General features: G+C 38.3%; 14 protein-coding genes across 24 annotated transcripts; 8 read left to right on the forward strand and 6 right to left on the reverse strand.

The window, feature by feature from the left end:
- Positions 1-656: 656 nt before the first annotated feature.
- Positions 657-17,518, reverse strand: traf2b (Tnf receptor-associated factor 2b). Of its 7 annotated transcripts, none has more exons than XM_079478206.1 (11): positions 17,380-17,518; positions 14,217-14,434; positions 12,295-12,368; positions 12,018-12,116; positions 6,890-7,051; positions 6,490-6,564; positions 6,222-6,296; positions 4,349-4,702; positions 2,330-2,507; positions 1,820-1,968; positions 657-1,009 (listed from the first exon to the last, which is right to left on the reverse strand). In XM_079478206.1, exons 2-11 carry the CDS (start codon positions 14,338-14,340, stop codon positions 791-793), a joined length of 1,509 nt encoding a protein of 502 aa, XP_079334332.1. In that variant the 5' UTR covers positions 14,341-14,434; positions 17,380-17,518; the 3' UTR covers positions 657-790. The 7 variants fall into 7 exon arrangements, with proteins under 7 accessions (XP_079334332.1, XP_079334330.1, XP_079334334.1 ...); XM_079478204.1 differs by having other exon boundaries at positions 12,295-12,373; XM_079478208.1 differs by having other exon boundaries at positions 12,295-12,373; positions 13,990-14,434; positions 17,380-17,399.
- On the forward strand, positions 17,403-27,239 carry coq4 (coenzyme Q4 homolog). Of its 2 annotated transcripts, XR_013787858.1 has the most exons (8): positions 17,454-17,562; positions 18,618-18,755; positions 19,507-19,603; positions 19,705-19,807; positions 19,885-20,014; positions 20,514-20,574; positions 22,359-22,452; positions 26,455-27,035. XR_013787858.1 is itself a non-coding variant. In XM_079478261.1 (7 exons), the coding sequence occupies exons 1-7, from the start codon at positions 17,496-17,498 to the stop codon at positions 26,648-26,650; spliced, it is 825 nt and encodes a 274-aa protein (XP_079334387.1). In that variant the 5' UTR covers positions 17,403-17,495; the 3' UTR covers positions 26,651-27,239. The 2 variants fall into 2 exon arrangements, 1 of the variants encoding a protein (XP_079334387.1); XM_079478261.1 differs by lacking the exon at positions 20,514-20,574 and having other exon boundaries at positions 17,403-17,562; positions 26,455-27,239.
- A 182-nt stretch (positions 27,240-27,421) lies between these two features.
- bspry (B-box and SPRY domain containing) lies at positions 27,422-34,988 on the reverse strand. 2 transcript variants are annotated; one of them, XR_013786266.1, is made up of 7 exons: positions 34,442-34,982; positions 33,319-33,417; positions 32,666-32,896; positions 32,229-32,254; positions 32,002-32,126; positions 28,062-28,665; positions 27,423-28,006 (listed from the first exon to the last, which is right to left on the reverse strand). XR_013786266.1 is itself a non-coding variant. In XM_079449940.1 (6 exons), the coding sequence occupies exons 1-6, from the start codon at positions 34,823-34,825 to the stop codon at positions 28,118-28,120; spliced, it is 1,413 nt and encodes a 470-aa protein (XP_079306066.1). In that variant the 5' UTR covers positions 34,826-34,988; the 3' UTR covers positions 27,422-28,117. The 2 variants fall into 2 exon arrangements, 1 of the variants encoding a protein (XP_079306066.1); XM_079449940.1 differs by having other exon boundaries at positions 27,422-28,665; positions 34,442-34,988.
- A 783-nt stretch (positions 34,989-35,771) lies between these two features.
- On the forward strand, positions 35,772-40,818 carry zmynd19 (zinc finger, MYND-type containing 19). Its single transcript, XM_079449957.1, has 6 exons — positions 35,772-36,015; positions 37,047-37,106; positions 37,513-37,619; positions 37,743-37,883; positions 39,076-39,256; positions 39,352-40,818. Exons 1-6 carry the CDS (start codon positions 35,965-35,967, stop codon positions 39,493-39,495), a joined length of 684 nt encoding a protein of 227 aa, XP_079306083.1. The 5' UTR covers positions 35,772-35,964; the 3' UTR covers positions 39,496-40,818.
- A 13,064-nt stretch (positions 40,819-53,882) lies between these two features.
- Positions 53,883-56,689, forward strand: tmem141 (transmembrane protein 141). Its single transcript, XM_079451175.1, has 5 exons — positions 53,883-54,080; positions 55,405-55,471; positions 55,731-55,814; positions 55,889-55,996; positions 56,133-56,689. Exons 1-5 carry the CDS (start codon positions 54,027-54,029, stop codon positions 56,201-56,203), a joined length of 384 nt encoding a protein of 127 aa, XP_079307301.1. The 5' UTR covers positions 53,883-54,026; the 3' UTR covers positions 56,204-56,689.
- Positions 56,690-59,398: 2,709 nt separating this feature from the next.
- Positions 59,399-61,743, forward strand: slc25a35 (solute carrier family 25 member 35; the record flags this gene model as incomplete). Its single annotated transcript, XM_079478879.1, has 5 exons — positions 59,399-59,770; positions 60,142-60,207; positions 60,667-60,819; positions 61,286-61,420; positions 61,573-61,743. The coding sequence occupies 5 exons, from the start codon at positions 59,399-59,401 to the stop codon at positions 61,741-61,743; spliced, it is 897 nt and encodes a 298-aa protein (XP_079335005.1).
- A 1,047-nt stretch (positions 61,744-62,790) lies between these two features.
- On the reverse strand, positions 62,791-66,931 carry rangrf (RAN guanine nucleotide release factor). Its single transcript, XM_079478891.1, has 5 exons — positions 66,721-66,931; positions 66,499-66,615; positions 65,805-65,967; positions 64,753-64,847; positions 62,791-64,603 (listed from the first exon to the last, which is right to left on the reverse strand). Exons 1-5 carry the CDS (start codon positions 66,783-66,785, stop codon positions 64,492-64,494), a joined length of 552 nt encoding a protein of 183 aa, XP_079335017.1. The 5' UTR covers positions 66,786-66,931; the 3' UTR covers positions 62,791-64,491.
- A 4,121-nt stretch (positions 66,932-71,052) lies between these two features.
- Positions 71,053-81,886, forward strand: grk1b (G protein-coupled receptor kinase 1 b). 2 transcript variants are annotated; one of them, XM_079473191.1, is made up of 9 exons: positions 71,058-71,246; positions 76,151-76,866; positions 77,820-77,947; positions 79,325-79,482; positions 79,561-79,644; positions 79,927-80,051; positions 80,160-80,361; positions 80,438-80,524; positions 80,599-81,273. In XM_079473191.1, exons 2-9 carry the CDS (start codon positions 76,168-76,170, stop codon positions 80,667-80,669), a joined length of 1,554 nt encoding a protein of 517 aa, XP_079329317.1. In that variant the 5' UTR covers positions 71,058-71,246; positions 76,151-76,167; the 3' UTR covers positions 80,670-81,273. The 2 variants fall into 2 exon arrangements, with proteins under 2 accessions (XP_079329316.1, XP_079329317.1); XM_079473190.1 differs by having other exon boundaries at positions 71,053-71,246; positions 80,438-81,886.
- Positions 81,791-90,912, forward strand: arhgef15a (Rho guanine nucleotide exchange factor (GEF) 15). The gene is made up of 16 exons (XM_079473166.1): positions 81,791-81,886; positions 81,982-82,483; positions 83,216-83,923; positions 84,184-84,238; positions 84,911-84,975; positions 85,180-85,427; positions 85,743-85,903; positions 86,162-86,314; positions 87,429-87,558; positions 87,650-87,724; positions 87,800-87,892; positions 88,666-88,820; positions 89,042-89,203; positions 89,764-89,843; positions 90,025-90,129; positions 90,254-90,912. Exons 2-16 carry the CDS (start codon positions 82,066-82,068, stop codon positions 90,436-90,438), a joined length of 2,793 nt encoding a protein of 930 aa, XP_079329292.1. The 5' UTR covers positions 81,791-81,886; positions 81,982-82,065; the 3' UTR covers positions 90,439-90,912.
- On the reverse strand, positions 90,863-99,031 carry LOC306903738 (uncharacterized protein). The gene is made up of 19 exons (XM_079473176.1): positions 98,601-99,031; positions 98,434-98,486; positions 98,264-98,353; positions 97,860-97,984; positions 97,632-97,775; positions 97,377-97,445; positions 97,093-97,281; positions 96,829-96,925; positions 96,261-96,478; positions 96,005-96,158; positions 95,706-95,914; positions 95,505-95,622; positions 95,051-95,259; positions 94,795-94,909; positions 94,213-94,382; positions 94,024-94,121; positions 93,650-93,786; positions 92,061-92,106; positions 90,863-91,945 (listed from the first exon to the last, which is right to left on the reverse strand). Exons 1-18 carry the CDS (start codon positions 98,627-98,629, stop codon positions 92,072-92,074), a joined length of 2,259 nt encoding a protein of 752 aa, XP_079329302.1. The 5' UTR covers positions 98,630-99,031; the 3' UTR covers positions 90,863-91,945; positions 92,061-92,071.
- A 67-nt stretch (positions 99,032-99,098) lies between these two features.
- LOC306891252 (mitochondrial fission 1 protein-like) lies at positions 99,099-104,036 on the forward strand. The gene is made up of 5 exons (XM_079451348.1): positions 99,099-99,154; positions 99,327-99,459; positions 102,641-102,717; positions 102,822-102,927; positions 103,093-104,036. Exons 1-5 carry the CDS (start codon positions 99,110-99,112, stop codon positions 103,197-103,199), a joined length of 468 nt encoding a protein of 155 aa, XP_079307474.1. The 5' UTR covers positions 99,099-99,109; the 3' UTR covers positions 103,200-104,036.
- A 5,039-nt stretch (positions 104,037-109,075) lies between these two features.
- On the forward strand, positions 109,076-112,459 carry cldn15b (claudin 15b; the record flags this gene model as incomplete). 2 transcript variants are annotated; one of them, XM_079451346.1, is made up of 5 exons in its annotated part: positions 109,076-109,292; positions 110,953-111,117; positions 111,324-111,405; positions 111,546-111,656; positions 111,793-112,459. In XM_079451346.1, the coding sequence occupies 5 exons, from the start codon at positions 109,076-109,078 to the stop codon at positions 111,899-111,901; spliced, it is 684 nt and encodes a 227-aa protein (XP_079307472.1). In that variant the 3' UTR covers positions 111,902-112,459. The 2 variants fall into 2 exon arrangements, with proteins under 2 accessions (XP_079307472.1, XP_079307473.1); XM_079451347.1 differs by lacking the exon at positions 109,076-109,292 and adding an exon at positions 109,670-109,961.
- Positions 112,460-112,800: 341 nt separating this feature from the next.
- On the reverse strand, positions 112,801-114,672 carry naa38 (N-alpha-acetyltransferase 38, NatC auxiliary subunit). Its single transcript, XM_079451166.1, has 3 exons — positions 114,410-114,672; positions 113,976-114,144; positions 112,801-113,755 (listed from the first exon to the last, which is right to left on the reverse strand). Exons 1-3 carry the CDS (start codon positions 114,452-114,454, stop codon positions 113,640-113,642), a joined length of 330 nt encoding a protein of 109 aa, XP_079307292.1. The 5' UTR covers positions 114,455-114,672; the 3' UTR covers positions 112,801-113,639.
- Positions 114,673-114,785: 113 nt separating this feature from the next.
- Positions 114,786-117,889, reverse strand: sat2b (spermidine/spermine N1-acetyltransferase family member 2b). The gene is made up of 7 exons (XM_079451322.1): positions 117,593-117,889; positions 117,094-117,245; positions 116,954-117,005; positions 116,769-116,852; positions 116,409-116,510; positions 116,133-116,173; positions 114,786-115,816 (listed from the first exon to the last, which is right to left on the reverse strand). The coding sequence occupies exons 2-7, from the start codon at positions 117,154-117,156 to the stop codon at positions 115,643-115,645; spliced, it is 516 nt and encodes a 171-aa protein (XP_079307448.1). The 5' UTR covers positions 117,157-117,245; positions 117,593-117,889; the 3' UTR covers positions 114,786-115,642.
- Between the last annotated feature and the right edge of the window lie 335 nt (positions 117,890-118,224).

Below are 118,224 nucleotides of genomic sequence, written 5' to 3' on the forward strand. Positions count from 1 at the left end.
AAGAGGTCCACTTTCTTGTTCATGAATACTTATGATGGCAGATTTGCTCAAAAAACAGCGTACACCCCATGCTAACCATGTGTATAGTGATGACAACTGATAGGCAGGTGCCTTTTAGAAGGGTTTGAAACAGATTGAACATCTACATGTAATTATCTGTAGCTGTTAAATGCTCAAGCCCAAATAAAAAGAAGTCACGCCCAGAAGATGTTAACAACTAAAAAGGGTCATGCAAAGAATGAAATCGCTGTAAGTCAGGCTGTGTAGACATGATCAGCTGTGTACACTATTATTGCTACTGATGTGAGTTTATCAAATATTGATACATTGTTTATAGGTTACATAATGGTCTATAAAGGCAACCAAATAATTAATTTCTGTGAGTTAAATAATTGCTAAACAATTAGCATAAATGATGTTATATAGCTAGTTTCTAAATACGTTGGAAAGATAAGCCAGGACGCATATATACCTAAGATGAAAAACTAAACTTACTATAACAATACTAATAATATAAATATTACAGTATTTTATAAACACTGACAAGTGTTCTAGTTACGGCATAGCACCTTATATTATATATTAGTATAAGTATTTATAATTGTATTTATAGAATTTAATAGTATTTTATAGTTATGGTTGTGAAACATTTTCACAATTTAACAACATTTTATTATATAATTATAATAAAAATAAAGTTTTCCACTCTTATATGCAACAGCTTCCGCAGCTATGCCATTATTAGATATTGTCATCGATGACAATATTATTCTTAGTTTGTTACAATTCTTTACAAGCCGGTGAGATCAACAATGGCTTTGATGAATATGGTATCATCTCTCAGGTAAGAGCTTTTGCCCGCTAGCTTGGCGAGGGGGCAGAAAAGAGGGCAGCCGCTGGCTATGTTCATCTCACTAATGGGCCTCTGGAAGGAAGTGGAACTCACGTCAGGTCTGAAAGCATCGATGATGTGCTCTCTGTTGTTCTGGTCCAAAAGCATTAATGTCACCTGGAAGAACATAAAACAGCAGTTACAGAGGCTGAAGGCCACCGGCGGCGCCAGGGGGATCTCAAGACCCTTTGAAAAAACGGCTTGACCCCCCATTTGACCCCTCCACCCCCTTCCTGATTAAAAAATATTTGATGTATATAAAAAATATATACATCCGGGATAAAGAGCGTACATTTTAGCCATGTATATGTAAAAAAAAAATGTCCGAACAATCCCACACCACCACCCGCCCATGTACAGTCCGCGCGGCAGCGCCGGTTGATCGCGCGTGCGCCTTAGGCAGTTTCACAGACGGTAGCCTGGGCAACTTATTAGGAAATAGCCCCGAAAAGACATAAGGAGTCAGGATCAGAAAAGGAAAGAAAAAGAAACAGCGAGATGATGCCCGGGGGGGGGGGTCATCATAATAGAATTATGCTTAGGGCACCAATATAGCTAGAAGCGGCACTGGGTGTGGATATGGCAATTAAAGTTCGAGCATATTGTTTGCAAACTACAATTGATTAATTAATTAAAAACAAAGTAGTTGATATGCTGTGTTGTTTTATTTGTTTAGTAGCATTAATATGCAGTTATTAGCCGTGTCCACTGTATTTTTTGTTGGTTTTCATGAGACCCCCTTGAAATGACCAAGACCCCCCATTGCCCCTCCAATCAAAATTGTCTGGAGCCGCCACTGCTGAAGGCTAGTTCGAAATGATAAATACAACAGTTGCCAGTTTTGTTAGATCAAACAGACAAGCAGCTGGAGAGACAGGGGAATAAACTACGGCTCTTTAAAGACTGCAGGTAATAACAAATGATTACCTTCTGGCTAAAGGGCCACTTCAGCAGGGCGTCATATTTGCCTCTCATGACCACGAAGAAGAGAGAGAGATGAGTGCCTCTGCCGGTGCCATCGCCATTCAGATAGAGTCTCAGACACATCTTATAGCCATATTTACTGGAGTAGAAGGCTGGAGGACAAAAGAAAACAGGTGGTATCAGTATGCGTAATGCACTACGGGATATACATGTATATGTATTACTTCGCCAAATAAGGACCTCTATTTGACATAATGAAAGCGAAAGTTTGCATCCAAATGCCATAAAATTAAAATGAATAAATGGCGAGCTACGTAAACAATATCGGATAGTAACACACAATATATCAAAAGTCTCAGATTACAAACTGGGAACCAATGTAAATGAGTCCATACACCAGTCTCTATGATTTATTGGCCCCTCCAATGCGAGTCAATAGGAGTTTTATTTGATTATTTTATTATCCATCAAGCAATAATTTAAGCACAACCATAAAATAAAAAATTGCCTCACCTGGTGAGAACATAGCAGGTGCTCGGCCCCCCACAGCTTCTTGTCTGCGGCGAGAGAAGTCTGCTATTTTCCATATGAAAACTCCATCGTAAGTGCAGAATTGCATCTCCCGCAGAGACTGCTCGGATTCTGCTAACTGCAGATCTCGCATAGTTAAAGTACGCTCCAGCTGTCTAACCTAAGCAACCACCACAAACAAACACAAGAAAAACATCAAGGTTAATAGAAGACACAAGTATTTTTGGTAATCTTTTTTTGGAAGATAATATACACTTATTACACTATATTTATGTTTATTACACAATGTCTGGCCAAAAGAAAGTCACACACCTCAATAATGTAATGTACTGTCTTTAGATTTGAGCACGGTGCACATTTTTGGATCGTTTTAAAAACTGGAAACCTGTCTCAACTTTTTTTTCGTCCGGAGTCAGGAATGCATTTTGTATTGATCATGATCATCATCTTAGGCTAGTATCGACCTTTTTTGGCGAGGCACTGTATACTATTTACTTTAATTCAAGGACATAAAATACTGAGATAACATGTAATAGCAGTTTGTATCAAGTCAATTCTTCAATCATTTTCCCAAGATTGACACAATGTCCTGTTGCAACACATTTCATTTAGTGAGTTTTCAATAGCGTGAGAATTTTCCGGCCTTTCCCCATTCTTGTTTCCCAGCAGCAGTGAAACGTGGAGTTTGGTGCCTGTGTTAAAACACCAATCAACAGGCAAAAAGCCCAAAAATAAGCAGCACAGGGAGCAGCTTTAGGTTCCACGTGAATGAAGGATGATGGCAGAGACAGCTGTGGCTCTTCTGTCAATCCGGAGCAGCCAAAAAACATATGTCCATGTTTGAAGCACAGCCCAAGTGTTAGAAATCCTACTACTGAACGTAAAGGCTGGAATACATTACTAGACTTCTAAAACACTAGGGATCATAGACTGGTCCAGGGGTCTCCAGGACCAGTCCCACTTTACAATGCAAGGGACCCCCAGATATGATATGGATCCCCTTCCTAAAATACAAATTGAACTATATACACTGCGGGTCCAAAGTATTTGGACACTTGAGTATAATGTTTCTCATCATTTTAAAAGCCTTTTGATCTGAAGGCATATGCTTAAATGTCTGAAATGTCTTAAATTAGCAAAAACAGGAAAAACCCCTGGACAAGTCAATTTAAACATCTTTCTGAACACAACAACCCATTGCTATGGGACATATTACAGAAAAAACTAAAATTTAGTAGATTACCGCAAAAAGGTTTTTTTAGCATGAGAACACCAAACAAGATGTGGTCTTTGGTGGGTAGACGCTTAGTGGGTAGCAACCCTATAAACACTATGATATGTTCGAAAATAATCTCCAATGATCAAACATGTTTAGACATCCTCAAACTAGATGGAATTATAATCTGAAGATAAACAGATGTCTGTGTCCTTCATACACTGCTAGATCCCGTGTGTCATGTAGTGTATTCCAGTCTTAAACTGAGGGCTTTCAGTGGGGTTTGCAAACTGCAAACTGCTGGACTTGTGTTCCAAACCTGTATGACTCTGTGGAACAGGAGTGTTGGTCAAGTTTTAAGTTTCGGGAGACCTACCCCTTAAAATAAAATGCTCAAACTAGGGCTGTCACAACATTCCGGTACTGGCAATAATAGTGATATCAACCATCAAGATTATAGATATCGCATTAACACAATAATATAGTACATAATTCAATGGCAAGATCTAGTTCGCCCTGCAAAACTAGAGTTATACACCTGTATACATTACGATAATATTCTTATCGTTGAAATATGATATTGTGACACAGCCCTAGTTCCAACCCACTGTCATAAAACATGGTTCTGGTTACCTGCAGGACGACAGGCTCGCATCACGTACCAGAGAAACAGACAGACCAACTCTGCTGTCCAGGAGAAAAAACAATCCTATAAATCGACTTAGGGACTGATCTTTGACAGCTATTACTGTAAGTGCATCACATGCTTCATGGTGTGTTCGTACCTTATTCGACAAGTTCTCGATCTTGTCCTGATCTATTCGATGTTGACGTGACAGCGCCTCCATTGTGAGGGCCCCGCGCTCCACCTCTCGATTCAGAACGCATACAATGTTCTCCAATGCTGTGACTTTGCGCTGCACGCTCGGGCTGCCTCCTCGTCCCACATTATGTGCTGCGGCGTGAGCTCCCACCGGGGGTGCGTCTTCTGGTCCGCGATATAATCCCAGCCCAGAGTCTTCCTGCCATTCTCCGCCTGTTTCGGGACGCAACCGCACAGAGGACAAAACCCCCAACAAGAGACGCAGGTGCTCCGTGACGCTCGTCTGCTCATGTTCCTGCTGCTTACCATTGTCCAACTATAAACACAAAAATATTTTGATGACATACTGATATAATGTATGATACTAAATACACAGTAAATCGCTGTTAATAATAAACACAGATCGTTTTTTCCATTATTTCTGCCTGTATATTGTGTGTATTAAGGTAGGTATGAGCTTTGGAATGAAATAACAGATTTCTAATGTCCTTCCCATTCTTGAAATTGTATGTATCTGTCATTAACTCGTTCGTTTTTCTAATTAGAATCCAAATACAATCTTAGCAAGACAATTCATTTGCAGTTAGTTCTGCAAATATGTATATTATGCCAGTAATAAATAAATACACATATATACATAAAATTTGATCCAATTGTTTATTGCATAAATATAATGATTCGGATCACAAACGTAAACAAATTTTTCAGCTAGTTTTGTTTCATTTAAATGAAAAGAATATTTGGTATTATGTATATGTTTTTTCATGTGTGGCGAGCAGGGCGGGACATAAGAGCAGAACGACAACAGGTAAGGGCGAGAGAGGACAAGGCCTGGAGTTAAGGTTGTGTTTTATTATGTTTGTGTGGCCTGCAGTCGACCGTGACTGTAAACGCATTTTACTTACGTTTTATTGTTTGTTTATGTTATTAAAAGCTTGTGTTACATTCACCGGTTTCCAGCCTCCTTCCTTCCTTTTATTGAACCTTGCTACATCCTGTTTTTTAGCTTATTATACTACAGTAATGTCATTACTGTAAAGCAGCTTTGCAACAAAGCAAGATTGTGATAAGCACTATAGAAATAAAAAAATAAAAGTTATGTCTTTGGCCAGCAGAGGGCAAATGCTTAAAAACTAATGTCAAGGTCTACAAATAAATATATTTGGTTTGCCTTGAAGACTTCAAAAGTATGAAATGTAACATTTATTCTTTTAAAATCTATTTTTATGTTGTTTTCAAATCTATTTCCTTCTAATGAACCCTATTGTGAAGTTACAGCATAACATGTGCACTGCAGGTATGTTGTAACCGGAAGTGGAACTTCACATAACCTACACTCTAGATTATTTACATACCTTTTACATGCCATGTTGTCACATGAACTAAAATAGAACCAGTGGAATATTTTAAAGGTTATGGTTCTGACAGGTTGTGACAAAGATAATATTCAAATTTCAGGCATTATTTAGTAGGTCACTGAACATAGCAAAACCAAAACAAATTAAAGAAAAATGCTAGAAGGCTAAATTCTACAATGCTGCTATATGAGATTTTATATATATATATATATATATATACACATGTAAAACAAGGCCTCAAATTATAAAAATAAAGACCTCAAAATGTAAATTTGATATGCTTCAAGGTGTGGTGTACAGCTTCACAATATGTGCATTGAGTAATAGACTGGTTTTCTAAAGTAACCGTGACATTAGCATTTGGCTAATCTGCACTTCAGGGTTTCGTGAGAAGCACAGGTCATATCTTGTTTCTATTCTCATTTCCAAAGAAAATTCTTCTAAAGCGCTTTGTATTCAAAGGAAATAGATACGCACCACTGCTCTGCAGCCTATTTCACTGAACTGACAAGCTGACTTGGACTTTGCACAGGACTTCATGTGCTCTTGAAACTGAAAAGAAAAGAGACATGAAAGATATATATCAGATGCAAATCTCCTGTTACAGCCGTTTCATAAATGATGAAATGTTCTCTTGCTCTTCCAGTGAAACTGGCTTGATAAGCAGCTGCAAGACTGGTTTAGCACAACTTCCGAAAAAGCATGACTAGCAAGATGAATGAGGTAGACTTTGGTTTAAACTAACCTTTTCTCTGGGAATTTTCTTTTTGCCACAATCTTTGCACTGCATAGGAAACTTCTGACAAATTTCATCATGTGCCTTTATAGAAAGAATGGAAGAGTCAGCAAGGAATTTATTCCAGCAACAGCCATTTATAAAACGTACAGCTCAGCCAAAAATAGACATGTGTTCATTTACTCAACCTCAATGTCATTATAAACCCATGATCCGCATGACCCAAAGCCCACATGACTCGGACAACAACTTTGTGTGATGAACAGAGCACTGAAATCCAGAGCTTGACAGACACGGGTCCCCAAGTTTGGAATTTGACTATATTTCCCTTTTTAGGTTGAACTTTCACTTACCACTGTAAATGTGTGGGAGTGTGTTCAGAACTTTGAGGGATGGAATGGATCTTTACCTTAATTTCTTTGAAGTTGAATGCGACTTTGCAATATTTACAGTTGAGCGTTCTGGCCTCACATTCACGTTCGCTGTGACGATCTTTCTCGCTGAGCAAGATGATTGCTTGACATGCTTCGCATTTAACACGCTCAAACTCACAGCGACCTTCATGCTGACCCTGGAGAAGCAAATAAAACACAATGACCTGTTAAAGACATGGAACTTACAAAATATGGCTGAGCATCCCCATTCACTTCCGCTGTACAAAATAGAAAGCCAACATGTCAGAAATATGGGCGATAACATTTTGCGTCAATGACATCATTTGAAAGCTGCATTATGGCGAGGATTCTGCCCATATTCCAAGATGACTCAATTGTAAACGAAGAAATCACACCCCTTTTTATAACATATTATAACTAACTAAAACCAAACTTATTACCAAAACGAACACTTGTACATACATCAGCGGGACAAGACCTCACTGTTCTCACTAAAAAACTTTAAGATGGCGCTGGTGTGTGTGGCTCAGCCGTTCTCAGACGGTTTTATGTGCGCTTGTCTATCGGCCTCCCAAATATAATGAGAATTTAATAAATATTTGTATACATTTCTCAGTTTTCCTGGCTGACTATGACCGTGTCCTTATTGTTGGGGATTTTAATATATTCACGTCTGCTTCTCTGGGAACCAGTTGGCAAAGGATTTTTTACATCTCATTGACTCTTTTAATCTTGAACAGTTTGTACGTGGTCCCACGCAGGAACGCGGTCACACACTTGACCTTGTTTTATCCTTTGGTTTGCCTGTTATGAACCTGGAGATCAGGTGTTCTGCGTTTCAGATCATATGCCTGTATTATTTGAGATTCCTCTGATCTAAAGCACATTTGAACTGGAAGCTACTGCTCGGTCCTGCCGCATTATTAATTCCTCCACTGCGGCTCAGTTTTCTCCGGCATAACAGTTTCGGTAAAAAACAGGAGTCTGTTGACACTGAGGTGCTTAGCTCTTGGTTGCATCAAATTTTCCAGTCGGACTTTAGAGCTATGCGCAGTACTGAGTTGGGTCTGTTGAAAGTTTTTAATGATATTCTTTTAGCTACCGATTCTGGGGATTATGTCATTCTTGTGCTGCTTGATCTAACCGCTGCATTTCATACTGTGGATAATGACATTTTTATTTCTCGGTTGGAACAATGGGCGTAATTTATTTTTAGCTTGGTGTGACTCCTGTTCGTTTAAACAGAGAGGACGGGGTTTATGACCTATAGACCGTTTCACCGGACACGCGCCTGACCCCCTGTTAACTTCCGGTTTGTGTCTGGCTAGTGTCTAATAATATAACTATTTTTATTTTATTTATGTCGCACAAACCGTATGGTACACTCACATCTAGCGGTTGACCTCTATATTCAAAATTTTAAAAAGTTTAGTCAAGTAACGGTTAATCTCGGTTTCTTTTGATTGTTCTCAGAAGTAATCTACAGGCTGTGTACCGGAAGTATTGGAAGCAGCGCCGGGTAAATGGTGTGGGCGAAATAATGTTGTCCGCAAATTATCAGTTGTTTATGACAAACTGAGTATACCAAACCACAGGCTTCTGTCTATTTCGATATCGTTTTTGTTATTTCTCGTCCTTTCTGTAGAACATACAGTATCTGGTTGAAAGTACATTCTGCCCTCAGACAAATTCCCAATCTAAGGTCAGTAAGCACAGAAATTTTCTAAATCTAAGGTCAGTATGCAGTATGCACATTCTAACAAAAAAAACTACAGACAAGCTACAGCTACAACTCAGACAAGCTACTGTTATTGGTTTGCAACCACTTGCAAAAATCACATATTGTGTCTTTAAACTGACATTAAACTTGCATTCCCTGTGACATCACACCCAAAAGCTATTATTATAAGCTTACCATCTGTGGTGAGGTGAGGAGATTGTTATGTACTTTCTATACAATTATTTATTTAACCAAAAGCATCATGGACTGCAGCTTTAATATCTAAATGATTACCTCTTTATGCTCTTTATGATTTTTAAGCTCGAATGTTCTTTTCTTTTGAAGGGCAAACATGTTTAACAGCATTGATGTGGGCAAGACCAGGTGTGTCTTGTTGATAAAGGCAAGCTACATTTAAGGGTGTTGGCAACCAACCTACTAGCCAAGTCTACTAACCAACCTATAATAAAGATTTAATTTAATCCAAAAGGTGCTTTTTTAAATCAACATGACATAAGATATTTAAATAATCCAAAATGTCAGAGAGAACTTTATCTTATCCACTGGGAATTAAAAGTGAAATGTGACCATTACGCAGCAGAATGCTAAGGGTAAAGAGTTTGAAAAGTAAACGAGTTATTGCATTTTGATTCAACACATTTTGAGTTATCATACTAAACAAGATTGGAAAAAGTAAAAGAGGTCAATTAAAGTTGACCTCAGGGCTTAACATTGACTGAAAGAGTACAAAAAAAGTTGTTCAAACTGGGCTGGATGCATTTTGTAATTAGACCGTTTATTTTAAATAGCTGAATAAAAATGTTGATATGGTTCACATCGTCCTTGCCAGAATTTTACACAACTGTATTCATTTATGTTTGAATGCAAGGCCAGTCAGATAAACCCTGCCTTACATTTCTTGCTTATCTTGACAGCATATGAGAAGAATACATTTATATGGTGTGCGGAGTAATAAAATGACAGCAGGCTTATAAATTATATAGATATTACATCTATGTATGTACTGTACATAATAAATATATATACATATATAGCCTAAATCAATGTACACCAGCATGTCATTTATGAAAGTAAAATCATGCCAAAAAGATTAGCATTTTTGGCAGGAAAACAATTGTAAACAGAGGTGTGTGCGCAAAAACAATAGTGCCAAACGGATTCACCACGCGGAACCCGTTTTACTTTTAGTCATTTAGCAGACGCTTTTATCCAAAGCGACTTACAGATGAGGAAACATTGGAAGCCATTATAGCAACAAAGTGCATAAGTGCATCAAAACTAGTCCATTAAAGCCTAGCACAGTATACAAAGCTAAGAATAGTGAGGTTAGTACATTCCTTCATTTCTGTATTCTTATCAAAAAAATAGAGGTTAAAATCAATTAGCTACATGTTGCTACATGTTTCTGCGTATGTAAAAAGAATCCTTTGCAAACGTCTTGCCTACGCTGTGGAAAACAGTTTTCTGCAATAACCCGATGTGTACAGTTCCGTCTCGCTTGTAGCTGAGCTTAAAGTTGTGGCACGATGGTCTCAATAATTTGGGTTTGAAAGCATGAATGGGGAGGCGAGGCTACCTTCTTGTGACCAATCAAATGAGGTTCCTGATGACGCAAAAAAAAATTCGAACATGAAAAATCGTCACATCAATTTTCTTAGTCCTTTATTGGACAAGTCTCCCGGAAAAGCACTGGGAATTCCTGGTTAATGGGAAACAGTTGCAATACCCGGTTAGGTATGCGGTGATCCACCCATTGTGGCACACGTGCAGCCCTGGACATGCAAGTGCATCATAGACCTCTGACTCGTGTGTTTTCTTGGCGTACGTGTTTTAGTTCCGTTCCTACCACGTGTCGCATGTTTTCGGAAATAATCGTACAGCCGTATCGGTCTTTTATAAATGTGATCAAACTAAAGACTCTGCGGATATTTGAAGGGTGCGATACTGTTCTGTAAGTACTCAAGATTAACATGATGTATATATATAGAAACTTTCCGAGATACGGCAACTTGAACCTTTTCCATGGTGACTTGTGAAATCTGGGATCCATTGACAATGTATTCATCTTGTTCTGGTGAGCGTACTTAACTATGGGTAACTTGCGGGAGGTTGATTTAACTAACCCATTAACGTGTAGGCAAGGTTTGGATTACTCACCGTCAGCTAAACCCTGAACTCTGGGTTAAGTTAACCCTGTTTTCTGGAATACACCCATCGTACACATGTACATGTACACATCGAGTTAATTGCAGGAAACTGGTTTCCACTGTGAGGCAAGACGTTTGCAACGGATTAATTCTGGTTCTGTGTGGTGAATCCGTTTGGCACTATTGTTTTGCACACACACTTCTGTTAACAGACTCGCAATGCTTTTGGCCATATTTCAGCGCCCACTTGTCTTTTTGGGAGCTACATTTTTAAAGCCATATAAGCTTCAGTCCTAGAGAAATGAAATCTTTTAGGCACGATTTTACCTTCATAAGCATTTTAACTGACATGTATATTGTGACAAAGGTCAATTTAATTACTCCGGTAAAAGCTTGAACAGCATCAAATGAACTATTGCGAGAGGTTTACAACAAGCCGTCTCCCGAGATTCATCACCAATGACTCGAGACCTATTCATTTCTTTGTTAGTCAGGAGTGGTTTTGAGACCACATCGTAGTCACAAGGGGAAAACACGGTCATACTGATACTCGTACACTAAATGCAAGAAAAACTAAAGTAGTTTTAGGTTTAAAGGAAACAAAACTGAAAATTAGACACCGAGCCTGTAAAGCGTGAGCTTTTCAGCACTCAAATATTTCCACGAGCTGTACATTTTACAGTTTACAATTAAAAATCACACAAATGAATTACCTTCCATGCACAGTAAAAAAATAAAGATTACATAACTAGTAAAATACATAACTACAGTCAAATAATTCAATGTTTTGAAGACTAGCTTTGTTCAGTTGAATGCAAACAAATACTATGCAAAATATCTGTTTGAATCCTGTAGCTTAGCAAGTAGAACATTGCGTTGGCCGCATTCACGGAACTTATGTAAGAAACATGATAAAAAAGGAAAACTGTTTCCAATATTATAAAAATGTTATTATGAGAGTTTAACATTTTGTAAAAAGACTAAGCATTACATGACAAAATAAGGCTTCCGCAAAAAGCTTAGGTACTTTCCACCACAGCATTGGGACTTTCCACCCAACCCCATCATGTTGACAGATGTGGGGGCGGATCTAGATAAGCTTTTGTTAAACAACCTTTACACACGAATATGTCTTTGAATGAGCTGATAAAAATATCTGTAATCATTGGCCAATTTTTTAACCTGCAACATTACAGTACAAATGTTGCTATTTTCCTACTTGCGTATGACAAACCAGCTGATCTGTTTCCTTACCTCATAGTCTTTCAGCTGTCCATTCCAACTACACCCTTCATTCGGGCATTTTGCGGGCAAGTTATCAATTTCTCTTCGTGCTGCATTGTCAGGAAAGGCCTATGGCATAGGGGGAGACCAAGACCATGGAATTTACTTAATGAAATATTACTGTAGTGTCAGTAAGTGTATGTCATTTGGAAGTTTTCCTTTACGTACAGCTGGGATTTCCTTTGTAAACCCAATGAGAACCTTGTCTTATCTTAGTTTAGGTTTTATTTAATGGAAGGAAACTTACCACTGTCATATCGAGCATAGAAGTGGACTCCTCAAAAATACCCTCGGCACGGCAGGCTTCACAGGGTGTAGGCCCTGTGCTAATGAAGAAGAATGATTCGTTGACATTTTAATAAAAGGCAAGATGAGAACGACCAAAAAGCAATAAGCAGACTCACATAAAATGCTATGAATGTGTTTGTACCAATTGCTTTGTAAGATTTGACAGAAGTGCTTGTTAACTGAAAAGTTGACGTGAAAGCAGCATGTGCAACATAAAGTAATGCTGATATTGAATATAAATATGAAAGGAAAAAAACAGCATTTCTTTTAATACTCAATGGATGCATTTGTGTCGCAGAAAGTGACGCCAAAAGCTTGCGAGATCCAAACCTGTTCCGCTAACGCTACAGCCGTGTAAACAAGTTTTCCTTTTATTTAATTGGCAGCCTGGTGTTAGGATCACATACCCTCCTTTCACTGTTCTTTGAGCATTTATCTTTCATTTCCTGTTTATTGTAAATTTACTTAAAGAAAAAGAAAGATACTGTATGAATGCATACCAAACAGTGAGTGGCGGCAAGTACTCGACATAGGCTTTCCCATGCAAAGAATAAACGCCTTCTTACGGCAACTGTTCAAGGTAAAAATACTCTAAAACGTTTTATGACAAAACTATTCCAACATCAATAATTACCGACCACAACTGTATAATTTATACAATATGAGACTACTATGAGAAACACACAAACGTATACGCCCCCTAGTGCTGATGTGCTACAAGAGTGTTGTGTTAATCGGTCAGAATTGTTTGTTTGAGTGTTGATTTAAATTTTCAACTCGACCTTTATAAAGGAGGTTTATTTGAACAAATATCAGTAAAATGTTCATTCCAAAAATCGAATCTAAAGCTAGACTACTAGTCTTTATAAGAATTACAGAGTATCAGCAAATGTTGAAACATGACCATGAGGGGGCAATAATGTTTTATGGTAAAAGAAAAACTAACAAGTGATTGGCAGTGCCACATTAGCCTTCGCCTGCTTAAGCACCATCTAATGCATATTTACCACTTCAATCGAAAGAGCTTATGATAACCCCCACTCCTCACAACTTCTGGGACTCGGAAATGTTTTTTCCAATCTAATGGAAAGTACAGTGTTTGTTCATGGGGTTTCTTTGCTGCTACAATCACCACTTTGTTTATTAATGACATCGTGGCATCACCGCAGAACCGAAATCCCAAAATTATTTTGTTTTATAACACAAATACAAGTATTTAGCGATAGCAACATTCAAAATCATTTTTTTCCTACAGTAAAAGGGCAGCAATTTGCAGTGCATCTTTTTGCGACTGTACATCACTTTTTTTAAGTTTATCCATTTTTTGTGGGGTAAAAAAAATACTCGTTTCACAGATACTTTCAATTTATTTATAGCTGCTTAAATAAAGGTTACACAGCAGCATAAATGACAGTCATACTGTAGCAGAAGCACTTAAACTTTCATAGCAAAATTGTTTCTTAACGGACTTATAAAACCTAACAACTACACCCCCAAGGATTCAGTGAAATTATTACCATCTATATTAGTGCTAAGCCGATATATCGGCCAATGAAAAACATATCGGTTGACCACTAATGTAAATGCTCGCCCTGACATTAGTGACTAAAATTGTTGACCAAAGCTAAACGACTGTCACCAAGGCAAAGCTCACCCAAAACATCCTAGGACATATCCACAAAGGTAAGTGAAGATGGAATTTCCAGGTGCAGGGAGAAGCCTTTTGGTTAGAAGGGAACTGAGTAGATCAAAAAAGAGGATTTTTTCCATCTAGCTACAGCGAAAGAGTAGCTAGTTACAGTGGTAGAATTAAGCGCATCGGGAAATTTCCATGGAGAGGGTGGAAATTAATGCAGAGCATGAGGCAGCAATCCTGGGTACCTGGTGAGTTGTTTGAAACAGAACACACAGAACCGATGTCCACATTGTGCTTGGTATGGTTTCCGCAGGATCTCTTTACACTGCTGGCATTGGTATTTTGATTCCATGGACACAGACAGAACATCCCGAGATATTCCAGACAACGTGTCCAAAGAGGAGGGTAAAGATGGATGCGCCATTGCCTTCCATTTACTCACAGCGTCGCCGGTGCTGAGCATCTGCAAAATTTCAGAGCACATTTGTTTGTATGTGACCATCCCTGTGCTTCTACAACCTTCTTAAAGTTAACAAGAACAAACATAACACTTTTTCTTTAGTTAAAATAAACATGTAAAAATAAAACAGTGAATTAAACTAATTTAAAGTGAGAATTTATCCACTGGATCCATAGTTAATTGTATTGTAAAACGGGGTCTTCCTTTCAAGAAGAGTCAAGTGTTGAATATGAATTGCTCCCCTTCCCTTCTACTAACTGGGTGACAATAAATTCTATGATGCTGTTAGAATCCGATACCAGCAATACGTTTTAAGGAAAATTAAAGGGATAGTTCACCTAAAAATGAAAATTCATCAGTCACTCACCCTCTTGTTATTCCAAACTTGTATGAGTTTCTATCTTCTGCAAAAAAAAAAAATTTTGAAGTAGGGATAGGGCTGTGCAATTACTCGAAAATTAATCGTAATCGTCTATTTTGGCCTTCATCAATCACAAAAACAAAATAATCGCGGTAAACGATTATTGTGCCGGTTTCCATTTTGCAAGGATCTTCTCTTCTCGTAGTATAAACCACAGCGCACCATTTTCTTTACAGTGCTTCTTCTTTAAATTGAATTTTCTGTTAAATTCACAGTTATGGTGTTAAATAATCAGGATTATGATTTTTGTCATAATCAAGCAGCCCTAAGAAGGGTTTGGCGATAAGGCCATAAAACCCTATCACGATATTTTCTGGAATTTCCCGCGATAACGATTCAAATGAAGATATAACTATAACACCATCCCCCTCTTTTTTTAGTAGCTGCATGTAGTCTAGAGCCTCAGAAACACAAACGTTAATCAAAAAGTAAAACGTACCCCAAATCAAACAGGCTCCTAAAATATACTTACAGTATTTATGTAAATATAACGGTGTCATTCGAGCTCAAAAGGTTGTAGTATAGAAAGAATTAAATTAGACTGACTAAAACTCCATATACACATCATGTCATACCTAAACTGTATATAGCCTATTGTTGGGTGGAAACGATCGCATCACGCTGTCAATCTCTTTCTTCTGAACTGTGTGAACCTTCTCTTCTCACAGAAATATACTGTATCTGTCTATGACTCGAGCTACAGAAAGAGAACAGAAAAATGTGGATAAATGAAATCAAACTAAATTATCTACACACACTCAAAAACGTATTTAGAATAACGCAATACAAACTCGTATTTTGAACTGGATCTAAACTGGCAGCAGTGTGGTGCGCGATGTCTCGCAATTGTAAAAACATGTGAGCTCGAGCTAAATAAAGACTTCTAGGCAAACTAAATGTTGTGGTGTTTTAATGCATTATGACAATCTACATATACTTAAAAAACGAATTAAATCAAACGAAAGTGAAACTAAACATTAACTCGGATGCATCTACAGTGCTATCCGCCACGAGCGTTAGAGCTCCGCTTTTAGTGGTTTCACACCCGCATATGAGCTTTAAAGGGGTCTCGCAAAAAATACGCCCATCCCTATTTTGAAGACGTTACTGACTTCCACTTTATGGACACAAAACCACTTCTTTGGTGCTTCACAGAAAAACGAAGTCTCATACAGGTTTTAAAAGACATGAGGGTGAATCAATAAAGACAAAGCTGTCAGCTTTGGTGAACAATCCTTTTAAATTTCAACAGCTTAAATTTGTAAATAGTATTTGGACAGTCACTTTGTTGTTTCATTGTAAAATATAACACTCATTTTAAGGATAATGAAGCGTTGTGTTTTTATAACCTTATGAGCTATTTCTACCAACATACAGCACGGGTCTGCTTGCATGGAATTCGCCGTGTTGTTTCTATAGTAGCCCTAAACGGACAAACCCCTCTACAGAACGCGTTATCTCATTTGGGATAGATTAGAAGCAAAAACGTAACAACATCTTTGTCCTCTCTTAGCCTCCGTAGTGCTTTGAAAGGAAGGGGAGGGGTGGATTGAGTCGTTGGTTGCAAAATGTAAACCCGACCACTAGACGCCACTATAAATTACACAATGGTCCTTTAACTAACCCAACATTTATTGTAGTAGCTTTTTTGGGTGAACCATTCCATTAATTCAAAGTTTTTCTTCAGCTCCTTAATATTTTAAACTCCCAGGTTTTGGTAAGTTAAGTTATTAAACAGTATAAGGACAAATCTACTTTTAAAGCACTAATAAAAGGTTATAATTGTTGGACACACATCATGTAATAAACAATAAGCCCAATTTTTTTTCGGATTCATATTTCTTCATGAATTTTGAACAGCATTATGCTGTGTTAAAGGATACAATACTAAACAAAACCAACCCACATTCATTAGAAGGTCAGTTCAAAATGTCAATGTAGGCATGGGTCGAATACGCACACATATGTATGTCTCTCCTAATCATAGGAAACTGTATATTTGACAGCAACATTTGCACGCTTTTCACAGAGGGGAAATGTTCGGCTAATATGACCTTTGTACTTAATCACCGTGTTTGCCAAAGGTTTACTGGCAGTGCGATTGCGTTATGGACTAACAAGTACGATTATATCCATTTTAAACTGTCATATAGAAAAGGACTGACATCTGTCATTCAGTAAACCGCAATAAACAACATCTGAAATGATAAGTTGGATCGTTGGCCCTAGGCGCAATTTCGCTTTTCTCGATAGGCCTTAACGTGGAGTAAATCCACTACATCTTTCCGATTCAGTCACCAAAACAAACGAACAAACCATTATAAAAGCTAACGTGCCATCGATCAACTAGCTTAATAAATACCAAGGAAATTCGGTTAACACTTTAAAATTCGATGAAAACAAGTTAACGCTGTCGTACAAATGTAGTAAACATGGCAACCCCCTTCCGTTACACCTTCAAATTACACCCGGTGTATCGCGAAACGTTTTACTTAAATATCACAGCACAAATGTAAAAGTTACTTACCTACAACTCTCAAATAGTCTGAGAAGTCATTCCAAGGCAGGGCTTCAAATAAAGTCGTCGTCGTTGTTGTCGTCATACACACGCACGCCCCGTAAACGAGAACCAAAGTGCATAGGATGATCCTGCGGCTTGCCTATAGTTTCATTAAAACCCCTCGCGGATTTTATCGACGTTCTTATGGAGGTATTTTACTAAGTTGTTTAGAATGCTACTAGTTCCCTAACGTTAAATTATTTCTATGGTAAAACGGAACCAGCGTAACTTCCTGACCTTGCCAGTATTTAACGCTAACCACGGTTGATCAGATCAAGCCTACTTGCAAATGTATAATATACAGAAATGTTCATCTAGTGAATAAAGTAGTTTAAATCCGGTGTTAAACTCGCTGCAATGGTTAAATCTTAATCTATTTAATTTGAATTACATAATAGCGTTTTTCACAACCACTGTTTACACGGCAAGGTACCGACTCGCTTGACCACATGTCAACACTACCATCAGTTGTCTTTTATAAAGAGAAATGGTGTAACGTTAATTACCTACGATCGATACGTTTTACGTTTAAACATTTTAACGCAAATAGAACCGTTGAGGCAAAACCTTTATTTTGATACTCATTTCGGAAACTTGTGCGCATTGCATTGTGGTAGTTGTTGGCATTTTTACACGCATTTGAATTGTCTTGAAATCTCAACAGATACTCTTGTTATTCTTGTTAGTTGTTATATACATTTTTGAAGTAAAATTAGAACGCATTTATTTATTTTTTACGTATGTGTAAAGTCCCATGAAATAAAATATGGAAATGCCTTTTTTTCATGAAATATTGCAGCGTTTATTGTAAAGTTTATCAATGATATAAGATCTTTGAATCTGAGATGCAAATTAAAACATTGCAAAGTGATGTTGTTTTTTATTCCCAGTATAACTGTTACCACTTATTGTATTTTAAGAATATAAATACTCATTTATATATACTTTTTTCTACAATTTCAGGCTAAAATATGACATCTCCTTGATAGAACGTTTGATTCACTGTTCTATTTCAGTGTTTTTCGATTCTAATGTTTGATGCAGAAAATAGTTCCCTCATCTTGTAGGGAGGATGCTCTTATGTTGACACTATGTCCGTGACAAAATGAAGACAGGTTGCAGGCATAAGAGTATATATTACACGAGTCTGTTCGCTCTGATCATTGTCTTAGCGTGTTCAACATCTCTTCCTCCCCTCTATTCAGTACTAACGGGGCACCAGCACACAAGTTTGAAGCAAGATGGAAGTTTGTATCCAAGTCACATCCCAACCAACTCGGTTCAGAAAGCTCTTCTGGCTGTGGGTTCTGGAGTCGCTGCCCTACAGAACCCCTACAGACATGGTAATGCTTTTGTTATTAATCTTTGTTAAATTTGATAACGTGCTGGGTTTATCTTTACTTTCTTTCTGCTGGTTTTATCTTTACTTTCTTTTTGTGGATGGAAAGTCCATAGCCTATTTGTTGAGTGAAAGAGAAACTTGTTAAATAATTTGTTTTCATTCAGTACATAAATAGATGGATACAGCAAATGAATTAAGCTGTTCAGTTTAACTGATATATAAAATGAATATTTCACATGCTCTGGTAGCTGATTCATATCAACGGTGTTTAAACTTGAAAGATTGTAACACTTGTAAAACACCTTAAAAGGATACTCCACCCAAAAATGAATAATCTGTCTTGAATTACTCACCCTCTAGTTGTTCCAAACATGTATATATTTCTTTGTTCGGTTGAACACAAAGAGAGATCATTTGGAATAACGTTAGCAACCGACAGTTCAGAAGCCCCATTGACTGCTATAGAAGGGAACATTTTTAGTAATTTTTTGGTTCTGGGCATCTTTGACTACCATTCAAAATGTTCTTACTTTTGGAACATTAGTTTGGCGAACAAAGACATTTATACATGTTTGGAACAACTAGAGGGTGAGCAATTCATGACAGATTATTCATTTTTGGGTGGAGTATCCCTTTAAAGTGTCATCAGATTAACCAGATTATTTAAAAACACACATACCAAGAGCTGTATTTTCTAAATGATGTCATCTTCTAAATGCAGTAATCCCCTTGACTCATCAAATGTTTTACAGACATGGTCGCTGTGCTTGGGGAGACCACCGGGCACATGGCCCTAATCAGGCTTAGGGACAGGATGAGAAACGATACTGAAGGAAACACTATTCTCACGTATGGCTCCATTGTTTAAATTCACACGCATGCAGGTTATGTATCTATAATATTAGATTCTGGATAAATTCTTGAAATTTATGTTTACACACTATCCGTAGAGACCGTCCTAGAATTCGACTGTCTACGCTGGACCTCACTCGAATGTGTGCCCTGCCAGATGGGACATTAGGAAGAGAGTATCTTCGCTTTCTTGAAAAAAATGTAAATTATGCTCAAATGTTAACTTTTATTTTAATAGAATATGCTCAAATCACTCATTTTTATCTCACTCATTTTAGAAAGTCACCCCTGACACACGGGCGGACGTGAAGTTTGTGGATGATGAAGAGCTAGCATATGTCATGCAGCGATATCGTGAAGTCCATGACCTGTTGCATACCCTGCTTGGCATGCCGACAAACATGCTGGGTGAGCAGTGTTAAAGGCATACTCCTCCCAAAAAGGAAAATTCTGTCATCATTTACTCAAGTTGTTCCAAACCTGTATAAATTACCTTGTTTTGCTAAACACAAAGGACGATATTTGGAAAAATATCAGTAACCAAACCGATCTCATCCCCCATTGACAGATATAGTATGGGAAATAAATACTATGGGAGTCAATGGGGGATGAGATCTATTTGGTTACAGACATTCTTCCAAATATCTCCCTTTGTCTCTATCAGAACAAAGAAATTCGGTCACACTTTAGAATAGGGACCAATTCTCACTATTTACTAACTATTAACTATGACTTTTGACAATAAACACCTAATTACTACTTATAAGGTAGATTTTAGGTTTATGTATTGGGTAGGATTAATGGACGTAGAATCAGTCAATGCAGAAAAAGGCATTTATATGTGCTTTATACATACTAATATACAACCAATATGCATGTTTGTAGTTAATGATGAATTTGTGTACAGGTTTGGAACAACCTGACCATGGAAGCAAATGGAAGCAAAAGAAAATGCCAGTGCTACCAAGGTTGGCATAGAAATAGAATTGTTTGTGTGTAAATGAAACTCTGCGTCAGGTTGGATTTGCGGTTGCCATGACACTTGACGTGCAAGCTTATTTTCTGTTGGCACAAAAGATGACTCATAGTCAAATGAAATTTATTCAAAACATATACAGTGGGGCAAAAAATTATTTAGTCAGCCACCAATTGTGCAAGTTCTCCCACTTAAAAATATGAGAGAGGCCTGTCATTTTCATCATAGGTACACTTCAACTATGAGAGAAAAAAAATCCAGAAAATCACATTGTTTGTTTTTAAAGAATTTATCTGCAAATTATGGTGGAAAATAAGTATTTGGTCAATAACAAAAGTTCATCTCAATACTTTTGTTATATACCTTTTGTTGGCAATGACAGAGGTTAAATGTTTTCTGTAAGTCTCCACAAGGTTTTTACACACTGTTGCTAGTAGTTTGGCCCATTCCTCCATGCAGATCTCCTCTAGAGCAGTGATGTTTTGGGGCTGTCGCTGGGCAACACAGATTTTCAACTACCAGCAAAAAATGTCTATAGGGGTTGAGATCTGGAGACTGGCTAGGCCACTTCAGGACCTTGAAATCCTTCTCACGAAGCCACTCCTTCGTTGCCCGGGCGGTGTGTTTGGGATCATTGTCATGCTGAAAGACCCAGCCACGTTTCATCTTCAATGGCCTTGCTGATGGAAGGAGGTTTTTACTCAAAATCTCACGATGCATGGCCCCATTCATTCTTTCCTTTACACGGATCAGTCGTCCTGGTCCCTTTGCAGAAAAACAGCCCCAAAGCATGATGTTTCCACCCCCATGCTTCACAGTAGGTATTGTGTTCTTTGGATGCAACTCCGCATTCTTTCTCCTCCAAACACGACAAGTTGAGTTTTTACCCAAATGTTCTATTTGGTTTCATCTGACCATATGACATTCTCCCAATCCTCTTCAGGATCATCCAAATGCTCTCTAGCAAACTTCAGACGGGCCCGGACATGTACTAGCTTAAGCAGGGGGACACGTCTGGCACTGCAGGATTTGAGTCCCTGGCGGTGTAGTGTGGTACCTGATGGTAGCCTTTGTTCTTTGGTCCCAGCTCTCTGAAGGTCATTCACTAGGTCCCCCCGTGTGGTTCAGGAATTTTTGCTCACCGTTCTTGTGATCATTTTGACCCCACAGGGTGAGATCTTGTGTGGATCCCCAGATCAGTGGTCCTGTATGTCTTCGATTTTCTAATAATTGCTCCCACAGTTGATTTCTTCACACCAAGATGCTTACCAATTGCAGATTCAGTCTTCCCAGCCTGGTGCATGTCTACAATTTTGATTCTGGTGTCCTTTGACAGCTCTTTGGTATTGGCTATAGTGGAGTTTGGGGTCTGACTGTTTGAGGTTGTGGACTGGTGTCTTTTATACTGATAACGAGTTCAAACAGGTGCCAGTAACCAGTGGAGGACAGAGGAGCCTCTTAAAGAAGAAGTTACAGGTCTGTGAGAGCCAGAAATCTTGCTTTTTTGTAGGTGACAAAGACTTATTTTCTCCCATCATTTGCAAATAAATTCTTTCAAAATCAGACAATGTGATTTTCTATAGGAATATATAGGAGTATGAGACTAATCTCTATTGAATATGCATAGAGGTAGGAAATAATTTTTTCAAATTGTTTAATGACTAAAGGTATTTTGAAGAATGTTGCTAACCAAATAACAGTCATTCTGTTATAATTGACTTGGTGGCCAATGGTGGAAAGTTACAGTGACGTGTTTTTGTTTTCCTGTTACCACAGGTGAGGTTGCTGTAAAATGGTTTGAGGCTGCACAAACTGGTCTGCCCATGTGTGTCCTTGGAGCAACTCTTGGACCTCTACGCCTCTCCGTCAGGTGACTATAATTGTATTGACGGCAGTTGTGACATTCAGTTATTTGTAGTTAAAATGGCGTAGCTTGATCTTGAAATTATGGGAGTTGTTGTAGTGACCCCTGCTGCCGATGGAAATCCATTTAGTAGAATTGCTGGGTTCATGGTCCCGACTAGCAATAGTCGGGATCACCTCTACGCACGGCTTGGGCTCTGGAACCACGCTCCTTGAGAGAGGATGGACTCTTCACCACTCTGGAGTTGCCCTTGGCGAGATGCGGCGGGCTGGTGTGGGTTTGCTTATAGCCCCCCAGCTCTGCTGCCATCTGTTGGAGTTTACCCCGGTGAACGAGAGGGTCGTTTCCCTGCGCCTATGGCTCGGGGATAGGTCTCTTACTGTTGTTTGGGTTACTGGAAAGTGCTCCGACTGGTGACTCCGTCGTTCTACTGGGGGACTTCAACGCCCATGTTGGCAACGACAGTGACAACTGGAGGGGCGTGATTGGGAGGAACAGCCCCCCTGATCTGAACCCGAGCGGTATTCAGCTTTTGGACTTCTGTGCTAGTCACAGTTTGTCCATAACGTACACCATGTTCAAGCATAAGGGTGTCCATCAATGCACGTGGTACCAGGACACCCTAGGCCGTAGGTCGATGATCGACTTTGTGGTTGTCTGACCCGAGGCCGTATGTTTTGGACACTCGGGTGAAGAGAGGGGCGGAGATGTCAACTGATCACCACCCGGTGGTGAGTTAGATCCGATGTCGGGGGAGGAAGCTGAACAGACTCGGCAGACCCAAGTATACTGTAAGGGTCTGCTGGGAACGTCTGGCCGAGTCTCCTGTCAGAGAGATCTTTGACTCCCACCTCCAGAAGAGCGTCAACTTGATCCCAAAGGAGGCTGGAGATATTGAGTCCGAGTGGACCCTCCAGCACCTCTACAGGGTGCTGGAGGGTTCATGGGACTTTGCCCAACCAATCCACATGTGTTTTGTGGATGTGGAGAAGGCATTCCACTGTGTCCCTCTCTGCATCCTGTGGAGGGTGCTTCGGGAATATGGGGTACCGGGTCCGTTGCTAAGGGCTGTCAGGTCCCTGTACGACCGAAGCTGGAGCTTGGTTCGCATTGCCGGCAGTAATTCAGACTTGTTCCCAGTGCATGTTGGACTCCAGCAGGGCCGCCCATTGCTGCCGGTTCTGTTCGTAATTTTTATGGACAGAATTCCTAGGCGCAGCCAGGGGCCAGAGGGTGTCAGGTTTGGGGACCACACAATATCGACTCTGCTCTTTGCAGAGGATGTTGTCGTGTTGGTCCCTGCAAACCAGGACCTTCAGCATGCATTGGGACAGTTTGCAGCCGAGTGTAAAGCGGCTGGGATAAAAATCAGTACCTCCAAATCAGTACCTCCAAAGTGGAGGAGTTTAAGTACCTTGGGGTCTTGTTCACGAGTGAGGGAAGGATGGAACGCGAGATTGATAGACGGATCGGTGCAGCTTCTGCAGTAATGCGGTCGATGTACCGGTCTGTCGTGGTAAAGAAGGAGCTGAGCCGCAAGGTGAAACTGTTGATTTACCGGTCAATCTACTTTCCTACTCTCACCTATGGTCATGAGCTTTGGGTCATGACCGAAATGACAAGATCCTGGATACAGGCGGCCGAAATGAGTTTCCTCCGCAGGGTGGCTTGGCGATCCCTTAGAGATAAGGTGAGAAGCTCTTTCACCCGGGAGGAGCTCAGAGTAGAGCCACTGCTCCTCCACATCGAGAGGGGATAGCTGAGGTGACTTGGGCATCTGTTCCGGATGCCTCCTGGACACCTTCCGCGGAAGGTGTTCCGGGTCTGTCCGCCTGGGAGGAGACCACGGGGAATACCTAGGACACGCTGAAGGGACTATGTCTCCCGGCTGGCCTGGGAAATCCTCGGTGTCCCCCCGGAAGAGCTAGAGGAAGTGTCTAGGGTGAGGGATGTCTGGGTATCTCTGCTTAGACTGCTGCCCCCGCGACCCGGCAGCGGATAAGCGGAAGATGATGATGATGATGCTGGGTTCATATCAAAACCATAACGATAAATTGAATGATATCGTTGGGATAATCTTTTAGAATTAATTTCTCCAGCTGATGAACGATAAAATATACTGTCAAACTGTTTCTGGCGGTTTTTGGAGTAAAGGGGGTAGTGAAAAATTCATCTAAATTATTTTGAAGGAATGGGAACACTGCTGCGCGCAGGCTTAAAATAAAGATAACGTTATCGTCCGCTGGTGTGTACACAAATGTAGTTATAGTTACAATTATCGTTATAATGTGAACAGCCGTAAAATTGCTAATTTCTCTGGATTAAAACATTGTTAGAAACATTTGGGATAAACAACATCAAGTCTGGGATAAACAACAAAAATGTATAACACTGTTCTAACGTTTTGTTTTTACACTTTAATTCAAACAACGTACATACTGTGCCTTTAACACAAAAATTATTTAGAACTGTCCCTCAGTGAAAAACAACCATATAACGTGTATAGTTATGGTGCAATGCATCATGCCTAAATCAAAATTCTTAAAATGCAAAAAATGCTTTTCTTTTTAGATGTATAAGCTGGTCACACATTAGACAAGAAGCGTTGTGTTTTGCATTGCGTCTAGAACAACAACGTCCAGAGTGGGAAACATCATGTATAGAGTTCCAAACATGCTTTTTCAAGTTTTTTCACTTCTTTAACACATAGCGCTTTTTACAATTTTCATTGTTACAAAGCAGCTGTACAAGAAACATATTGACTATAAGCAAAACATATAAGGTAGACACACATACATCGATGCAAACACACCCACATACAAAACACTCCACAAACACAATATGCACACCTACTAACCCACACACATATGCGCACACAGACGGACACGCAGACACGATGCACACACACGCATGAGAATCACACATTTAAGATAAAGGAGAGAAACACAGGTCAAATATTAAACAGATTATAAATTCCTATATGCAATAATAATTGAGTAAAACTTTAAAATTCTAATTCTAAAGCAGCCCCCTTTAAGGAAGTTAAAAGCTAAATTCATAAGAACTGTGATATCATCTTCAAGATGTTTGGAACAACTTGTAGCACTGTACATTTTGTTAGGTATTTATAAACTATTGTGTCATTTGAAGATCTACTCAAAATGAGTGCTATGATTAGATTTGATATATCAAATGAACTTCTGTTGAAAAATAGAAACCCATATTTGGTATTTTTTTCACATCAAACGCGAACAATCGCATTCAACGCCTTTTATAACTTGTGGGAAAAGTTTGTTATTTTTGTTATTATATAGTTATGCGAGCTGACAAATATTTTCAGCTTGCACAGAAGAGGAGATTGAATCGCGTCATTAACATCACCCGCAGCGAGTTCGCATCTATTCGCGGCTTTACATTGACTTTGTATGTAATTTACTTGCGCAAAAAACACTGAATTTGTTGTTTGGTGTCAACCCAGCTCACTACTGTGTTCACTTCACACCAAACGTGAATAATCGCGTTCCCCACTCTTTATTAAGGCCTGTTCAGATTGCACATTTCTCAAAATATTTTTTTTGTGCTCCACAGAGGAAAGAAAATCACACAGGGTTTGAACGACATAGAACAATTATGACAGATTTTTGGGGGGTGAACTACCCCTTTAATAGAGCCGGTTGTACTATAGGGTCTAATGTAAAGGTCTGACCAATGGAAAATGTTCCAATTGTAAATATTTTATGGTACATTATTTTACCCCTTAAGATGCCAGTGCAAGTGTCTAATGTCTCATGGAAATATGTCATTTAATGTTAATGTATGTAAAATCATAGATGTTGCTTTGTTCTGAGACATTACTTAGTTCTGGATTTCATTACTGAAATGGCAAAATATGTTTTTATTTTTTATTTGAAGTAGAAGTTTAAATAGGTTTCAATTAGTATGTACTGTCTAAAGGAACCGGCTATATATTTGGGGTTTGACATTTTAATTTTAGTGTGTTTATTTCAGTCGTCTACAGATGCTGGTTCAGTCTCTGGGTCCATGGGCTCTGCGTAATGGCCGTCACGCCCGCTGTGTTCTCAGCATTTTCTATGAGCGCCGATGGGACCAGAACCTTGATGATCTCAGGCAAGAACTGAACATTGAGCAACCACCACTTAACCTCTTACCCAGCAAGAACACATCCTCAGTTTTTGACAAGTGAAAATATAACACTAGTATTTTCATTTCATGTATTTAATTAAATCTGTCATGTTTGTATTATTGTATTGTCCCCATAAACGTTATGTGTATTCTATTTATACTTGCCATAGTGTCATACATGAAGAGATATTGTAACTTAGATATGGAAATTGATCAAATGTAATACAAATCCAAATCTTTATCATATGATGATAATGCTCATTTTAACTTTTAATACATTTAGTTTGTTAAATTGTTTTCTTTAACTTAAATAAGTGAAGAATACGTGTACTGAAGTGCATGCAAACTGTGCACCAATAAACAAATCAAATGCATAGCAGGTTTTGCAACTTAAGTTGGTTTCTTGGCTGTTTTGCATTCAATTAAAGAGCTCCAAAAATGCTGTCGTCCTTTATCCACCCAAACTTGATTTAAAAACTATATAGGACTTTCTTTTGTAGAACACAGATGAACATATTTTGTGAAATGTCTAGTTGTTTTCAAATTATCTTCTTCTCTGAAAGAATATCAATGACATGAGGGTGAGTAAATGATGAAGAAACTACTGTTTGGGTGAACTATCCATTTTTCTATGTGCATCGATTGAAGCCAAAGCGTTGTCACCTGCTGCCCTCTAGTGGAGTACATCTAGTAACGGCATAGATACAGTACTAAGAATCTGCTGCATTAAATTCGCTTTGAATTAAACACAACCATCCCAGAAACTTCAAATATTCCCAAATGACATAATCAACATCATATTTCTCCCATTGGAAAAATTTGAAAGCGCAATAACCATACCAAAGAATTACTCTTTATTGGCTTACAAATTCATGTTAACTTGCACCTGGCAGATGCTTACAAATAGTGAACATAAATATAACAATGATTTTGTGTTTCTGTATTTAGATTTGCATCGTAAATAAGATTAAGATTTATTTAGGTTTTGTATTAGACAATAGAGAGGTGATCATGCCCTGAAACTAGCCAGCATTTTCAGTCAAACATTTGTGCTTGTGAAACACTTTTTTACCTTAAGGACAACATAGTTTTTACCTTAAGGTCACAGTTTTTCACATTGGACAATGTAAATATTACATTGAAATTACAAACATATGCCAGCCTTTTAAGACTGTTTAATCGTCTAAAAAATATCAAAATAAGTGGTGTTGTCATAAACATTAAACTATAATAAAGGTAATAAATACCACAGTCAACATTGCACTAATTTAAACATATACCATATATATCAATAGCTCTGGAAAAGACAGAAAATGTATTTAAATATTTCCGAAAACTTAAAAAGAATAAAAACAGTCAGTCGGTCAGTCTAAGCAAGTGTAAATTTAGGCCAAATTTGCTTCTCTAGAACTAAACACTAGGATTGTTATTATCACACATTTCCTATGTGATATGCTGATCCTAAATGGCACAGAAGATTTTCAAATTTGAATTTGCATTACAAAAACGTTCATTTTGTCCATTCTCGTCATAGTGTTTTCAGGTTGACAATTGCGACGCTCTGATCCGCCACAGCGCATGCGGCCATCAGAGGCTCACTGAAAGCATGCTTGACTACATGTAGCACAGACATAGATTCAGGATCATAGAAGAGCAGGGTCTGACTGGGCCAGTCCAGCAGAAGACCCACTCTCTTGAGTTTCTTAACCACTGATATACCCACATTACATCCATCGTGGCAGAAGGAAAGGTCTCCATCATAATGTGAAAGCACCCATGATTTTGTGTTGTAGCCCAACCGGGCAGAATTTCCGGACCCCTTGCGTTCCATGCTAGCATAGCAAATGCCCACTTTAAAGGCGGCGCTTTTGCCCATGTCGAGTACCCAGCTGTGGGTGCCAGAGGACATAGGAGGGGAGCAGAGGGCATTGGGCCAACTGTCGAAGCGTGCTGGGTCATAGGGGGGTGACGGACGTGTGCGTTTAGGCAGGAAAGTTAAAGTACGATGATCGTCAGAGAGGGAGAGAAGTGGGCTGACAGTTTTCGTTTCGAACTGTAGCTTTGTTGAACTGGGACCTGAAAAAAAAGAACAGAAAAATACATAAGATAAGCAGCTGTTAAAAAAATAAAAAACATTTCAAAATTATTTTCATTTTTTTTTATTTACTAATTTTTCAAATCATAAGTGATCAATCAGATCACTTTTAAGCAAAACAACAAAAATATTTGCTCAGCTTTTTAGAAAAAGTAAAAAAATATTTTTTTATTGATAACCTCGATTTTTACAGTTTATTTCAGTGTGTCTTGTTATGCTGTCAGTCTTTCACATTGCTGTTGATGACTTAACGTCATTACTTAGGTTCAATTTTGTCGAAATTTAAATACGGGACTGGAATGGCCACAATACATATAGAAATGCGGATTAAATTAACATTCAGCTATTGGCTGATAGTTTGAAAACAGCCGATGATAAGGGCCGGTATATCCTGTCTATCAAAAGAGGACAGGACAATGCAATGAATTTGTGCTCTGCGTATAGTTAACAAACATCACCAGTTTGATGTTTAATATTAATAGTCATATGAATTACTAACATTCAGAAAGTTGAGAATCAATTCAATCTTCAGAATCGGTATTGGCAGATATCACTAAGACAGAATAATTGGTATCAGTGGAGAAATTAAGTATCTGTGTCACGGGGGGAGGGGGGGGCCTGGTGAAAGAACCCAATTGCAAGGCAGCGGGGTGAAGGGGTTAACAAACTTTAATAAATACAAAACCAACACCCACGATGGGGAAAAACACTAACCAAACTAAATATCAAAACAGAAAACAACCACTTCCCACATGGGGGGCAAAAATAACTAAACACTGGGTAATCTTCACAAATACATAAAGGGCAGGAAACATGTACAACGAACAAGCACAAGACAATAGACATGAGGGCATGAAATAGGGAGACTAACAAAGGAGATAACGATGGGCAGGTGTGGGTAATGATACAGGAGGAAAGCTATACTAGGAACGAGAGGGGCGGGGCCAATGACGAGACTGGAGAGAACGCATATTATATCCTGATTGACAATAATATAATGAGTTTCTCTCCACATAAAACACGTGGGACTCTCATGATTCTGCCCCTAGACCAGAAAATCAAGACAAGAGAAGGCAGAATCATGACAATCTGTGCATCACTACTATTTTTATTTTAATCTACCGTTTAATGTACTGCTGAAAAAGTTTGATTTATCTTAAAGGATGGTTCACTCAAAAAGGAAACATTTTCCATCATTTATTAACCCCCAGGGCCCGGTTTTTCAAAAGTAATCCACTAGGATTTTGGATAACGGATTGGATCAAATCTTGAAAATGTGTTTTTCAAAAGAAAAAACGGATCACATAATCGGATTAGATCACGTAATCCAATCTTGGTTTTGATCTGGATCAAACCTTTAGTTTGGGTTTTTCAGAACTTTTTTGTAGGATTTGGATCACTTTGATCCAAAATAGCTGGATTAAACTGATCCCATCAGAAGGGTGGATTCAGCGTGGATTTCATGCCCAAAATGTAATGAAAACTTTAAAAATGTATCAAATAATACTATATTTGGATCATGCAGTATCTTACAAGATATCCTATTTATTCATAAGGTTTCAATTTTATTTGTTCATCCGTCAGGCTACAGTGATTACGTAGGCTTTAACGTATTCAGCCTTTCAGGCCTACAGCAAAGTAGAAAGAGTTTGGCCTCCAAACAGCTGTCAAAATTGACCAAAAACAATCAATTTTATTCTGTCACTAATTGATATATATATTCATCACAATCGAAAATAGTTTTGTTTGTAGAATATTTATTAGTGATGCATGCAAGGATTACAGAATAACCAAAAAAATGCAAAGAATGGCAATCACTGATTTTTGAAATCCAAAACAAATCCAAATCAGAAATAGTGTCTAACAATTGCGTCCCTTGTTGTACGTCCTTGTTTGCTCGTTCTGGCAGAGGAACAACCGACTCTGACCAAACTGCAGCAAACCAAGGCCAGATTTGAGATCCGCCTCCTAAAGGCTACGCTCAGACAAGCGTAGCCCACATCAGATGAGGAAATCTGAAATTATTGTGGAGTATTTGACATTAAGTCTTTTATTTTAATTCAATATATCTATACTTGATACTTGTTATAAATATCCTCAATGTACAGTGTTTGTGTTGTAGGTCTCAGATGAGCGTGTGTTTTCATTTCAAATAAAAATAAATGTATATTGACCCCACACTGGCTATTCTACTTTTTGCTCTTTACATATCTGTAGTTCTACATTGTGATTTCCTTTCCTGTTTGAGCACTGGTTATCCAGCACTGGTTATCCAGATTTGGTGATCCTGAAAAGTTCCTATCCGGATCAGATTGATCCAATCCGATGTTGCTTTAAAAAACTGGCTCCAAAAGTAAGATGGATTACGTGATCACGGATCGCAAAAAAAGGATTACTAAATCCAGATCAATTTTATCCGGATTAAACCTTTTGAAAAACCGGGCCCAGGTTGTCCAGTGTCAATCCTATAAACATTTCTTTGTTTTGTTAAACACAAATAAATATATTTGTAAGAATGTTAGAAATTTTCAGTTCTGTGAAATTCACTAACTAATATTGTATATTTGTTCTGTTGAACACAAAGTGAGATATTTGAACGAATTTAGGAACACAAACAGTTCACTTCTATACGTCATTCATACAGGTATGAAATGACATGAGGGTGAGCAAATGATGACAGAACTTTCATTTTTGGGTAAACTATCAATTTAAGCCACGCCCTTTGCCATACTGCAATACATACTGAGGGCTGCTGGCCACAGTTTGGGAAGCACTGGTCTATTCTGTGAAGTCACTCTTCCGAGCCAAATTTATCCATTGCTAAATGTTCAATTCTTTGGGATACTTGAAAAGTGATACTTAAAATGTTAAAAATAATACAAATGTGGTCATCCAGAACCAAGGAAGTTTTGGAAGCGCCTTGTACTCCGTCAAAATAGCTTAAAAGCTTTTATATTTTCTGCAGTGTGACATGCTTAACTCCATCTAAAGCCACCAGAAATATCAGACTTCACAAAACATTTATACTTGTAAAAATGCATTTGTCACTGTTTAAATAAACTATTAAAAACAAAAAAGTCAACAATCCCACTAACCCTGACAGGAGGTAGGCCATGCAAGGTCCAAAGTCTCATATAGTGTAAAGTTAAACTCCGTAAGGCTTAATATCGAGCTCTGTTCTGTCTAAGTCTCAGAGTGAGAATGGCCCACAGTGTTTCCGTTTAAACCCAAAGGTAAAGCCATGTGATCATAGACGTAAATGTGCTAATTCTTTCATTAGATGTTTAGTCTAGAAATGTAATTGGAAATGGACAAACCTGACGGTCCAAGCAGTATGGCACTGGCCCATAAACCCAGCATGAGTTTACTGGTGCTACATTCTCTATTCAGACCCAGTTGCTCGGTGTCTCGGGGTTCACCAAAACCTTCTGCATCCTCAACCCTGACACATTCATGTACAAAAGCAATTGTCACATCTGAATTATCGTAACTATGATAACATATTACAAACTAATTCAACTGATGGAAAATTTGTAACAATTACCTGTCATATATTTCCTGGTTGGCGCTCTGAAAGGAAAAATAAAACAAAACAACAATCAATAGATTGTCACAATACAATGATTATATTATTTCGATCTATGATTGATTATCTAAAATAGTATTTAAAACAGGTAAAACAAACAAAGCAAATTAAATTCTCCCGTAACATTTTCTAATGCATTTGAGTCATTCTTTTTCATAAAGTTTTATTTTTGATTTGCATTACAGTAATGAGAGTTAAAAGTTATAATGAAGTTGCTTAGATGCCTTGAAAATAATATCATTTCCTGACTTGAAGATTATTGTTTCCCTGTCGTTTGATTTCAGCCTTTTCATTCTATTTCTAATGCTTGGAGAGTTTACTTATGTACTTAAGTTAAAATGTGCTTTCACATCCAAAGTTAAATTCTTTGAGTTCAATCTCCTTTACTCGCTCACCACAAGCATGGCATCTGTGGAGTGTGTGAGTTTGTGCACCAGACTGGAGCGTGTGTGTGTGAGTTTCTCTAGAGTCTGTGTCCAGTGTGCTCTCTGAGTGAGGAGACACTGCTCCACGCGTTCTTCTTCTCGCTGTATGGCCTCCAGGAGACGCTGCTCCTCCTCCTCAAGAGCGTCACGTATGGCATTTACCTGAGACAGCACACGCTCTCTCGCGCTGTTTGCATCTACCTGTCAACCCAACAGCACACGGGCATTTACTACACCATACAGTATTACCCTGTTATAACTATAGTTAAATATCCTACATCTGAACACACCCACATAAAATGCATAAGAAAATGTGACAGGGATATTAAAATGCAATGCGTTGTGTCTTTGCTGCCATTAGTTTGAAGAAATTATTCTTCAGGTGATTGTGTATTTTGTTCACATTTTTCGTCTCAAAAAGATTTCTGTGGCAGTACACTGATGCTATCGAATTGTAATACCATGGTACTTAAAATGCACTGTTCCACTATACAAATTATTACAATATTTATCTATGATATTCATGTACCACTTTATGGCACTCTAAGGTACTTTTCTACCTTAATGCGGGTATGTTTTATTAATCATATAAAACACTATGGATGAGTGAATTTATCAGGTACCTGTACAGCTTTCTCTCGGGCTGTAAGTGTACGATCAATAAATCGTTCGATCCGCAGAGTTTGCAGCTGCATCTTTTCACAGACATCCACCAGTTGATTCTGTTTAAAACAAAGGGAATAAAGTAATGTTGGATCATGAAAGGAAAAAGCATTTTAAGTGCAACCAAGAGGTTTAAACCAGCAATCGTGTGCAGGAGTCAGTAATGTCTAGAATGTTTCTCAGAGGAATTAAGAGAATCTCAAAATCTTAAGCAAATGTCATAGAACGGGTTCATTTCACTGCTATTTGTAAGTTTTGTGTTTTAATATTTTAAACCAACCGTTCTGCGTACTGTTTCTTCTCAAATGTGCAAAAATAAAAAATACACAATTTATGTCCATGGATACAATTTGTATTCCTAAATTGAAATATATATTAGCAAGTTTTTGCAGGAACAAGGATAATGCTTTGACAAAATTTGTATAGTGCTTCATTCTGTTAATTTGTCTCACCAAATAAAAGATTTGGTGTTTAAAAATATAAGCTCAAATGTTTTGAAAACTCAAGTAAAAAAGGAAATTTACTATAAAATTTAATTTTGCATGCTTTTGCATTTTGAAAAATAGGCTATGTGAAAAATCTGGAAATAAAACAGTATAATTTTGTACAATAACCATTTATTTACATTGCACGAGGAAAATCCTGTAAAAAATAACCGTAAAATTCTGTAAAATTACAGTTTCGTTTTAGTTTTCCTGAGAAAACAAGGAAATTCAATAATATAATTAAGGTGGTCTCTAGCAAGTAAGCCTATCCCAAACTATTTCACTAAAAACAAATGTCTAAAGAAGATAACAATAAATGATTAAGTCCTGAAGAAAAAAATATAGCCTACTTAATGTAATAACATGTGCATCGGGTGTCAGCAGCTTTATGACATAAAGAAACTATCCACGCCCTCCCCATGTGATTTAAACACATACAAGTATACAACATTTACAAAGTCTCAAATACACAACATTTTAACAGTTAACAAGTATAATCACAAGAAAAAGTTATATTAACTGATAAATTGTATTTCAACTTATTTATTTACATTTATTTGTAAAAAGCCGGTCATGTTATTTAATTGTTCTTGCTCACCCTTACTACAGTTGCCCGTGTAACCAGTTCTATCACAGTGTGACCCTGACAAAATCCATCCGAAACACACTTCGAGCAGGCCAGTTTCCCTTCTGTACTACAATACAACTGCAGTGCGTTTCCATGCGCTGGACACAGTTTCAGTTCCCCAGGAGCCGATAGAGATTCTGCATCGCTGACATCACTCTCCGCAGGTCTATCCACCGGCTTTGTCGACGATTGTTTGTTTGCTGTGCCATTGCTGTTTGAAAACAATCCACCCGTTTCAGATACATTTATCTGATCTTCCTGTTTCGGAGGGTCGTCCAGCCGAGGGTCAGACTCCAGGTCACTGACATGCAAGGACACCGTTTCAAGTTCGCAAAGTCTATATTCGGCGGTCATGGCACCGACGGATGAAGATATGTTGGTTCTTCACCAAAAAAATAATAATATAAAACAACAGGTGCCTGGCTAGTTTCGCTGATGTACGCTGTAAAATACCAGTGGCGCAGGTGTATCCAGTTTTAGAGCCCTGCCTCTGTCACACTCGCAGGTGTGTAACACGGAAGTTGGAGAAGTTGGAGTGTGCGCAACTCTCTCTAGTAGCGAGTTTTGTTGGTGGTTGTGGTCACTGGCCGGTATTACTAGGTGAGTAGTAGCCTATGTGACACACAGCGTGGGTATACGACTGTACTATAATATGTCGTCGGGTTCAGCAGGTCGAATCGCATGGATAGCCCAGACTGGGCGAAATGAGACAACACAGGTGCCAATGTGTGACTCTTTTCGTCAATAAACCATCAGCATATGAGTTGATCCGTGCAGCTCAACCCGTAACGTTACATCCATATCTTCAAATGAAAATGACACGATACGTTTAATCATTTAAAGGAAATAAAGATACGATAAAATGCTTAATACTGGATTTAATACTGGATCAGCTGTTTTCCCTCACGCAATCTCATAAAGAAATATCATTGCTATATTTAACCTAAAGCCCGAGGGTTATACTCTCTTAACACTTCCGCTTTAATGACTACCGTGAACTTCTGATATACGTCTTATGAACTTTTATCCTGCCACGATTTCACGCATCTCGCGCTAAAATGTCATTTTTTATTTACGTAATGAAAAGGCGTGGTGAAACAGGGGGTGGGATTTGCTGGGAAATCTCCCATTTGGATTGGACAAACCGGTCGAACGCTTTTAAGTTTATCGTTGAGACGTCAACGTGAGAATTTATGACGTATCCCTAGGCGTTGCAGAACTCTAACTCTCATTGGACGAACCACTGTCAGTCCTGGTTTGCGATTGGTTTAGGTTGTTAGTTTGGTTAGTCCCGCCCCCCGAAGCTGGCAGGTTTCTCCAACCTCACAGCGGTGCACCACGGAGGGTTTGAAGCGGGCGGGGGAGATTCGGGCTAAGACTGACCCTATTACACTACAAATTTGTACCCAGGGTTGTGTTTGCGGTACCGATTTTAAACGCATTACCATTGTATCCGCTCTCACATCTCAGCCCAGACCTTGACATCCCGTCTAATGTCGGATTTCAAGCTTGGGATCGTTCGACTTGGCCGTGTGGCCGGGAAGGTGAGCTGAATCCTAGTGCTGCCATGTGCGACGCGAAGGGGAGGGGATCCGAGAACCGTGAGCAAAATGCCTCATTTTAAAGAATTACGTGGCGAATGGATGTTACCTGCTTTGCTCAGATAAGCATGTGAAATTGTCGTCGAAATGTGTGTTTTCTTCAGTAAAATTGACCGGCTTGTTAGCCGAATTGGTTTCGTCGCTTTTGAGCAGCCTACTTCTGTTCTGGTAGTGCCGCTAGCGTGGCTACGGCGCTGCTCGGTCGAGATATCGTTTCTTAACTAGAGAATGTGAAAGTTGTTCATTTTAATTTACACTTTTGCGAGGTTGGGGTACTGTAAGGTTTGCCGATGTTTGATCCACATTTATTATGACACTGGCATCCAATATGGCTCGGAGATGACTGAATGCCCCAACCAGGAACCGTTTGCTGCGTGACTCAAAACCCGGCATGTCGGCTGCGATGAGCGTTAGCACAGTCCTAGCTTGATGGCTTTTTTCAAACATTCGTACAAATACTGCGTATTGTCAGTCGCATCGTACGTTATACACAGAACACCTGTAGATGCTGTCAAATTATGAAAGCGGCTTCCATTACTTTAAGGAAGATCGTTTGCGTGGTTCGGATAAACTGAGCTCCTTGATGCCAGGCCGCTCATGCCATGACACTAGAGGGCACCCGGTAAACAGATATACGTTTGGGGTTAAACAAAAAGAGCGTGTGAGCATCGCAATAATGAAGCTAATTATGTTGTCGTGATATTGAATAGAGCAGACCTTACCTTGCATTCGTTTCTTCGCAAGGAAATAGTTTATTTAGATCGGTGTTTTCGATATTCCAGGTACCTTTTCCTGCAGTACGTTTTTTAGTGTGATTAAAAAAAAACGTCTAAAAATTCCCGACAAATGTTAAGGACGGAGCCTCTCTTCTGCATGTTTTGACGGGGACCTCTTGTTTGTACAAAACGCTATTGATGTCAATGTTGATTGTTGTCTAAAATACACTTTTATAACGCATTTATTTTTTCCTTCAGACAAAGTACACTTTGATTGATGAGCAAGACATACCTTTAGTGGAAAACTATGCCTTTGAGGTGAGAAAATTGAGGAATGTACTGTCGTATGTGTGGTGGTGGTGGTGTTGTGTGTAGATTTTATTTTGCTAGTATATATTTTGTACTGGATGAACCATAAATATTTTGGTCTGTTATCAATTGTTGTCATATTAAAAAGTGTCATATTTACTTGAAAATATGCAATGCCATATATTTTATGATTTTTGTAACTTTCTGTTTATTTTGATGCCCTGCCTTGCCTATTGAAACTAAAACATTTGGTAAACAACCCAAATCTCATGGCATATCACCTACCTAAACTGTTTTTTAGTTGGGTTTTATTTCAGTTGATATGTTTGAATTAGGTTTTTAGTTGTTTTTGCTCTCATGTTAATGACATTAATTACAAAGTATGCACATTTTTAAAGGAAACATCTTTCCTCAGGCTCGCATGGAAGTTGATGCAGATGGGAACGGGGCCAAAATCTTTGCTTATGCCTTTGACATAGGCAAGGGCAGGTGGGCAGGTCGACCACTGCATGAGTTACTCTGGTGAGTGCACTGCTAGGGCCAAGTTCATTTTATGATTCCTTCACACAAGTGCTTTATACGTTTAATATTCAATTGAACGTATACATTGTTTTAAGTAATTGTTTTTGATGTTTTGGTACATAGGGAAAAGCATAGAGGAGGAATCGCTCCAAGCTTCCAAGTAGTTCACATAAACTCCGTCACCGTGGACAACCGTCTAGATAACTTGCGGCTTGTTCCTGTTGGATGGAGTCCAAAACCAGAAGAACTGTCCAGCAAACAAAGGTAATTTCCTATATCATAAAAGTAATACACAAGAAAGAAAAAAAAACCTTGTCACCTCAATAGTAAAACGTACAGAGCCTTGGAAGAGACATTGGCGAAAATAGGGACATTAGTCCAACGTTTAAAAGATTCTCCCAAATCCGTGTTTCCCATTCATTAAAAAGACCATGACGAATTGAAATGTGGCGAGTGTTTTCAGTATGCGTTCCTCAGTGTACTTGCCTTCCCACGTAAACGTCAACAGTCACAGATGTTAATGCCAGAAAAGACACTGATAGAGTTTATCATGACTTAACGAAAAGTTAGCGGTTTTCCACACACCCTTTCTATATGTGCTTTGTGCGAGTTTGTGCGCGAGCTCTCGCCTCCCTACAGTGCGGTGTGTATGCGCGCGTGTGTTCTGTAGTTGTAACAGCCATAGTTTATTCTCTTATATTTCAGAATTTGCACCGATTTGTCTGCACTATACGGGTTCTACAATAAAACGATCACTCTTATTTAAAATAAAAAAGCATAACGCAACAACACATAGATGAGAGTAAAGGCTGTGCACTGCATGAGACAAACAAGCAAAAACACCTCATATATCTGCTCTTCAATGTAAATGTGTGGTGATTTTGTCAGACGATATCGCGTTTATAAATCAGGATTTTAGGAGCAGTTAAAGTGACAGCTGGTTGTATTGAACACAAGATTTTATTGGGTCCTGTTTAGGCACTATTTTGTACTCATTTTATATTTGACAACAGATCAAATAATATGTGAAATTAGCAATCGGTTGTGTTAAAAGACAGTATACTGTGATCAGAAAGTAGAAGCGAAACAGATTTCCAGTGGCAAAACTAGACCAAACACAAGGTGATGACATCACACATATGCTAATTTGTGTGTGATATCATCGGCGCAAGTCTTTCAAAATCCTTTGGAAAACACTGCAACTGCATAAAGACATTCAAGTCGGCTTTATTTATATAGCAAAATTTCATTTGGGCACATACACAGTAACTCGTGAGCGTGTGAAACTTGCGCACTCACAGGAAACTTCCGTGCTAACGGGAAACTTGCATGCGCACGATGGTCATTGCAAAAATAATAATGTCCCTTCCACAGCTCTGTAGAAACGACTTAAAATATCTCATCTTATTTTTTTCAACTTGTGCTGCCTTCTAATTTACAAAAAAATTTTTTTTAGAGAGCAGTCGCTATACTGGCTGGCTATCCAACAGGTTCCTGCAGATCCAGTTGAGGAGCAGTATCTAGAGCTGAGTCGCACACGTTACTACAATGCCAATGGAGAGCTGGTGGAAGAGGAGGAGTGCTCCTGCACCTACTACGAGTGTCACTACCCACCCTGCTCGCTTATTGAGAGGAGGGTCAGTATGGCAAAGAGAAAAAGAAAATCCTTATGTTTAACACTGAATACTGCTCATAATCGGTACTCACTGTCTATATTTTTGTGTCTTTATAGCTAAGGGAGTTCAACATCTGTGGCCGATGCCAGGTGGCACGCTACTGTGGCTCGCAGTGCCAACAAAGAGATTGGCCGGCCCATAAGAAGCAGTGCCGAGAACGTAAACGAGTTCTGGCACTGGAGTCTGAGCCCGAACGATGATCTCCTCGACCCCAGTTTTAAGAACGGGGGTCAGAGGGGTGTAGGGTGAGAGTTGAAATGCAAAAACTGACTGATAGAAGACAATATTGGTGTGTTGGATGGGCCATTGGGGGGAAAAAAACTTACTTCCCTGAACTTTCAAATCTCCACACTTGCCTGTGGGGATTTTGGGAAATTGAGTTTTTGGTTTTTGTTCAGAGGAGGTCTTAAAAGCTCCACCTGCTGCTATGGATGTGTGTTTAATGAAGAAAAACACCATGCCGTCATAACTCTGTGGACTGCAAGTATTGACAGTCATGCGCTTGCCCGTTCCATCCATCCACCTATCATGAAGTATTAGCCACTGGTTGCGAGGGACAAAACTGCTGTACAACTGAAAGGATGGAATACGGACCTCTTCACTGTACTACCCTCCCCTTTCCTCTCTTGGTTGAACTTCTTGTGCACATAACCAAGCACATAGTCACCCACCTGCCATACCTTCTACAAGAATACAGCCGATAGCTGTGCAAAATCACACCACCAGTATTGTGTGTGCAATGTCATTATTGACTGAAGGACATGGATGAAATGGTTGAATGTTTCCTTTTCTTTGTCAGTGGGAAGTTTTGGGGTGGTGCTGGGAAATATGCCTACTTCGGGGCAGCGTCACTTTTTGCATACCCATTTTTAAAATGCATCACAGTCCTATTTACTCTTTCCACTCATGTAATGTTTCGTTTTGCTAACCATAACAAGCACTCAGTTTAGGGGAATGTCCTGGGAAAAACTTGAAACCCACACAGAAAGTTGACCAATGTTGTCAACGTGTACTTGGATGTAAGTTGTCATTTGGGTCCCAGTCATTCAATGATTAGTCTTCTGTTTGTCTTAAACTTTTTGTCAAAGTGAGCGTAATTTATTAATTTTTCACCTTTTAATCTCTCTTCTTGATTTAAAATGTGCACACAGTTTCCAAGTGTGTCTTCCTCTTACGTAAAGGGCAACTCTACCAAACTGTGACGTGCACCTGCAAATACGCATGTATAATGGATATGTACATGTGGTGTTTTCCTGTGTGCGTATTCCGAATAATTTATTATTGAATTATCTGGTTGGGTTGAACACTGTGCACTGAATATCCACACTTTGATCCTCACTCTTTCTGAGATATGGGAGTCTTGGGTAAGTTGGGTGTCTGTTCTTTTTATTTTTTCTAAGCTATTACCATACAAACATAAAATGCATAAATATGTGAATGGACAAAGTTTGTGATAACTGACCATTTCTTGTCACTGTAAAATATAAGAATAAAGTAAATAAAATATTAAATGTGTAAAGGTTAATTTGGTTGCCATGTGTTTTGTCCACGTTTGTGTTCTTATTTAAAATTCAAACTTTAGTTTTTTTCATGCGGATTCTTTTTTTCTGCCCACAGCCTTGAACAATTCTGATTAATGTTATTGAATGAGCAAAACTTCAACTGAAACTTTTCATCAATTAGAAATGTAAAGTCCGTGCAATAGTGTGAAGAAAGATGTGTGGCTGTGTTAAGTTTATTTTAATTTGACGCAAATGTAGTGCATCACGTAAAATTAAGGCAACAAACATGAAAAGTGGTAGCCGTCATATCATTTACAGGAAGTCATTGTTTGATCATGTAAAACCTAAATTGTCTTCTATGTTAACTAATAATTGAACTGTGTTTTGGGTTACTGTATCAGTTGAATGACTGCAGCAACCTTCAAATCAAGCAAGGCAGGCCAGTTGAATGTGTGTCTATGGAGGATGGCGTGAATAACCTTTACACAAACGTCTCCATGGGAACCGGAGGAGTGGAAGAAACGGATTGTACGAGCTTTTCGCTGTAACGGATGTAAATTAACATTTTAATCACACTTCCAATCGACTTGAAAAAGTTACTTTTGCTTCAATTGCGAAACTCATCTAAAGAGAACGAAGTCGTCGGATGCATTAACAAAGCATAGATGTTAAAAGACAGCGATTATCCTTATTGCGGATTTTGTTATTCGTTTCAAAGTTTTTTGATATAGAGCATAACTGCACGTTGTCTGGTGAGTTGCAAAAATATTTGTTGCACTTCATTTTACTGTACGTGCACTACACGCAGTGCACTTGCACAACAACATTACATGTAGAATGTAGGCTACTCGATTAACAAGCTACACGATTTTGTAATTAAATTGTTTTTATAAGAATGTTTATTGACATTAAATTATAGCCTATTTGTTGAAAAGTGCGATGTTTTTGCAAGAAGCCATATTTAATTTATGCCAAAGACCAAAGTGTTTGTTATTCATGTTTTCAAAGTAGTTTTTAATGTCGTTTAAATACAATGTTTACTATGTAATTGTAGTAATTACTTCTCTAAAATAACCAAAACTGAATATTGACTGAACCAGTTGGGTTTAGGGCTGCCAACCTTGCATAGTACAGTATATGCATGTACAAACTGAACACTCAATGAATGTTGCACCCAAAGAAATGTATCACTAGTAAAAGTCATTTCATGGGTGTATGCATATGAAATGATACATTGTTTTGTTGTGAAGGATCTTTTGAAGAATGACATCTGCAGCTTGTTGTCCAGCTCCATGTAATACAGAAAATGCCTTGACCTCCCTTCTGTGTCCGCACATTGATCACTGTTCCACCGCATTACAAGTTCTACACAAGCTTGCCCAAGAGGAAAAAGGTAAACTTGTTGAAAACGTCCTTCAACATTGCAACCCCAAAGCATGCATGGATGCACTTCAGAAGATATTGAAGTCACATGACTCAAGGTCAGTGCCATAAGCATTATAAACTATAAATGTAATTGTTGTTGTTATGAATACAGTTCAAACCAATATCTTGGTTCTATAAATAACACCTGTCAGAACTGAAGTGTTTAGGAGCAATAAAACTACAGAATACTAACATATGACTGCTCATTCATGCTTCTTGTTTGTAGTGATGGATGCTCCAAACAAAGTTGACTGAACCACTTCTCTTTTATTATTAGTGGTATAAACCAAATGCTCTTTGAGGTCACTTAATGAATAGTTTTTAGTCTTCACATAACCACACTCAGTTTGGTGCTTATTCAATTTCCGCTTTGTAAGGAAAGATGCTATTGTTTAAGCACAATTATATTTGCAAAGTGATTTCAAGCATTGAGTTATTTAAACATTGAGACCTTCAGATCAAAAAGTGATCATGAAAAACATTTCAGTCAAATAACCCGAAATTTTTGATTGGTAATGTACATGAACTGGAGTATTCTACAATTTGAAAACATCTTAATGTAACGTGAACTTTCCTTTGTAGGTCATTATCTTTCTAGTATTGTTGAAAAATATTTGTTTGCTTTCAGCATTCCACTCAAAATCAATTCAGGATTTTTTCATCCAGCCTTTATGTTACAATACTTGATAATACAATGATCTAGGATCCCCTTCATTCTTTACGATATTGCGGAGGCTTTCACAAAATGGATTCATCCGTGGTGGCAACCTATTGTATAAGGCACGTAATGTTTGATTTATGGGAGTAATCTTGTTTAACAGTTCTCCTTTGACCTTTTACAAAAACAGACCTCTGAGAGGTTAAAGCGTAATGGGTGTCTTTCTCTCTGCTGAAAGGGCAGAAAGATTACAAGCACAGAGGGACTGGCTTTTGCTTTTTTTGTTAAGATGTGTCCTCGGGTTGAACTCAGACCAACGTGAGCAATGCTCAGTATCTGCTGAGGTGCATATATACCCCCGCTGCATATCGGTATCCATGAGTAATGGCACACAACAGGGCGTTTGTATGGGCGTTTGTCACATCCCCTTTTTTTTCAAGGACAAACAAATAATTTCTTCAGCTGCTGGCATTTTTGAAGACAAACAAAAAATAAAATGATAATCAATATTGAATTTGTTCGAAATTTTATTAAGTGCAAAGAGTTTTATACAAATCTCTTTAACCTGTTGCTTTACTGTTGAATGACCCTGTTGACCCTGACTCCTCAGAACATTTGTTAATGTATTCGCTTGCGTGTTTATGCAGGCTAAGCAGTGCTGCAGCTTGTATCTTTGGCGTACTGCTTGAGAGTGAACCCATGGTGACTCAACTTCAGAAGTGGGCCGAAGGGAACAACAATCCGATATGTGCCATTGGTCAGATTCTGACTAAAAATGATCCTGATATTGTGATGGACGCAACCGGAGCAATAGCTTCATTGGTACGGCTACATTATCACACAAAATGTTTACCATACGGTTGTTTGCGACACATCTTTCTATGGTATGTTCTTCATTGTATTAGGTTGAAACTGTGTCAGGGCGGCAGTGGTTGCTTCAGAGTCAAACTGTGTTCAATCAGGTCCTTGAGAGCGTATCCATTCATCTGGAGAATGAAAAAGAGAATACAGCTAACTCTGCAGCACTTATTCTCGCCCAACTATCCTTGTGTGAAGAAGCGTGTCAAAAGATTTTATCCCACCAGTCTGCCTCCAAGACCTTCAGATGCTTAGCAAAGTGCTTATTATGCAGCCACAAAGGTCAGTGTGGAAGACTTGTACTTTCTATTTGAGATCGAGAAACAGCCACAGTGAAGTATTGTGGATGATAGTATGGGAATGGGTTCCATGATAGATTTCTAAATGGCTTTACTTTATCATATTTAAGGTTAGATTCTAAAATAAAATAAAAATAACAAACAGCTTTTATCAACTGTGCAAACATGTATATACAAATACTAGCAAGCTAGTAACTTCTATCCAAAACACTTGAATTTCATACAATTCCAGACACAGCAATGAATGCAGCATTTGCTGTCGGTCGCCTGTGTGGGAGTGGCCAGGCCAAAAACCTAATTCTGAGAGAAATCAAAGAGCAACAACTGGTAAGAAAAAGGTCATGAATTATCTTCATTGGTCAGATTGACTTGTATAGATTATGTTGACATCCCAGATTAAAAAATCTAGTCAGTAGGGCTCAGTTCACAGACTGGGTTTAAACTTGATCCCAAATTAAAATGCATGCTTGAGCCGTTTTAATTTAAAACAACTTGCATTGAAGTATCTTAAAATATAAAAAGAGATGCACACCAGTTGTTTTTTATGTTTTTTATATAAATGTCTGCATTCAACAAAAACTTCTCTGCATCATCTACTGTATGTGTCTGTCAAACCCAGAAGTCTGTTTGAGGATGCCAATGGGATTCATTATGCTCCAAAGATTCAGTAAAATACAACATGACGCTAAAATGATTAAAGATTTTTATTTAAAACTTAGATATCCCTATTTAATATTGACTTTTGAATTGAACAAATTAATGTCATTAAAAAATGTATCTGCTTAAAATTAAAATAATAAAATTAAGTATTGCTATTTCAAATGTAAAGAGAAATTTGAGTCTTTTAAAATCCTGAGTGAGTTTACAGAAATGTATTTTGTGGTCCTACAGTACGGGGACATTCTGTAAAAGAGTAATTTTGGGAAATGTTTTGGGGTTTTGTCGTAATTACAGCATGGTTGAAAAAAAGTTCTACTAAATACTCTACACATTTCCTTTTTAAGTTACAGTACATAAATACTGTAAATCAATAATCCAAACACACACAAGCAATAACCAACAAAGACGATCGAGATAATAATAAAGGATAAAAAGACAGGTGAGAAAAATCAGGGAGGGCCAACAGGAACAGGACTACAAATAAACCGAAAAAAACTCCAAATACAAAATGGCAGAGACACTAACACATTTGATGTATGAAATGTATTTCCTAGATGTACAAATATATTAAAACGGGGGACAGCTCTTAACTGTTTTAATACCTTTACTTTCATTATTTGTCTCAAGGTTTACAGACTACAGTCTCTGCTGTGTTCTGGGACAGGATTGGAGATGTGTCAAACTGCGTGCTTTGCACTGAGCTCCTTAGCAAACGATGAAGATGCTCATGCACTGTTGATGGAAAGCACTTGCATTTCTGCTGTGCTGGATGCTCTTTTACAGCTTCTGCAGAGTGCAGAGCCGGACACGGTCTGGTTTGCTGCTATGTGCGTTATTTATGTTTTTTATGTATGTACTGTATATTGAAATCCAAAGAACGTACAAAATATTATTACGAAAGGAGAGAGGACTATAAAGATTATAACTGGGAGTTATCTTGTTTTAAAGGCAAATTCTATTAATCTATTCTATTCTCATAAATCTGTGAATGTGAATGAATTTTCTTGTGACAACAAGGGGTAGCAAAGATTTTAAATGATAATGTTAACCCTGGATTAACGTAATCCTGGGTCATCTTTTACTTTGTTTTACACTATTCATACGTTTTTGGAGATTTCGCGTTTTGAGATTTACACTTGAGATTTGCATATTTGTTATTCATGATTTAATGGTTTTATCTGCATTTATCAACATTATTTGGACAGGTGTATTCCAGTTTTAAGTTTGTCACTAAAAGCTGCAACTAAAATATGGCTGACGTTTATGTGACTGTAAAACGAAGATCTATATTTAATGAAGCAAGTTTTGTTTAGTTTATGATTGGTTGCATGTTTCTACCACTTACTTTAAAATTCTAGCACATCAATGTTTCACGCTCATTAGGTATTTAACACCTGCTCTAGTTGTCACAATCCAAGGTTAATTTACATATTTCATGTTTTAATTTAAAAACATTTTAAAAACAACTCTCTTTTTCTTTATCTTTTAGGACATTAAGAGTGATGGTGTCTCGGTCGAGTGGAGTGGTTCTAGTCAGAATGCATGGTGGTCTGCACGAACGGTTAAAGGTTTCAAAATGATTTCGTTGATAACACATCAAGGATGACATACTGTTCATAACATTATAACTAAAGACGCTTTATAATTTACCTGGATATCCATATATGAGATGCAGAACGTAACATTATCAGCAGTATGGGAGAGCATGTCTCATTTAGTGACTATGTCTGGTGGATATTCTACAATAGCTGACACTGCTCATAGCAGATTTATTACTCATTTACTGGATGCCACTTTGTTGTTCTCTTTGTTGTCAGGTGCTTTCTGTGTTGTCAACCACTGGGCGAGAACTACAGGAGGAGGTCAACATGTGTCTCAGCAAGCTGGAACGCTTACCCAAACCACCCCCAGTGACGGTTACTATCCTCTCATCAACGGCCTACACTGTGTCATGGGTGAGGTGTGATCCTGAGAGCGGCCTGGAGGTCATATACAGGTTACACAAGACATTGATTTTTTTCATACATTTTGCTCCACTATAGGCCTATTGTTTCATATTTATTTTTTCAATGGGTTTGTATAGTCTCTTTGACAGAGATCTCATGCTGTACCATGGCCACTTGTGTCAGGTGACTATACCTGTTTCTACCAACCGGTCTGTGGATTCCCTCTCCCTACGTCTCAACCTGTCTACTTCCGATGGTGACGTCAGTCCCTTTAGTGACCCTGTGGTCACTCTAGAGCCGCTGGATATCACACTCAAGTGTCCACAGGAGTTTTGTGTGATTGGCTGCACGGCAACGCATGCACACCTGCGCTGGGCAGAGCCAGAGGGAGGAGTCAAACCTAAATCATATCAGATCTATTGTAATGACACACTGGTGAAGACCACAACACTGCTAGGGTGAGTCAGAAATGGATCCATTGACTACATTAGACCACATTTATTTATTATGACCATCTATAGAGATCCCCAACATTTTTCACACGTATATCATTTTATTCTGATATACATGAGTCCCACTATAATTAGTGTACAATATTGGGAATATTTAGTAGTAATTCGTTTTTTTTTATTTTATTGTAAATATCACGTGCCTTTTTAGGTCACACTATCCGAAACAAAATCTATTGATGCATTTAGTATTAAAAAGTTTTGTGTTTTGCATTTATTTTTAACATGCTCTGCCTTTCATTCAGTGAGATTAAATAAAACACTAATAAAATATGGGCCCTTTATTAGTTTATTCACCCTGTTTTCTCTGGCAGGGCTGTAGTGAGCGGCCTATCTCCAGGTACCTACTACGAGCTGACCGTGAGGTCCCTCTGTCCGGGTTACGCAGCGAGTGCAAGAGCAGTAACTAAAGTGACGACAGCGGACAATCAAGATCATGCTCCTTCTGCTCTGACCCTTGTTGTTTTGGGCCGCCACGAGCTGCAGATAAACTGGAGAGCTCCAGCTGTACCTCTGGGGAGACTCTTTAAATACGAACTAAGTCTGAATGGATGCATCGCATACGTTGGCACAGAGAGAGCTTACACTGCCCGCCGCTTGTCCGCAAACACAGCATACACCTGCGTTGTGACAGCCGTTACCTCCAAGGGGCGCTGCCACAGCAGGCCGGTTACAAAGAAGACAGCCCGGGATGAATACCTGCCTTTAAACAGGTGGAGGAGAACAGTAACATCACAAATAGGCTAAAATGTATCTCTTTGTTTGTCTTTTTGTTTTAATCATTTCATTGCTTTTTTATTCTGCTCTGTGGGATTTTTAAAGACTGGTCAGAATATTTTATGTTTATTATTATTATTATTCTTAGGAAACATCTTAAAGAATTATTTATTTATGCCTTAGACCTAGATGGTATTTTAACAAGTGTAAATTAATTTGAAGCGTATATATTGCAGAAAATAGCCATTTTCAAAATCTAGGAACTTTTCTGACCTCGGTCATTAATAAAAAGCACTATTACAGTATGAAAAACTAGCTTTAAACTTTTTCACAAATATTTTTTATATCTTGTCCTCTATTTACACTCTGTTAACTGACTGATTTACATGTGTTTGTACTATGTATTTATTCAGAAATCTGTCCTCTGCTATAACCTCCAAGTCTCCCACATCTCCTCCAACCATCCAAAAGACAAGTGAGGTCACAAAGATTACCACAAACTCTCAGACTACACTTGGACATAAACCTAAAGTTCACTCCACCAGAGGCCAGCACAACACCCATGAATTCAGAAAAGACAAGCACAGGTTGTTGTACACGTCAAGCAACTGCTAAAAGAGTCATTCTTTTGGGGTTTTAATTCTGTGGAATAGTGAAATGGTTTAATATTTTTGTAGCACTAATGTTTGGTTTTTCTTGATGTGTTGAAAGGCGACTCTCAGTCCAGATACACTTACCAAAAGAAAATAAGTTGTTCAACCACACATCAAAGGTATGATAGTTTAATGTACCTTTCTTCTTCTTTCTTCCTCTCTCTCTCTCTAATATGTGTATTAAGATTCATATGACTTAAGTATTTTTGCTCTCTTTATATAATGGTTTTACAGTGTTCGTGTTTTTTGTTGTAAACTTTCCGAAGATGGACCAAGACAGTCCACCTGTTGTATTTCCAGTGAGCTCTTCTGACTCTCATGGACAACCTGAGGACATACACCAGACGAAGACAAAGTCATCCACCCCAGAGGACCCCACACACATGAGGACAAAGATCAGCCAAGGTCAATTCCACTGCAGAACCATTAACAGAACTATAAACGGAACAGAAAAAGGAAATCAACAACCGTCTAATACGAAATAAACATTTGCATTTGTGTTTATTTATTGCCTCATGCTTATTCTGATATATATCCTATAGCCAGGAAAAGGAACAAAAAAGTTCCAAAAGAAACACTTCCATGCATCGGCAAACAAAATCTGTGAGTTTATCTTCTGGCTAGCCATTTTTTGATTTTCAGAGGTTGATTTTTGTAAATTTAAAATGATTTAATGATTGCTATTTTATTCTATGTATTCTTTCTTGTTCCAGCCGAAGATGTGGGATTGCTTCAACCAGTCCCATTTCATTTGTCTACTCTGGAACAGACAAAGGAACAAATCAGAGCACAAAAAGACAGGTAAGAGTTACAGAATTGCTAAAGTAATGTTATGATTAAATATAAATTCTAATTTCTTAATAAGAATTAATCATAAAGCTTTTTATTCTTGTAAGATTCCTTTTGTGTGAATTATTAATACACTATAAAATATTCTGTTATATTGTCAGGTCAGGTGAACGTTTATAACTTACCTGTTATAATGTTTCAGGATGGGTTTGGCATTATTATCCTTTAGAATATGATTTTCTAAATATTGTGCACAGTAAACTTATTGAATCTATTCGGATAAATTAAATTGACACTCTTTAAAAAACAATGAAAATTTTGGCTGAATTGTTCCATCTTTGTACCTTTATACTTTTTGTTTTACAAATCCTTTGTTGTTGAAAAATATATATTATTTATTACTTTTTCTGTTTTATGACAATTTATTACAGTCATTTACTGATGATTTGCCTTTTTCAGAAATAAACCCATTTCAAAGGTTCCAAATCAGCAGAAAGGAAGACAATGCCGTGTAACAAAACACAACAAAGTCGCATGACATCTGAAGGACTTGTACGATGCACAGCAATCTTTGTCCCCAATAATGTTCTTTTTTCTAAACTTAACATTCCCATATTTCATGTGCATAACTTTCCGTGTATACATCTAACAACTAATTCTGTGTGAGTGTTTTTTTTGTCAAGTAGAACATTTATCCAATAGTATATTCTTGCACAATCGGAGGGTGCAGCGATAGGACCCCTGTTATAGGACCTTAGATTTTTGTGACAGTGCTACCTGCCGAACTGACATAGACATAGTCCCACCAGCGTGTCCTAGGTCTTTCCCGGGGTCTCCTCCCGGTCGGACGGGCCCGGAACACCTTCCGGGGAAGGCGTCCAGGAGGCATCTGGAACAAATGCCCAAGCCACCTCAGCTGACCCCTCTCGATGTGGAGGAGCAGCAGCTCTACTCCGAGCTCCTCCCTGGTGACCGAGCTTCTCACCATATCTCTAAGGGATCGCCCAGCCACCCTGCGGAGAAAGCTCATTTCGGCCGCCTGTATCCGGGATCTTGCCCTTTCGGTCATGACCCAAAGCTCATGGCCATAGGTGAGAGTAGGAACGTAGATTGACCGGTAAATTGAGAGCTTCGCCTTGCAGCTCAGCTCTTTCTTCACCACGACAGACCGTTACATCGACCGCATTACTGCAGAAGCTGCACCGATCCGTCTGTCAATCTCCCGTTCCATCCTTCCCTCACTCGTGAACAAGACCCCAAGATACTTAAACTCCTCCACTTGAGGCAGGAACTCTTCACCAACCTGAAGTGGGCAAGCCACCCTTTTGGCCAACACGACAACATCATCCGCAAATAGCAGAGACGAAATCGTGTGGTCCCCAAACCTGACACACTCTGGCCCCTGGCTGCGCCTAGAAATTCTGTCCATAAAAATTACGAACAGAACCGGCGACAAAGTGCAGCCCCATACTCCCGAAGCACCCTCCACAGGATGCCACAAGGGACACAGTCGAACACCTTCTCCAAATCCACAAAACACATGTGGATTGGTTGGGCAAACTCCCATGAACCCTCCAGCACTCTGTAGAGGGTGTAGAGCTGGTCCAGCGTTCCACGGCCCGGACGAAAACCACACTGTTCCTCCTGAATCCGAGGTTCTACTATTGGCCGTATTCTCCTTTCCAGTACCCTGGCATTAACTTTCCCGGGGAGGCCCCTGTAGTTGGAACACACCCTCCGGTCCCCCTTCTTAAAAGAGGGACCACCACCCCGGTTTGCCATCCCAGAGGCACTGTCCCCGACCGCCACGCGATGCTGCAGACATCCAGAGACTTGAGGTACTCCCACAACATCCAGAGACTTGAGGTACTCAGGGCGAATCTCATCCACCCCCGGAGCCTTGCCACTGAGGAGTTTCTTGACCACCTCTGAGCCCTCGGCCTCTGCTTCCTCAGTGGAAGACGTGACGGTGGGATTGAGGAAGAACTCCTTCCACCGTCCGATGACATCCCCTGTTGAGGTTTACATTTACATTTATTCATTTGGCAGACTTACTTTTTTTTTTTTTATACAGTGGCACATTACTGCAGAGCAATCAGGGGTAAGGTGTCTTGCTCAAGGGCCCTTCAGTCATGACCTGCATGACCAGCTTCCTCTCCTGCTGGCACTGAGATTAGAACCGGCAACCTTCTGATCACAAGCTCATCGCTCTAACCATTATGCCACAGCTGACCCCATAATCCTTCTAATCCTCCACTGTAAACAGTGTTGGTAGGGCACTGTTTCGCTCTCCTGAGGCGCCGGACGGTTTGCCAGAATCTCTTCGAGGCCAGTCGATAGTCCTTCTCCATGGCCTCACCAAACTCCTCCCAGGCCCGAGTTTTTGCCTCCACAACCACCCGGGCAGCAGTCCGCTTGGCCTGCCGGTACCCATCAGCTGCCTCAGGAGTCCCACAAGCCAACCAGGCCCGATAGGACTCCTTCTTCAGCTTGACGGTTTCCCTTACTTCCGGTGTCCACCACCGGGTTCGGGGATTCCCGCCACGACAGGCACCGGAGACCTTATGGCCACAGCTCCGAGCGGCCGCTTCGACAATGGAGGTGGAGAACATGGTCCACTCGGACTCAATGTCTCCAGCATCCCTCGGGATCCGGTTGAAGCTCTGCCGGAGGTGGGAGTCAAAGATCTCTGTGACAGGAGACTCGGCCAGGCGTTCCCAGCAGACCCTTACAGTACGTTTGGGTCTGCCGAGTCTGTCCAGCTTCCTCTCTTGCCATCGGATCCAACTCACCAGAGTGATGAAGTGTCCATCCTCTCTCGAGGAGTGTGGTTCCAGAGCCCAAGCCATGCGCAGAGGTGATCCCGACTGTCTCTAGTCTTAACTTAACCTCACGCACCATCTCAGGCTCCTTCCCCGCCAGCAAGGTGATGTTCCACGTCCCTAGAACTAGCTTCCGTGTCCAGGGATCGGGCTGTCGAGGCACTCTCCTTCCACTGCCACCCGATCCACTATGCACCGACCCCCTATGGTCACTCCTGCACGTGGTGAGCCCACGTGCAGGAGGCCCCACGTCGCTCCTTCGGGCTGAGCCCGGCCGGACCCCGTGGGGAAAGGCCCGGCCACCAGGCGCTCACATACGAGCGTGGTCCAGGGTGGTGCCCCGGTAGCGCCATACCGGGCGACGTCACGGTCCTTGATTTATTAAGCATCATAAGGGATTTATGAATATATACACATGTATTTATTTATCTTATATGAAGAACACATTTTTTTGTGCAAGAACAAAATATTGTGCTAAAGCAACAGCACCAAAAAGACCCCCTCTTCCACCAGTTTCTCCACAGACATAATCGCTGAAGTAGGCTTCAACTCTGAGAGAGAGAGAGGAGAGAGAGAGAGAGAGAGAGAGAGAGAGAGAGAGAGAGAGTGAGAGTGAGAGTGAGAGCGAGAGTGAGCGAGAGTGAGAGAGAGTGAGAGAGAGTGAGAGAGAGTGTGAGAGAGTGTGAGAGAGAGAGTGTGTGAGAGAGAGTGTGAGAGAGAGTGTGAGAGAGAGTGAGAGAGAGAGTGAGAGAGAGTGAGAGAGAGAGTGAGAGAGTGTGAGAGAGAGAGTGAGAGAGAGAGTGAGAGAGTGTGAGAGAGAGTGTGAGAGAGTGTGTGAGAGAGAGTGTGAGAGAGAGTGTGAGAGAGTGTGTGAGAGAGAGTGTGAGAGAGAGTGTGAGAGCGAGTGTGAGAGCGAGTGTGAGAGCGAGTGTGAGAGCGAGTGTGAGAGCGAGTGTGAGAGCGAGTGTGAGAGCGAGAGCAAGAGAAACATTTAACCATTATGAAATGTTGGAGTTGTAGAGAGATAAAGTCAAATAGAATATATTCATGTTACTGACGTCTAATTCAAATGTGTAAATATAAGAGCAATACTCACCAATTGAATTGTCACCCTTCTTGCCTCAATTGTTTGTCAATATGTCTATTCAATTCTTACACTTCACTGAAATACACGTGTCGCGTCTCCTTAATGCTGGATCTCCCTTTTTGGATTGTTATGTGCATCTCGAAAAAGAGAGAGCCTATTATATATAGAATATTTTGAGATCATCTCAATTTAAATATCCCTATTGCATTTCTCTCATCATCTGTCCTACAATGATCCTAACCAAATCCTGACTAATAAGGTAAAACTACGATTAACACTTAGACAGTAAGCTACAGGTAAATCTTACACATTTAACATCAGCATGCTTTCATGCTAATTTTTACGTTAAACACTTCGTAGTTATTAATACAACTGACACGAATTCAAAATTCTATATGTAAACTTTGCTTTGTTTAAACGTAATTTATTATACAAGTTATTAGAAATACGGTACTGACACTCTGATTGTCCATGTCGTCAATCTCAAATTATTGTTTAAGGTGATCATCCAGTTCGGCACGTGGCGCTGTCACAGAAAAACTAGGGTCCTATAACCGGGGTCCTATAACTGCCCCCTCCGATTGTGCAGGAATACCCTACTCCATTTATCGGTTCATTTGTCCACGAAAAGCATTAAAGAATCCAGTCCACACGAGGTCGCTGTATGAGAATGTGTGCCTCGTTCCTTCTAAATGTTCTTCGCCGTGCAAGCGTGTGTTTGATAACAACAAAGTGGTTTTGCATAAGTTGTCATACCGTCTCGAAGGTTATAAATCATAATTGTAAAGAAATAGATTTTTAGCGAAATGGTTAATCTCGGACTGAGTAAAGTTGATGATGCAGTTGCAGCGAAGCACCCGGTAGGTGTAAAACATTTGAACATGTCTCACTTATGCATGTATATTTAACGCCATAGTCCAGACCTTTTTACCTATGTAAAATGTATATACAGGGGCAAGAAAAAGTATGTGAACCATCGTCGGTTTCCTGGTTTCCTGCTTGAATGGGTCATGAAATTTGATCTGATCTTCACCAAAGTCAGAAATATCAACAAACATATTATTTCTAACCTGATATAACACACACACACAGTCATAATCTTTCATGAGCACACCCATCAAACATACAAAGTGATGGTGGAAAAAGTAATTGAAGCAGTGCTTTAATTCAGCTTGCAGACAGCCACCTTGAGATTATCCTGAAGATTTACTTAAAAACGTGGGAATTCGTTTTCTCCTCCACAATGGCAAGCGGTCCAGGTCCAGCAAAGTAGCCCAAGTCACGATGTTCCCTCCTCCATACTTTACTGTTGGAGGAGGGAACGTTTTTTCATAGCGCTACTGGTATTCCATTTATGTTTTACCTGTCCACAAGACATTTTTTCCAGTAATGTTGTGGAGTGTCAATGTGGTCTTTGGCAAACTTTAAGCATGCTGCAATTTTTTGTTTGGAGAGCAATGACTTCCTATGGTGCCCATCCATAGATACCATGCCTGTTTTATACATGGTTGACTCATGAACTGAGATATCCAGCCTTTATAAGTCCTACAAGTGTTTTGCTGTTAGTCTAGGGTTCTTTGCCACCTTGTTGAGCAATCTGCATTGTGCCTTTGGAGTCATCTTGGCTGGGCACACACCTCTATGGAGAGTAGCCACCGTGCCATATCATCTCCATTTTGTCTAACTGTGGACTGAGGAATATCCAAAGTCTTTGAAATGACTCTATAACTTTTTCCAGCTACATGCATATCAACAACTCTTGATCGTAGGTCTTCTGCAATTTGTTTTGGAAGACATGGCTCACATTAAAAGATGCTGCTTGCGGATAGAACACTGACACTGTTTGGAGTCAATTTAGCTCTAATCCACACCTTTATTTATCCCTTCATTGATTGGACTCCTGACATTTAGTGACGCCAGAAGCCTACTGGTTCGCTTACTTTTTCCACCATCACTTTGAATGTTTAATGAGTGTGTTCAATAAAGACATCAAAGATAATGACTATTTTCGCTTTTTAATATTTTTTTAATATTTGTGACTCTGGTGACGATCAGATGACATTTCATGACCAATTCAAACAGAAAACCAGGAAAATGACAATGGTTCAAAAACTTTTCCTTGCCACTGTGTCCAAAAAATACATGTAATAATAGCATAGATGATACTCCTTGTCATCCTCTCAGGGTTTGCAGCAGTATGCCGCCTGCCAGTCGTATGCCTTCATGAAAGGCACAGCAAGCTTTATACTGGGTAAGTGTCGCTTTGATAAATGGTCACATGTGATGCTTGTGTGCTCTTTGTATAACCTGTTCGACAAATCCCTAATGAAATCTGTATAATACTGCAGTTCCTTTTTCTATAGGAGCTTTATTTCTCTTTCATAGTTTAACATTTTTAGAAGCAAATATCCTCCAAAATCAAAGTTATTCATTAGAGTATTAAATATTAAAATAGAATATTTGAAAATATCTCTGTTATTGAATCTTTGCTTTTGGGTATGTTTTATCAGGCACCAGCAGCTTATTTTTTGTACAGCGAATACTTCAGAAAAGAATGCCTTATCCGTTGCAGTGGAATCTTCTAGTGTCTATTGGTAAGCCTGCATTTTTATCTGAACACAAAGTATTAGTAGTTGGGTGATGCTGATATTTTCTCTGGTCTGCACAGTTGCTTCTTCTGTATTTAGTTATTCAGTAACCCGCTGGGAAACAAGGAAGTGCTCAGATTTATGGTTATTCCTTGAGACAGGAAGTGTTCCTGACAGAAACTCTCCCCGTAAGTGTGTACATGCTTGTTGATTCCTCAAAATAACATGCTTGAGAGACTGTAGTTAACATTAATCCTGCCATTTATATTCCTAAATTCTTGTCTTTATTATGTAAATTTGACCATATTTTTATTATAAATACAGAGGAGGAGACTTCAATCCTGACATCACCTGCAAAGCCCAAAGTCACACAATTTGGAGATGTGATGGACTGAGCTCAGAGATGCTACAGTGGAGTTTAACCTTTATTCTGAATGTGCAATAAATTGTGTTTTATTCATATTCAAGTTCAAGTTAAATGACATTGATTTTAAATTGAGTGAATTGTGAATTCAGTTCAGTACAGTATTGCATATGAATTTCAATTCAGTACTGTGTGAACTAAACTGTATAAACCCGGAGTAAAATAAATGTTTAATATGTCTGTCAATAAATGATTTAACACATCTTTGTTGTCTTTTCTATCTAGTTTGCATAATTAAATGTTTCTGAAACTCCTTTAAGTGTAGTGCCGGAAAGCTTATAAAATAAGCAGTTAACATTTATATTTTATATACTATTTAATTTTAATAACTGAGATAATCTGACTATACTATTTGTCAAAAATCAACAGTGCAGAAATTTTGTTTGGTCAGATATAATTTATTGAACTTTAACATTGTTGTTCACAAACTGAAACAAAAATAAAATACAGTTCTATCAAATATCTGTCTGAATGTTACCTAGTGAAAGATTGAATTGGTAAGATTTGGGTTCATGAAAATAGGTTTGTTTTCTAAAACACATTTATTGAAATGGACTGTACATAACTTTAGATAAAAGTTGTATAAATGTTGATTTAAATATATTCGTCAATGCCATGTGTATACATCGCATGTACTGTACTAATTAATAACATAACCAACTTCTCTTCTCTTTCCACCTTAAAGTTTATTTAAGTTTCACTATGTGTGGCTTTCATATATACAGTATGTACGAAATTGGGCAGAAAAAGTAATAACATAGGTTACAAATTGTATTTACAAGACAATGGTGAGACCTAAGGAATGGATACAGATTGGCATTGCTAAATATCATATAACATTTAAAAATATTTCAATAATAATATTTTAAAAGGATATGTCCTACAACCATCCACATCAAGGGGTGAGAACCAAAGGAGCGTAAGTTACATTTTGGGTGAAATGCAGATATAAAGTAGGTCAACCAAAATGCCCATCACTGCCACGTATAACATCAAATGAAAGCCCTCGATGAACTCTTTCTACTGCCAAATCGCCAATAAGTGAAATCTTAATCAATTTGGAGTCATTCATGAGAAGCCAAAAGACTGATCACTGAACATACAAAGCCCATTTGTACCAAAAGGGTATAACTGTATTGTGAAGAAAAGCCTGTATGGATAACAGATAAATTGAAAGGGCTGAAACATAGGTGCTTGCCAAAAAGGCGCACGTGATATTTTTTTATTTAAAAATATTCTTGTTTTCTTCTGAGTAAATGTTTAAATCAATAAGTATACTGTCATCCATGTGTGTAACCTTTTTATTATGAAAGATTTAAATTAATACACATCAAATTATGAACAAACTATGATATTTTTTCGTCCAAGTATTTACACCCCTTGGTTCTCACCCCTCGATATATGAAATCACCATATGCTAGAAAACATACGTGATTCCTGCTCCAGGACATGGTTAAGACATTGTGTACGAGCTCCCTATACCTGTGGCCTTTTCAGAAACCTGAAACACAAGAATGTAAATCATTCCCAGTTGTCATTTAAAACCAATTCTTTACAACAAGGCATAGAATAGTCATACTGTTTAGTTAATCATTTATATATATTGTATATAATAAAAAGGAATGATCAAATCTAAAAACAATTTCATCATTTACTTAAGGCCATGTCACCTAAATGAGTTCATCATTTTTTAATAGAAACTCTTTTATAAAAACTTGGCTTTTAAAAAGCTCTTAAACAGTTCCACAGTTATTGCCCTGGAATTAAAGATATGGACACTGAACACACGTGACCTTTGCAAATGACTGTATAGCTCCAGCAATGACCTGACCACAAATAGTCACGAAGGGGGAATCATGCAACTTAAACTTATTGATAAATTATAAGAATTACATGACACTGAAAAAAAAGGAAAAGAATTACAAACAGATAATGTTTTTAAGCTCTTTTTGTTCTCAGACAACTTAATTTAAAAGAATAAATATTTAGATTTATGAATATGAAACTTTGCTAGTAACAAGATCAGATTAATTACATAAAAACTACATTTTTTAGATTGATTATAATCTACAAAGCCATCCTTCCAATACAACACACATTCATTATAGAACACAAACATTATTCAAGAAATGTCTTACAAACGTGCAAACATGCATTTCTTAGAATCCAGAACATTTCCGAAAGAAAAAGCAAAAGAAAAAAAATATATATATATATAGAAAAAATAATAAACTGGAGCAATATAAATCATGGTACATGAAAGATCTCATCATATTTTTTCAAAAAATATGTATATTTTCTATTATCAATTGTTCTAAGTATTTGATTCAATATTTTACTTCACATATGAAATCGATAAAAGTAGGAATTTCCTTAAGAAACCTTTGTTTGTGAAAGTAAAACTTTGCCACAAGGATAAGAAAGTTAACAGTAGATTCAAAAGATTTGTTTGGGTTTTCAAAAAGACAGATTACATCCTTTATGCATATAGATTACTGACCATATTAACTTTAGATAAACAAGAGTTTAAATCATTCCAGAAAATTGAAGAGACATTACAAGAAAAAAAGAAATGACAGTTGTCTTCATCTCCATTATTACAGAAGGTGCATAAATCAGATAAATCACAGTATTTGGACAAAAGTGCGTTACAAGGGTATATATTATGCAACATTTTAAAATGCACTTCTTTCATTTTATTGGGTAAACAATATTTAATTGGTAGTAACCGTGTTTTCCTCCTCTAAATGTTATCTATTATAGAAATCCAAAAGAATAAACTGGTAAAAATGTCCAAGTTCTGGTGCGCATCGTGTGACTGAATCGTCCAATCGGTGGATGCGGAAAAAAAGGATGGGGCGATGTAATTGTTCTGATTGGATGAAACTACGAACACGTCCGGCTGAGGCAATCTGTCATTCATTCAGGCCATCGACAAAACCTTCACATGACTCGTGGAAGGACTGAAAAAAACGCATAAGCAAAATACTACTGAGCATATTTGGAAAAATATCGATCGTAACGTAAAACGCCGTAAATTACTCGTCGTTTTATTTCGCCGCGTCCGATAAATGCAGGTCCAGATTTCCTGAAACAAAACGAGTCTCCCCGGTTCGCTTGCACATCATTTGAACCAAAAGCGTTTCCTGGAAGCGTCAGATTAAACATGGATTTCGTTTTCGGCGGCGTGGCTGCGTGTAGCGCCTGCTTATTTACAAACCCTTTAGAGGTCGTGAAAACTCGGATGCAACTGCAAGGAGAACTTAAAAGCCGAGGGACCTACCAGGTGTATTATAGAAATGTGTTTCACGCCTTTTACACGATAGGTAAAATAGATGGACTGGCCGGTCTACAGAAGGGATTGGCACCCGGACTGGTTTATCAGATGTTTATGAATGGGATCCGGCTGGGGTCTTACGCCATCATCGAGTCCATGGGCTACATTCACACGGACGGAAGGGTCAGCGCGGCGAAGAGCACAGTGGCCGGGGCCGTTGCCGGTGTTGTGGGGGCAGTTATGGGAAGCCCGGTTTACCTGGTATGTTGAGTGACGTTTGGCAGACGTAGTTGGATCTCGTGAGGATATTTAGTTTCTCTTTAAATTCTGTGCGTTTAAAGAAATATTGGATTTACACACAGAAGTAATGCAAGAATATCTCTTGAAATCTGAATCAAATATATCTCGTAAAATTCCGACGTTGCTTGGCAACCGTCAACACAGGAATTCTACAAAAGGTATGATCTTTAGTTCATGATTTTATTCATGACAGAAAATGTATTATTGAATATTATTGAATTTTCACTCCCACATTCAAGTTAAATTTGATAAGGAATGAAAACACAACCGGTCATATTTTCCTTACTAGTTTACACCTAATTTACTTTAATTTGTATGTTTGTTTCCTTCAGGTAAAGACACAGCTTCAGAGTCAGGCAACTTCCTCAATTGCAGTTGGACATCAGTATAAACATCGGGTGAGTTTATTTTTCAACAGCGTTCTCTTAACTTTAGAGTTTTATTTATTTCTGTGCAAGTAAAGGGAGAAATTATATGTTCCCTTTTGATGTTTGGGTCGTGAAATCACATTGCACATTTACCTTTGTGGTAATTGAATCGAGTATCCTTTCCATTCAGAATTGCTAAAGCACATTTGTTTTGGATTCAATCCATGCACTGCAGCCAATACAAACACACAGTGTTGAAATGGCTACTGAAAATAATACACAAAGAATATGATTCAAATGATAATAATGATGATGATGACATAATAATGACATTATGATTGAAAACGGTCGTCATACGTCTTTACAATGTAATTCGCAGTAAGAACAGATTTGTGCCTCCATTAGAAAAGGAAACAGTCTGAATCTTCAGTTTACTTTTGTTATGGATTAAAACAAAGTCATTGTCTTGTTTTGTTTTTCATCTGTCAGGGAATGATGCATGCGCTAAGGGTCATCCACAAACAGCACGGCATTCTGGGATTATGGAGGGGGGCAGGTGCAGCAGTCCCAAGAGTCAGCGTGGGATCAGCCACTCAACTCTCCACCTTCTCTGCTTCTAAGGAATTGGTCACCGACTTACAGGTAAACATTGAATGTATCACCTCATGTAGAAATCATTTAAGATGGTCTAATGATCCTTGGAATATTGGAAGAAATGGAATTCTTAGGTATTTTGGAAAAATAGCACTTGAAGGTCCAATGGGCCATTTTTTAAAGGATCTGTTGACAGAAATGCAATATAATATACATAACTGTGTCTTCAGAGGTGTGGAAAGACCTTACATAATGAGGCGTTGTGTTTTTATTACCTTAGAATGAGCTATTTCTATCTACATACACCGCAGGTCACCTTGCATGGTACTCGGCATGTTGTTTCTACAGTACTGACAAACTGCTTCATTCAACATGTACAGCGAACATGCCGGGTCTGAATAAGATTTGAGATCCTTTAAATTCAGAGGAAAATGCTTCAAGTACAGTTCACTTGAAATTACAGTCAAATTAAAATAAATTGCTTTTTTTAATCTCTTTTCCACGTCATTTCTAGGTTTTCTCCGAGGGCAGCTGGTTAATAGCTCTCAGTGCTGGTATGATCAGTAGTGTAGTGGTTGTATCAGCTATGACACCTTTTGATGTGATCAGCACTCGCCTTTACAACCAGCCTGTGGACCATCTCGGCAAGGTAATCCTCTACCAGCTATACACAACAAAGCCAGCAACTTTAAAACGTGGTTGTTATTAAGCATTAAGCACATAAATTCAGTTTCACGCATCAATGTCTCAAATTGCCAAAACCGTTAAACGAAGATGTTCTATGTACATTTTTATCTGCAGGGCATACTGTACAAAGGTTTTGCGGACTGTTTCTCAAAGACGCTGAAGAAGGAAGGTATGACTGGTCTTTATAAAGGTCTCGGAGCGTCTTACTTCCGGCTCGGTCCGCACACCATCCTCTCTTTGCTTTTCTGGAACGAGCTGCGTACTTCCTATTACAGCCACAGCTAGTGTCACACTGTCAACTTGATGTTTTAGAACCGCTTTTCTTAACAAATATTTAATATAGTAATATTTTGTATTTAATTACTAACAGCAATGGGCTGTTCAAAAGATGACTTATCATAAACATGGTGCAGCTTGGAATACGACTTGAAAAAGAACACATGGAAACTAAACATTTTAAAGGGATAGTTCACCCAAAAATGAAATTCTGTCACCTACCTCGTCCACTACCATAGTAAAATAAATATTGTATATTTGTTGTTCGGTTGAACACAAAATTAGATATTTTGATGAATTAAGAAAAACAAACCGTTTTGGGGCACCTTTGACTACCATTTCATTTTTCCTACTATGATAGTCAATGATGATCCAGAACTGAAAATTGCTAACATTCTTCCAAATATTGCTCTCTTTGTTCATCTGAACAAAGTAATTTATACAGGTATAATTTTTGGGTGAACTATCCCTTTAAAAAACTCACAAAGGAAATGTGACTGGTGCTTATCCATACTTGTACAAAGCCCTTTAAGGAAATAACCATGCTCAGAGGCAATATTTGTAGTGCATCAGGCAGCTATTTCAGCCATATAACATAAGTCTACATAAATGGGGGAAATCATTTGCTAATGTAACAATACAACAACAAATGAAAACAAAAAATTAAACCTTACATCAACTGTACGTAAATTTAATTTTCCTAAGCTCAAGGTACACTAAAAATAGATTTGTCCAGATTTCTCAAAAGTTGACAAGTAACACTCTGTACATAGCCCATCATCCAGAGAATCATCAGTTTGTAATGATTGACGATTGGCTCTATTTACTGAAAGGCAGGACTTCTGTTGCTAGAGCTTCTGTATTGAGTACCGGTCCTTAAAAAGCAACAATACACTTCTACTAAACTAGCTAAGTTTAATAAGTAGTGTTAGGAGTTTGCAAACCAAGTATTACGCATTAGTAAACACTGTTAATAACAAAAACATTATTGGAATGTACTGAATGCAAAGGGTGAGATATTTTTATGCTCTTATACCTTACACTCCTGCTGTTTTTGCAAAAGGTTTTATTAATGAAAGCATATCTGCACTTGAATCACTGTCACTGTAAAATGCGTACTTCTGAACAAGATTGTTTATGCAAATTTATGTCATGGTATTGTAATATTGTTGATAGTATTGCTTGTCAGATGCTGAATCGTTTTTTCCGCTATGAAGTAGGTTTCGACCATTTTACAGGTGCATTTCAAATTGTCAGAAACTTTTAGGTTAACAGGTTGAGCATTAGTGTGTGGGGCAGGAAAGCAGTTCTGCATATAAGCATGTTCTAGAGATAAATGTAAATGAATGCACTTAATTAATATTTTTGTATTTAAAAATGATTTTTAAATTAACGTATTTCTAACTTATACTTTTACCCTTTCCCAAAGTTTAAATGTGAGCTTCTGCATCTGCATGCCATGGTATTTTGTATAGTATGAATCACATGTACTGTACTGACTGTAGTTCTTAGAGAATATAAACGTTTGTTGCTTGTTGTTTGACATCTTCAAGATTTACTGCTGCTACTTTTTCATCATGGTTAGAAGGACAAAGACTTACAGTACATTTAACAGAAGTGAAAATGAAATTGCTAATTGATTGGTTAAAACATAGAATTTAGAAAAGAATGACTATTTTATTTGGCCTGTTTATGACAAACACCATGTGTTCTTGTAGTACAAATACAGAGCTGATATGCATTTTGTTAGGTAGAACCAGGTTAATTTACTTGACTTTCTCTTTATAATCCTTAATGAACTATATTTGATGGTTAGCTTAATTGTGTTTTTTCATATTATTTGTGCTTCTAATCCATACCTTTAAAATGTATGTCATTAAAAAGAAATGAAGCTAAATATCTGAAGCTAGACACAAAATGTTTAGAAGTACTTTCAACACCGAAGATAAACAGAATAGCATCTTATTTTCAAAGGGGTCATGGCGAGAATGTGTTTTTCTGTGTCTTTGGTGTGTTATAAGTTGCCCATGCATTTTTTAGACAATTCAATTGCAAAAATTCAAGTGTCGGAACAAAAGATGCATTCTATATAAAAGCAAATGCTCACTCAGACCTGCCTGAAATGCCTCATGACCACACCCCCACAAATCTACGTCAGTTTGTGGTATTTGACTGAGACCGCCCAAATGTAGTGGGCGTACCTGTCGGTACAATTGCTTTGGAGCCTGATGTTCCAAATATGATAAGAGGCGTTACATATCTGTCGCACGTTGAACTGGCCAAACATGGCACACATCGCTTTTCATTTCGATGAGCTTTGTGAATAATTTGCATGTTTTAGGGAGGCGAGGCAAAGAGGAGATACAATCATGTTTTAGCCGTGTCATATGACCCCTTTAAAGTTAAGGAAATCCCGACTTTCAACACAGAAAATTTCCGGTTAAATATTGGTTAACATTGGGGATTGAAGTGATAATGTTTAACAGAACACAGAAGGAAATGATTACTGGCTCTTTCACGTGCTTACACAAATGTCCAGATAAATGCTTCTGAATGAATCAGTAAGTTTGTCTTATTAACAATATATTTTTTTACAAACACCTCATCTGCACTACAAGAAAAATATTTGATGGACAAACGTTTGTTGCTTTCCAGTAGCCAAGTCTAGCCTTTTGACTTGTTTAGTCCTGCTAGTTTAAAGCTTAAACTGGGTAGTCAACATTGTCTTTCAGTTCTCTCAGTGTATGAATCGAGAATCTATCCAAAGACTCCAGGGTTGAGCAGTCGAATGGAGTGAAGAACGCTTTGGAAGTCTTGTAGTGTCCATGGAACAGCGGCCACATTTCCAGCTGCACTGCTGCTTAGAGGGCTGAAAGAGAAACGTCATTGAAACAAACGTCTTGCATAATACCATAACTAGACCATTTAAATCAAAAGCATATGGGTGATCCAGAAGTGTTGAGTTTTATGGAGAGTGTACATAACTATGAGTGAAGTGTATGTGTATAAGCAACTTACTTGATACAAACAGGATCGTTGAATGTCACCAAGATATCAGTGGTGAACTGTGGCAGGCGGAAGAGGCACAGGTGAATATTGACAGTGTTTTTTGCCTGCAAAGTAATTGAATTCAAACATATTACAAAATGCTTAACTCCTCACAAAAGTCCAAAGTGTGATTTCTCAGGATATTTCAGCGATATCTGTTAGAAATTTCGTGCAAGATTCTTCCTAAAAACTAATAGCACTGCTAAATAATACAGTGGGGCAAAAGAATATTTTGTCAGCCACCAATTGTGCAAGTTCTCCCACTTAAAAAGATGAAAGAGGCCTGTAATTTTCATCATAGGTACACTTCAACTATGAGAGACAGAATGAGAAAAGAAAATCCAGTAAATCACATTGTCTGATTTTTCCTTGGCTTTGCTGATTTTCAAAGTTTATCATTCAGCCTTCTGTTTTTGCAGTTGGTCAATCCAGGAATAAAGGAACCGTGTCGGCAATCATAAACTTGCTCAGATAAGATTTCGCAATTCAAAACAACCCAAACCACGCACAGAAGGGAAATGAATCATCACTAAAGAAAAAAGGTGTCACATGTAAACTTATGAGTGGTTCTTCACATGCCGTAAGTTATGCATTTTTTTTAATAAAGAAAGGAACGTGGTAGCCAAGTATAATCGGGGCAGTCGTGGCCTAATGGTTAGAGTCGGACTCGTGACCAGAAAGTTGCCAGTTTGATCCTCAGGGCCGCCAGGTAACGAATGAGGTGCGTGTGTTCACGACTTACTGTGTTTGTGTACACTACTCTCTGGATGGGTTAAATGCAGAGGTCACATTTCAGGTATGGTTCACCATAACTGACAAATAGGTCACTTTCACACTGTAGCTTTCTTTTAGCTATTACCAGATTTCAAACTCTTGTTTTGGATAAACAATTTTGCAATTACATACTCCTCCACTGTTGTCCTTAAAAACCTCTTCAAGACACATTAGTACACCTATTTATGCCTTTTTATTGTAGTCCACTTGATGATAAACCAGCCGAGTTGAATGTTATTGTCACATACCTGCTCATTAAATTTAGAGACCAGCTGAGCACCAGACAGCAGCCATGCAGAAGTGCATTCCTGTAATGACAGCTGTGATTGGGAGAGCTGCTCCACCCCTCTGATCTCCCAGGATCCCGAGTCTACCGCCCCGTTACTGGCAGCCACATCATCAAAGTGATACCTGCCACAACCAGAGAACCAGTGATCCACACGCCTTTCTGTGCACTACTTGTGTCCAGTGAAACAAATGATTTTAATGAGACTGATCTTGACTAGTTGGTTCAGATATGGACTTTTCCAAGCTAACTTTTACTTCAGTAATGTATTTGTGTGACCTGTACCTAAAGGGATAGTTCACCCAAACATCATTGTGTCATCAATCATTCACCTTTGTGTCAATAGGGCCAATGTTGTCAATGTTTTGTGTTCTGCAGACAGAAAGAAAGTCACAGGTTTGGATTGACATGAGGGCGAGCAAGTAATGGAAGAAAATTCATTCATTTTTTGCTGAACTATCCCTTTTTCCTCCACGTCAGTCTCTCTGACATCATTTCCAGCAGTATAGTTTGGAATGCTGAGTTTCAAATGGTTTCAGTGATGCTTAGAACAAGATAAACATCCGTCGATAGTTTGAAGCGGTTTTGTTAAGGTCTTTATCACCCCCACACCTGTTAAAGCTTCGAAAGACCCTAGTGTCACGTGGAGCAGTTACCTGGCTGCTTCAGCGTCCTGCACTTGGCTCTGGTACTCCAGCAGCTCAATGACGATGCTTTGATCCGTCTGAGAATTAGCAAACACTTCTTGGTTATCAGGGATCTGCCTCAGCTCACTGCAGAGTGCCGAGGAGAGAGAGCTTTACTACACACATACAATAAACTATTTCATATTTCAATTGTTAGTCAGACATAAGGATATCTATCGTAAACGTAATTACCTGATATCCAGGGCATTGGGTGGAAAAACGACTGAAAATGCGCCACCAAACAGAGGACGAGCCATAGCTGTGTCCGCCACTGCTACGATAAAATCATTCGTTTGGGTAGAATATTTAAAAACGTCAATATTGTACAGTGCTATCCACGTGCTGTAGTGTCAAACACTCCGCCACCAGTGTTGACTTCCCTCTATTGGCGATAACCGGATGTGATGTAAATAAGAGCACATGCGCCCTCTAGTGTTTTTTTCCGTTGCATAACTCTGAATAATGTAACCGCGGCAAAAACTAGTTTTTTGGAAATTCATGTATTTTCTTTTTTTACATGGTGGCTATACCAAGTGCGCACCAGTGTTCTTTAAAAACATGCCGTGCTATGTCATTTCAGTTTAGGTTCATTTCTTATTTAAAGTTCCCTTTTTCCATATTTTATAATAGATATAGACCTTGAGTCAGAAGTCACTTCTCAGAGAGAGCTTGAGGTCCACTTGGCCAATAGCATTAGTAACATCACAACCTTTAATACCAATAAAAGCTGAATATATTTTTGTACAATTATATGCATTTTAGAGTCAACAAAAAGCATTCAAAGCGGTCTCTGTAAAACATTACAGGTTAAGGAGTTTCTCTGACTCCTCTCATCGCTGCAGAAGGAGGCGCTGTAAACTATAAAGCTGTAAGGTTCTTAGTTTGTCAGTTTTAGCCAGATTATGATGCCAAACATCAAACGCTATACCAAACAATGTTCTTTACCAGACTGCCTTACACATTCAAACACACATTGGTTTGAATTAGTTTGAATGAGACTGTGATGTAGTTCACTTAGTGTTAAACTACCAAAACTTCAATCTGATGACATGTTCAGGTAATATCAGCAAACTCTTTTTTTATTCATGTCACAGGTCAAACCTTGCTTAACCTAATTATTTCTCTCTCTCTCTCTCTCTCTCTCTCTCTCTCTCTCTCAGCATAATGCTTTCACACTCCACGATAAGATAGCTCCCTCCTCTGACCCTCTTAAGGAACATGTGCTAAATCCGGTTTTACCTGGTTGTACCTCCACAGGTACAACCATGAAAATTGGCTTTACCTAAACAGTTCTTCCTTGGGAATGTAGCCAAGGTCACTAAGTGGTTCTTATTTCCACAGCACATGATATCACTGCTGTCTTTATGAACCCTTGTCTTCATATTTCGTGAATATTACTTTTTGCAATAAATCATTAATATTAGTCACCCTTTATGGGTTAACCGATAAAAATTTGACCAAGTGCTTGTCAACTTTGACAACATTATATATTTGTGTACATTATCATATTGTAGCATATTTGTAAATTATTATACATGCAGAAGCTAACAGGGCGCATGCAAGAATATATAGGCTACACTATATTATGAATTCTGTCAAAAAAACGATTCGGTTAAAAACCTGTAATCTTACATTACATTACAATCTGATTTTTTTGTATTTTTAAAACACAGTAAACAACGTAAATTTACAGAATTTTACAGGGAAACTGTTATTTTAGGATTTTTACAGGATTTTTGTTACAGTGGTGAAAAAGATTAAAGATTAAAAGTATGAGAAGATTAATAGTAATATAACTGGAGCAGCAGTGATATTTATCAGACGATTTAAGTGTGTGAGGAATAATGAAAAGACAGTCAAGTTTATCAGTAATGATAAACTTTGATGAACATAGATTGCCTGAGAGAGTCTGGAAGGTAGCCCGGCAGCCTCGAGACCCTGGAGGGAAAACCGACAACCTTGACCGCTGCCACAACGACCCCTCTGTCTGCTGGGTCCTAATTTTGGCTGGTTCATTCTGTCATCGCGATGGGTGAGACACGGACAGAGGACCCAGGTGCAGACAGCGGGTAAGGGGGGTTTGGCTCATTGTTGTGCCTGGAAATATGTATTGGCATATGTATTTAATTAAAATATATGTAAAATAAATGCAAATATGTGTCAGTACTTTGAACTGTTGCTCTGTGTTTTGGCCTCTAGAGGTCCTCGTTGAGGTCTCATGTTCATCCTTCTCACTTGAAATTGTGCCTCATTCAGCTAGTTGTATTTAAGTAGTTCTTTCAAACGGTTTCTTTGCTTGATCTGGAAATGGCGGAAGGTATGGTTCATGAGGATAGTGGAGGTGGCGTGGGCGGCTCCAAAGCAAGAAATGAATGGAAAGTTGTAGAAAAGCTGAAAAGAAAGAAGAATTGGGGACAAGTATCAGAAACGGATATGTAAGAAGAAGGAAAGAGGAATATAAGGCATTGATGTTTAAAGAGGATGTTAATGCAATTGATCCTTTGAAATGAACAAAATAGGGACAGTTGGAAGCATTAAGAAAATTAGGGATGGCAAGTTGATGTTGTTTTGTGAAGATAGTAGGCAGCAAAAATAGGCAAAGGGAATAAAAATCGATGATCGGAAATAAAGTTGAATGCTCAATACAAGAAGAAAAAAGTTGATTGGAGTGGATTAGAGGGGTTATAACAGGGATTCCTACGGATGTCACGGATGAGAAGATTAAAAGTAATATAACTGGAGCAGCAGTGATATTTATCAGACGATTTAAGTGTGTGAGGAATAATGAAAATATAGTCAAGTTTATCAGTAATGATAAACTTTGATGAACATAGATTGCCTGAGAGAGTCTGGAAGGTAGCCCGGCAGCCTCGAGACCCTGGAGGGAAAACCGACAACCTCGACCGCTGCCGCAACGACCCCTCTGTCTGCTGGGTCCTAATTTTGGCTGGTTCAATCTGTCATCACGATGGGTGAGACACGGACAGAGGACCCAGGTGCAGACAGCGGGTTAACATATATTTAATAAATTAATACAAAACAAAGACCTACGCAGGGGGTAACATAACATAACAAAACATGACATGGACACAGGAACATGGAATAACTCAACTAAACTTGACAAGACTAGGAGAAAACTTGAATACAATGCAAAATAACTAGACTGGACTAAGACACATGGACTCACCACACAACCACAATGAACCAGCACAAGACAGAAGACACAAGGGCATTAAATAAGGGACCAAATCAAGAGGGGAACAGGTGTAGGGCATGAATCAATAACAAGGAGACGAGAGGGCGGGAACAGAGACGAGACCGGAGAGAGTGAATGGAGGGCCATAAAAACCTCTCTCCACACAAAACATGAGACTCTGCCATGATCCTGCAACTAAACCAAGAGAAACATGACATGATGTGGCAGAATCATGACATGTTTTGCTATGGACAGTAACATCAAGGAAGCCCTAGCAGCAGGGATAATTCGACGGCCACCTCCCCTGCTGGTGCTGTTTTTTTCTTTGTGGGTAAAAAGGATGGAGGCCTTCTTAGTTATGCCCTTTTGCCTTACCAATGCTCCCACTGTGGCTCCCCTGTCTGCTCTCAGCAAAGGGAAGAGTGCTTGTTTTTGCTGAGGTCCTGAGGCTGAGTTGGCCTTCAATGAATTCAAATGCCGCTTTACCTCGCACCCATACTTACTCTTTCAAACTCAGACAAAACTTTTGTTCTGGATGTGGACGCTTCGGACGTGGGTGTTGGAGCAGTACTTTCTCAGAGGGGTGAAGATAACAAATTTCATCCATGTGCATTCTTTTCACATCACCTTTCACCAACAGAGATGAACCACCATGTGGGAGATTGACTGGCTGTGAAATTGGCTCTTGAAGTATGGAAGCATTGGCTTGAGGGGGCCAAACACCAATTTCATTTAAAAATCTAGTATGTTCCACAGGCCAAGCTGCTCAACCCTCGTCAGGCATGCTGGTCTCTATTCTTCAAGCAGTTACAGTTTATTATGTCCTACCGCCCTGGCTCCAAAAACCGTCTCTGGTCGTAAATCTGTCTGAACCCTGCACTTGTCTCTTGAGTCATTCCTGACACAAAACTACTGATAGCATATATTTAGGCAAGTTGTTGCAGCTTAGAGCGTTTTCCTTCAATACCTGTGATTAAAACTCAAACTTAAAAAACACAAAAATCTATATGTTGCATGATTTAAATATTCGTGACAAATCAGCTTTTTAAAACCGGACGTTCAATAATAATAACCAGTTGTGTCTTTGATTTATTTGACTAAAATGACATTTTAGTTTATGAATGGTTGATGTTTTACAGGGTAAGAATTTGACAGGAGTTAAATGGGGCTTGATGCCTGGGCAGTGTCCTCTTGCTAACTGATCTAACCCACAGCAGACTTAAAGTAATAGACTGTGACAAGTCTTTTTTTCCCATCCTAACCCACACACCGTAATCCACACAAACTAATTAACTATCAGTTTGGATTTCAGATGGTCTATAATCTCCACCTCAGTCTGCCCATTTAAGGGGGTGCAGGTGCACAAGTGGTCCATCACACTTTAACAATGTTTGCTGGTCCTTGGACCTTGGAGGTCTTAACTGAGGGGCCCATGATTTGGATTTAATTTGGGTCTTTTTTTAACCATAACTGGTATCCTTTGACACAGGATCCCGCAAAAGGGAGAGTTACAAACGTAAAGGTAAGGAAATTATGGAGAAGATGGAAAATAGTTTTTATATTACACTTGTGTAACTTATTAAACCATTTTTAGGTATTTTATAAGCCATGTAATATTGTAATAATAATTTTATTAGACAGTTATATGCATTCTTTTTTGACAATTAATAATCTCATGTGTGCTCATTTACAATGAGACAAATGTAAATAGTATACATTGAATTGTGCACAACTCTATTTAGCTTTTTGCACTAAGTAATGCTTTATAGGAATAAGTAAAGAAATGAAATATAAATTGGAAATTGAAAAGGCTTTGTAAAAATAATCCCATCCCAAAAGCTTAGAATACATCCACTACATATTTATTCAAATCGCAACCCATCATAAAAATATGTTTACCTTCCAAGGGCATTAAAATTTCTTTTTTGTTAAGAATGACATATTTAGGTTGAGATTCACATATGTTTAGACTGATTGTGATTTTAGTGACAAAATTCCTGTCTTGATCTGAAGACCTACTTTATTCCGCTTTTAAAGCTGTATGGCACTAAACTACAAATTAGTGTTTCCCGTTGTTTTACTCTTCATGATACTTGCACAGAGGCAATATGTCAATATTGAGCCAGTTGTTGAGTTTGGCATTGACCCTGATACTTCCTCATCCAATTAATGTTTACCTTTAATGTTGTTGCCAAATAACTGTATAAAGCTTAATATAATCAGATACTCCAGAAAGAATCATCTCATCATTCAGTTTGTAAAAATATTTTTAAAAGGGTAAAACTAGTACAATACTACTGTTTTAAGTATAATATGTTTCCCAGTAACTGAAACATCACACGTGAATGATCTCATGCTCCTTGCCACTTTTCTTTAACTAAATAGCTTTTTTAAGTGTCCAAAATTTTGTGGCCAATATTGGGTATATTATAAAGCATGTAACAAACAAGTTTTTTTCTTTCTGCTTGTAAACCCCCACTGCACCCTTCAATAGACTTTGCACAATTTTCTGTGGTAACTTATGCCACAAATGCTATTAATAGAGCTTAATTTATAGTTAACCTAGCACATTCCTTAACGCCAGTACTTCTTTAAATTACTTAAAAAAATTAATAGTTTAAATTGAGACTATTCTTTTTAGCAGGTAAGTATTTGTAATGACAGTCTCTTGGAAACCTGGAGTTACAAAGCATATGCCCTTAACCCCAGTCATAGGTCACCGGGGCATGAAACTTTCACTAAACAGTTGTCCTCCAATATTTAAATAAAGTTGTAATAATGTACTCGAATTGTATATAATAGATAAGGATTGTATCAGCTCATCATGCACTATTAAAATGTTCATAATTAAAATTTTCTGTCGATATTTCACATATACACTCACCTAAAGGATTATTAGGAACACCTGTTCAATTTCTCCATCAATCAACCAATCACATGGCAGTTGCTTCAATGTATTTAGGGGTGTGGTCCTGGTCAAGACAATCTCCTGAACTCCAAACTGAATGTCAGAATGGGAAAGAAATGTGATTTAAGCAATTTTGAGCGTGGCATGGTTGTTGGTGCCAGACTGGCCGGTCTGAGTATTTCACAATCTGCTCAGTTACTGGGATTTGAGGTGGATGGGCTCAAGGTTGCAGAAGACCCCACCGGGTACCACTCACTCATGTCACAAAGCTCGAATTGGTTTCTTGAACATGACGATGAGTTCACTGTACTAAAATGGCCCCCACAGTCACCAGATCTCACCCCAATAGAGCATCTTTGGGATGTGGTGTTACGGGAGCTTAGTGCCCTGGATGTGCATCCCACAAATCTCAATCAACTGCAAGATGCTATCCTATCAATATGGGCCAACATTTCTAAAGAATGCTTTCAGCACCTTGTTGAATCAATCCCACGTAGAATTAAGGCAGTTCTGAAGGCGAAAGGGGGTCAAACACAGTATTAGTATGGTGTTCCTAATAATCCTTTAGGTGAGTGTATGTGATATGTCCAGTTCCACCGACAGTGTTACGATTGTGGTAGTGGAAGAACCCAATTGCAAGGCAGCGGAGATGAAGGGGTTAACACAAGACTTTAATAATAACACAAAAACCAAAACACCCTCGATGGGGAAAATACTGACAAAACTAAAATCCAAAACTGAAAACAAAGACTTCCCACAAGGGGGGCAAAAATAAACAACTAGGAATAACAACTAAGAACTATACAAACAGGGTACAAGAACTTTACCAGGGAACATGGCAGGAAACAGGTACAGGTACATGAACACGTACAACCAACGAGCACAAGACAATAGACAAGAGGGTATTATATAGGGAGACTAACAAAGGAGATAACGATGGGCAGGTGTGGTTAATGCGACACAGGAGGAACGCTATACTAGAAACGAGAGGGGCAGGGCCAAATGACGAGACAGGAGAGAACGCATATAATGTACTGATTGACCATAATATGTTCCTCTCCACATAAAACACGTGGGTCTGTCATGATTCTGCCACTAGACCAGAAAATCAAGACAAGAGCAGGCAGAATCATAACAGGACCCCCCCTTAAAGAACGCCCCCTGGCGTTCACCAAGGGAGCCGACTAACGAGACAAGACTGACTGGGAAACGGACAACCAACAAAACATGGTAAAAAATAACAAGGGCAGACAGGCAAGAATAATTAATGGGTTGGGGTGACATAATAAAAATAACAAACAGGGGAGGGGGGGTGGGGGAACACAAGAGTTCATGGGGGGAACACAAGAGTCCAGGGGGATAAGTCCGAAGGGATTGGGACAAGGGGGGACAGTTTTTGTCCCTGGCGCTCGGAAGCGCGGAGTCCCAGGGTACACCCTGGGGGGCGGCGCTCGAGAGCGCGGAGGCCCAGAGGTTCTGGGAGGGACCGGCTGAGGCACTGGCTGAGACACCGGCTGGAAGGCCGGCAGGGCAGGACTTGATGCCGGCTGGAAGGCTGGCTGAGGAACAGGACTTGACGCCGGCTGGAAGGCCGGCTGAGGAACAGGACTTGACGCCGGCTGGTAGGCCGGCTGAGGAACTGGACTTGATGCCGGCTGGAAGGCCGGCTGAGGAAAAGGACTTGACGCCGGCTGGAAGGCTGGCTGAGGAACAGGACTTTACGCCGGCTGGTAGGCCGGCTGAGGAACAGGACTTGACGCCGGCTGGAAGGCCGGCTGAGCCACCGGACTTGGGACCACCGGGACCACCGGACTCCGAGCCGCCCTCCGTTGCCTCTTACGGGGGGCTCGGGATTGGAAGCCTCGGACGAGGACCCCCAGGATTCCCGTCTCCCACGCTTGCCACCAAAGCTGACTGCGGGTGGTGAGGCTGTAGGTGGTGGAGTGGAGCTTCCCCGGGTGATCACACCCAGGACACAGTGCTCCGGGACAGACGCCAGACCGGAACGAGAGGCTGGACAGCAACAGGAGAGAACGCATATTATGTACTGATTGACCATAATATGTTCCTCTCCACATAAAACACGTGGGTCTGTCATGATTCTGCCCCTAGACCAGAAAACCAAGACAAGAGCAGGCAGAATCATGACAGACAGGTCTCAAAGAAACCTACATGAGCAGGATCAGTAGCGGTTTTAGGCACGGGCGAACCGCGCAGTCGGCATTTTTTCATGTCACATGGGGGGCGGCAGCGGCACGAGCAGTAAAAGAAAACTCAGGGCCGCCGTGAACGCGAAGCGGTTTTCTATTATCTATCATTCATTAATTCATTCATTGTGTGGGGAATCGGCAAATTGGCGCCCCTGCATGCTGAGAAGGTGCCGTGTGTGTGAAGGGGAAAGGGGAGGGGCGCGCAGGGGATAGTTCACCTCTGGGTGTTTACACCGAACATGAATGAAGCGTTAAGCGCGAGTGATTTACATGTTGAGTCAATGCAAAGACGCGATGACCTACTTGCGGTGCGATTCGAGGGAATGAGGCGATTGAGCGTTCGCGTGATTCTTGCGAGTTGAAAATCTGAACTTTGGCGAAAATTCGCGCTGCTAATCAGGAGCTTTCTCTAGTTGGGCCATGATTATTTACATTTATTCATTTAGCAGACGCTTTTATTCAAAGGTCAAAGGTGGTCTCGCCCGGGGTGCAATTCAATGTAGAACCGCCACTGAGCAGGATTCTACTTTAGAAGAAAAACAATATGGGAGACAATCAACCTGGAATTTGTTCTGTTTTGCAGTGAAACATGACATATTTATAGAATATGAATATATATTGGCTGAGAATTGTACAAATCAATATTCTTTGTCAATACCCCATTTTCGTGACAAGTTTGTGGCTTCCATGTTTCGTTTGGGAAATCCAGCCAACCCTGGTTGTTGTCAGGACAAATTTGTCCCAAAATCTGGCTTAAAATTTGTAAGTGTGTGGCCAGCCTTAACTAACGTATTAAGTAATGTATTACTTAGAACATGCACATAAAAACTTATTGTGAAGTGTTACCAAAATAATTATGAGCTCAATATTTTATTTCATTTGATAAAAAATTATGAACGTTTGATGAACCTTTTATTACATGAATAATGTTAGTACTACATTATGCTTCGTTATTACATCATAAAATGTTAGACTTAGTTATAATGTTGTACATGCCTGGGTAAAATCCAACTGTTGGTTTAAATTAATATTGAAAATGGCAATATTTAACCTGGCCATGTGTTTAAGCAACCCAACATTTTGGGGCTGATACGGCCCAGCATGGTTGGATTGGTCCATATTTCACCCAGCTATGAGTTTGAACAACCCAGCATTTTATTTATTGACTGCAACACTACTTCAGTGTTTTTCAGTTGTTTTATTCAGTAGAGTGATGAGCTATATATTTATTTTTGAATGGCAAGACTGCTATTGAAGTTGAGATAGATCTAAGAAATGTTGATAGCTATGTATTGTTCTTTGTTTTAGCTTTCTGTCTCTCAGACATGGATATTGGAGGTTTGGAGACTGTGGTGGCCAACTCAGCCTACGTGTCAGCACGTGGAAGTATAGATGGAGCGGACGCGGCAACCATGCGTGACAAAAAATACCGTGCAAAACTCAATCTGCCACACATCAGGCACTGCGAACATATGAAGTCCACTGTTGATTCTGCATTTGACAGTATGTGCGTACGGCAGCCAATTGGCAAACAGCTCTTCCAGCAGTATCTCGAAAATGAAGCTGCTCACAAGAATGCTGTAGATTTGTGGAAAGACATTGAAGACTACAATGTTGCCCAGGAGATAGACAGGGCTCAGAAAGCGCAAAAGATGGTCAACAAATACTATGAGTCTTCTTCCAAGAACTTCTGCGACTTCCTGGAGGAAAAAGCAGTGAGCAGGGTGAAAGAGGACTACAAGAACGTTCGAGGGGATCTCTTTAAAGAGAGTGAACGACAGATCTTTACCCACCTAACGGCTAAAACACTTAATGGCTTTAAGGACAGCATGTACTTTCTGCGTTACGTACAGTTTAAATGGCTGGAGAGTCAACCTGTTACGGAGGATTGGTTCATGGATTTCAGAGTGCTTGGGAAAGGTGGATTTGGTGAGGTCCATGCTTGCCAAATGAAGGCGACAGGGAAGATGTACGCTGACAAGAAACTCAACAAGAAGAGGTTGAAGAAACGTAAAGGTTATGACGTAAGAGAGAGAGAGAGAGAGAGAGAGAGAGAGAGAGAGAGAGAGAGAGAGAGAGAGAGAGAGAGAGAGAGAGAGAGAGATTATTTATCAGTAGAGCCTAGTCTATACAAATCAAATGTGGTACAGTTTGGTATATGAATCCCAAGCACACCTCCTTCCTTGCCCTAACAGTAGGGAAAAGAGCAACTGGGTAAACAGAGTAAAGGCACATAGAGACATCAAATAGGATTAACCTGCATGTCTGCTTAATATGGAATTAGGTAGGTCTAATCATAGTCTATTGGCTCAGTGCAAAGAGGCTTGCTGGCTCAGCGTGAAACTCCACAAAGCAGCTCAGATGCAATAGAGAAGCAGCATGAGAGAGAAGGAAAGAAGTTCTCCAAAGATGGAATGTCCACAGCATAGCACACAGAAAGGCACTGAGAAGAGTTCACTTGTGGAGAAAATAGAGGCTAAACAACTTCCCTGTAGGTATAAGCAAAGGAACATGGAATTGACCTGTTGCTAACATGTATAGGTTCCACCTAAGTACCATTTACTTTCTGACCCAGGAATGTGATCCCATCTTTGTCACCAATTTCTTGCTTCCTGGTCGCTAGCTCATTTCAGAATCTTCTGCAGATTGTGGAAGCACTGAACAACACATTTTTAAAACATTATCGATTTACTATTATTTTAAGAGGAACGTTACGAATCAACTTGAGAAAGTGTGAATTAGTGCTTGCTAAAGATCTGATGTTAGGGATGTTAGCCAGTTCATGACCTTTCTTATCTTGTGAACTTTGTCTTTGCCTCATGAAGCATTAGCATCAATCTCTCATCTTAGCTGTTGTGTTAAATCCTGTGAAAAAAACACATTGTCTAGTAGCACCGTATCCCAAATCTTTCTCTGCAACATGCATGACCTTTTTAAACCTTGTCTGTTTTAACTTGTTTTACCTCTGCTCTCTTAGGGTGCTATTATTGAAAAGCGCATCCTGGCCAAAGTGCACAGTCGCTTCATTGTGACCCTGGCCTATGCTTTCCAGACCAAAACAGACCTCTGTCTGGTCATGACCATCATGAATGGAGGAGACCTTAGGTGCTACCTACTGTATATGTCCACATTTGTATTTTGATGATAATTATGACTTATGTAGTTGTAACATATGAATTTTACAGAAAGTGTTGTAAAAAAAACAAGACACAGTTTTAAAGCAATAGTTAACCCAAAAATAAAATGTAAGCCTTTTTTACTCACCCTCAGCTGAACGCAATCTGAGTGAATTTAAATAATATTATAATATAATATGTCAAATGAAATGAACGCTTATAAAATATAGAAAAACATATAAGAATTGTCATGAGAACATATATGTTGGCATGAGGCACAGTTTGATTTCCTGACAAGTACATAGAAATTGCCGTAATGCAACTTCTGTCCACCATTTTGAAAAAAAAAGAAAATCTAATATTTCAGTCCCCTCCAACAGCATTCGTTCAAGTTGCATGAAACTTGGTATAAAGCTGATGCAGGTACTCCTGGCAAGTTTTCGTATAATGCAAAAGCAAATTTATTAATGAGCGTGCCAAAATGGAATGGATGTTTGAACACAAAACATGGCCGATGTCATTGTGATTATATGTTGTGCCCCTCATATAAATTATTATATATAAATCTAAATCTGAATCATTATTACTTGGACATTCAAAACTGATATTTTCTAGCAACATCCCTAAACAAAGATATGATATATAATTGTAATTTTTAATTGTTATAACATAATGCATTATTCTCATAAACACACATACCAAATTAAACAAACCTGAAAATAGATTTGACAATATATTGTATACGCATGGAATTTGCCGGTCGTGTGCTGCATCTCTAGAAGAATTGTAGCAGCTTTCTTTCTAATCCAGTATAATCTCTAGAAGTAATCTAAATGCGGGAGCATTGATATTCTGGAGGTGTAGTGCTTGAGTCACAACCCGATCTCTCTAGGCCTGATTTATGGCCAGCAGGTCATGCAAGTTACTTTGGTTAAGAAAATGTTTGTTAAACTTTGATGAATAATTAGGTACTAAATGTTTTTACATTGATTTAAACGGGACAGTAGAAAATTTCACTCAAAGAGCTGAGAAATATACATTCAGTATAGGGGCGGTTTCCCAGACAGGGTTTAAACCTAGTCCCAGACTAACATAAATGTTAGAGGTGTCTTGATCGACAACAATTTACACTGACAAATCTTAAAATATATCAGTGCGATTGTTTTGTCTCAAGATGCACACCAGTGAGTTTTTTTTGTAAAGTATGTTTTTAAAAATGTAATGTCATAATTTAACTAAGGCCTAGTTTAATCTAATCCCTGTCCGGGAACCCGGCCCATGGAGTATAACATGCTAATATGCATTTGAAAAATAAATTATTTTTCTATGCTCTGTAACACTCTTTATCTTTTGTTCTGTACAATAGATTTCAAATGTATAATGTGGATGAGAAAAATCCAGGCTTTAATGACACTAGAGCTTGTTTTTACACGGCTCAGATCATCTGTGGGCTTGAGCATTTGCACCAGCACAGGATTGTGTACAGAGACCTCAAGCCAGAGAATGTGCTCCTGGATGATGCTGGTGAGAATTACTCACTTTTCCCCCATTTTTGTTTCATCTCTGTCCAGACTAAATTCCATCCAAATGTTTTTGTTTTAGGACATGTGCGTCTGTCTGATCTGGGGTTGGCCGTCGAGCTACCTCCAGGAAAAGATAAAACACAAGGATATGCAGGGACCCCAGGTCAGAGCCCTTTACTGCTAAGAACACTGTTTGCACTTGTTTTCATACATACATTTTTGCCAAAACTCAGTTGCTTAGGTGGGAATTTAGCACACCCCTAAGAATGATATTGATCTTTCTCAGTGATTTTCTAATCATTATTTTACCTACGATCTATGTTAATTTAACACGTCCCTGCTCTTTATGTATATTACCAATTGTAAAATCCAGCAAATCAGGAGACAAACTCCCTAGTTATTTTTATACAATCACACAGTAGGAACTTCCATGTATCCTTGTCAGGTTTCATGGCTCCAGAACTGTTACAGAAGAAAGAATATGACTACACTGTAGACTACTTCACTTTGGGGGTCACTCTGTTTGAGATGGTTGCCGCCAAGGGACCCTTCAGGTGTCGTGGAGAACAGGTGCATACATTCATGTCATCCTAATGTAAGACATTAACCTTTCTTCCGCAGGAAACATGCTTTTATCCATTTGTACAAACATACCCTCCTCTTTTTCCGGTATCACAGGTGGACAACAATGAGGTGACGAGGCGTATTCTGAATGACCCTGTTTCATATCCCCCAACCTTCAGCAAGGACCTTAAAGACATCTGTGAAGGACTAATGGAGAAAGATCCAGAGAAGAGACTTGGGTTCAAGAACAACGAATGTGCTGAGCTGAAGAATAATTCCTTCTTTAAAGACCTCAACTGGGGGCGATTAGAAGCTGGTAAGGACCACTAGTTGCACCAGCAATTCTAATTAAGATCTTTACTCCAATCTCATTTTTTCTCTCTTATGTTCAGGAATGCTACCTCCTCCCTTCGTGCCAGATCCTAAGATGGTCTACGCTAAGGATATTGATGATGTGGGAGCATTCAGTACCATCAAAGGTGTTATCATTGACAGCAAAGATAATGAATTTTACGGTGAGTTTGCAACTGGGAATGTTCCAATCCCATGGCAGGAGGAGATGATCGAGACAGGAGTGTTTGGCGAGCTGAACGTCTGGGGACAAAATGGAAAACTGCCGAATGATCTGGATCCCAACTATGTGGAAGCGAAAGGTGGTGGGTGTGTGATTCTGTGAAGCTGAGAGAAACAGGAAAGCGAAACTGAATACTGACGAAAGAAAATATAAAACCTTATTGTTGATTTGGAGGGCTTAACCAAAGAGCGATAAAAATGTTGTGTAGGCTTGTTCTGCTCAACTCATCTTCAGACTTAACTGGACTTCTGGATGCTTGTACTGTTTACCTACGTTCTCAAAAAAATTGTAAATGACTTTTTTTGCTTGTAAACTACAAATTATGTAGCAACGACAGAATAGCAGTTTTTAGTAATGTACATAGGTCGTTCTGTCATAAGTGTTTGTACCCTTCTTTTAAATGCATTTTTGGCCACGAGATGTAAGAATAGAAAGAGGAATTAAAATCTAGTTCATGTCAAATGAAGGAACAGAAAAAGTAGCACCTATCAGCTTATGTGTAATAAAGGAAGTGAAATTCTTGTTTACTTGAATGCTTAAAATTTTGGAGATCATTTCTCTTTGTCAACAGATGGATTTTCTTTAGAGTTATGAAATATTAAAATATAAGATATATGGCTGTCTTGTTGAATAAACTAAAATGTTTATGCAGATAAAAAGTCCTACGTGGTTTGTTGTATGGGGGGAGGTCGGTTGGGTGGGATCCAGGGAATTTCACTAAAAAGTTTAACTGGGCGTTTTCAATTGTTTTAGCTTAGACAACAAGTATGGGACTTCATTTTATGGGATTTCCCGATTTTTCACTCAATCCTTTGTTTACGCTGTGAGGGTTGTTGTTCTTAACTCTAAAGTAGAGCTGTCATTTATGTTTTTAATAAAACTACTTTGAAACTGGTGCATCCCTAAACAGACCTTTTTAGATTTATACATGAACTTCATTTTGACCCACATTTAGGTTGGTGGATACCAAACGTCTTGTCTGTAAGTCAAAATGCTTTGTGCAGTTTGTTGAAATAGATTTTGAATACAAATACCCAAATGCTCTTTACCACCAAACCAGTGCATTATGTTATGTTCTGCATCTTTATTCACTGTAAAGACAACCCCTAAGTTTACTGTGGTGACCCTCAGTTTGCTGCGGTGATCTACTTCCCTGTCCAGCCATATGGAAAAACATGATCTGAAAAGAGAAGTGCCTTTCATTAGTCACATTTATCAGTCGGAACGTTCATACTGTAAGTTTAGGAAATTGTTCACGTCAGTGAAGGTAAATTATTTCTTATATGTTTTAAACCAGGCAGCATTGATAAATGTTCAGAGTAACCTATTTGTAAACTGCCAAACTTATTGTATTGTTTATAGGATGACGGACACTTTGGCAATACAGGAAAACCTTTGTTAAAATTGCTCTTGCCTTTGGAAGTTTGTCACTCGTCTCATCTGGACATGAAACTTCTTTCGGAGCATCAGATGATGGATAAATCAGCACTAATCTGTAACACCTCCAACGGAAAGCCAACCATTCCAAAAAAACCCAGTCCTCCACCAAAACCAAATCTCAGTGTGCTACACCAGTTGAGTCACATTCGTTCCACTGGAAGAAAGGACCAGACTTTGCGTGATTTAGAGCCAAGGAGCGGAAACATAACGCCAGTAAGTTACAACAAAAACAACGGAAGACACGTTACAGATTTGAGCAATGATGCAACGTCTTTGGGGGTTAAAGCTAGACTGCCGTACTCAACCAAGACAGAAGACCAATCACAGTCTTCATTGTTAAAAAACAGACCATGCAATGAAGACAAGATTGTGGAGGAAAATATGCATCAGATGACAGTTGACCATAAGGATGTGGGTCGATCAGGTAGTGTGGTTTATTTTTGTCAACCATTTAATGTAAATGCCTTATAATGTATGACTAAAATATTTTTTGATGCTGAGAGTAGAGTGTGCTTTCCAGACTGCTAGGGCAGTAAAACTTAAATGAACTAATATGCAAATTGTTTATAATCCATGTTACTGTTTTACAATACTGTACAGTGTTACATACTGTAATGTACATTGTAATTTCAATGTGGGTTCATGTTATACGTTTAAGTACTGTTATATGTTTGCAGCAATAACAGCAAATGACAGTAATCCCTTCCAAAAATGATTATTAATATAGGCAGTCTAAACTTTTGTATCCCACTATGCCACAAAAGCTGAGGAGCTTGGAAAACTGTGAGCCGGTGTCTTTTTTTGTTAGGGATATAGGTAACAAGAAATATATCACAATAAATCTATAAGAAATCCCTCGTTCTTAAATTGTACTTGTTTTACACCTGAGTAAACATTCTTTACAGTTGTTGTAAGCACATTTTTATAGGTTAAGAAACACACGGTGACAATGAAAATATAATGGATGTAGTATGGCCCGAATGTATGCATGCATAATGCACCCACACATAAAATATGCAATGTACTGATTTCACAGTCGATAAGCATGTATACTTTATCCAGTTAAGTATGTACTTTCACAGTATGCAGTTTCGAATGCAGAGTTTGTCTGCTCGCAAGCTTGATAAAGCACCTGACCACCCTTCTTTTTGCTCAGCTCCTGATGGAAGTGAGGTTGATACTGTAGAAAGGCATCATGGTTCATCAGCGCCGCCTTCCCACTCGGGGGAGAAACACTGTCACTGCATCTGCCACCTTCACAGACCTGGTATGAGACTGGTCTGGGTACCTCTACAGCTGGAGGACACAAACTGCATGGACATTGTACATCGAAACAGTGGAGGTCAGACACAAACGTCTCTGAAAAAAGGGGGCATTTTAAAGCCAACCAGCAATGAAGTGAGTAGGTCGCAGAACCCTCCATCTCAACATCCAGAACCACAAACTTTGCCAACGTGTTTAAATTGCCAAAGTTTTTTACTTCATCACAGCCCCCACAAATTAGTAGGAAATGGGTTAGTGAACGTTGATGAGTCAATGCAAACCCCGTCCAAACCTCCTGTACCAGCAAAGACAAATCATTCCTCTGAGTCTCAAAATAAGAATCAGTATGAACAGCTGGACATTACTGATGCTCATTTATACTTGGATCTTCTGCCATCAAACGACTGCACAATTACAGCCCCACCTGTGCCCCCTCGACCCCCTCCACGACTTTCTCCTCATGGTGTGCCCAAGCATAAGAGTGAGCGAAGGTCTCCTCAGCCTGCACTGGCCTTTGTAGTGTCTCTTCGTGGAGGTCCACCTATTATAAAATGTAAAAGTGGAAGATTATCTCGACCCATATCTATGCCAAACTCATCAGGTAAGGGTATGAATTGATGCAACTCCTATTTCCTCAAGTAGGCCTAAGCGAAAGCACACAAAACCTTATAAAGCATATGTATATATATATATATATATATATATATATATATATATATATATATATATATATACTGTATATACAGTATATTCTTGCAGAAACTTAAAGAAGTAACTGAATTTCTGATGATGCTTACACAGTGCTTTAACTCTATTCTTTACTGACTAATGCTTTCTGAAAATATTACTGTATTTGTTTAGGTGAAAACAATTACAATGGTAATTTTGAAGACTGGGAGGCTATTGACAAGAAAGAGTAAGACGACAACATCAATTTCATCTATTGAAATAAATGAATTGTTGATCGGTGTGAATTGTATTACATTTGCTGCATGTGATTTTTGTTGACGGGAAATGCAGGAAATCCTGAAACATCACACTTAGGGAATTCCAGTGTTATGAATATGACATTTTGCATTATGCATTAGACACATAAGTTATATTTTAATTTTCACATGCCCATTTATGAGGAATTTGTACCATTATTGATGTGATAATTCTGAAAACGGCACTTAATTGACAATGGAAAGTAAAGCCTTTAAAATAAAACAGGGATTCTAACTTTAGGAGAGACTTCACATGGGTATTTATCTGTGCTAGGTTGACATTTGCATGGACTTTATAATTGATGCCCTTCTGGAACCCAAACAGACACACACACACATTTTTTACTAAATAAATAAAAAACAATTATTACCTGATTACATCGTTATACGTGTGACACATTTGTGTTTTCGTAAACCATCCAGTACAAGTACACACACACACTTTATTTCTTGAAATAACGGATTTGAAAAAGAGGTTAGTTTCATTTCTGACTAACTGGAAATGCTTTTTTGTTTCATTCTTAACGCATTCAAAGTTCATGGTAAAATTTGTAAAAGCTCAGTGATGTGTAGTCAACTTACGTAGTGTGGGTTTCTTACAGGTTGTGTAATAATACAGAAAGCCCACGGAGGATTTCCAGTGACTGGGAGCCAAATAGTGACTATGGTTAGAAAAATAAATCAATGCACACATTGCACACACAAACATAGGATTGACTCATTTGTTCTACAGTTGATGTCTTTAGAATAAACAAATGTTTATTATTAATTTATACATTGAGCCTAGAGAATTATTCTGGTCCTGCAATACAAGTTATTGAGATCCTTTGCTGTTTAATGGGCATGCTAAAACAGACTTAACCGTCCACAGAACCTCTGTATCAAATCTACCAGGCCAAGGTCTCAGAAGAAGCCCGTCAGATCCACACTGATAGTCCCGATAGCTACAGGAGGAGTGTTGGTGAAACTCTGGGTCTGGAGGGCCATGGAGCGCTGGGTGTGGTTGGCCACAGAACCAAAAGAGGCCCCGAAGAGATTCCACTATGGCAGGATTTATCTGTGGTCAAGGAAAGTGGAGTGTTACAGAAACTCAATCGCACTGAAAGACAGAGACAAGAGGTGAGAAAAAAAGAAAATAAAGAAAACAGAAAACAGAAAGCAGTAATGAATAAGACAGTTATGTGAAGTATACATAGTTGCCATAAAAAAGAACAACTAAACACCGAAAAAAATGCAGCCTATTAAATGCAAAATAAATAGTGTGAGATGTTTCTGATATCATTTATTTGAATGCCACTTGATTATTTGTAATGAAATTTAAGGGGAGCTTCTTGGGGCTGCTGTAAACTTGCATTATACAGTATAAAAGAAAAAAGCTACTCTGTGCATACTTGCAAGAATGCGTGACTTGTAATATTTTCCTTTGTTTTTAAGAGCATGTTTGAGGTGTTGACCTCTGAAGCCTCTTATCTGCGTTCCCTGCGCGTTCTAAAGGATCATTTCTTGAGTTCACGGGAACTCAATGATACCCTGGTCGTTCACGATAAGAAGGACCTTTTTTCCAACATCCTGCAGGTATACGAGGTCAGCGAGAGGTGAGAGTGATACCAATTGTATGAAGACTTTGTTTCCACTGATTCGCCATACTACACTTACATGTTTATCTAACTCATACAGTATCTTTTTTCAATCATTTAGTTTTAAACTTGCACATCACAAAAGCTATGATTTAAAATCTGATTTGAGGCCGATCTTTCCGATTGAATTGAATTGCTTTCGCATCATTCAGGACAGAACATGTGCAATGTGTAATATCATAAACACGCTTTGTTAACTTGTGTGTTCTTTTTCAGGTTTATAAAGGATCTTCTGAAGCGAGTTGATGAGAGTGTTGTGATATCAGACGTGTGTGACATCATTTATGAGCACTCTGAGAAGTACTTCTCTGTCTACACGGACTACGTCCGAAACCAGCATTACCAAGAAAAGACCTATAGCAGTCTGATGTAAGTCAAATGTGTTCTCACACATCTCCACAGCTTATTTTTAGACTCATTTTTGTTTAGAAGAAATATAGACAGCTTTAGCAACAACAACATAAACGTTACAAACTGCAAAGAATCAATAACTGTAATAACTGTGTTAGTTAAATTCCATGAAATGTATAAACAATAAAATACCAATATAAATTCATATGAATTAAATTATAAAAATGATATTGTTGTATTACTAGCCACTAGCCAGACCGATAACCAAACAGAAGTTTACTTCAAGGTCAGGTGGTGCTGATGAAACCGAGTTTAACCGAGAAAGTATACTAACCTTTGAGTATTCATCTAACCTCATTTTTGGACCTCAGCTTACAAGTGAATTTTTTAAAGTATACAATATAGTAGAGATATAGTGCAGTTTATAGTATTTACTAGTTCAATAGATACATAGATTACTACTAGTGAAAGTAATAAAGAATATTATTTAGTAAGCCATTCATTTAATAGTGTAAACACAGCTAGAAGCTAAAAATAAACATTTTGAGCACGATATACTGAGGACAAATATACTTAGACATGTAATTTTAAATTGATAAAAAGTACACAAATTACATTAAAGGGAGACTGGGAGTATACATTTTATATCAATTTTAGTTTAAAAGAAATGCTACTGGTTTGTTTCTTTAAAATAAGATGTTATGAGGTACAGTACATTTCTAGTGTACATGGTAAAAAAATGTTTCAGCCCTGATAGCACACATAAATCTGGTTTACGTTGATGTCGGCATTTACATCTGCAAGACATCTACACTACATAGTTTGCTCATCTTCAAAACGTCTCAGAGATGTCTGCTGTAAGAAGTCATGTAGACGTCTAGAAGCTGTCTGTAAGATGTTTATGATTTAGAATGGATGTAAAGCAGCTCTTTCTAAGATGTTTAGCAGATGTTTCCAGATCTCCAGATCTTTAGCAGACGTATTACAAACGTTCAGACGTCCCCGTGATGTATTGCAGATGAGTAAATTATGTCTCGCAGATGTAAATGCAGACGTCAAATAGACGTAAGCCAGATGGATTGTGCTATCTGGGAGTAGTATCAGACTGTGTGTGTTGTTATATTCATTGCAGGGAGAGTAACAGAGATTTTTCAGTTGTGATGAAGAGGTTGGAGTCATCTCCACTCTGTAAACGTCTGCCCTTTACTTCTTTCATGCTCCTTCCTTTCCAACGAATCACACGCCTCAAAATACTTATACAGGTAACACACAACAAAGTCCATGATCTGTTGGCTTTTCCACCTTCTCCCATAAAATAAGGAAATAATCATGTTTAATTCCAACACTCTCTAGAGTATTCTAAAGAGGACTGCAAATGGAACGAAAGAAGAAGAAACTGCTTCGAAAGCTTTGGCTTCGGTGTCTGAGGTAAATATCACTACAACATGCTGCAAAAAAAGTGATTTATAATTACTACGTTTACATTCATCACATCTTTTGCAGCTCATCAAACAGGCAAACTCACAGGTGGGTGAGATGAAACAGATGGAAGAGCTCATTTACATCTCTAGAATGCTGGAGTTTGACAAACTCAAGGTCTGTTATTATACTGTAATTTCACCTATTGTATTTGTTAAAGGTGTTGTGAGCAATTTTTTGAGGATCTATAGACAGAAATGTTATATAATATACAAAACTATATCTTCAGAGACATATTGACGCGCTATGTTTTATTACCTTACGTTATTTATTTCTGTCGACATACACCACGGGTCCCCTTTGTTTCTATAGCCCGATTTCTATTCGCTAGATGGAAAATTGCTAACAGCAAGGACCAGGCTCTCCTCCATCTTCACGTCACTACAGGCTTTATATGGGAAGCGCAGATCTCATACGAATGAATTGAAAATAATCGCTCTGCTTTGCAAGCTTCTCACCAGTGGAAACGCACCATTAGGCAGGGGTGGTGCGCCCTCTATTGCAATCACAACCTCACCGCTAGATGGCGCTACATTTAATACACTGGACTTTCAAATGGAACACGCTCCACAAAAGCCATGAAATAACTTCTCATTGGTCACTGTTCCATGTTTGATCAAATTAAACATAAAATAAGATGTTCACCCTACATACGGTAACAAAAACCTATAAATGATTGTCAAGGGCTGATTATAGAAAAATGCTACAAATAGTGCAAAATAGTAAAAACGTACCAAACCCCTGTTGCCGACCCCTGCTGTATATCATCAGTAATGGTATAATGTATAATATCAGTATTCAGGAAAAATGTGTTGTTTTTGCAGATCATAAAACCCTTAAGAGAATACTTAACAGAACAATAAAAAATATTTTGTGTTTTATATTCACAGGCCATTCCAATTGTCTCTAAAACACGTTGTCTTGAGAAACAGGGAGAACTACAAGAGTTGAATAAAAGAGGGTCTCTCTTCAGTATGCGTAACAAATGCAGCCCTGTATACATGTTCCTCTTCAATGATCTTCTCATTTTCACCATTAAGAAAAGGTTAGAAGCCGCTGATTTTGTAAATAAAGACTTAACGCTACTGTGTGCGTGTAAACATTTTAGTACCAAGTTGGGTTACTAACTCTTTTTATCATAATCTAAACTTTGTTGTTAGGTTTTATCGATTTATAACCATCACTGACTTGCATTATCATGTCATTTTATTGCATTCTGGTGGGTAAATTGCTGATTGAATATTTGGCCTTGTTTCCTCTTTTCAGTGGTACTCCAGAAAAGTTTGTGGTCATCGATTATGCTCACCGATCTCTGGTTCAGGTGCAAACCACCGAAAACAAGCTAGGGCTGGATCACTCTTTTTGCCTGACTATCCTCGAAAACCATCGAGGCATCAAATGTGAACGTCTGCTGAAGGCTAACACAGAGTAAGAGGCAGTTATTTTCCACACTGAACATGGTCATGTTTAGAATGTAATACACTGCATGTTGTGCAGCTGACAATTTACTATTGAAAAAGCATGTAAACAGAATGCATCATACAACCTCACTAAATCCCATGCTTAGTTTATTCTATTTCAGAAAACAACAAGGTTTTTGTGTCTTTAATCCAACATCTAATAAATATATTTTGTTTTGAATTTGAAAAACCTTTGGTGGTATTTCTTGTGGTTGTGTATCACACTAGAAGGGCACGTTGAGTGTATTGAATATTTGGGACACAGCATACCCTCACAATGTGTCCTGCAGCGATTTTTTATTTTTGGCAATAAATCATCAAGAAAAACTCAATCAACATCTACAAATTTGCATACAGCACACAATCTATATTGCAGTGCTTTCATATTGTGGGTGGTTTGGTGTCATTTAAAACACACACTATCCAACACAGAAGTTCCGAACCTTTTATTACTGTAGCTAAATCCTCATATTTTTCATGTAATGTCTATTAATCGACAATATCTAACATAAACACCCCTCTCACTAGGTCAGATATGCACAGGTGGATGGCTGCTTTCCCTTCTATCAATGTAGCACCTGTTGAGGAGAAAATTTATGAAGACTGGGGTCAGTTGACTTTCAGAATTATAAAACAAGCATTTTCAGCAAGCAGTTTTAATAATCTACTCTAAAATAGCATAGGAAACAGACTTTGTACACTATCCTTCCAATAGTCATTTACGTGTTATTGCCATTTCTCCTGATCTGGGATTTAACATCCTGCTCTATATTTTTGTGTGTAAATCAGATTGTCCTCAGGTACAGTGCATCAATCAATACAAGCCAAAACAAGTGGATGAACTTGGCTTAGAGCCATCTGATGTCATCAATGTTCTGCGCAAAACCAAAGAAGGTACAGTCATTATCAAAAACAAATGTGAATAGTTTCATGAAGTTATTGTACGTACGTATTTCAAGTACATTAGCTGTTACCAGTCTTTGAACTGATGTCGGTTTACTGCCTCTTCCTCCTCAAGGTTGGTATGAAGGAATGCGTCTTTCAGACAGACAGAAAGGGTGGTTTCCAGCAGAAAATGTTTCAGAAGTAACCACAGATCACCAGAGGCGACGCAACGTTAGAGAACAATACCAAATTGCACAAGCAATTACTCAAAACATTCAAAGTTTACCCTCAATGACTTGCACCAAAGATGGGTGCTGAACTTTAAACTTTCAACCTTCCGGCTTTAAGTCGCCATGAACTGGAAGTTGCGATTGTTTTTACTTCCGTATTCTAAAAAAAAAATCGGGGGCGTGACTTGCTTGTTTCTCTGCGAATTGATCGGATGTTTTTACACAGTCATTGTATTGATTTGGGAATTGCAGACTGTTAAAGGGGAGGAGTTAACAGAGGCTCCGCCAAGCAGATGGATAGATATTTCAGGGCGGAGGTGCATTTTCAGATTTTAACTGAAGATTATTAGGGTACATGAAATGTAATAAGAAAATTACCCATGTGATAAGCTATTTACTATAAACGCTGCAATATTACATGAAAAAATTTTGAATTGTTTTTTTAATTTCACTAATTTTGGGGGGGAATTTCAAATTTGTCTTACACTGTTGCACACATTTCCTATTACAACAAAATGATGAGACGTGACAAATAAAAAAACGTACAAATAGCTTTTAATTTATGTATTGTCGTTCTACTGTAGTTTTTCAGTAATTTCATAAAATGGCAACAGAGACAGTAAGTAGGGAAAAACTTTTTCCTGCCTAACTGCTTCCATATCCATTCATTCAGCTTGTTTTCACAGAGGCATTAATTTTATTTACCAAAAGCAAAAGTAGCAAACATTACAAAAGCATAGTTTTTAGAGCGATTTACTTATTATCAAGGTCTGATACATGCAAGACAAATCAGCATAAAGGCAGCGCTACATGCCTAACTTCTAGTCTCTGCAACTGTTCTGTGTGAACCGAGCTAGAACATTGACCCGACAAGCGCTTACCCTACTTCTGGTTTGTACACGGCTCTGAAATATTAGACAAATCTCTATATGCTCATAAACAAGAAATGGTCAATATTATACATTTTTCAAATAAATAAACTGTAACATTGAAGATTATCATTTAAACGTATATCAGCCAAATGTCCACTTTCAGGGTTAGACTATCACAGAGGTTCCCAAACGTGTCCAGGAGGACCCCAGTACTGCCCATTTATGTTTCCCTCATGTGGCACAACTGATTCAACTTCCTACCATAGTGAGAAAATAATTTCGTTATCAGGACTGTGCCGTTTTGGCAAGCCAAAGGCCCACTCCACACGATTGCAAAGCAGTTACTTCAGAAAATTATCACTTTTTTTATCCACTTAATATGACGATTCCCACCCGCATAGCCAAACTGGTTAGGTAAAAAAGGGGTATACATACTTTTGTCAATGAAGTAACAATGACACCTAACAGTCTAAGACATACCACATGAAAATCAAAACAGGAATTTTGTGAAACTAAACTTAATTAGTAACCAAAATGAAAATCTTAATGTGAAGATGCAAGTTTTCAAAAGAAGGCATTTATAGTGCATGAAAAAGAAAAACTTTTATTGAACCCATCTGTTGTTCATGAAAGCATGAAGTGACTAGCAGGACAAGCCCCTTCTATTGTGCTGTCAGGTTCCACCTTCAGCTCCATAGCAGTAATGCGGCCATGTTTTCTTTGCTGTATTAATACATTAATCCAACACATAGACAATTAAGAATGAACAATTTTAGTCAATTCCAAGTGAAAAAAATACATGTACATATCACGAGAGATCATTTGGACACATTATTACCTTACAGGGTGTCATCCTCCAACTGGCAGACCGTACCTGCGTTCATCTGTAGGGAAATCAATAAATGCCTCAACAAAGGGTGTCAGTACACCTGGAACAACTCTAGATTAAATTAGTTGTTTCTATAGACTGTATTATCTAAATGATTTCCATTAAGTACTGCATGACGTTTGCCGTGTCCAACATAGCACCCTGTAGTGCACTTATTTAGGGGACATCCTTTTTAGTAGTGTCCAAATTCATAGTGGAAATTATTGAGTCCACTCATTCAATCCCATGATGCATCGTAATAATGGGTGTACAGCCGAGGTACATTCACAGCAAGCTGCAAGCCATCTATTGTGAGTTTCGCACAAATCAATTTCCATGTCTCGGCAGATGGCGTCAACAGCACTTCCAGAGTGTCCAAATTCACTCACTCATTTTAATTTGCTACTTTGAATGAAAAGTAGGGAATCAGTGGGGCTGTAGGGGACTATTTCTGACACAGCCATTGATTACACGTTTTAACGTTACAAAAAAAAACATTTCATGACCAACTATTGAACGTAAGGTCAAGAGTTATATTATTTTGAATGAATGTAGTTTTTCACAAATCTTTTACACTGATATTTTTACTTGCACTTTTACTTCATCTAAAAAGAACAGTTGGTAGCTAGGAACTTAAAGTTGCCGTATCTCAGACAGTTTCTGTATATCTCAAGTTAATCTTGAGTACTTACAGAACAGTATCGCACCCTTCAAATATCTGCAGAGTCTTTAGTTTGATCACATTTATAAAAGACAGATACAGCTGTACGATTATTTCTGAAAACATGCGACGCGCGTGGGTAAAAACTAAAGCCCATGCACACACATTGCCAAGAAAACACAGATTCACAGGTCTGTGATGCCCTTAGGGCTGCACGCACGCCACAATGGCTCAGCTCAGTGTGCATCCCTGCTCGTGATCGGGGATTGCAACTGTTTTCCACGAACGAGAAATTCCCAGTAGGCGCAGGTGACCAATAGGGGAAAAAAAAGTTGTTACGAAACGATTTTTCAGGTTCAGAAAAAGCTTTACGAAACCTTTACGAACACTGGGTGAGAGTATCGAGCACAGAAATACTACGTAATACGTCCAACTCGTTTTTTGACAAGCATGAGAAGTTAGCAAGTTTACCATCGTAAAGATGTCAGAATGCATGACACATCGTTGCACCACTGCTTTAGGCGATAACAGGCCAACATATCTGCCCTCCATGTAAGGGAAACAAATGTAATACCACTTTCCTTCTTAGCATGTACTGTAGACTTAAACTAGTAAGTTATCTTTTAGTGTACGTAACAATAATATTAAAATAAGTTATCTTAATAAAATTTGAAAAACTAGATAGTAATATTTAAAGTCTAATAATAAATTATAGTTAAAATATTATTAAAACATTAACCCCAATTTAACCTAAATTAGCTTACTGCATAGGAAATTCAAAGGAAATCCAGACACTCAAAGGAAATTACTATTGAATCTATAAATTAATGTCATCTTAACATGACAGTTTACTTAGGTTAAACTGTCTTTTCGGGACTGTGTTTGTTCTGTTGCTCACCTTTGTCTTCATGATGCTTTATGTATGAAGCTCTTTTTTGTGTGTGCGGTAGAGGTGTAGATGTGGGAGTGTGGGAAGGTAGGTAGATTGTAAGAGAACGATCTCCATTTTCTGGGTGAACACAGGCAAGTGGAACTCTGAGAGAAAAGAGAATTCTGATTATTTGTAACAAATGATCTCAAATATTTACATTCTCTTTAAAACAACAAAGCTGTTGAAACTTCTATATGGGTGTTATTTAAAGGCCTAAATTATGTTTTTTAAATATAATTTTTCTGAATGAATTTCTAGGCATTTGATTTTACCCTAAACTAGAGCAAAAAAAATCAGCAGTCATCTTTCAACAATGGTTTTAGGACAGTGACTTGTTTTACCTGTAATGTGGTTGAGGTTGGCTGAGTGGTCTCAGGTGTGGAGGAAAAGGGGGCATGTTTCTCACCTCGTTCCTATAAATGATCTGATCACCGTCATTCTACAGGCAAGACAGATTGGTATAAATTATAAAGCTTCTTAAAACCAAAAAACCCAAAATCAAATGTCCTGAGAATGTTTCAAAAACCTACCTTTGCAACAGTGCCACAAGAGTTTATAGAAAAGCTGAATATGGCTCTGGAATGATCGGTTTCCAGTGGTCTACAGGCAGGGTCCAACAGGGCTGTGTGATTGGGATTCACTGAAGGAGAAGCACCAGCTGTGTCCACCATAACCACCATCCTTCCTTTAGGCAGACATACTGCACAGACCCACAACAGGGGTCAAATTAGAAAAATCACTTTTGGGTCTAGAACAGAGCCATGAGGTGTTCATTGTTGGATAAGCTGCACATAGTTAAGGAAATTGGAACAAAAAGTTGTCCCTAACAATGTGATTGGTCCAAAAGATAAAGTTCCAAGATGGATAAAAATCCATCTAGTTGTTTCAAAAGGAATCTAAAGTAAGAGATACTCAAATCCTCAAGATTCTACCAAATCCTCAAGATGATAAACCTTTTGCACAACATCTGGTGTCTTGGCTGTATATTCCAATTAATGTAGCTCATTTTCAATACTGGATTGGTTTTGGACGTTTTCTGATTTGAAAGTAATGGCAATAATATATTTTCATTATATGACCCCTTTAAAAACGTAAGACCTTGTGCACTTTACCCAATAATTCTCTCACAGGAAAAACACAGCGTTGCAGATGAGTTTGCTCTTCAGCCACTTCAAAGTGAACCAATCTCACGGTCACGCTCACTAACAGACCGTGCAGACCTAAGCCCTGAAAGACACAAAAGAGGCATCTTAAAACTGGTTCGGCATCACTTTGATTTTTCAATTTTGACATTAAACGAACATTGAGTGACATTTATTTGAAAACATGCTGTAGAAATTAAGTGCAAAGGGCCTAGGACTGTGGAACCTCATAGACCATCCCAGGGGCATATAGCGGCACCTCCAGGCTGAGGTAGCGCTCGTGGGCATCAAGAGACAATCCTCCCAGCTCCACCAGCTCCCAGTCGAGCCTCATTTCTCCTACATACATATTCCACTCAAACGACTCTATATTACCATAGTAAGCTACAAAATGCACCCCGCGCTCCGTACACTCCCCTTCCAGCTTGGGCAGAACTGTGATAGACACGGAAAGAGATTGTACGTAAAGGTCATTTTAGAGGAGAAGTGGGGCACATCAGAACACATCCACCAAACATGTTTGTTTTTCAATCGAAGAGAAATACAAAAGGCAATGTTCTCAGTTAAGAGCGTAAAACGCGAACCACACAACAAGAGTTTGTGTGTAACCGTTTGAACTAACCTTCCGCTGAACAACTTTTCACAAATACCCAATTAAAATGTAAGAGAACATTACGTACCTACATCCTGCAGTTCAGCCTCAACACTAACAGGATGGTTGTATATGTCTTCATCAGGAAACAGGATAAATGAGAAGACCCCGGAGAAAGTGTATCTCCTAAACCGGTCGCCCAGATACTAAATTATTAGAGTGTAGAAAAACATAAATACAGACACAAGAGTAGAAGATTAGATTTACTATTACTACAAGTGCTCATCACCTTCTGCGAGATGAGAGGATGTTCAAAGGGGATCTGAAGCATGTACGTGTACGAGTTGTTTTGCAGTGGGTTCTGAGATAGACGAACGCCACTCCTTTCCATTTCCTCCCACACCAACAACTGATCTGCTATGCTTACATTCACCAGAGAAACATCAGCAGGAAAACAGCATAGGGATACTGAAAATTCCCCCTTTGAAGTTACAGTCCCTTCAAGGAGAGAGAAAGAGTTAAAAGACCCTTTTTAACGCCGCAAAAAGGAAAGCAGTTTGTTGTAAACATTCTATATTAGCAACTCACGGTTAATGAATGTGATTGGTCGTGGCAGGTGACGAATTGAAAGTGCTCTAAAAGTTTGTTGTCGAGTGAGACTCCAGGCTGCATCCTCCCATACACGTAGCAGAAACAAGTCCACAAAGTATGACTGAGAGTAGTGTCCATCGATCAGATGACTCTGAAGAGACAGTTTAACTTATTCACTTTAAAATGCTTGTACAGTATCTTGGTAATATAAAAATAGCAAATTGCGTCATATAAAAAAAATAGTCTCTGGCACCTTAATGAATCCTCCTTCAGCTCCAAAAGGAATACGGACTTCCAAAGTTCCGTTGTTGTCGTGGATCATGTAACCCCGTTGGTGTGCTACACATTCAGACAGGTATCGTCCCCGTACCCCAAACTTAAGGCCCTTTTCTATGAAGGGAGGTTGGACCAGTGGGGGAAGGTCACGTGGGAAGGACCACAAGACGTGTGAACCATCCATTCGGGCATGATCTGATGTTATATGTAGAGGAATGCTCAATTAAATATCCTAATTCTTCTAAAATAGAATGTTATACTATATGCTACGTGGCACATGGGCATTACAAGGCAATTCAGCAAGTGTTGTGCGGTTATCTCTGTAATAAAACGCATTACTTTCCATTGTATACATACAGCAGAAACCTTCTAGGGTGGGAGAAGGCTACTCAAACAGCCTTTAAATAGCACATAAAAATGGATTTGTTTCAATTCACACATGTACCGTATCTAACCAACAGCTCCTGTTAGTCTCAAAATGTTTCATCTTCAAAACGCATAGAGAGCAAAAAAAAGAGAAGAAAGAGAAAACAAGAAAAACATACTCTTGGTGCAAGCCACAGACATGTCCACAGTCATCAGGGTCCATTTAACCTTGTATAGGATCGTGGGGCTGACCACCTCCACCTCAGTCTCATCCTGCTACAACAGTAAGGACAAAAACCTCACGTCATCTTTAAATCCAACTGATACACCGTGGTACATAAAATGAGATGGAATTACAGGAAATACAGACTGAGCTCTTGTAACTCCTGCAGCTTCCGAAATCAGACTGACATTGTAATTTGCGACACTGTTTTTGACCTGACCTGCAGAGTGTACGCCAGTTTGGATCCGTAGGGACAACGCATTAGGATGCGAGTATCAGTGGTGTTAATGTGGTATCCCAACAGGTGTGCCATTTTGACAGGCACAGTCTCCTCCTTCATGCCACCCTCTTGATGGAGCGCTGGAATACGGAAAACAACCCTCCACTCCCTCAAACCCGCATCCAGCCCCTAGAACAACCGGAAAAGTTTTTGGGGGGGGGGGCTTAAGAAGTTTATAGACAAAGGTAATACTAAAACTGGAATCCATGCTTGCGCTCGCTTACCACAGGGGCTGGAGTTCCCCATGCCATGCCCATGTGATCATCAGGAGGCACCCGTTTAAGCACAGACACCTGGGAAATGGAAAAGTACTTGGCCGACATATAATATCATAAAGATTTTTTGAACTCACATTGCAGTTGGCTACAGGGTATGGGAAATCTTGATGCGTTAAAATAACACCACAATGCAAACGTATGCTAAATATATTTTGATTAGACTGTGATACAAGACAGTATACAATATAAAATGTAGAAGACCTCCATGTAGTTTTCCTCACAGACGAGCTCCCGGGGGCCCCACGGGATCTGAAGAGGACAGGTGAGCAGTAATGGATACGATTTCTCCACCCCGTTCGAGTCTTTATTTACAAACCACACCAGCAGCCGAAATTCAGACTCCTTCTAAAACAACAAACAACCAAACACTGCCAATGAAGAATGTATTTAAAGAATAAAATGTCAAGGATTAGAATATTCCCAATCTACCTGGTTTTCCACCAAACATGCCAGATAGGAAGCACGCAGTTGCAGGTCACCCCAGGAGTCAATAGTAAAGGTATAGCCACACTCCGCTGCCCACTGATCAGATATTTCATGGACCTCAGAACCTCCTGTGAACGGACATTGAGATATAGAGAAATTAAAGCTGTATATGATGCATTTATACATCACATGTTCAATAATAGGTGGAAGATGTGATTGAAGTGCTGCATTGGCGATCAAGTGTTGACACAGTAAATTGCAAGTCAAAGGGGTAAAAAACGTAAAGGTTTCAGATAAACACCTCACTTCATGTTTTATATCATGGCTTATTGCTGCAATTCGTGTAGATGGTTGTTGTGGACCAAAACACATGCAGTAATTGCAAAGAGATGTAGAAAATAAATTACCTTGAACATCAAACCTAAATTTCTGGCCCAGGAAATTTGCACTGACAGACAGCCAGAAATGACGATCATGACACTCGGTCTTGAACATACCTGACAGACAAATATTCACTATATAACCAAGCATTATTTATAGTCCAGTTCACGTTAGCGTCACGGTGCCTATTGTTTACCTATAGGTATGGAGTCAGGTACAGAGAAAGGGCAAAACGCAAACAAAACAAACCTGAAAAAGACAAACGTCGAAAGTTCATGTAAAACCGTCCATGCAATAAGGGGAGGCATCTAATTTTCGAATTAAGCTTACTTTCTACTTTTTTGGACAAAAAACTAAACTCACCATAACAAAGCAACACAATTCATGTTCATTGCTCAAAATAGCTGCAAAATTAGATACACTTTGATTCCAAATAAATCGGATTTTTCCAAAACAATTCTATCGCAAAGACTTCCGTTGATTCTTTCAATAGACCAGATGGAAGGTGGCGGTCGGTTTTGACCGTGAAACGCACCTGTCAGATTGGCTGCGTTAATCAATTTGAATATCACGTGCTCTTGCTTTTTCCCAAGCTTTACTTTGTATGTCTGCATTTAAATGAGTGTTTATTGATATATAATATAATTATGTTTGCGTCATAGGAGATAGATTGATCACTTTATACAATTATCACACATAATATACGTGATATGTGATGATTTTTTTTATAAATAATTTTTTAGATGTTAATAAAATCGTCGATCCGATTACCGACTGTTGAACAGTCGATCCATATACAATAAAAAAAAAGAGTTATTTTTAAGTCACGTGACTGGTGCATCCGGTGTAAACACAACATTATTTCCGGTATCATGGAAGCTGTGGTCGGTGATGTTGTTGCTCCAGAAGATCTCGAGGTAAATTGTAGGCTTTGAACTTGTATGTGTGAAATGTTTCGCTGTGAAAACGCTGTGAAAACTTCTCCGGTTGAGACGCGGTATGTGTGTACAGTACGTCCGGGTGTTTGAGTGCGATGGTGATCTATGGCTGTGTGTCGGGTTGTCAACGTTGTGTTATTTTCCCTTCTAGAAATTCGAGAAGAAGTATAAAGCAGAGCTGAACAAGGGCCCTGTGTCGAAAGACACGCAGTTCGAGTATGCGTGGTGTCTGATCAGAAGCAAACAGTCGCAGGACATTAAGAAGGGAATAGTGCTGCTTGATGGTAACTACACACGTAGATTTGACACTATTGCTTGACCTTTGTGCTTCCATTTGCAATATTGCATTATTTGAAGTAGATTAGGGGCATTTTATGTTAACTAAGGAATAACATAATATAACAATAACATAAACCTATACTATAGTGTGTGCATATTCTGATCATTTATTTTAGAGACACATTTTTTACCAGTTCATAACCACATCACTCTTAACTACTATTAATTGCGTATATGAAGAGTTTGGTTCCAAAATGAGATAATAACAAACGTGATTTTTGAAAAATAAATTTTCAAGTTATTTTATTGTGTTAGTTAGCTCTATTTTAATGTGTTAGTTAGCTCTATTTTAAGAGTTATTATGGCTTTGATCAAAACAAACCAACTGGATTTTTATTGATATTAATTGGAATGCACAGTAAAAAAAAACATGATTTTTGAGTTCTCATTTTGCAACCAAACTCTTCATATAATAATGTATAAGTAGCAAAAGCTGAAAGTGAAAAATTCTTTATGTTCAGGTGTGCAGTCTGTGATAGATATAATTACTCAAAAATTACATTTAATATACATATACAATTTTAAATGCCCATTATCAGAATAAAATACTAGAAATTACAATGGGGTAGCAAAATGCTAGTTGAGTCAGCAGTCAGACAAAAACAGGTAAAGAAACGATACATTTTGCCTACAAACGAATAAAGAACTAAAGTGAAGAATAAAGTGTGAAATTATTAGGAAGCCTTTAGTCTCCAGTGTCACCAACTGCAACCTCCCTGAAGATTCTCAGCTTCTGTGAGATCTTTGCTAAAGAAGTGACATGTGAAGCAACATACAAACACATAAACATAAATCACAACTATGTGTATTAGGCAAGGGTGAACTGTGTGCATATATAAAGTCAAAATTATTTTCAGTTTTTCTGAATTTACTATTTATATGTATGTGGGTCAAAGACGTTAAGATGTCCCCATCAAAATACATTTACAAAAGTGATTTTATGACCATAGATTACTAGGTTTAGTAACTAACTAGGTTTTTGGATAATGAAATGTCAATATTTGCTTGAAATAATGTTATATTGTCATTCAGTGTAACACAATGTTTAAAAACAGATAAAAAAACATGCTTATTCTGACTTCTACATATTCAATTATATAAAGAATAAGGGAGCATGTTACATTTTATTGTGCTTTAAATGGGTAACAAAATCTAATTGGCAAATTAGCAAAACCTAGTTATAGTGGCAAATCAGGGAAAATGTATGTTGTTTATTTTTTTGCCCAGAAAAACAAAATGCAATTAAATTAAACAGTAAAGCTGTTCTTTTTTTAACAACAATAAGTTAAAGCAGCATTACACTTACCCTTTTTCGTCTTTGACACAATTGTTTCGTTCTGTGAAGTACCAACAATATCTCCAAATTAACAGAAAAGGTGCTTTGGTTTTTTTTCAGACCTCAATTAACTTGACACAGACCTCAACTTTTTATTCACTTTTAAACAATACAACAATAATATTTGTATAGGAAATATTTAAATTTACTAATATTTGTGTTGGAAAAGTTATTAATAATTTTTATTAATTTACCTCTATTTATTATTTCTAATATTTTAATACTTATGTATTACCTGTTGCTGGCCTATTGTGTTTCCTTGCTTGTCTGTGAGGAGAACTATGTATGATGTCAAAAAGGTCAATTTTTATGTTATTTTTCTAGCTATAATCTTGTATAAGCTTGTTGGTGGCCATAATGTAGGGCATGTTATTTAAAAAAAATACCCCAATAAATATCCCAGTCTCTTCTGTCCAAAAACTGTCACGAATCTTTATAGGTGCCTAAATATGAAAATAGATATCAGTTTATAACTGATTAGAAAAGCTTCTGTAAGAACCTTCAGATCGCACCTTGCTTGTGACATATGGTGTTTTTTGTAGTTTATTGGGCACTTTAGTGTTTATTGTACCATGGATATCTAAAGAGGTATATCAACCAAATGCAGTGAAGCTATAAAAACATGGAGTGGTTACACAATTATGCTCTCCACCTTTAAATCAGGCCATCCAAGATCACAAGACTTGCCGTGTTATTGTATCACCACTGTGAATCATTTGTGGTAATACGGATAAGTCCATAAACATTGGATATGGGTGTAAACAGGGAATACAGTCTTTATTGCTGCCTTATAATGATGTCACTTTGAGTTATTGTTAAAGAATTCCTGTCTCTGGTACTTTAATATCCTACCTTGTCACTCAGTAGCTTCTTTCCAAGTAGGATATTTAATTAAATACAATAATGTAAGGGATAGTTCACCCAAAAATCTAAATTCTGTCATCGTTTACTCACCCTCTAGTTGTTCCAAACCTGAATAAATGTATTTGTTCTGCTGAACATGGAGAACATTTGGAAGAATGTCAATAACCAAACAGATCCCATCCTGGATTGACTCCCATAGTGTTTATGTCCCTTCAATGGCAGTATAATAGGGGGATGAGATCTGTTTGCTTACTGACATGAACTATCCCTTTAACATTTGCCTCACTACCTCACTCACTACTTTGAGTATCATGCCTGTTAATCTATAGTGCAACAAAATCAAACATCCTGAGCTGTGCACTTAAGTTCCATCTGATTCACTACACCATGTCATAACTTTCATTTTTAATAAAATTTTAAACAAACAAAAAATATACTAACAGTATTGAAGTATTTTTTGTGTAGTAGTGATCAGTATGGGGGTAAAACAAGGTGCAATCTCTTACAGCAAAAAGATAATTCTATTGTAAATAGGTCATTGAACATCACTCACACTATTGACTTACTGTGACTGAACGGTTGTTAAAAATGTATATCTTGCATTGCCTCATTTTATCTTTATGGGATGAAAGGCTTCATATCTGATCTAATCTGATAATAGGGACGATGAAGATAAAAATGTTATTGTTTGACACAATTCCGGATGCCCACTACTTGTGCAACAGAATGGAACCACAATGGCACATGCATGATGATGAGAATAGATTTTGTCATGGCACTGTAATGTGAGTTACGGTGAATGGTAGAAGCACACTTAGTTCTGCTATTGAACAGATATTTCAAACTTACTGTAACATCCATCTGTTTATGATCCTCCTCTTGTTATGTCTGTAAATCTAAACGCTGAAATACTTTGTTTCTGCCAGAGCTTGTTCATAAGGGCACCAAGAATGACCAGAGGGATTATCTGTTTTACCTCGCCGTTGCAAACTACAAGCTAAAGGTGGTTAACAAAGCTTTTTTTATATATGTTTACATGTTGTGATTGTCTTGCAGTAGTTCAAATGACACTTCTATGCTCATTCCTCTATTTTACATCATCCACAGGAGTATGAGAGAGCTCTGAAATATATCAGGACTTTACTGATGAATGAGCCAGGAAACTCGCAAGCTTTAGAACTGGAAAAACTTATTGACAAAGCCATGAGGAAAGGTGAGCGTGAATTTGGGGTGAAAGTGGCATGTTCCTGAATCAATATTGTTGGCCTTTTAGCCTTTCTATCGTAGGAGGGGGTCAGTGATCATCCAGGACCAACAAACAATACTTATTATTGATTTCTAGTGTCCTAAACATGCTCTCTTCTGTCATGTTTTCTAGATGGACTGGTTGGCATGGCAATTGTTGGTGGGATTGGTCTGGGTTTGGCTGGATTGGCCGGATTGGCTGGTCTGATTGGTGTAGCTGTGGCTAAGAAGTCTTCCTAAGGGGATGAGCAGAAATGAGGCAGGTCTAAATTGTGATGTTGGGTTTGAAATGGATGCCTTTTAAATTCAAGTCAGTCATTATTACACTGACCAATTAACCGTCTGATGCCTTATATCGTTCCCATGGTTTCTCCATGTCCTCCATATAACAGCAGTCCATTTTAAACTAAATGCACATGCTTTATGTTAATCAGAGCTACACTACTTCACATAACTTTTTTTGGGGAAAAAAAAGCATTTACCTGTTTTATATTTATTTTCTAGATTTTTTTCTAATTCAATGAGGGAACTCATTATTAAAGCCAAGGAAAATGGATAAATGTCTGTTTGATGTTTCATTCACATGTTAAAACTCTGTTCCTAAGCACATTGACATATTTCTGTAACTTTAAAACCCCAATTATTATGATTTTTTTGTTTGTTTGTATTTGTGTCCTGTAATGCTTTTGTTAGTCAAAAGTAAGCCAATGTACATCCATAACAGAGTTTAAAACTTATTGAAGGTTGTAAAGGTAATCTTCTCAGTGATTTATATACCAAATATTTTAGCCAAATGTGTGCTGTTGTGTTGGTACTGTATACAATAAGGAGGCTTATATTGACTCTTTGATTTTGTTAAATTGTGATATTTTAATACCAACTTTGTTCACATGGTGAAACGCTGAGGATGAAATGTTTTCATTCTTGCACTGAAATCCAAAGAAAATAATTTGTCCTCAAGTATATCCTAAATGTATCCTGATCAGATTGTCTTGTGTTTGTGTACTACAGTTTATTTCACCAATGCATATTGCCAACATTTAAACACAAGCAGCAAATAAAAACTTCATAATACTGTCCCAGTTTGATTACTTTTCAGGCTTGATGTAAATTTGAGTAAGATGTATATGGAAAATATTTTCTAATAAGTGTTTACTTCCAGTGTCTATATCTAGGTTCTGGTCCCTCCTTAAATTGTTTTATTTAATGTGATTTTATACCTAGAGAAAGTTATTCTCAATTTCTAAAGAAGTAGCACATGTTCAACAAGCCACACAATTTAAGATATCATTCTGGTCCGTAGCACAAATGAAGAGGAATTTCTAATATTCTAGAGTTTATTTAAATCCCATCAACCTTTAGCAATACATTGGTGACTTGTGTATCGTGAGAGACAAACAAAATGTTACTGTGTTCTTAAAAATCTAACTTCAATTCAAGGGTGAGTATAATCCATGTTTATTATCTGGCATATGTGTACTGTTTAAGGTTTTGCCTTTGGACCTTAAAAATCTATTAAGTGTTTCTCCCTATAAGAAACGGTGAAAACCAAAAATGAACCTTTAATCTAAGTAAGAGTTTATTCCATTTTGTGCACAGATTATACAAAGCTGTTGTCCTTTTTTGCAGTCCATTGTTTAGTTTTTTTGTAATTTTGTAGTTTGCTGTCTTAACTAAGATGTGTATTTTTCTTTGGAAACCACAGTTAGAAAAGCACAGAGGAAAGCTTATGGTAAACTTTTTAATTGGTGAGGACAGTCACCAAAGGAAACGTCTACCTCTTTTCAGGAATTTAACTCGGACAGAGGGGGACGTTCCGGTGAGTGCTGGGTTTTATTGCAGTGGCTCTGCAAAGTCTGTGCTGAACAGAACTCAATATAAACGTTCTTATTGTCAGGCTGGTCACACTCAGCTGAATAAATGGACTTGGGGATAGCAGAAAAGATGCCCAAAATTGGTTTTGACAGAATTACATGGCAGATCTGCACTCAGTAATTTATTCCTTATTCAATTGTTGATTTTCATTAACAACACTGAGAAATAAAAAGATTTCCACTCTCACGAGGAAAGAACTCAAGCATTTTAATCCTTTTTTATACTATATGGGAGCTGTGTCATACAATTGGCAGAGTTAATGTTATTTATATTATATGTGAAGTAAATGTATTAACTCAGTCCTGCAGGCACTTTATAATACATAACGTAAAACAAGAAAACCAAACAATTTACCAAAGGCAAGTAAACCAAGGTCCCAAAGGCAATATGACAACTACAGATATACACTAACAACGGTAATCCATCTATCTAAACCGAATGATTTTAAGGAAAACGTTTAAACGTCCAGACAATTACATTTAGTCATTTAGCAGACGCTTTTATCCAAAGCGACTTGCAAAGAGTTCGGGGAGCAATAAGCGATATGTCAGAAAAGAGCAATAGTACGATAGGAGCTAATACAAAGTTGCTAGTTTAACAAAAGCCACTACCTGTTGAAAGAAGAAGGTTAGTGCACTTTTTTGTTTTTCATTTTACTGTCAAGTATTCACAGAAGAGGTGTGTTTAAATAGTTTTAAGCAGACAAACTGTTTCTAATTTGTCATTCACATTCTCCCTTCCAACTTGACATATATTGATGTATCCTCCATATCGGCATCACTTTTTAAACGCAGGGTACCTCTTAGCATAATTTGTATTGCTCTCCATTGCTTTCAATAAAAATAAATATTTCAAAACACTGACACAATGGGCATGCACATTTAACGTCATTATGAAATAGTTGGGCATGTTTTGCAATGTTTAAATTTTTTATTTACATTGGCATTATTTTAATTCACGAACAACTGCAAAAGTGACTTACCTAGCCCATGAAAACAAAGGTGATAACCAGAATAGAGTTGGATCTTAAAAACAAAGGTCTTTTTCTCCTCCCTGTTAAAAGTTGATAACATTTAATTTGCTGACTACGCACAACGCAGCCTTTCATCATATAGATTCCTTTTCAAACTCCTTAATCACATGATAAACACAGTTGATTATCAACCATTTATTGTGCGTCAATACTAATACGTTCAGCTTTTATTATACTTCGTATGAACCCACTGAACTTGTTGAAAGCTGAGAAATAATGAAATTAGACCTCGCATCAAAACGACATTTGGATCAATTATTTATTAATTTGTGTATGCGATATGCAGTTTATTATATTCAATGATTATATATCAAAGAGAATATAATTTAAATAATCTGTTAAATGTTATGTATGTGGATCCTACTATTGAGGTTGTGAATTGCAACCAATGGCTCCACTGCTTAATCTCGCTTTGAAGCACTACTTTGGTGGCTGACAAGCACTGTGATGTTGTCACGTTTTTGCTTTTTTGCAGAAGGAGATAATGTATTTACGAAACGAGCTACTGTAGAAATAACATGGTGTATTCCATGCAAGGGGACCCGTGCTGTATGAGATATATCTGATTCTAAGGTAACATTACTGTTAATTATGTAAGGGTTTCATACACCTCTGAAAACATAGTAAGGAATATTATATTGCATTTCCATCAATAGATCCTACCTAATCTCACACATTGCACCTTTAAACAAGTTAATTCATCTGAATGAGGAACTTATCCCTGATAAATCTTTGTGCAAACAATACCTAAGCCTCATGGAACCAGCCCTAACAAACAGAGTCCAGGGTTCAGCTGGGTGGGTCAAGGACCAAGGCGGATCGAACTTGGCCACAGGCCACAGTTGGACAGGCTTGGACATGGGCTCACGGACTGAAGCAGTCTCTGGTGCAGAAGAGCAATGCACACACACAACAAAGCCGCAACTACAACCGGCAGAGCTGACTCCAGGGGCAGGACCTCATGAGCGGGCACCTCTGGGACCACCGGACTTGGTTGGGACAGAAGCCACCCGCACAGACACCATTGGAGTATCTGCCATAATTTGAGACCAGGCACCTTTGCCTCGAATCCATCATCTTGTCAGCTGACTCTGTAGGAGCAATCATCTTGGGGACTGGCTTTGGAAAGGTGGCCGTTTTGGAAAAAGAAGGGAATTCAAAGACAGCCATCTTGAACACTGACACTGACTGGGGTGTGGTAGCCATGATGGCTGGAGACTCTGGCTTGGTGGACATGACAACTGGAGACTCTGGCTTGGTGGACATGACAACTGGAGACTCTGGCTTGGTGGACATGACAACTGGAGACTTTGGCCTGGCAGACATGATGGCTGGAGAATCTGGTTTGGCAGCCATGACATGAACAAATCCAGACATGACAGTTATGGTGTGGGTAGACACTGCAGGCTAGCGGGACACCTCATCAGCCAATCCCGCAGTAAATGATGAACCGCTAAGCAAAAGGGCATAATCAATGTAGAGAAATGAATTCCCTGTGGCATCCGAGAGTGAACAGGATCATTAAATCCATGGCGAAAAATGTCACATAATTAAAATCCATCAAATGAGAAAGTTCACAGAAATCAGTCAATAGAGCTGAGTAAATAATCAGATTCCAAAAATACAAGACTTGTAATTAGAGTAAACCACATTTTAAAATACTCTTAATCAGACTACAGTTACTTTTTTATGGATTACATGCTTACAAATTATTCACAGAATGGCAGTAGGTTGTTTACAGTTCAGTGATTTTCCCAAATGTTTTTCATTTTTTATTTCAAATTTCTTTTTTGATTGTTAAAAACATACCTACAACTCATAAATGTCTCTGATTCTTCAAGCTTTTTCCGGCAGAGAGGGGAGGGGTTTGGAATGTAGCTGAAATTAATGTAATTTTACATCTATTTTTATGAATTACAATATGAGTGGCAGGGCATCTTCAATACAAATTTCACCATCGTGCTCCTAGCTTGGCTTGAAACACTCCTGCTAAATTCTGGTTACGCAAAGTATACTGTAACGAACGAGACACTATGGAGAAAACAGGGTAATCCAGAAGCAGTAATCCAATAAACAAGGTTCAATGGCAATGGCAATGAACAGTGAGACCCTCTGTACGCGGTTAAACTGACAATACTTTTCAAAGTATACATAGCACAGGCATGGCTTCAATACAGTTTAAACAGGAAGTGTGTGAAGAGTGAGAGAGTCCATAGTCCATGAGGGGACCTCCTCTTGAGGGTGATTCCTCAAATTCAGTCAATGTCTGTTAATGATTAACCACAGCAAATATAGACATATTTGTTCAGCTATTGCTTATACGATTTTAAAAATGACATTCTCAAATGATTTGTGATCCCTTATGTAATTACTTTCTTTTATCTTTAGCATTGTGGAGTAATGATACTCTGGATTATTTTATGATTCATATTCAAAATGATTGATATCAAGATAAGCTTTATATTTTCATTTAGATAAATTAAAGTGGGTCTCTTTAGCTCTCTAGAATAGTTTTTATCTTTGACAATTATACAAACTTTGTCTACTGTCGAATCAAAACACAGAAATGCTGATGGGTGTGCTATATTTGGAAGAAAAAAAAACTTTTCTAAACTCCAGTCTGCATTTAAGATTATTGCATGCAATGTGAAAAGGTTGATTTAAGGTTGCTTGATCAAGCCGGTCATAATAAAAAAATATGTTTAGGTAGCTAATGAAAATCTTCAACCTGTTAAAAAAGAAAATGTTACTCAAATGTACTTTATTTTACTGTAAATGTAATCTTTATCTTTTATTAAAACAAATACATATAGTACATACACCCATACTTGGAATTGTCTTCGCCCTATCATTGTCTTGATGAGTTTATGTGCAATTCATAAACTATGGGCTATATCGATTGCTTGAAATCAGACACGTTTTGCGGTGGACTTCTGTACATGAAAATCATAAAAAGCCTTAAATGTCCATTACAAGGTCAAATTCCATTTATTGTTATATCAGGGAATACTGTAAGGTTGGAAGGATTTCTCAGGACAGCTTAAGAGGAATTCCTTTCTGTGAACCAGGGCATCCTTTTGAGTTTTGAAATATGTGGCTGGAGGAAAACCTGGCAAAATAAGCAGCCGGTATTTCTTCAAAGTTGAAGAATCAGAAGACGAAACCACAACCATCCAGCTCACCTTGGAAGAGCAGAAGATTCATAGACATGAAAGACGCATTGCAGATTGTTGCACTTTTCATGGGATTTTTGGGATGCCTGTCTGTTGTGGTATCATTGTACAATAATTACTGGAGGGTGTCCACAACAGAAGGTAGTGTCATCACCACTTCCACCATCTTTGAGAACCTCTGGATGTCCTGTGCAGATGACTCCTCTGGTGTTTACAACTGTTGGAATTTTCAGTCCTTGCTCGCTCTACCAGGTACAGGACTGTGATTTATTTTCTTAAGCTTTTCTGTTAGTACAGATTGCGATTAAATGTATTTGATTGTTTAGCATAAAAAATATAACTGATTATAAAGTCTTACACTAAAGGTTAAGACTGGGGGTGTCTTAGGACTTTTTTAACCAATTAACGATAAACCGGTTCTGTCAAATTAAATTAAACACGAGGCTGTGAAAACGTTTTGATAAATGTGTAGGCCTAATAATAAAAGTCTTAGCCTTGCAAAGATGTATAACTGTAACATTTTAATTCGTCGCAATAGTTTTCTTTAGGTTATCACCTGTTGTGTTAACTGACGTCGTCCTCATGGTGACTCTGCATCTAAATAGGGGGGTTGGGGGGCGGGGGGCGCTCTCTGACAAACTTTAGGCATCCGACGTAAACTGCAAGCATAGTTTGAAAGCGCGATTTAAAGGAAATAGGAAGCTATGGATCCTATTGTTGAAGCATTGGCTGTTTTTCTCGGTTTTTGGGGTTGGGTCATGGTCGGGGTTGCCCTTCCGAATAGGTTCTGGCGGGTATCAACTATGGACGGCAGCGTTATTACTACATCAACGGTATATGAGAACTTATGGATGTCCTGCGCCACTGACTCAACCGGAGTCCATAACTGCCGGGAATTCCCATCTTTACTGGCACTGTCCGGTATGACACCGCGAGATCTTTCTGGATACATTGTGGCTGCACGGTAAATTCTAAAATTCTGTTGGATACAGTTTTCTTGGCCATTTTATGCTACATTTAAATCGTTTTAAGTCCGACAAATGAAGTTCTAATGCAATGAATACATTTGGAATTATAGTTTACCAAGTGACAAGATGAAATTAGGATAAGGACCGCCTATATAAAGGCTATTTGTTTCATTATCATTCGTTCAGGCTACTCTAGCGTGCTACGCATATAAACGCAGAATTTGCTAGTCTTGGCCAAAAGGCAAATAATCTATTGAAAAACAAAATATAGTGTAAAATAGTGTCTAATAACCACCTATTAAAGTCCTCAAAAAAACTTTTAAACTATGTAAGCCTGACAAGCTGTCTAAAGCAGAATATGGATGTTTTCTTTTATTTAACCACCTGTCATAATACATTCAAAACACAAATATTTTAGGAATATGTCAAAAATTGGAAAATAACAAACTGAAACAGTAGTCTTTATTCCCACATAATAACCAAACAACAAAATATTTCGTTTTCCTCCTTTGGCTTTGATTACAGCTTGCATTGTTGTTGTGTCTTTGTTGTGTGTGACTGTAATTGGGCACCTAAATAAAAAAATATAAAATGTTTCTGTTTTTGTAAAACAGTCAATTTCAAATATTCAAGGATAACAACAATAATAATATTTTAGAATGACAAACACTACTGTGACTGAAGAGCTTACTCGTGAATATAATTGACATATATTCAATTCAATTCAATTTATATAGCGCTTTTTTACAATGTGCATTGCAAGGGAAAATAAGAATAAACTAAAACTTCTTATATTACCTTTTATATGATATTATATTATATGATATTATATTATATTATATTACATTGGTAATCACCAATACTGTTAGTTTATGGTGGCTTAAGACGAACCTGGAGGTCTAATACATTTGTTATAACTTAGTTATTCTCTCTGTTTCTCACAGGTTACATTCAGGCATGCCGCGCATTAATGATCACGTCTGTTGTTATGGGCGTTTTTGGGCTGGTGGCAACTCTAGTAGGTATGCAGTGTTCTAAGGTTGGAGGAGAGAATTATGTTATGAAGGCTCGGATCGCTGGGGTTGGAGGCATCTTTTTCATATTGCAGGGTAAGAATGTCATTAAGTTGTCATGTTATGTAATAAAAACGTTTTAGTAAGCACAAAAAATTTAGTGGTAGTGTATAGGCCTATTGTATGCATGTTGACAAACGTCAATATAAAGACTTCTCTTTACAATAAAGGAGATGCATACCTGTACATGGATAAGCTTTTGATCTGGTATCAGGGAATCAAAATGAATGTTCATGTTTCAGGTCTCTGCACTATGATTGGGGTGTCTTGGTATGCTTATAATATCACTCAGCAATTTTTTGACCCACTGTATCCTGGGATAAAGTAAGTGGAAACTGTTTTAACTTCGATATGAAAATATTTAGACCCAGTTGCACAGTTTTTTATTTCATCATATGTGTATGGACACATTAACCTTGTAACTAATGCCAGTTTTTAAATATATGATATGTGTTTGTTTGTAGATATGAAATCGGAGAAGGGCTTTACATTGGTTGGAGTTCTGCTACACTGGCTTTATTTGGTGGCAGCTGCTTGCTGTGTTCTTGTAGAGTGAAAAGCTCAGACATAAAAAAGTGAGTCTAATATGCACCACATCATTTGTTACCTGATGACATTTGAATTATCATATTTGTGCACATGTTTGCTGAATTTGTGTTTATATGTATGTTAACTATACATTTTTTGATGTCAATAATTTAAATTCTTTAGATCAGATCTTCAAGACAGAACTTCAGATCATAGCAGACATATGCAGATTGTTCAAACTGCCTCTACAATATCGTGTACCAGTCAGTATGGACGCAATGCATATGTGTAAGAAACAGACTTCATACATGGGATAAACATGCAAGTTAAAATGGTCAAAACAGTGTGCTCTATCAAACAAAACCTCATAATTCTATTGTAAATAGTGTTTTCATCTAAATGATCCCATGTAAATGCAGGTCGTAATGTTGGGATTGTCCCATCACACTTCTCTTTTATTAATTATCACGCTGCCAGTAAATACATATTGTGTGCACGTTTTTGCAAAAAAGTGTAATACAACTTTGATAACTTTTAAAATGTTGAATATATATTTACATTAAGCTGGCCATTACTTTGGACCAGGATGATCTACATTATTTAAAAAATCCATAATTTTGGAACATTTAGAGATAGTCACTGCAGTTAGCTTTGTATACGGTGCTAGGCTTTAATGGACTAGTTTTGATGCACTTATGTATTTTGTTGCCTATGTTGTTATAATGGCTTCTAATGTTTCCTCATCTGTAAGTAACTTTGGATAAAAGCATTTGCTAAATGACTAAATGTAAATGTAAATGCATGCTGGGATGCTTGAGATAAATAAATACACAAATCTATGCAATTACTCAACATTCCCTTTGAACTAATAATTTTGTAAGATTCGTTTTTAATATTTAATTTTATTATTGTAATAATATTCTTATAATTAGAACATTTCTGTAAACACCGGGTCAAACCATACATTTCCCATACAATTACATTTCTATTCCTACATTTCCAATAGTTTCTATGTTTTTGGTTGTATGTTTCTTTGCATGTCTTGTAAATTGCTGGCCACCTTGTTATGCCCGATAGTTTTATTATTATTTATAAATAAAAATGTACTTCCGAAAGTAGAAACAGTCTTACATATTGACATCACACACAAGGTGACATCATCTATTTAGCAAAATAAATCAGAGCATATTTAAAATGTTTAACTCAAATGTTTAATGTTTTATATTTGTTATATCATGTGTAGTCCAAACACACATATATATATATATAGAGAGAGAGAGTTTCATTCCAAAATGAGATGCATCCGTTTTTAAGATTTTCAAAAATCATGTTTTTTATTGTGCATGACAATTATTATAAATCAAACCGAAGTTGGTTGTTTTGTTTTAAGCTATAATAACAAACAAATACAACTAACTAACACAATAAAAACATGATAACATAAAAAACACGATTTTTGCTTTTTTTAAACAGTGATCTTTAGCACAGCTAAATGATTTATGTGTGTGCTAATTTATGAGTCAAAACATGTAAAGGAAAACATGTCCATGTTCATGAAAGGTTTTTGTAACTTTCCTGAAACTTTTATGCATTACTGGCAATTATGTTAGTTTGACCATATTAGTATACAGAATTCTTATTACATTAGGGGTTATATAGAATTAAGTTAAACTCAAGTCTGTTATGTTGTATATATTTGTTCATAACAGGGTGGACATGTCAGTCAATGGTTTATAATGATTTGTAAACAACACAATTTAAGTCCTTGAGGTTGACTTGTATGACTTTTGAAAACACAGACATGTCACTTTAATGACAAAAACAAAGAAAAACGTCAATAAGGGAAACTGCTCAAAAACAATCACAAAGAGAATTGCAACCAAATAAAAAGTACAGCTCAAGCTGTCATTGAATTTGTTACAATATCCATTTGGATTAAAGTAACCCCATCTCAAGTAGACTCTGTAGTTGCAACATTTGTATGCAGACCAGTCTCACTCTATATTGAGAGTCCAATGTCTTTAAAGTGGTTAGAGTCCATGGGTGGTTGTCTGAAGGCTTTCAGATTCCACTTCTATAGAAACAACATGATGGCCAGGAATCATAGCCAGTCCCAACACTCTTGGCTCACCCTGCGAGAAAGAGTCTGTGAATAAAATAGAATATAATGACTTCTTTTTGATATAATCACAAGATATAGATATTACACTTTCAAAGGATGCTCCTCCAGTTATTCAGACACTACATATGGTTTTCTTGGCGGTTGCCGGGGATTTGCTTTTAATGAAGCTGAAACTACTTAAGCAAACACCACACTAAAGCATAAGCTTTACCTAAAACTAAAAGTGTCATTTGTAAGTGGTTACCTGTGGATTTGAGGAACTCCTGTGCAGATCCCAGGATGACATTGCAGTCTCGGTCAGTACATAAGAAAAGCCCCACCAGCGTGCGGCCGTCTGTCATACGAATCCTCATGCTCTTATTCAACAGATTCTCGAGTTTCAACCGAGCTAACGAATAGGCTGTGTTCTCCACCTGAGACAAAACAAAGCACTCACATAAACGATACGTCGTCGTTGAGCAGTTAAAAACTTTCATTTTGACAGAAGCATGACATCAATGCATGATTATGTACGTAGGTATGTAACTTATGTGTTTCTTACAAATGCAATAAATAGGTAATAAGACAGAAACCTTTAAATAAAACCTAATCGAGCATAAAACATCAAGCAAATGCTTGTTAGCTTTGGCTGTATTTAGCAACATCTCACTGGCCACACATTTGCCAAAACATTCAGACCTCGGGTTGCATTTCCGTGCCATTCTCCTCGCTCTCAGATGCCATTTCAGATTTCTTGAGTTTACAATATTTGAAAACTACAGCGAAAGTAAACCAAAAGCTGTTTATTCCATTGATATAGTCCTAAAGAGAAGCCTTCTTCTTCGGGTCATTCCGTCTGACGTCATTGTCAAACCGCAGCGTACACAGCGCCGGAAATGGACTGGAGAAAACATGCACAAGGAAACGATTTTGACAGACGACATTTAGCGTATACCGCCATCTACAGGATTACAAAAAGGCATCATTTGACTATACTACAAACTACTGTGGGAAAAAAATGGAGCTCCCCAAAGAGTACATAAAAGTATTGTAATTAGTGTGTCAAAACGATTTTGCAGACTAGGGTGAAAAGGTGGTAAAACGACAGAGTTTATTTTGTTCTACTTTTTTATTATTGTTTTATTTATATTGATGCTTTCTTATTAATAAACTAAATGACATTCAAATAAATGTGTCTTCAGAAATATCACATACTTTCTTCTTTGTCTGTCCATATTAACAAATCAAATCAAAACAAAGCATAGAATAGAACAGTCAAAAGTCATTACCATTTTTTATCTTATCACAACCTACAGGAAACTGTACTTTATGTCTTAGTTTTTTATCTGCAATATGGTTTGGTAGGCTATTTCCTATCATCTAGTGATCTTCTGATATAGTTAATGAAACTGCTCTTGAGGGCTAACAGGGAATATAAACACAGAAGCTGAACCTGAGTCCAAAATAAAACCCATGAAGTTCCAAATAAATGATATGCAAATCTTTTGTTTGAGAAAAACACAAAGAAAGAACTCTCAGAACTACAGGAAACAACATTATTCTTGTCATATTCTTTTCTTCTCCCTCATTGCAAATTGAAGATCTTGAAGAATACGAAAGAAGATTTTTGAGGAATGTTGGTACCACTGCATATACCATTTTTAATGTTCATTTTTAAAATAAACCTAAAATTAAAATAAAACCTAAAATTGTATGCTAGTTTCGTCAATCGTACAATTTCAAGTCGAGGTGTATGAGAGTATTTGCAAAATACTATCTCAAATTCATTTTTTAAGATAACTTTTCTGAAATGAATAGTTTGAAAAGCTGGACAACAGTAAAAAGACATTGAAATCAACATTTGTTTAACTAACACAAATTCTTTGTATTCTACTGTTTACTTTTTTTATTTCTACATCTGTAAAATGTTCCTCAAGGTGCCTCCTGAGCTAGATTGTCCAGAGCTTCTCCATGAAAGCGGATATGATGCCAGCCCTCCTTAGCTGTAAGATCCTCTGCACCTTTAGCCAAATAAAAGTCCAGAGAAGGTTTGTTCCAGTCCAGTACAGAGAGCTGCAACCGTACACACTGTTTCTCTTTACCCACCTATTAGACATTAATGGGAGAACAAACCTGTGTTAACCACTGAATAAATGTAATTGGGTAGTTCATAGACAAATATGCAAATTTGTCCTATGGTGTGATGACAAAAAATATAAAACAACTAACAATGAGATTGCTATTGATATGATAAATATAAATAATATAAAACACTGTAATATTTTTGAAATTTTGCTGTCACACCCTAGGACACATGTACGATTTATTTGTCAACTAGCCCATTTCAAATCCAGGATTTTCAGATTTTATTATTTAAACAAAGGCTTGAAATAAACCAAACAAATAAGCCCACAAAACTTACTTTGGCAACAGTTGCCATTAAAGCCTTCCCAATGCCTTTCCCTGCCGTACAAGAAAAAAGTATTCAAGGGATAAACAGTTGAGTATTACAGTGACTGACTGACTATACACCACTTACTGCACGTATAAAGTTTATATAGAATATCTTGAATCATCCTAGTTAGCTTACTTAAAGTAGAACAAGTATTTTATGTAGCCATTCCAAAAATGTACTCAAATTAACTTTTAAGAACCACGATAAAAATACAGACCAGATACGTAACTCAAAATTGCTCACCTCTGTACTCTGGCATGACATAAAGATCTTCCATATACACAACCCTGCCTTTCCATGTGCTGTAAGTATAGAAGAACAGAGCATAGCCGACCTTGGTGTTTCCTGTGGCAGCAAAAGAAGAAAAAGACGAGGTGATCAGTGTCAGTACAACAGACGAATAATAGTATAAAAATAGTGTTGCAGGTAAATATTAAATAAGGGTGTTTGATCTTTCATGCGTGTCTCATAGGTGACTTTTGAGCTTTGTCTTGGGAACTGAGATGAATTATTACTTGAACGCATGCCAGTAGTCATACATATTGTTTACCATATTCCTCTTCGTATACTGTATACCCTGGTGTCGTTAGGAGTCATTATTACCATCTTTAGATTTTTGCTCCTCGGGCACCTCAGCTACAAGACACTGGTAATAAGGATTGGGTCCAAATCCGTCTCTCTCCAACTCTGTAAAATGAGAAAGAGACACGTGAAAATTTCTGGAGTAAGCTATATGATTTATTTGGGGTGTTATAAATAGGAGTAGAGTGGAATCAAAATCACAACACCTTTGTGGGATATCTTAACTTGGTCGGGCATTTTTTCATAAACGGCCAGTTCCTAGAGTTAAAACATTCTATTCAAGTCTATACTTCACAACAACCGTGTCTATTGAATGGATCCAGGTAAGAAATTCCGCATTACTCACCATAATCATGCGCTCTATATCTGTGCAGTCTTCAGGTTTGCCTTCACGAATAGTAAACTTCATTTTGTACAGTTCAAATGCGGTTTGGGTTCCCTCACCGCACAGCTGTTCATACGCGTCTGTCCACTGGGGTTGTTGCTAGAAGGGATACTCTACGGCCGGAAGTAGTGCAAAATCTCGCATTATAATGACAAGAAATTACATTAGCTAACGCCTACACCTACCCCAACCCTAAACCTAACCATACAATAATAATAAAAAGATTAATCAACTGTTTTCAACGTGACATAAATTATGCGGTTTTGAAGTGCGCATGCCCAGTGGAAGTCGCTGTATCCCTTCTAGTCAAAACCGTCCACTAGAGAGCCACTAAAGTAGTTCATTGAAGAACGTCATATAGCACCGTTTTTGCGCAGCCTCCAAAGGATGCACCATGCTCTCTTCGGTCCCAGACGACAGCAAAGGTTTAATAATGACAATTCTGTCACCATTTACTCACCTACGAGTTGTTCCAAATCTGTTTACATTTCTTTGTTCCGATGAACACAAATACATATCCACCAAAGGACCAAAGGGGGTTGAGCTTTCTCATACACCTAAACTCTGAAAAAGCCTTCCCAATACGATTCGAGGGACAGACACACTCTCACAATTTAAATCCAGATTAAGGATACATCTTTTCAGCCAAGCATTCACTTAATGCAAAAAATGCTAAATAAAGAAACTGGATTTATTGAGAAGGGTCTGTCTGCAGACCAGATGCACTCTCCGGCCAGATGCAGTGTCAGCGGCGCATGCGCACTCCAACAAATGCGCTACTAGACACGTTTGTGAATCAAATGGACCAACAGGCCAATTGTAAGTATATTTATTCAATATTCAATTTATTTATTCTCATACAATATTAAGTCGAAGTGAAAGTGTTGTTTTAACTATATTCAATTCGAACAAGATTAAGTCGAGGTAAAAGTGTTATTGAATTATTTGACAAATGTAATCGAAAACGTTCTTTAACATTATCAGACGAATGTTGTAAGTTTATTGATTTCATTCATACAGTATTAGATAGATGTAAAATTATTGTTTTAATATATAAGATGATGTTTTCGAAAACTAACTTAATCCTTATGA

This window comes from Barbatula barbatula (genome assembly GCF_947034865.1).
Source record: "Barbatula barbatula genome assembly, chromosome: 2".
Taxonomy (NCBI): Eukaryota; Metazoa; Chordata; class Actinopteri; order Cypriniformes; family Nemacheilidae; genus Barbatula; species Barbatula barbatula.

Coding starts and splice junctions, on each gene's coding strand:
- zmynd19 (XM_079449957.1), top strand. CDS start 35,965: ATGTCGGATTTCAAGCTTGGGATCGTTCGACTTGGCCGTGTGGCCGGG. Junction 36,016..37,046: donor TTGGCCGTGTGGCCGGGAAG/GTGAGCTGAATC, acceptor TTTTTCCTTCAG/ACAAAGTACACTTTGATTGA. Junction 39,257..39,351: donor GCTCGCTTATTGAGAGGAGG/GTCAGTATGGCA, acceptor GTGTCTTTATAG/CTAAGGGAGTTCAACATCTG.
- coq4 (XM_079478261.1), top strand. CDS start 17,496: ATGATCCTGCGGCTTGCCTATAGTTTCATTAAAACCCCTCGCGGATTT. Junction 19,808..19,884: donor TTCGCTTTCTTGAAAAAAAT/GTAAATTATGCT, acceptor CACTCATTTTAG/AAAGTCACCCCTGACACACG. Junction 20,015..22,358: donor CATGCCGACAAACATGCTGG/GTGAGCAGTGTT, acceptor CTGTTACCACAG/GTGAGGTTGCTGTAAAATGG.
- arhgef15a (XM_079473166.1), top strand. CDS start 82,066: ATGAAACTTCTTTCGGAGCATCAGATGATGGATAAATCAGCACTAATC. Junction 82,484..83,215: donor TAAGGATGTGGGTCGATCAG/GTAGTGTGGTTT, acceptor CTTTTTGCTCAG/CTCCTGATGGAAGTGAGGTT. Junction 83,924..84,183: donor ATCTATGCCAAACTCATCAG/GTAAGGGTATGA, acceptor GTATTTGTTTAG/GTGAAAACAATTACAATGGT.
- LOC306891252 (XM_079451348.1), top strand. CDS start 99,110: ATGGAAGCTGTGGTCGGTGATGTTGTTGCTCCAGAAGATCTCGAG. Junction 99,460..102,640: donor GGGAATAGTGCTGCTTGATG/GTAACTACACAC, acceptor TGTTTCTGCCAG/AGCTTGTTCATAAGGGCACC. Junction 102,928..103,092: donor TGACAAAGCCATGAGGAAAG/GTGAGCGTGAAT, acceptor CATGTTTTCTAG/ATGGACTGGTTGGCATGGCA.
- tmem141 (XM_079451175.1), top strand. CDS start 54,027: ATGGTTAATCTCGGACTGAGTAAAGTTGATGATGCAGTTGCAGCGAAG. Junction 54,081..55,404: donor CAGTTGCAGCGAAGCACCCG/GTAGGTGTAAAA, acceptor TCATCCTCTCAG/GGTTTGCAGCAGTATGCCGC. Junction 55,997..56,132: donor TCCTGACAGAAACTCTCCCC/GTAAGTGTGTAC, acceptor TTATAAATACAG/AGGAGGAGACTTCAATCCTG.
- rangrf (XM_079478891.1), bottom strand. CDS start 66,785: ATGGCTCGTCCTCTGTTTGGTGGCGCATTTTCAGTCGTTTTTCCACCC. Junction 66,616..66,720: donor CCCAATGCCCTGGATATCAG/GTAATTACGTTT, acceptor GGCACTCTGCAG/TGAGCTGAGGCAGATCCCTG. Junction 65,968..66,498: donor CAGGACGCTGAAGCAGCCAG/GTAACTGCTCCA, acceptor TGGTTGTGGCAG/GTATCACTTTGATGATGTGG.
- sat2b (XM_079451322.1), bottom strand. CDS start 117,156: ATGAAGTTTACTATTCGTGAAGGCAAACCTGAAGACTGCACAGATATA. Junction 116,853..116,953: donor AGTTAAGATATCCCACAAAG/GTGTTGTGATTT, acceptor CTCATTTTACAG/AGTTGGAGAGAGACGGATTT. Junction 116,511..116,768: donor GGAGCAAAAATCTAAAGATG/GTAATAATGACT, acceptor TTGCTGCCACAG/GAAACACCAAGGTCGGCTAT.
- naa38 (XM_079451166.1), bottom strand. CDS start 114,454: ATGGCATCTGAGAGCGAGGAGAATGGCACGGAAATGCAACCCGAG. Junction 114,145..114,409: donor GCACGGAAATGCAACCCGAG/GTCTGAATGTTT, acceptor GTTTTGTCTCAG/GTGGAGAACACAGCCTATTC. Junction 113,756..113,975: donor GGAGTTCCTCAAATCCACAG/GTAACCACTTAC, acceptor TTTTATTCACAG/ACTCTTTCTCGCAGGGTGAG.
- traf2b (XM_079478203.1), bottom strand. CDS start 14,473: ATGGTCACATACAAACAAATGTGCTCTGAAATTTTGCAGATGCTCAGC. Junction 12,374..14,216: donor TGTTTCAAACAACTCACCAG/GTACCCAGGATT, acceptor CTTCTTCATTAG/CACAGGGCCTACACCCTGTG. Junction 2,508..4,348: donor TCGAGAACTTGTCGAATAAG/GTACGAACACAC, acceptor GTGGTTGCTTAG/GTTAGACAGCTGGAGCGTAC.
- LOC306903738 (XM_079473176.1), bottom strand. CDS start 98,629: ATGAACATGAATTGTGTTGCTTTGTTATG. Junction 98,487..98,600: donor AATTGTGTTGCTTTGTTATG/GTGAGTTTAGTT, acceptor TGTCTTTTTCAG/GTTTGTTTTGTTTGCGTTTT. Junction 95,623..95,705: donor ATCCTCTCATCTCGCAGAAG/GTGATGAGCACT, acceptor CTAATAATTTAG/TATCTGGGCGACCGGTTTAG.
- grk1b (XM_079473190.1), top strand. CDS start 76,168: ATGGATATTGGAGGTTTGGAGACTGTGGTGGCCAACTCAGCCTACGTG. Junction 76,867..77,819: donor AGAAACGTAAAGGTTATGAC/GTAAGAGAGAGA, acceptor CTGCTCTCTTAG/GGTGCTATTATTGAAAAGCG. Junction 77,948..79,324: donor ATGAATGGAGGAGACCTTAG/GTGCTACCTACT, acceptor TCTGTACAATAG/ATTTCAAATGTATAATGTGG.
- bspry (XM_079449940.1), bottom strand. CDS start 34,825: ATGACCGCCGAATATAGACTTTGCGAACTTGAAACGGTGTCCTTGCAT. Junction 33,418..34,441: donor CACGGGCAACTGTAGTAAGG/GTGAGCAAGAAC, acceptor TGTTTTAAACAG/AATCAACTGGTGGATGTCTG. Junction 32,127..32,228: donor AACCAGGAAATATATGACAG/GTAATTGTTACA, acceptor TGAATGTGTCAG/GGTTGAGGATGCAGAAGGTT.